This window comes from Eschrichtius robustus, chromosome 5 (genome assembly GCF_028021215.1).
Source record: "Eschrichtius robustus isolate mEscRob2 chromosome 5, mEscRob2.pri, whole genome shotgun sequence".
Classification (NCBI taxonomy): Eukaryota; Metazoa; Chordata; class Mammalia; order Artiodactyla; family Eschrichtiidae; genus Eschrichtius; species Eschrichtius robustus.
The window spans coordinates 138,579,003-138,723,181 of NC_090828.1; the positions used below are offsets into that span (position 1 = coordinate 138,579,003).

General features: G+C 39.2%; 1 pseudogene; it reads left to right on the forward strand.

Moving 5' to 3' along the window:
• The first annotated feature begins 45,414 nt into the window (after positions 1-45,414).
• LOC137764972 (heterogeneous nuclear ribonucleoprotein A1-like) lies at positions 45,415-46,372 on the forward strand (annotated as a pseudogene).
• The last annotated feature ends 97,807 nt before the right edge of the window (positions 46,373-144,179 follow it).

Here is a 144,179-nt window from a genome sequence, read left to right on the forward strand (position 1 = left end):
AGATCTAAATTTTAAAAATTCCATAAATTTGCTGGATAAAAAATAAATAAACAAAAATTTATTGTTTTCTATACAGTACTAATTAGCTATCAGAAATAGAAATTAAGAAAACAATAATTTTTACAATTGTGTCAAAAAGAACAAAATACCTAAGAATAAATTTAACCAAGGAGGTGGATGACTTGTACACAAGAAATTATAAGACATTGATAAAAGAAATTGAAGAAGACATAAATAAATGGAAAGATATTTTATGTTCATGGGTTAGAAGAATTAATATTGTTAAAATGTTCAAACTACCCAAAGTGTCATATAGATTCAATGCAAGTCATATTAAAATTGCAATGGCATTGTTCACAGAAATGGAAAAAACATTCTTAAAATGTGTATGAAACCTCAAAAGACCCCAAATAGCAATCTTAAGAAAAAAGAACAAATCTGGAGGCATCATGCTTCCTGATCTTGATCTATACTACAAAGGTATAGTAATCAAAACAGTATGGTACTGGCATAAAAACAGACAGATAGATCAATGGAAAAGAATAGAGTGCCTAGAAATAAACCCATCATATATGTGCAATAAATTTACAACAAAAAAGCCAAGAAAATACAATGGGGAAAGGACAGTTTCTTCAGCAAATGGTGTTGGGAAAATTGGACATCTGCATGCAAAAGAATGAAACCAGATCACTATCTTAAACCATACAGAAAAACTGACTCAAAATGGATTACAGTATGTAAAGAATGTAACACCTGACACCATAAAACCCCTAGAAGTAAACATAGGCAGTAAGCTCCTTGACATAAGTCTTGGTAATATTTTATTGGATTTAACACCAAAAGCACTAGCAACAAAAGCAAAAATAAACAAGTAGAACTACATCAAACTAAAAAGCTTTTGCATAGCAGAAGAAACCATTAACAAAATGAAATGGCAACCTACCAAATAAGGGATTTATTTGCAAATCCCTGATCAGAGGTTAATGTACAAAATATATAAAAATTCATACAATTCAATAGCAAAAAACCCCAAACAACCCATGTAAGAAATGGGGAGAGGATCTGAACAGACATTTTTCCAAAGACTTACAGATGGCCAACAAGTACATGAAAAGGTGAACAATATTACTAAACATCAGGGAAATGCAAATCAAAACCACAGTGAGATATCACCTCACATCTGGTAGAATAGCTATTACTAAAATGACAAGAAAAGAGTACCCTTGTGCACTGTTAGTGGGAATGTAAGTTGGTACAGCCATTATGGAAAACAGTATGGAGGTTTTTCAAAAACTTACAAATAGCTCTACCATAATATCCAGCAGTTTCCTTTCTGTATATTTATCTGAAGAAACCAAAAACACTAACTTGAAAAGATATATGCACCTCATGTTCATTGCAGCATTATTTACAATAGCTAAGATATGGAAATAACCTAAGTGTACACTGATGGATGAATGGATAAGAAATCATGAGATGTATATATATATATATATGTATATATATATATATATATGTATGTATATATATATGTATTTATATATATATATATATATATGTATATAATTTAGCCATGTAAAATAAAGAAATATCGACATTTCAGACAGTATGGATGGACCTTTAGGGCATTATGCTAAATTAAATAAGTCAGACAGAGAAAGACAAATACCATATAATCTCACTTATATGGGGACTCTTTAAAAAACAAAGAGACAAACTAGTTCAGCAATACAGAGAGCAGATTGGTGGTTGCCTGAGGCAGTGGCAGGGAGAGGGGGTTGGGGACAGATAAATGGGTGAAGGGAGTTAAAGGTACAAACTTCCTGTTACAAAATAAATAAGTCCTGAGGATATAAGGCACAGCATATTGACAATAATTAATAATACATATGTGTATGGCTGATTCATTTTGTTGTGCAGTGGAGGCTAACACAACATTGTAAAGCAACCATATTCCAATAAAAATTAATTTAAAAATAATACAGCATTACATATTTGAAAGTTGCGAAGGGTAAATCTTTAACATTCTCATCACAAGAAAAAAATATGTAACTATGTATGATGATGGATATTAAATAGACTTATTGTGGTGATCATTTTGTAATACATACAAATATCTAATCATTATGTTGTACACCTGAAAATAATACACCATTGTATTTCAATTACACTTTAATTTAAAAATAAAATAAGGTAGAAGAAAGCAAAAATTATAATCCACTCTTATGAAATAAATACAAAGGTCCTAAGCAAATTATATTAAGGTGGGTTTATATCAGAACTGCTAAATGGCTAAATATTAGGAAACCTAAAATGCAACTCATTGAATATGAGATGCTATTGATTATAATAAACATCAAATTTAATATACCACTAAGAAAAAGGAAAACTTTTCTATCCTAATAGTCTAACAGACTATAATTGTAAGATGCATTCTGATTTCAAAAATGTTAAAATGTGAAAAAAGTATAACTTAGAAAGATGTTAAGTAGTAATTAAAATAAATCAGAGAAAAATCTGTTAATATATTCACTTACATTTTAACCAAGGAAAATAATCTAATAGAATAGATAATAGAAAGATTTAATCAAGATTACCATCTATTATTCATAGTTTATAAATAAATAATTAAATGAGTAAGAAACAAAATGGAATTTCCTAATTTGGTTTTAAAAAACTACAGAAAACACTTAGTATAATGGTTGACCATTAAAAACTTTCCCTTTAACACAGAAGTCATGATCACCATGAGGTCAAGTAAAATAAAACAAAAAAAGTCAGAGACATTATGATTACTTACTTGGAAGATCCAAGAAAGGTTACTAACTACTAAATCTAATTAGAGTGACTGGATGGATATAAAATAGATATACAGAAATTAATAGCATTTCTAATAACCAGTTAGAACAGGCAATAAAATAGAAGACTCCAATCATAAAAGCAAAGAAATATTATACAAAATTAATTTTAAGTAAATATAAGCAAGACCTGTGTATAAAAATTACAACTTAATTGAAAGACATAAGAAAGAGTTGAATAAATTGAGAGCTATATCATGCTAATATCCTCCAAGACTCAATAGTTTAAACATCAGTTCTCCCAAAACTAATCTAAAAATTCAATATAAATCTAACCTGAATCCCAACAGTTTTGCCTGAAACTTTCCAGTTGATCTTAATACTTATGTAGAATTTTAAAGGCCCAAGAATATCAAAGATGATTTTTACAAAAGAATAAGGAAGGATTGGTTGCACACCATATTAGATTCAAGATTTGCTATAAAGCAATAGTAATTAAAACAACTTAGAAAGAGTAGAAAAAAAAAAACAATAGAATAAAATAGAGAAGCTGAAAATAGATTTGCACATATACAAAAAATTGATATATGGCAGTGGTGTCATTACAAATCAGTGGGAAAGGGGTGGGTCCAGTAGATGATTCTAGGACAATTGGCAAATAGACTTACATGAGGAAAGAAAAACTAAACTTCTGAAGAAAAATATGAAATGATATCTTTGGGGTACGTGAGTCACCAAAAGCAAAATACATGAAGAAAAACTCCAGGTGTTTGACTAGAAGAAAACATAGGTCATTTGCTTAATTTAAGTAAGCTAAGGCAGGGCAAGGTTTGCACAAAGGGTCACTGAGGGCGCAGGACCACACCCTCATTTCACAGAAGCGTTTTGAGGTATTCAAGAAGGAATGTGATGATGAGTTGTACACACAGTGTTAGGCAAGCACATCCTCATCGGAGGGGAGGTGGTGACTCAGTGAGAAACCAGGGGTCCTGGTGGTCAACCCACTGGTTTACCTTTCAAGATTGACATTTTTAAAAAATCCATAAATGATTGTTGTGCACCAAATGAATGAATGGAGAAACCTCAGGTGGGGAGTTTCACCTCTTTCCTATTCACCGGAAACCCAGCCAGGACCATCCTGGGTGTGACTGGGCTGTGAAATCCACAAGGTCAAGAACTCGCCTCTACTGTGCTGGAAGACTGAGCATGCTTTAGGATTAATCATGTAAATTCACTGTACCAAAGTCAATGTTTCAGAGAGGCTTTGTCTAAGGGGCAGGAAAAGGGGTGAAGGAGTCAAGTGGGATGGCTAGCCCAGGATAACTAAAGTCAACTGGATTTTACAGTAAGACCTCTGGTATTGTGAGGATACAGGAGAAAAAGGCATGTGCAATCTTATTGTCACTTTAGCTTCTAGCACCTTGCCTTTCAAAATGGTAGACGCAAGTTAAATTTGTGGAACATGTATGGATAAGTGATATGATATGGCATATGTGCATGAATGCTTCATAAAATGCTCTGTAAAAAGGAAGAGATGCCTCTAGGCCAGTAACTTTATTATTGTAATTCATTTAATCATAAAAACACCTCAGATTAAGTATTGTTCTACACACCTTAGATATGGGCAGATGAGGTTAATTGATGCTGCCCAAGGTAGCTAATTAAGGATTCTGGTACAGCCCAAAGTAGCTAATTAAGGATTCTGGTACAAAGGCCTGCACTTTTCCCTCTTTCTCCTCTATCTCATCTCCCCAGGGAGGTGGGTAGAGCTGGAGAAAATCTAGAAAAGTTTAGAAAAGTGTGTGGAGGCCTTGAAGAGTGCACAGGAGCACTGCAGATGGGATTTAGAGCTGGGGTCTGAGAGAAAGACCATCACCCATTGGGGGTTTGGGTAGCAGGCAGACACTTGTCCCACTGGAAGAAAGCAACGAGTGAGCTCTGCTGGCTGGATGACCCAGCCTGAGGCTAACTGTGGCAAGTGCAGCTTCTCGCCAGGCGGAGGTAGACATTTATAGCTGATGTTCATTCAGCTTGACACGGGTGCTATTTGCTTCTCCCTCGCCAATTAAACTCTGCAGTTCTATCAGTCATGAATATTACTTTGTCATAACAAATATGCAGTTAAGTTACTATGTGTTGCTGCTAGTTTGTAACGTGAAAAGGAATCTTTATATTGGTTGTTCTGGAAGGGAAAAAAAAACAGAGAATTCTCCCTGCTCCTGATTCAAGTCCTTATCTTATGTTTGCACATTTTTGCTTTTCAAATATAATGCAATTGAATTACCATCTTTCATAGGGAATAAGTTTGACTCATTAAAAAGTTCTTCCCAAACAGGGCATCTGCTGTGGCTAGGTGGTCAACCCCCCACACACACACACCCCTGATCTCCTCAACCACTCACCTACAAGGCTCGACCCAGCTCTCACCCATGACTCAAGGGGTTCCCCAAGATCCTGCCCTCTCTAAGACAGGGTTCTGGCAGGGAGCTACAGGATCCCCCCCAACCACACACACAGAACAAGAATCCCTTTGCTCTTGCTAACACCTGCCTCCCCACCCCTGCTACCCTAGTCCTTTGCTCTGGCTTCCACAAGAAGTGAGAGGTGGAGCCATTCTAAAACACTGCCAACTGGCTCAAGCAGGGAACTAGATAGAAACCGAGTCTTGGGGATGACTTGCGGCTTGGGGGGGTGGGGTGTGGAATATGTGCCCAGGTGAGAGAGGGCATTTTGAAAAGGTTTATGAAATGACTGTCGAACCAAGGCAGAAGTTAGGCCAACAAATGGACTTCTGAAGAAACCTTTGGCCCTAGGGAAGGAAAGATAGGGAAGCAGACACATGACATGGCCATGCGGAGGAGGAGGACCAGGTCAGGGCAGTGGGGCAAGGATGTGTCAGTGTTGTGAGGCTGTGGGCAATGGGGTACATACAGAGGAGGTGCCCTGGAGAGAGGAGGGAGCTGTAGAATTAGTGTTTATGCTTCTCTGCCACTGGCTTATCTTTAGAGTAACCTATATCTCAGATCTCAGGTTTCCATTCACTTCTTGGAGTCCCCAGTCCTGAGACAACACACACGCACATACACACATATATATACACACACCAATTGTTCTAAGCCTTAGAGACCCACACACAAATTACTGAAAGCTCTGTAGAGGAGGAAGCTGAGACCGTTTCCCCATCAACCACTAGCTCAACACTTTGTGGGTAACAAATTGCTGTCGGGGAGGAAGAAATTTTCTTCTACCCTTCTAGGTTCTTCTGGCTGGTCTAAGAACTAAATTGACATGATACAGATTAGTAGAAGAAAATCAAACAAAGTTTAATAACGTGTATACATGAGAGAGACCCAGGAAAACTGGATATCTCACCAAAATAACCGAAGCACTCACCTTAAATATCCATCTTCAGGTAAGACAAAAAAGGATGTTGGGGTCAGGGGCTTGGGACTTCAAATGGGGAGGAAGGCAACTGACATGGAGATGGAAAAGAAAGTGAAAGTGAAAAGAAAGTGATTGCGGGGTCATCAGATACAGTGGGACAAAGAGAGGAGTTTTAACAAACAGACTTTGCTAGGTTTCTTCCTGTCTGCACACCTAGTTCATACTGTAGTGATCTATGCTGATAGCTCCCTTCCTGGAAAAGGTCCTCTAGCTACAATTTTCTAGGCAGTTAGAGGAAACACCAAAGTTTCTTCCAGAGTCTTTTGGGCCTTGATTGTTTTCAGCTTGAAATAATCTGCATGCCAAAGAGACATTTTGGGGTGGCAGGTTTTGCTCCCCTCTACTGCCTTCAGTCACTTCAATTCTCCTGAAGAGTCCTGTCCTCTGCATCCCCACTCTCTCCCTCTGTGCTGGCAGGGAAGCTGGCTTCTACCACCAGGAACCAGAGCTCCAGCCTGAGGCTGCCACCCTCAGTGGTCTTATCAAAGGCACTTGCCAGCTGGAATTGCCTCACAAGCTGCAGACAGGACCATGGGTCTATTCATCTGTGACAAATTAGCTTGTTCTTGTTTTTGCTTCTATCAGGCTAGAACTGATGTGACGAAGCTGTGATAAACACAGCAGCTGCAAACAAGCTCTTGAAGTGATTCTAGAGTTTCAGAATCACTCTGCAGAGTAGAGTGACCTGGGAAAATTGCTGTGGGGAATTGTAAGAAGAGGGTGAGGAGACCTGCCCCTAAAGTTTTATAAAATTACAGGCAAGTCTCACAATCTATGAACCTCAGTTTCCTTGGTTGCCAAACAGAGATAATTAAGAGCTGCCTTCCATAAACTGAAGGGTGCAATAAAAGAAAAAACAGACAATGTCATGTGGGGTGCGCACCATGGGGGTCACTAGCAACACCCTGTGGCTAATCCACATGGTCTTTGCACCAACCACTGCCTCCTCCCTGAAGTGAAACTGAGGTAGGAGGTATGTGGGCCCCAGGCTGAGCAGCTGGAGTTTGTCAAGATGGGCAATTGGAGATTGTCTCCCCTTGACATTTCAAGGAAAACAATAACAGCAGGAGCAGAGAGGAACGAAACTCTGCTGGAGTAAAAAGATGAGATGACCACTTCTTTCATTCTTGAGGTCAATGTCCAACTGCACATTAGCAGAAAAGTTCCTCAGGGGTCAAAAAGGGAGGGAGTGCTAGCCCATAATATGTTCTGCCAACCTCTCAGAGACCCCCACACTGGAATCCATCCATCTTGGCTAAAATATGCGCACACACATTGGGATGGGCCCTGAGTCAGATTAGATAAGGGCAATGAGCAAGATGATTGGCCAGAGGAAAACAAAGACCCAGAAGACAGCCCCTATATAAGCAATTTAAACCACCCTTTAGCATGTTCTTCATTAGCAAGAATGTCCACACTCTTCTCTTCTCTGAGTGTGTAACTCTGCTTCGCTTCTATCCTAAGTAAACTGCTTCTTTGTGTGCTCTAATAAACTCTGTGCCTGTTTTACAACATTGGTGTCTTTATAAAATTCCTTTTTCAAAGAAGACAAGAGCCAGGGCTCTGCTTCTATCCACCAGTCCCTGGTGGTCTAGCACTTAGGATTCCTGGTTTTCACCCAGGTGGCCCAGGCTTGATTCCTGGGCAGGGAACTAAGATCTCACTTCAAGCCACCACATACCACTGCCACCCTGAGATCAAAACCCCATATGACTTTCTTGACTATACCCCCTTTTCATTCCCCCACCTGTGTTAGTCAGCTCTGACCACCGAAAGAAACCACAGACTGAGAGGCTTAAACAACAGGAATTTTTTTCCTCACATTTCTGGAGGGTAGAAGTCCTGGATCAAAGTGTTGTCTGGCAGAACTGGTTTCACCGAGGCTCTTCCCCTGGCTTGCAGATGGCTGTCTTCTCCCTCTGTCCTCATGTAGTCTTTTCTTCTTTGCATGTCCATGTCCTAATCTCTTCTTATCCTCTCTTGGACAATGGCCTAGCCACATGACCCCTTTTACCATTATTACCTCTGTAAAGGCCCTGTATCCAAATACAGTCACCTCGTGAGGTCCTGGGGGATTAGAACTTCAACATATGAATGGGGGGAGAGGCCAGGAGGGGCCTCTCCACCTCCTCTGCTTCCTGTGTCCACTCCCTCTCCTCAGTCTGAGCTCCAAATTATGAAGTATGGGAGCATTTTCCCTACACTTATTCCTTCAGTGATTTAATCTAGTCCATTGCTTCAAATCCCATCTTTCAGCTGTGTATTTGATCTGTGTGTTGGGAAGGGGGCTGATTGCCCTGTCCTGAGTGGGCAGCTTGAGAGGGGCCAGTCACAAAGAGCTGGAAGGATAACTGTGGCTGAACAGGTCAAAGTGGAGGTGCTGGAGGGGATCTCAGCTGCAGCTGCTCCTCTCACTGGTCCTGTGCTTGTTGAAGGACCAACAACCAGAGGTGGATCTGACCTGATCAAAGACAACAGTGAGCTCAGGCTCTGTTGATGTATTACTCAGCTCCCTGCAGCTGTGCAGTGGGCATGTCCAATGCCGCCTTTGGGGACCTGCAGGGACAATTGCACGAAGGAGGAGAGTGTGATCTACTCAATGAGCACTAATATATGTTAATGACTTTGCCCAGATCAGGACAAAATGAGAGGACTGCCACGCACAAGCATTTCCAAATGGTGTCCATGGCATCACACCCACCATCCCCCTCCTCCCCCTGATGTCACGACGCTGGCCCAGCAGCCACAGACTGTGAGAAGCATGCCAGACAGAGTGACTGCCAGCCTTCTAAGACCCCAGAGCTAGCAGGCTTCTTCCCTTGAATTCTGTACAGGACTCCATCCAAGACGCAAAGCTTGCCGCTGGCCTTCAGGTGTGCCCCCTCCAGATGCACAGGAGGACATCTTTGACTACTGAGAAAAAAAGCTCATTTTTTTTCTGAAACAACCAGCGCAGAGTCATAAGAGTGTTCTAGCCCTCCCGGCTGAGATAAGTGGATAAGCCTGAGTTTGAGGAGAGAATGAGCAGATTCTGGTGGAAAACCAGTGCAGAGACTTGAGAAAGGGGCCGTGTGCTTTGGGGGAAGCCATAAAGTTGCCCTACAACCACCCTGCCCTGTGCTCTTTGAGCTTGGCCTGGAAAATTCGTTGCCTCCAGAAGTGAAACCGCAGAAATGCATATGGCGGGGGGTGGGGGGTGGGGGTTGTTGCTAGGATCTCTGGCTCTTTATGTCTTAGCACAAAAGAATTCAGCAAGAAGCAAAGTGATAGATAAGAAGTGATTTATTAGAATAGGACGCTTGTGAGGCTTACAAGCGGGCAGACAAGAGGGTGCCGCCCTGAGAACTTAGTGGGCTACAGTTTTATAATCAAAGGAAAAGTGGGGAGGGGGAGAAGACCACCTTCTTCCTCATTTTTGAGTAGACATCAAGTTTCCATCATCAGCTGTTCCTCCACGTCAGGTGGGGGAATTTCTTGTCCCTACATGGTCAAATTGGGACTGTCATGGCACTATTCAAATTAGCAGAAGGGTGGTAACATATGCTAAAAATGGTAAATCAGCTCAGGTTTCATTATAATGTCACTTTTCCCCATATTTTTATCCTTAGTGTGCACAGAGAAGCATGTCCTAGGAATCATTAACTTACTGACCTCACTGAGATGTGGGTCTCGTGCTTCTGTTGCATCGTTTTTTTGCTAAGCAAGACTGCTCTGTTTTGTTGTTAAGCAAACCTGCTTTCCTGAGTGATCATTAGCTTACAGCGTTCTCCCATACTTTTTTTTCTTTACTAGTAATTAACTATTTAATCACCCACTTTATCCCTTTACTCTGTCCCTATCTGAAGGGCCCATGGCCAAATGAACCACTGCTGGGAACTCACCACCTAAGGGGAGGGTCCTGGTGTTTGTCCAGAGCTTGCCACATGTGAGTGTCGGGGGTCCCCTGGGTGCTAGGTGCTCTGACTACATACCCCATGTTGAAATCCCCTCTACAGCATCCTCATCATCCAAGCACTTGACCACTCATTGCTGCAACCCAGGCAGTCCATTCTGCTGAGGGACAGTTTTATCAGAAAGGTCTTTATTCATTTGAGCACATAACTGCCATGTGTTTATTTGTGTGCGTGTACAGCATGTGTGTGTGTGTGTATGAATGTGCAGGTGGTAGGTATCAAAATGAGAAATGTACATACCCCTTCACTAGAAGTTCCACCTCTAGGACACTGTTCTTCAGAAATACCTGTACGAGTGTGTAAAGCAAAAGTGTTCTAAGGTATTCACTGAGGAATCGTAATAATGCTCTCCCTGGCACTGGGACTGTTCAAACGAAATTCAAATAACGATTTGACAAGGGTGCTGTGGAGATTCCTCCATCAAACAGCAGATTGGATGGGATGATCTTGAGGTTATTCCAATTATAAGCCCTTGAGCTTTCAGGAAGGGAGGGTAGCAGCCTCTTGTCTCACTTTCTGTCTTCTCTTCCTTGATGGTTTCTTCACTGTGTCCCTCTTGACACAGGCCATGGAGATCCACATACAAGGGAACAGGAGCCCTGGTGGGGTCCCTGGGCATCTGGACCTTCTGCCTGGTGTCTACAGAGAAGGAACCCAATGTGGCCCCAACGTGCTCTCCTCAGAAGGCCCGGTAGATGGCCCAAGCACAGGGTGACAGCAGCAGGGCAGTCACAGGCGAGGCGAAGGTGCTGCAGTGACAAAAGCTCAGCGGCTGCCTGTCCAGGGCAGGTAACACAGCAATGCCACCGGATCTAGGAGGGGGCCAAACAAGCACATCCCCAGAGGGTGTTAACACCACCCAGGAGGGTGCTTCCAGCATGGGTAGGGAACTCCAGCCTCTGACACTGGTGACTGCAGAGCACAGAGCACTGATGACCTTGGTGAAAGGAACCACTGCAAGCCTGTTGCACAAACAGCAAAAGTCAGTGATGGGATCCTGTCTCAGCTTTGCAGAGTGAACACTAAAGAGTAAAGGGAAGGAAACCAGAGCATATCCCGGCCCAGTGCTGCAGCCCAGGGGAAGGGAAAGAAGAGAAAAAAGGAAAGAGCTTCTGTAGGGAGAGAATCCTTGTTGCAGGATTGAACAATAAATTGAGGGAGGGGGCTTCCCTGGTGGCGCAGTGGTTAAGAATCTGCCTCCCAATGCTGGGGACACGGGTTCGAGCCCTGGTCCGGGAAGATCCCACATGCCACGGAGCAACTAAGCCCGTGAGCCACAACTACTGAGCCTGTGCTCTAGAGCCCGTGAGCCACAACTACTGAAGCCCGCGTGCCTAGAGCCCGTGCTCCGCAACAAGAGAAGCCACCGCAGTGAGAAGCCCACACACCACAATGAAGAGTAGCCTCCATTCTCTGCAACTAGAGAAAGCCCACACGCAGCAACAAAGACCCAATACAGACAAAAATAAACAAATAAAATCAAATAAAAATAAATTGAGAACACAGTGAGAAAAACATACATACCATCTACTCACCAACTTTTGGCAGTTGGATATCCACCCCCTTATTTGCCAAATAGTTCGTTTGATTAAATGATTACCCTTTCCTTTCTGGGCGTCTGGGAGTGGTGTGTTCAAGCAGAAGGAGCAGTTATTCTGTATGAATTCAACTGAAACTCAAGGGTGGGCATCCATTCCCTCAAACTGCTTCTCGTCAAGGAGAAGAGGAAGGCGAACAAGGAAACACACCAGCCCCATAAGGGGTGACAAGTGCAAGGACTGAGACAGGCAAGGTACTTTGTAAGTATCAAGGAGGGGTCCCCAAGCCACAGGAGTAGTCCACCACTTCCTAGAGGTACTGACAGCTCAGTCAGGACCCAAAGGATGAACAGGAACGAACTTGGCTGGGAACAAGGGCTGGGCCAAGAAGAGGCTGGGTTTGAACAAACATTCTCATTCCAAGTACACAGCAGAGGGAACAGGCTGCAGTCACTAACCCAGGTAGAAAGGGCATGGCATGCTTGTGAAGCCGGAACAGAGCATCGTGCAGGGAGTGAGGAGATAGATCTAGGAAAATGGGTAGAGGACTGAACGTGGCATGTTAGGAATCCTGGCACTTTAATAAGGGTGGTGGAAGCCTTGGAAAGTCTTTAAGCTTGAAAAAGACAAGATTAGCTGAACGCCTCCTCTATAATTGTCTTAGCCATACATTTTATTTTGTCAGGAGGAACCCTAAGCTGGTGAAGGAGATCTGGGTGCACTGATGAGGCCTGGGGAGGACTTCTAAGGGATTCCTAAGCAGGTGTGTGAGGCCCTGGACCAAACTGGTTCTCCCACCATTTAATTAGGTAGATGAAGGTTTGGCCCCAGGCGTGTTAAAGCAAAGTCCTGAAACCAGTGTTGAATTTCCTGGGGCTGGTTCTTGCTTTAACAGCCATTTTGTATATAAATTCAGCCTCAGAGTTTCTTCTCCCATTACTACAGGGACGGCAAGAAGGAAAGGGAGAAAGGAGAGAGCCACTCTGGCTTTCACTGTAGCAGGAAACAGAAAGCAGTCAGCTCCCACAAGCTCCAGTTTCCTCCTGCATTTTATCCAGGAGGTTTCCTGATAAGAACTGATTGCTAGCAGGATTAGCATTGCCTGAAGATGTTTTGAGGGTTAATATTGAGAAGTCTCCTAGCAATAGGATCCATGACAAAGGAATCTTGCTTCCCTGTAAATCTCCTTCCGGGTTTACAGCAGAAGTGCTCTCAGCCTGGGGACAGCCCATCCTCTGCCTCTTAAATGTAGTTCAGAGAAAGTCAGAAGGAGCTCCGAGGGCAGTGTGCCCACACCACAGAGTACAGGGTGCCTTAGCTTGAGGAACATCACTAACTGTGTGTCTTTCAATTCGAGGTCTATGAGATGTTCTGGACAGCCCTTAGTTTTCTCCTGGCAACAGAATTCTGGATGTGGGGGTCCACCCACAGCTGATCGGTTGAAGGAAGTACCATACACCCCCACAACACACGCCCTGTCCTGCCAGCACCTCACCAGGCTGTGCCTGCATGTCCTGCACTCCCCAATCTAAAAATGCAGGAGAACCAAGCCGGGGCAAGGTATTAGGACCCTCCTGCCAGATAAGAATTATCACTTGCCATCTGCCTCTATAAGGATTAGGTCACTAGCCACTGCAGTTATGTTACCAAGTCCAAGCTTGCCCTGCTTGCCGCACCACAGGCCAATACATCAGGAGACGAGGTATTGAGCCAAGGAGTAGAGACTTTATTTGGAAAGCCAGAAGTCTGAGAAGATGGCGGACTAATGAGCTAGAGTACTATCTTATCGGGATCTGGATACCAGTTTCTTTTACAGAACAGAGAGGGGGAGGAGGTGAGGAAGTAAAGTAAAAAGACCATTAGTCTTGCAAAATATCTCCTGGCTTGGCCAACATCGGGAAGAGGACGTGTTAATTTCTTCTTTCAGTCATTCACAGGTGGGTAGGGTCAGAATGTTTCCCTGTGAGCTGAACAAAGGCACTTTAGTTTAACATTTAGGCAGAGGAGCAGGGTTCCCCAAGGGAGACCATTATGTATGCATATTGCTACAGATAGCATCCTTTTAGTGATCATAGTAACAAAAAGCAATGGAGAGCAAAGGCTGCAAAAGTAAAAGAAACAGATCCAACATGGAGTCAGATTTTGTTCTTCCCTGTTACAATTGACCTTCAACACACCCTGAAAGGAGTTCAAGGTGGAGATCAGGAATGAAGCACTCCGTGCTCTGTGAAAAACTGGCAGAATAGGCCTTCAGATAGATATTTGCAGGAGAAGATTTTATGAGCCCAATTTCTTGCATCTTCTTATATCTAGAAAAGCACTAAAATCTTTAATGAAGACATCTGCTCCTCCTGACTAGCAGTAACATTCTTGTGACGAGCAGCAAGCCTCTGCCAAAATGTGTGCTTGACTGCACGTACCCCCCCTTCACCAAGATCACATACATACTGACCTCCCCACTTACCTCTCTGGAGAAGTTCCTGAGAGCTTTCTGAGAGGCTATCTCCTGGGCTATAGTCCTCATTTTGACACAAATAAAACAACTCACAACTCTCACATTGTGCATGTTTTTCAGTCGACACTTCCCACCAGCCACATGTTGTTGAACCCAAATTTGTGTGCCCGCTGCACAGTGAGGCCAAACAAACCAAAATGTCAGAGTTTAGAGCGGACAAAGTTTATTGCAGGGCCAAGCAGGGAGAACAGGTGGCTGGTGCTCAGAAATCCTGAACTCTTCAATGGCTTCCAAGGAAGAGTTTTCAAAGGCAACATTTGGGGTGAGGGCTGCAGGGTGTGTGACTTTCTTCTGATTGGTTGGTGGTGAGGTAACAGGGCGGGGCTCCAGGAATCTTGTGCTCAGCCTGAAGTTACCATCCTCCACCTGGGTGGGGGCCTTAGTTCCTGCAGAAGTACTCAAAGATATATTGGTATGTAAATCTCTTGAGGAAGAACTTGGACCCACTATTGTTTCTTGACTGCTCTTCCTTTGTTTCTGCATTCCCTAACTTCCCTAATTAGAAATTGTTTGAATCTGCCCTTTGGAACTCAGGGAAGGTCTAGGAGGCTGCAGCCTTTTTCCTACAAATAAGAAACAGAGGACACAGAAAGACTTTTGTGCCCCTGGAGTGTCCCACAGGATCCTGCTCAGTTTTGATCAGGAAGGATGGGAGGTACACAGGGGGACCAAACAATCTGAACTACTCACTACATGCTAGTGCTCCAACATTTATTGTACTGAGTACTCAAGACACACCTGTGGGGCAACACATGAAAACTTTTTTATCAACTTTTTCACTATTGTCCCCCTTTTATAGATAGGAACACTGGGCCTCCTGCCTGACCCCCACTGCATGGACTTAGTGCCCCTGACAGGACTTCTGACCTGGTCTCTGTCCCTAATTCAGTTTGGCTGTATAGGGGAGTAAACTTGTCACCCCAAAATATCTCCTTGGCATATGAATTGTTTTAAGCTGGTTATTTTCTGAGAAACAGCAGAAATGGGGAAAATGCTGAAAACCAATTAGGAGTTATCCTTTTATAAAAAACACTACATTTGTTAGGGAAATCTCCAAGGTAAGGGGGTCTCCATTGCTGTACCTAGAAGAGGACCAAATCTCTAGAAAGTCTTGTCAATGGAGAAGGTAATGACTTAAAGCTGCATCACAATCACTCTTGTTTACTGATCTTTTCCTGGTCACCTCCCAGAACTGACTCTCCCCACTCACAACATCCTCTTTTGTCTTTAGCTGAGGGTTTTGGCCACTGTTGTGAGTTACTCAGTTTTCCTGCGTCTCTCCCATGTAGACATGTTATTACATTTCATATGATTTTCTCCTGTTAATCTGTCTCATGTCAACTTAATTCTTAGACCAATCAGAAAAACCTAGGAGGATAAGGGGAAATTTCTTGCTCTCTGACAGCTGTACAGGTCACTCAAATTTAAATTTCAAACAAACCATTTTTTTAAGGTATATGTGTTATAGTTTCCCATTGCTGCTGTAACAAATTACCACAGACTCAGTGGCTTAAAGCAACACACATTTATTATCTCACAGCTCTGGAGGTCAGAATATTGCAGTGGGTCTCCCTGGTCTAAGATCAGGGTGTCGGCAGGACTGTGTTCCTGTCTGTAGGCCCTAGGGGAGAATCCAGTTACTTGCTCTTTCCAAATTCTAGAGGCTGCCAGCATTCCTTGGCCGATGGCCCCTTCTCCATCTTCAAAGCAGTGACCAGTAGAGTTCTTCTCAACCTACATCACTCTGACACTGACTACTCTGACTCCTTCTTCCCTATTTGAGGTTCCTTGTGGTTCCATTGGCCTCACCCAGATAACCCAGAGAATTCTCTTATTTTATGTTCATTAGCAATCTTAATTCTCCTTTGCCAAGTAAGGTAACACATTCACAGGTTTCTGGGTATTAGGACATCCCCTTGGGAGCTTTATTCTCCCTGTCACTATAAATATCTCCCAAATATTGCATGAGGCATAATTACACCCAAATGTATCCATTGTTTATCTAAAATTGAAAGTACTAAGCTATTTTATGTGGCTCTCAGTCTTATCTTCCAGGAGCAAGTTCTCTCCAAAGCAAATTAGCTGAGTTATGTTTGCTTGGTCCAATACTGTTTAGTACAGGAAACAGGAAGGCTGTTGATTACAGTTCTCAGGTATACAGACAAAAAAATGTTGCCTGCCATTCCAGTATACAATGATTGTTGCCCACCATCAAGCCATTAGCCACTGCAGATGCCCCTGATGGTGCACCCTGAGGGGAATTCAGGATGGGGAAAAACAGGATACTGACCCTAGATAGTTAAGATGCATATCTAAGGAATAATTTCAATGGGCCTCGATTCTGGCATCTTCCAGTACATAGAAAAGTGCTAAAATCATTAACTTGAGATGTCTATTTTTTGTGATTAGCAGTAATCTTTTCATGTTTGACTACATTGTTTTTTTTTTTAATCAAGAACTCCTATATATCCTGGCTCCTATCTTACCTCTTCAGAGCTTTTCCTCAGAGTTATCTGAGAGGCTGTATCCCAGGCTATAGTCCTCAGTAATCTCTACAATAAAACATAACTTTCAACTTTTAGGTTGTGCATTTTTCTCCAGTCAACAGTTTCCATATCTAACTCTTTCAGAACTTGTTAGGGCAATTAAAATTAAATAATAAGTAAGAATGCTTTGGAAAGTGAATGCATTCTCCCAGGAAATACACCTGCACTGTTGATAGCCCTTTACATCTAGGCTCATGTCCTAAACTATGCTGACCTGGTCTTTCCAGTGGCCAAGGAGGTCAGGTGAGCTTGGGTTCAGGTGTCAAAGTCAGTAAGGTCATTAACAAAGTCAACACTGAAGCCAAGTGGTTTAAATTTCAAGTCCCTCGTTCTTCCACAGCCTCCAGCCACCACTGATTGTGCAAGCATTATCTCTGGAATAAACCACATTTTCATAAAATCAAGATGATAGATTACTGTGCAAATTCCAGCACGAGCACAATGCTATAGACTAGTGATGAGGATAAAAAGATATTGTAATGCTGTGCCTTTAGAAGCTAGTAGTCTATTGAGAGAGAAACAATTACAGTAAAAGTGATATGTGCAACGACTGGCTTTTACCAGACATGGTGGATGTCCTCCTGAAATATTGTTTTTGTTATATGTGTGTGTGTGGTTTCTTTTGGGGGGCAGGGGTGGTGGTGGTGTGGGAGCAGGCAGATAAGAGGAGTAGGAAGGGCTTAGTAGAGGGTTCAGTTGAAATGGACTCTGAAAGAAATGCCTTGTTTTCCCAGATAATGAAGGGAAGAAGTGGCATTCTTGGCAAAGGGTCTACTGTCTGAAGGTGTGTTGATGATCTCAGGGCAGTACACGTTATCCAGGAGGGACTTGGTTTATTTCTGCAGATGAAGTTCCCTACGGAAGTCCCCACCTGTGCAGAGCCGTGTGGCCCCATGAGTGGACAATTCCATCCCAGAGAGTCATGGCGGCACTGCTAAAGGACTGCAGAGAACCACAGCCCTGTGTTATGGAGAGCAGAGTGATGTTTGGAAATCACGTTTACCGGGTGGTTTAGAGGGAGAGGCTGGTTTTAACTGAACTTTAACTTAGAGCTTGAGAAGTCAGCACATTCCAGGGCAAAAGAAAAGGCTAAAACCTAATGAAACTGACACAGAGGAAGGGACAAATGGCAGTGCAGCCTCCCACTCTGGGCTGAGGATTTGAGTGCAGTGACCATAGGACCTGGAGCAGAGGGATGCAGCCACATACTGTACTCACCCAAGCCAGCTCTCAGACACCAACATGGGGGCCCTGAGTCCCGCGAAGGCTGTGGATGTATAATACATCACAGAATCAAAATGACTCTCCCTCAATATGTACAGTGCTTCAGGCATGCTAAATGTTACACTGAGCCCCAGCATACGTAATTCATGTGTCTATTACAGTACCCAGCACTCTTGGCTGGAGTAGCATACCAATGAGGCTGCATGGGACGCTACTTGCCTAGGCTTAACTGATTTTAGAGATCCTCAAGTGGAATTAGAGGAACTCTGTTGAAGGCTGCCTCTCCTAAAGGGGTCTAAGGAGGGAGAAATGCAATGTTGTCAAACCCAAGCTTGTGCGCCCAATGCAGTGAAGTCAAATAAACCTAAACGTCTGAGTTTGGAGCAGAGGAAGTTTTATTGCAAGGGCCAGGCAAGGAGAATGGGTGGCTCATGCTCAAAAGACCCATACTCCCTGATGGTTTTCAGGGAAGAGTTTGGGGTGAGGACAGCAGAATGCATGACTTTCTTCTGATTGGTTGGTGGTGAGGTAACAGGATAGTGGTCAGGAATCTCAATCATCAACCTTCTGGTTCTGACCAGTCTGGGATCTCAGCAGGTATTCACCATCCTTCACCTGGGTAGGGGTCTTACTTCCTGCAGAAAAACTCAGATAGCATCAGACTGTTATTATTCCTTGCAGAGGAACTTGAGGACTCTGCTTTATCACTGCACTCTTGTTTCTTGGCAGTTTTTCCTTTGTTCCTGCCTTCCCTCACTTATCTAATTAGTAACTGCTTGAGTCTGCTCTTTGGAATTCAAGGAAGGCCTAGGAGATTAAAGGCTTTTTCTACCAATAAGAAATGAGGGCTTTTGTACCCAGGAGTGCCCTGAAGAGCCCTGCTTCATTTCGGTTCCCTCTTTTCTTTGATACTCCTAAACACAGAAGGGAACAGGGGTGGGACAAGAAAGGGAATAAAGTTTCATATAGATATGTTAATCATAAACTCAGCAGGAAAACTCTGTTTTAGGGGGACTCAATTTCAACAGGAGGGGGCAATATACAAGCACACCCAAAAAACCTTATGAGAAACTTGTCTATAGAAGTTTGCCAACAAAAAGTATAAAAGAGTGGGAGGAAGGAAGAGGAGGACAGAAAAGAACAAGAAAAGAAATAAGAAGAAAAAGAGGAGAAAACCGAATCCATGTGATTTTTCATTTCAGGACTGAATATCAGACTGAATCTGGACTCCTGGGATCATCAAACAATAACAACTAATAATAATATAAACAGTCATTTCCTGGTTTTCTACCATGTGCCAAGTACAATACCAATCCCTTAAAGTAGGTAGCAATTATTTCCCCATTTTATATATGAGATTACAAATGCTAAGAAAGAGCAGATAACCTGTCAACATACCTACAGGAGGAGTTCCAAGCTTCAAACCCAAGTATGCTTTTTTCCATCTTTTAGAGGAAAGGGGCTTAAACCCTTGTATCCACTGGTTTCTGATGCCAATGCATCTGCATATGTTTGTTCCATTGCATTTCTCAAAGTCCACGCTGGTGTGACACAAAGCTATGACAAGGACATCTGGCAGGAAGTCTGATGCAGATGTCCCTTCTCCATCAGAGGTAGCAGAGGTTCCAACAGCTAGAGCAAGGCCCAGAGTTTTCAGAAGTGATTTCTCACTGGTTTGTTCTCCCAAAGCATGCCTACATAATCCTCCAGGTTTTCAGAAACTCCATTACTGAATTTACTGAGCTTTAAAATGCAAATTTTTAAAATTAGCTTCAAACTTAGTTCAAATTCTGACTACTTTGTTTAATATGCATATGCATTTTTGAGATGCTTGGTGAATTCTAAAGGTTAAGATTATATATGTCTGACAGGCAAGCCGATATTGCCTCTAATAAGATAGGAAACCACTTTTAAAATTACATTCTTGGATCAGGGTCTGTGACAAAGCATTGGATCATCCAGGGGATGGAGATCTCAGTGATAGCTCCAAATCCATGGTTCTCAAAGTGTGGATCCTAGACCATCAACATTAATATCACCTGAGATAATTACCTGTTAGAAATGCCTGGGCCCACCCAAGACCTGAGAGTGTATTTTAACAAGCCTCCAGGTGATTCTGGTGCTGCTCACATGTGAGAACCATTGCTTTAAGCTCATTTTTACCCACACATCCCCAATCTTTGATTTAGGGAATCTTCATCATCACGATCATAGTTATCACCACCATGTGAAACAGGTGTCATATACTGTTCTAAGCCCCCTGTATAAAGTAATCTTATTAAATTAAAAAAAAATGTGGAACATCCCAATTTTACACATAAGAGAATTGAGTCTTAGGGAAGTTAAGTCATGTTTGACCAAGGTACATAGGTACATGATGAAAGGTACATAGGCTCACTTAAAGCCTGCATCTATACCACCACATTGAGGGTGACATGTGAAGAGGCTCATTTAAAGTAGAATTTTCCCCACAGCCAACATTGTCCATGGTGAAAAACTGAAACCGTTTCCACTAAGATCAGGAACAAGACAAGGTTGCCCACTCTCACCACTATTTTTCAACATAGTTTTGGAAGTGTTAGCCACAGCAATCAGAGAAGAAAAATAAATAAAAGGAATCCAAATCAGAAAAGAAGAAGTAAAGCTGTCACTGTTTGCAGATGACATGATACTATACATAGAGAATCCTAAAGATGCTACCAGAAAACTCCTAGAGCTAATCAATGAATTTGGTAAAGTAGCAGGATACAAAATTAATATACAGAAATCTCTTGCATTTCTATACACTAATGATGAAAAATCTGAAAGTGAAATTAAGAAAACACTCCCGTTTACCATTGCAACAAAAAGAATAAAATATCTAGGAATAAACCTATCTAAGGAGACAAAAGACCTGTATGCAGAAAATTATAAGACACTGATGAAAGAAATTAAAGATGATACAAACAGATGGAGAGATATACCATGTTCTTGGATTGGAAGAATCAACATTGTGAAAATGACTCTACTACCCAAAGCAATCTACAGATTCAATGCAATCCCTATCAAACTACCACTGGCATTTTTCACAGAACTAGAACAAAAAATTTCACATTTGAATGGAAACACAAAAGACCCCGAATAGCCAAAGCAATCTTGAGAATGAAAAATGGAGCTGGGGGAATCAGGCTCCCTGACTTCAGACTATATTACAAAGCTACAGTAATCAAGACAGTTTGGTACTGGCACAAAAACAGAAATATAGATCAATGGAACAGGATAGAAAGCCCAGAGATAAACCCATGCACATATGGTCACCTTATCTTTGATAAAGGAGGCAAGCATATACAGTGGAGAAAAGACAGCCTCTTCAATAAGTGGTGCTGGGAAAATTGGACAGATACATGTAAAAGTATGAAATTAGAACACTCCCTGACACCATGCACAAAAATAAACTCAAAATGGATTAAAGACCTAAGTGTAAGGGCACACACTATCAAACTCTTAGAGGAAAACATAGGCAGAACACTCTATGACATACATCACAGCAAGATTCTTTTTGACCCAGCTCCCAGAGAAATGGAAATAAGAACACAAATAAACAAATGGGACCTAATGAAACTTAAAAGCTTTTGCACAGCAAAGGAAACCATAAACAAGACCAAAAGACAACCCTCAGAATGGGAGAAAATATTTGCAAATGAAGCAACTGACAAAGGATTAATCTCCAAGATTTACAAGCAGCTCATGCAGCTCAATAACAAAAAAACGAACAACCCAATCCAAAAATGGGCAGAAGACCTAAATAGACATTTCTCCAAAGAAGATATACAGATTGCCAACAGACACATGAAAGAATGCTCAACATCATTAATCATTAGAGAAATGCAAATGAAAACTACAATGAGATATCATCTCATACCAATCAGATTGGCCATCATCAAAAAATCTAGAAACAATAAATGCTGGAGAGGGTGTGGAGGAAAGGGAACACTCTTGCACTGTTGGTGGGAATGTAAATCGATACAGCCACTATGGAGAACAGTATGGAGGTTCCTTAAAAAACTACAAATAGAACTACCATACGACCCAGCAATCCCACTACTGGGCATATACCCTGAGAAAACCATAGTTCAAAAAGAGTCATGTACCAAAATGTTCATTGCAGCTCTATTTACAATAGCCAGGACATGGAAGCAACCTAAGTGTCCATCATCGGATGAATGGATAAAGAAGATGTGGCACATATATACAATGGAATATTACTCAGCCATAAAAAGAAATGAAATGGAAGTATTTGTAATGAGGTGGATGGATAGTCTGTCATACAGAGTGAAGTAAGTCAGAAAGAGAAAAACAAATACAGTATGCTAGCACATATATATGGAATCTAAGGAAAAAAAAAAAAAGGCCATGAAGAACCTATTGGCAAGACGGGAATAAAAACACAGACCTACTAGAGAATGGACATGAGGATATGGGAAGGGGGAGGGGTGAGATGTGACAGGGTGAGAGAGTGTCATGGACGTATATACACTACCAAATGTAAAATAGATAGCTAGTGAGAAGCAGCCACATAGCACAGGGAGATCAGCTCGGTGCTTTGTCACCACCTAGAGGGGTGGGATAGGGAGGGTGGGAGGGAGGGAGATGCAAGAGGGAAGAGATATGGGAACATATGTATATGTATAACTGATTCACTTTGTTATAAAGCAGAAACTAACACACCATTGTAAAGCAATTATACTTCAATAAAGATGTTTAAAAATGAAATAAAAATAAAGTAGATTTTTCTATTGGTGAATTGGTACCAAGGATCAGGACCAGTAGTTATCAACCCTGCTGTACCTTAGCATTACCTGGGAGGTGTTAGAGAGTTCCCCCTATTTCTTTATTGTGTTCAATATACATAATACAAAATTTACTCTTTTAACCAATTATAATTCAGGTGCATTAAGTACATTCACAATGTTGTGCATCCATCACCACTATCTATTCTAGATCTTTTTCATCATCCTAAACAGAAACTGTACCCACTGAATAATAACTCTGCATCCCTCCCCACCTCCAGCCCTTGTAAACTCTATTTTAACTTTCTGTCTCTGTGAATTTGCATATTCCAGGTACTTCACATATGTGGAATCATAAAATATGTGCTGTCCTTTTGTATCTTGCTTACTTCACTTAGTATAATGTTTTCAGGGTTTATCCATACTGTATTGTGTATCAGAATTTCATTTCCTTTTAAGGCTAAAAAATATTTCATTGTGTATACTACATTTTGTTTATTCTTTCTACTTTTGATGAATATTTGAATTTTTTCCACATTTTGGCTATTGTGAATAATGCTGTCATGAATATTGGTATAAAATTATCTGATTGAAACCTTGCTTTCAATTATTTTGGGGATATACCAGCAGTGGAATTGCTGGATCATATGATAATTCCATGTTGAACTTTTAGAGGAACTGTTAAACTGTTTTCCACAATGGCTACAGCATTTTACATTCCATCAGAAATGTACCAGGGTTAAAATTTCTGCACATCCTTGACAAATCTATCGTCCTTAAAAAAAAAAAAAAAAATCCATCTTAATGGGCATCAAGTAGTACCTCACTACAGTATTGATTTGGTAGAATTCATCAGCAAAGCCATCTTGTTCAGGGCTTTTGGTTGCTGTGGGAGGTTATTATTATTATTATTATTATTAAGTCAATCTCCTTATGAGGTATAGCTTTATTCAGATTTTATACTTCATAATTCAGTCTTGGTAGGTTGTGTGTTTCTATGAATTTGTTCATTTCATCTAGGTTGTCCAATTTGTTGGTGTGCAGTTTTTCATAGCACTCTCTCCTGATCCTTTTAATTTCTGTAATATTGGTAGTAATGTCCCTGCTTTTCTTTCTGACTTTAGTAATTTGAGTTGCTTCATTTGCAAGACAACCATCAGAATGGGAGAAAATATTTGCAAATGAAGCAACTGACAAAGGATTAATCTCCAATATATACAAGCAGCTCATGCAGCTCAATATCAAAAAAACAAACAACCCAATCCAAACATGGGCAGAAGACCTAAATGACATTTCTCCAAAGAAGACATACAGATTGCCAATGAACACATTTAAGGATGCTTAACATCACTACTCATTAGAGAAATGCAAATCAAAACTACAGTGAGGTATCACCTCACACCAGTCAGAATGACCATCATCAAAAAATCTACAAACAATAAATGCTGGAGAGGGTGTGGAGAAAAGGGAACACTCTTGCACTGTTGGTGGGAATGTAAATTGATACAGCCACTATGGAGAGCAGTATGGAGGTTCCTTAAAAAACTAAAAATAGAACTACCATACGACCCAGCAATTCCACTACTGGGCATATACCCTGAGAAAACCATAATTCAAAAAGAGTCATGTACCACAATGTTCATTGCAGCTCTATTTACAATAGCCAGGACATGGAAGCAACCTAAGTGTCTATCGACAGATGAATGGATAAAGAAGATGTGGCACATATATACAATGGAATATTACTCAGCCACAAAGAGAAATGAAGTTGAGTTACTTGTAGTGAGGGGAATGGACCTAGAGTCTGTCATACAGAGTGAAGTAAGTCAGAAAGAGAAAAACAAATACCATATGCTAACACATATATGGAATCTAAAAAAAAAAAAAAATGGTTCTGATGAACCTAAGGGCAGGACAGGAATAAAGACGCAGACGTAGAGAATGGACTTGAGGACACAGGGAGGGGGAAGGGTAAGCTGGGACAAAGTGAGAGAGTGGCATGGACATATATACACTACCAAATGTAAAATAGATAGCTAGTGGGAAGCAGCAGCATAGCACAGGGAGATCAGCTCCGTGCTTTGTGACCACCTAGAAAGGTGGGATAGGGAGGGTGGAAGGGAGATGCAAGAGGGAGGGAATATGGGGATATATTTATACATATAGCTGATTCACTTTGTTATACAGCAGAAACTAACAAAACATTGTAAAGCAATTATACTCCAATAAAGATGTTAAAAAAAAAAAAAAGAACAGGCTGAGAAGCCTATGTAAACAAACCTTGTTACTTCTTTAATTGACTACCCAAGCCCAAACTCTGTTTAGATTCTCTGCTAATTGGGTGCCCCAAACCTAAGTTTCTTTGTCTTGTCAATTTCTCACAAATTCATTGTTTCTTTGTTGGGAAAGTATAAAAGCTGCCTGCTTTGGTCACTTCTTATGGGACTTCTATGGGACCTCTGTGCACACAATTAAAATTTGTTTCTATTTCTCCTATTAATCTGTCTTGTGTCAAATTTTATTATTAGTCCTGCCACAAGAACTCAGGAGGTGTAGAGGAGGAAATTTCCCCCTCCCCAAAGTAAGTCATGTTGATAGTATTTATTCTTGATATGATGTGATGAGAATTGCAGTTTACTATCTTGATTTTCCTCTCCCAAATTCATCACTCAGTCTAACCATGAAAAAAAAATTTTTTTTAATCCCATCTGAAGGATGTTCTGCAAAATATCTGCCTAGTACTCCTCAAAACTGTCAAGGTCTTCAAAAACAAAGAACATATGAGACATTTTCATAGCCAAGAGGATCCAAGGAGCTAGACAACCAAATGTTATATCCTGAATGTGATTCTGAAATAGAAAAAAGACATTAGGTGAATACTAAGGAAATCTGAATAAACTATGTACTTCAGTTGATTATAATATCTCAATAGTGGTTCACTAATTGTGAGGGGAAATGTATCATACTAATGTGAGACGTTAATAAAAAGGAAAGCTGGGTGTGGCGTACGAGGAAACTTTTTGCAACTTTTCTGTAAATCTAAAACTATTCTAAAGTAATATTTATTTGAATAAATATATTCGTATGCATCTTTGTACATCCATAAAGTATTCTAGATTTAAAGAGGGAGCCAGGTAAAACAAGCTGCAAACATAAGAATCCAGGAATACATAGAATTTCCCCATTTGTAGTAGTTCTGCCACCAGCAGCAGCGCTGTCTGATGCTGTGTGTTGTATGGCATAAATAGGCAGGTGGATTGGTAACCATTTCTTCCTCTGGTCTGGTGCCACCAAAATATATGACTTTCATTTTAAATACATCATCCCAGGATCTCAAGTAAATTTGATTGTAGGTAAAGCATGGCCTTCTAATGACACAGGTGTGCTGGAATTAGTTTGCCTGATAAAGTTCTGGCAACAGTGGCTGAGCCCACAGCGTCTGAGGGTGTCCTGGGTCTGGTCAGCTCCACAGGGGCACAGGGGAAGTTTTCACTCCTTATAGAGAAGTATAGGATGAGTATTGAGTCCTGATTTCATGGTTTCATCTTGCCAGATCCCACAAACATGGGAGTACAGGTGCAGCTCATGGGAAAGCAGCTGCACACGATGCTCAGTGTTTCTCTTGAATTCCAATGAGCCTTTTCCCAATGGAGTAATTTTGAGCCCCACAAGTAAAACCCCCAGGATAAGGGACATATTAAGATATTATTGTTAAGATATTATTGTTAAGATATTATTGTTAAGATATTATTGTTGTCTTGTCTAAAGCACGTTTTCCTTTTAAACATTCCTTGAAGTTTAATAATGTAAAGGCACTAAGAGGGGATTTCTAGATAGAAACGCTTCATCATCAAAACTTAGGAGAGATACAACAGGTCCCAATTCTGCTGGTAGAACTTGCAAAGCCTGAGAAATGGGTAGCTTTAGTTCTACCTCAGCCATTCCCAGCACAGACTGCTCCTCCTCCCCCGAATTTCTTTATGTGTACCTCTGTCATAGCAGACTCTGCATCGGACCTTGAGGTTGCTTTCAGTGACTTGAAGACTCTGATTTATTCACCTGTGCATTCCCACCCCAGGCTCTCAGAGATTGGCTACAGACTGTGCGAAGGCAGCCAGCATGGGGAGTGTCCTCTCTCCTCTCAGGAGCTTGAGCCTGAAGCTAAGGGCTGAGAGTTCATTGATCACGACCTGTGGGTTGTCAGACAGCAATACAAGGAGCAAATAGCTTTGCCCCAGATTGGCCTCTTCAGTGCATATGCTGTTTTTGGCATCTCTGATCCTGCTGCAGAGAAATCTACAGAGCCTCTCATTTCAAGAGACTCTGCTACAGGAGGAAGCCATATGAGGTTCCCAGAGAGAGGAGACCCCATCAAGCTACAGTCTGGCCATATGAAGAGTCCCTTCCCTCCTTGATTCTGACAGGACAGCAGAGTTATTGCTAAAGAAGACCCTACATCAGGAGGCTGACATTCACCATGTCAGCATCCTGAGGAATAATTCCTACTGTGTAGCCAAAGAAACGATGCCATTAGCCTTTTCTTGGAGAGAAGACGTTATTAAAGATTTGCCCAAACTCACAGCTGTGCCATTCTTGAAAGTCTGCCTCTTGATGGCGGGCACTCCTCCAGCCCATTTGGAACTCTCTCCTTTCATGACTTATGAGGAAGGATGAAAAACTCAGGGTGCTTTTGAACCAAACTTTCTGTCTTATTACTGTCCCTGAGGAGCATCATTAAAACACAAAGCTGCCTTCTAAACAGAGACATCCCTCCTCCTTCTTGGTGTGACAGCAAAAGTAGGGCTTAAGGAGGGAGGTCAGTGTCACGAGCAACGCTATCCAGCGTAATGGTCTGAACTTTTCTGCTTTTTTATCTGCTGTACCTATAAATAATCAATTTAGACTTATTAAATTAGATACAACAGTTTCTGGCAATGCAAAGTGAACACACTTATTTGGTTTTGAAGACGCACAGACGTCTCTTCCTGGAGAGTCATATCTCCTTTGATATTCCTTTGTGCTCTTTTAGAGGGATGTGAAAGAATATTATCATAAAATCAGGTGGGCTCGTTTCAAAGCGGTGCCTGAAGACTTAGCTCTGCCCGTTCCATCAACAGCTATGAGAGCCATGTAACCGAGTCCCCAGGAGCTGCTCTGCATATTTCCTGTGGGCTTGTGGTGTGACATTTATGGAGTCTGTGGGGCAGTGCCCAGGCATGGGCCCGGGTAGTCGGAAGAATCCCTGAAGGTGACATGCAGGGCTGCTGGATGGAGTCTCCTCCTCTGATTCTCAGGGCTCCGCAATCCAGGGCTGGTTTCTGTCCCCTGAGAAAAAAGAAGAGGAAAGGCTGATGCCCCGAACTCTCTGCCTGGGCTTCCTGGTGTCGCCTTGGATGGAAATGCCAGGGAAGAACAGTGAGGATGAGGATCCAAAGGGGCCCGAGCATCACACCTGGAGACAGAAGTGCCTACCCAAGGAGGAGCCTAGGTGATGACACACCACAGTCTTCTCACACCCACTGCCGGCCACGGGGCCAGGCATACATATCATAGGTGTTTCCTGTACACATGGTATCCTTTCAATAATGGGCCTTCACTCCTCTCTTGAGCCCCAGGCTAAGTAAAAATATCTCTGCTCTCATAGTCAATCCTTCTCTTTCCCTCCAGACTTTGCTAGGAAACGCTTCCCCCTTTTTATAGGTTTGCAAAGAGCAGTATATAAATACATACATACATAAATCCAGTTCCAGCTAACCACCATTTTTACAGGAGGGGAATTATCAATTTTACTAAAAGAACACATGTCACTGCCAAATTGTGCTATGTGTCCCAGGGCTGGCCCTGGCTCCAGGACTTATGGAGACTTTGGACCTTAGGCTATTTGTGAACTGTCATTCCCAACATTCAGGTCAGTGCTCTCTGGTTGTGGAGCTTTTCTGTAGAGAGGCCTTCATGCTGAGATTCACTCAGGAAGGAAGGTTCAGGTCTCTACACACAGATCCTAATAATTGCTGGGGTTACTTCACCTCTCTGCCTAGGAGTCTCAACCTTTTATGGGGACAGGGTACCCTTCTCAGAAACCACCTCCATGCTCCACCTTTTCTTTTCTTTTTTTTTTTCTTCTAGTTTTATTGAGATATAATTGACATACAGCACTATATAAGTTTAAGGTTTATAGCACAATGATTTGACTTACACATGTCGGGGCCAAGAGTAGGTCACCCCAAAATGTGCCTCAAAGGGCATATTGATTATTTTGAATTAAAGTTACTAAAGAAACAGCCAACACAAGAGGGGCACTCTGACCCTCCTTTCTGTCTCCCTGAAAGCAGGAAATAAATCTCTCGTGTGAAAGGTGTACTCCCTGTATCTGGAGGTAGAAAGATACCCTTGTTGTCAAATATAAGGATTTCTTTGCAGTACTTTATTTTTATTTTTTAATTGAAATATAGGTGATGTAAAATATCATATGTTATAGGTGTACAATATGTTACAGGTGTACAATATAGTGATTCACACTATAAGGGTTATACTCCATTTATATCAATAGTTATTATAAAATATTGGCTATATTCCCCATGCTGTACAATATATCCTTGAAGCTTACTTTATACATAATAGTTTGTACCTCTTAATCCCCTACCTCATGTTGTCCCTCCCCGCTTCCCTCTCCTCACTGCCACTAGTTTGTTCTCTATATCTGTGAGTCAGCTTCTTATTTGTTATATTCACTAGTTGTATTTTTTTAGATTCCAAATATAAAAGATATCCTACAGTATTTGTCTTTCTCTGTCTGACTTTTTCACTTAGCATAATACTCTCCAAGTCCATCCATGTTGCTGCAAATGGCAAAATTTCATTCTTTATCATGGCTGAGTAAAAAGTCATCTGTCTCCTTTGCTTTAGGAGACAGATCCAAAAAATATTGTATGATTTATGTCAAAGAGTGTTCTGCCTATATTTTCCTCTAGGAGTTTATGATATCCTTTAATCCATTGAGTTTATTTTTGTATATGGTTCTAGAAAATGTTCTAATTTTGTTCTTTTACATGCAGCTATCCAGTTTTCAAAGAAGCCACTTATTGATGAGACTGTCTTTTCTCCATTGTATATTCTTGTCTCCTTTGATGTAGATTAATTGACCTTAAGTGTGTGGGTTTATTTCTGGACTTTCCATTCTGTTCCATTGATCTATATGTCTGTTTTTATGCCAGTGCCATACAGTTTTAGTTATTGTAGCTTTGTAGTATAGTCTGAAGTCAGGGAGAGTGATTCCTCCAGCTCTATTCTTCTTTCTCAAGTTTGTTTTGGCTATTCAGGGTCTTTTGTTTTTCCATACAAATTTTAAAATTATTTTTTCTAGTTCTGTGAAGAAATGCCCTTTGTATTTTGATAGGGATTGCATTGAAACTACAGATTGCCTTGGGTAGTATGGTCATTTTAACAATATTAATTCTCCCTCCCCAGATGTGAAATGGACGCATGAACAGGGCTCAGTTATGATGTTTGAGCACCTATTTATTTATTTTTAGGTCCTCCCCAAAGACAACTATAAAACATATTGATCAGGCAAAGCTAAGTTTATTAACCAACTGCAGTAAGGGAGATCATCACTGGTGACTGAGTCTCAGAAGTGGGAAATGGGGGAGGGTCCAGGCTGAAGCCTTGTAAATGCAGGAAAATGATTGGGATCAGGCAGAGTTAATGACAGAGTAGCTTTGAATTGGTGGTAAGGTGAGGGGTCACAAGTGGGCCTGAATGACAAGTAGGCTGTTTTAGCCAGCTTGCAGTCATATATCCTAGGAGTCAGTATTTCCTAGAAAAAGTAACTGAGCAACTTCTGCTTGTTTCTAGCATGGTTAACAGAGGAACAAGGAAGAATCCTCGGTATAGTTTAAGGCAGGGACTGGGAGTTAGATGGTTTAAGTTCTCACTTTCTAAAATGTACTTAGCAAGGAGCCCTGCACATAGCAAGCTCATGGTCAGGGGTGCCTATCATTATAATGCAATGCAGCATTTGTGATGTGCAGGTAATGAAAGTGGGGCATGGTACACTTTATTGGTGGGGCAGGTTGTAGAGTTTAAGGGTGTGGTCTGAACCCATATTCTATGTTGGTGTTACTTGAAGGGCATACTCCACAGTTTGGGAGATATGATCTGTAAAAAAAACTGCAGTTTTTAAAGAAGAATTACTGACCAAGCATGGTTTTGAAAGATTTTTCCAAGTGGAAAAGAGGTAGAAGGACATAAGGACAGAAGGAATGGTTTGCTCAAAAGTACGTGGTGAGATGACCACATACTGGTGAAACTTAGTACCCCTAAAACTGAGTTTGCCTAAAACCCAGTCTTCTGAAACCAAGTTTCCCTCTTGAGTTTATGATTAACCTCTCTATCCAAAACATTATTCCCTTTCTTGTCCCACATCTGTTCCCCCTAAAGATTGAGGGATATCAAAGAAAAGGGGGGGATTGAAACCTAACAGGACCCTGCAGGTCCTCCCAGGTACAAAAGCCTTTCTGTGTCCCCTGTTTCTTGTTTGTTGAAAAAGGCTTCACCCTCCTAGACCTTTCCTAAATTCCAAAGGGGAGATTCAAACAGTTACTAATTAGAGAAGGGAGGGAATGCAGAAACAAAGGAAAAGCAGTCAAGAAAAAAAGTGCAGTGATAAAGCAGAGTCCTAGTTCCTCCTGGGGGATATATATAACTATCTGATGCATATCTTTAAGTTATTCTACAGGAATTAAGGCTCCCACCCAGGTGGAGGATGGTAACTTCAGGGTGAGCACAAGCACTAGATCCCAGACTGGTTGGAACCAGAAGGCTGATGATTAAGATTCCTGGAACACCATCCTGTTACCTCACACCCAACCAATGAGAAAAAAATTATGCATCATGCAGGCCTCCCCCAAAAATTTGCCTTTAAAAACTTCCCTGAAGACCATCAGGGAGTTCAGGTCTTTTAAGCATGAGACGCCCATTCTCCTTATTTGGCCCTGCTCAAATAAAACTTTCTCTGCTCCAAACTCTGACGTTTTGGTTTGTTTGGCCTCACTGTGCAACGAGAATATGAACTTGGGTTTGACAACATTCCCATTGCTTTTATCACTTAGGAAATTCCAAGGATTTTGGAAGCTGTGAGCCAGGAACTATAGGCAAAGACCAAATACACATGAGAAATATATTTTGGTCCTCTAAATGACCTAACATATATTTCTTATGTTAAAAAAACAAAAATTTAACTAAGTGAATTTGAAGATCTAATTGATTTATTCAATGATTCATGGCATTCTGAGGGGTTACACATAATGGAAAGTTTTTATAGGCAGAAGGGGGTGGGGCAAAGAAGCTATTAACCAAAGAAAATAAAGGATTGTTTCAGGCTAGGTCAACTTTGTTTGGAGGAAGGGCAAGGGTCTATCACACAGATTACCTCTTCCTCCTTTGGGGTTGGGGTGGATAAAAAGGACGCACATATTGAATTAAATCAATGGTGCTGACCAGAAAATTCCAAACTGGTCAACTGAGATTATATTCCTGGGGAAGTTCAAGTCTGCAACTATGTAAGGTATTAAATCTGAGCTTGGTATTGTTGACTGAAAACAAAGTACAACCTAGAAGTTGAGAATTATGTTTTATCTGGCAGATAAAACTGAGGACTTAAGCCCAGGATACAGCATCTCAGATAACTCTGAGAGACTGCTCCCAAGAGGCAAGGGGGGGAGCCAGGATATATAGGAGATTTTGCAACAAAGACCAGGCAGTTGGAACATCAAAAGATTACTGCTCATTAGAGAAAACCAGATATCTCCAGTTAAGGAATTTTGTGCTTTTCTATGTATGGGAAGATACAAGAGTCTGGGCTTACTGAAATCACTTCTTTGATATGCACCTCAGCTATCTGGGGCCAGCATCCTGTTCTTCTCACCCTGAGTCTCCTTAGGGTGCACCACTGGGGAATAGCTGTTGTAGTTGACTGCTAGATGGGGGGCGCATCCTGTTCCTATCCTGAGTTCCTTCAGGGCTCACTATCAGAGCGGCTGTAATGTGATGACTTGATGGCTGCAACATACTTTATTTACTGATATGGCTGACTATATTTTTCATTCACAGTCCATCCCTTTGGTCCAAAATTCAACAAATGTTTGGGAGACATTTCATGACCAATTTTTGTCCCACCTTGCTAGGAATGCTCATTTCTAGATCAGGGGAAGATTCTTATTGATATGCAACTCCAGGTGCTAATTTCTGGATTAGTCCCTGTTGATAATTTAAAATTCTCTGGATCTTCTGTCTTACTAGTCAATCATCCAGGAAATGTTTTCCCTTGTTGCTTCTTCCCATACCTAGAATCACACTATTACAATTATTCTATGTAGAGTCATAAATGTGATCTATTTCAAGATGCTTATCCATAATCAATTTTATTGGAGGCCTGGTTACATACTGGGTAATGTAAGAGATAACAACCTTAAAAAATAGACAGAATATAAATAATACAGCTAATAATATTAATAAAGCCATAGTATAGCAGAGAGACACACAAAGCATAAATTACTTGGAAATAAAAAACAAATTAAAACAAAGATTAGTATAACTAGTTGTAATCTGGTTGCAATAAATCATCAAGTCCACAGGAGAGCCAACTGGAGAAGCCAAATTTTGAAAGGATCAGGTGGAAAGAAATAGATAAATGTTTCATCTTTGTTTACAAATGTACACATTATCAACTTGGTGTAGGTCATAGACTAAGAGGAAAGGTTTTTCTGGAAAACAAATATTAAAAGCTAGTACATTTCCAAAAAAAATCATAAAGTTATAAATCATATTCATCAGTTCATTCAGTCCCATGTAATTAATTAATTCCTGTTGATTTGGATGAAGTCATTAAGTTTTCCCATTTTAGTGGCATGATCTAAAAATTACCAGAAATGTGTATCTGTCAAAAAAGTCCTTCTATGAATTTTCTTGAAGATTTTTATTTTATAAAAGCATCAGTGTAAGATAGTGATTGTCAGTAAAGGACAAAACTTTAAATGGCATGGTTAAAGATTTGATTACAATGCAATTGGCAAGAAACTTGGATATTTCTGTGACATACAATATTTTAAGATAATAGCTAGGATTATGACTGATAACATTATTATCAGGGGATATCAGATTTTAGGAATTCCATATAGATTTTGGAATATCTATGTTAATGATATTTATCCATACACTATAACTTAAGGTTCATCTCCAATCACTTGACAATGTTTCTCAAGTAATTTAACATACCAAATAAACCTAATTAGTTTAATATTCCTCCCTGTGATGCCTCAGGGTTCCTTTGAAGCATCCCAGAGTTAGCTGGAGGCTAAAAGAAATTTAGTTACAATTTTATACTTGGGAAGTCTGTTAAAAATATCAAAAAGGTTTTAAAACACATGAGGTCATTGTGAAATAATACTTATTCACTCCACTAAAGTGACAAAGATTTCGGAAAAACACAAATACAGGTCACTTAAAGGCACAGAAACTCACACAATCTGTTATCAAAAGCAGCACTCCAAGAAAACGTTCTTCTCTTAATAGAGAGAAAAATTAAACTCCAGTCCTGTTTCAGCTTACGTTTAACAACAAAATCCATTCACTTAATTAAATTCAATCTAAATTTAGCTAATCCTGACCCTGCATAAAACTCTTTTCTCAGGGTTCCTTTTCCACAAGCTTCCATCACTTTCTGTATCCATATTAGTTTGTCCCTTATTTTCCCATTCAAAAACAACCAGCTCTAGGACAAATTATTTTTCCTTAACCAAATATATTGCCACTTCTCATACCTTCTTTTGCTGAAAACACACATCCTACTTTCCTTGCATACTGAAATATTCCTTTATTATTCCTCTAGCTTTAGTTACATATTACGAATTTAACCTTTAAAAACCTTAATCTCTAACAAAAACTGACAAGCAGTAAGTAATTGTAAACTGTTTGTCATACAAGCATTTCCTGACTGGAACATCTAATGGCCTCATGAAACATATAATTTCTTTCTTCAGTGTGGTACAAGACATGTGTCTAATAAACCCAAACATCTTTAGTTTCTCCTATGTAGGTAAATTTAGGCCTGTTTAGCAATTAATGTTCCAGTATCTTATTTTCTTTGGAAATGACATAGCTATTCAATAAATTTTTATCATTTAACTTAATTTAGCAGAACTCTAGAATTTTAAGTTACCAAATATCCAGAGAGATCATTTTAAGTAGACATTTTAAAACATAATTATTTCTGAAGGGTTTACCCAAAAGCTCTTATCTCATTTGTATTTAATTTATTTATAAGAATTTTATTACACCAAGTTATTTTTCTGGCTGACAAATTTATAATGGATATAACAAGATAATATTTAACTTCTATAAAACCTAGATACAATAAAAGTATTATACTTAATGTTGATGACTCTAAAGACATGTCTATATTAATTAGATCAACAAACAAACTAATCTTAATACCAGGTATTAACTTAATATTTAATATTTACCAGTTCACATGAACCTGAAAGTCATTTTGGCTGGGTTGTTTTTTTTTTTATATTTAGAAATATTTAGTTTACAAGTGCTTACTTTTAAGTCAATTAAATAGAGCTTTTTTATAAATTTAATTTTGATAATATTTTCCAGAGATAGAGACATCTCATATGTGTAATGTGTACTAGAGATCTCATGGCTTAACTTAAAGAAAAAAAAAACTTAGTTATGAATCAGGTATTATAATATAAACTTACTGGTTTATAAATACCAGTTAGGAAAAATTACATTTGCTTGCTTAGATGATTAAGGCTTTACTATTTGTGGAAAAGACTTTTAAAATTTGTATTTGTCCTTGATAAAACTCTAAGGAGGCTATAATTAGATTTTTCAGCTGAGGGAGGCTTTCCAGCAGTTTGAATTTACATGTCACTTTTTTTCCTTTTTTTCCTCCCCCCTTGGTTTCAGGTTCTACCTGATTGAGCTAATTAAGTTCAGTCTCAGGTCCCTGTGGCCTGTACTTACTTTTCTGATTTGCAGAGATTTGCAAGACAAAAACAGTTCCTTTTAACTCTTTAAAGAAGTGGTCTGTCACCTAAGCAATATTAAAAGATTGATCTGCCCAACTGTATTTTCTATATCAGTGAGAAGATTTCTAACTAAACTGAAATTTAAGAGTTCTTTGTTCTAGACTTTAGGGTTTAATTTATCATGTCTTTTAAAGCTTTCATAAGGCATTCAACAAAGGCCCTCTTTCTGAGTGCACAAGTTAAACCCAGAGCAAAATCACTAATTTCATTTTTATTAGCCCCTGAATATTAGTTCCCAGTTTTACTTTATATTGTATGGCTCAGGTGACTGTATTGGGTTTTCTTTTAGTATGTTTAATTAATATTTTCATTGTGTGTGTATCCCACAATGTAATTAACAAAAAGAGATGTAAACATCTTATACAAAGCATATATATGTGTGTGTGTGTGCATTATAAAATTTATCTCAGTCCTGTCAACTGTTATACCTTAAACTTTAGTTCTCGTTAGGACCCAGTGAATGAGTTTTGATTTTACAGGAGGAATCCTAGAAACTTTTCTTTCTTTTTATTCCCTGTTCATTTTATCTATTTTTATATAAAAGGCTCTGGGATCACCAGAGAGAGGTTGAGCCAAGGAACTCAGGCCCCTTTGTCAATCTTGATTAATTGGCCTAACTGGTGCCCCAAGTATTGGGTTGTACAAAAGGTCCATTCAGGTTTTCTGTAACATCCGAACAAAATTTTGGCCAACCCAATACTTGTTGGTCAGGTATCTCAGTGTAATTTTTTTCTCTTTAACCCTTTAAATATATATATATTTTTAAGTTGGGGTAAATAGAGCTGACTTGTTTTGCCTTTTATGTTGGGGACCAGTAATGGGTCCCTTTTGACCCATTTAACCTTAGGTACTGTAATATCAAAACCTTGTGTTTTAATTTCATAAATGTCCATTTTATTTATCCCATTTTAAATAAACATGTAAGATTCTTTATCCATTTGGGATAAGTCTCTTTAAGCGTTATACCTTGTTGGGGAAAAGTCTCTAGAATTTTCCTACAGTTTTTTTCTTTCTGTTAATAAACCTAATTAACATTCATTATTCTAATGTTTTTATTAACATCTGTAAGACTCATTGAGGGGAAGCTGAGAACACTATAAGCCTTCCCAAGCCAGTTTCTCTTGTTTGATTTAAACTAAGGAAGTTCTTAGGTTAACCATTAGATATATATTTTTCCACCTTTAATTTGATTTTTGTATGTACCAATAAAACAGTTGTGTGTAAGGAGAATGCTCTAAAAATTTGCCAATTTTCTCTAATTTAAAGTTTCTCCAATTTAAAGGATTCATCATCTGAGATATATATTAATAGTGATTAATAGTGATTCAAACCAATAAGACACAAGATGCCTCGTCATAAGAGACTGGGAAGGATGCCACCTAAATAAGATCCAGGAAGTTTACTCCCAAAAATAGTATGGTAGAAGTCAAGTTTTCAACACACACACAAACACACACACACACACACACACACACACACAACAACCTAAGAAGATCAGGTAGAACATTTATATATCAAAGATACAGGAAGAGAAATGCAAATTCTCCCTACAAGCCTTTTGTTTAAGGTCAGAATTTTGAAAAGATGTTTTTATCAAACCAGATTTTTAAGTTAACTGCATGTGCAATAAAAGAGCCCCCTCATCTTCACAAGATTTCCTTTAATTCCCAATTAGGTAAGTACTTGTAAATTTTGTATGTACATAAACCAAGCTTGGGTATTAGTTGGAGGTTGGAAATCTGTTGTTCCTTTTTATTTTGTTTTTAAATTTTTTATTTCCCATTCAGAGGTCAATATATCGAAATAAAATCACTAGTGTTGGGGGGAATAGGGCAAGATGGCGGAAGAGTAAGACGCGGAGATCACCTTCCTTCCCACAGATACATTAGAAATACATCTACACGTGGAACTGCTCCTAGAGAACACTACTGAACACTGGCAGAAGACGTCAGACCTTCCAAAAGGCAAGAAACTCCCCACGTACTTGGGTAGGGCAAAAGAAAAAAGAAATAACAGAGACAAAAGAATAGGGACGGGACCTGCACCAGTGGGAGGGAGCCATGAAGGAGGAAAGGTTTCCACACACTAGGAAGCCCCTTCGTGGGAGGAGACTGTGGGAGGCAGAGGGGGGAAGCTTCGGAGCCATGGAGGAGAGGGCAGCCACAGGGGTGCAGAGGGCAAAGCGGAGAGATTCCCGCGCAGAGGATCGGTGCCGACCAGCACTGACCAGCCCGAGAGGCTTGTCTGCTCACCCGCCGGGGCGGACGGGGGCTGGGAGCTGAGGCTCAGGCTTCGGTCGGATCGCAGGGAGAGGACTGGGGTTGGTGGCATGAACACAGCCTGAAGGAGTTAGCGCACCACAGCTAGCCGGGAGGGAGTCTGGGAAAATGTCTGCAGCTGCCGAAGAGACAAGAGACTTTTTCTTGACTCTTTGTTTCACGGCGCGCAAGGAGAGGGGATTCAGAGCACCACCTAAACGAACTTCAGAGACGGGCGCGAGCCGTGGCTATCAGCGCAGACCCCAGAGACGGGCATGAGATGCTAAGGCTGCTGCTGCCGCCACCAAAAAACTGTGTGCGAGCACAGGTCACTATCCACACCGCCTCTCCTGGGAGCTGGTGCAGCCCACCACGGCCAGGTTCCCGTGATCCGGGCACAACTTCCCCGGGAGAACTCATGGCGCACCTCGGGCTGGTGCAACGTCACGCCAGCCTCTGCCGCTGCAGGCTCGCCCCACATCCGTATCCTTCCCTCCCCCCTGCCCGAGTGAGCCAGAGCCCCCGAAGCAGCTGCTCTTTTAACCCCATTATGTCTGGACGGGGAACAGAAGCCCTCAGGTGACCTACACACAGAGGCGGGTCCAAATCCAAAGCTGAATGCTGGGAGCTGTGTGAACAAAGAAGAGAAAGGGAAATCTCTCCCAGCAGCCTCAGAAGCAGTGGATTAAAACTCCACAAACAACTTGATGTGCCTGCATCTGTGGAATACCTGAATAGACAATGAATCATCCCAAATTCAGGAGGTGGACTTTGGGAGCAGGATATATTAATTTGTCCCCTTTTCCTTTTTCTGTGAGTGTATATGTGTATGCTTCTGGTGAGATTTTGCTGTATAGCTTGGCTTTATAATAGCTTTATTTTATTTTATTTTATTTTATCCTCTTTCTTTCTTTCTATTTTTTCTCCCTTTTACTCTGAGCTGTGTGGATGAAAGGCTCTTGGTGCTCCAGCCTGGCATCAGGGCTGTGCCTCTGAGATGGGAGAGCCAACTTCAGGACACTGGTCCACAAGAGACCTCCCAGCTCCAAGTAATACCAAACTGCGAAAATCTCTCGGAAATCTCCATCTCAACATCAAGACCCAGCTTCACTCAACGACCAGCAAGCTACAGTGCTGGACACCCTATGCCAAACAACTAGCAAGACAGGAACACAGCCCCATCCATTAGCAGAGAGGCTGCCTAAAATCATAATAAGGCCACAGACACCCCAAAACACACCACCAGAGGTGTACGTGCCCACCAGAAAGTAAAGATCCAACCTCATCCACCAGAACACAGGTACTAGTCCCCTCCACCAGGAAGCCTACACAACCCACCGAACCAACCTTAGCCACTGGGGACAGACACCAAAAACAACGGGAACTATGAACCTGCAGCCTGCCAAAAAGAGACCCCAAACACAGTAAGATAAGCAAAATGAGAAGACAGAAAAACATACAGCAGATGAAGGAGCAAGGTAAAAACACACCAGAGCTAACAAATGAAGAGGAAATAGGTAGTCTACCTGAAAAGAATTCAGAATAATGATAGTAAAGATGATCCAAAATATTGGAAATAGAATAGACAAAATGCAAGAAACATTTAACAAGGATGTAGAAGAACTAAAGAGGAACCAAGCAAGGATGAAAAACACAATAAATGAAATTAAAAATACTCTAGATGGGATCAATAGCAGAATAACTGAGGCAGAAGAACGGATAAGTGACCTGGAAGATAAAATAGTGGAAATAACTACTACACAGCAGAATAAAGAAAAAAGAATGAAAAGAACTGAGGACAGTCTCAGAGACCTCTGGGACAACATTAAACACACCAACATTCGAACTATAGGGGTTCCAGAAGAAGAAGAGAAAAAGAAAGGGACTGAGAAAATATTTGAAGAGATTATAGTTGAAAATTTCCCTTATATGGGAAAGGAAATAGTTAATCAAGTCCTGGAAGCACAGAGAGTCCCATACAGGATAAATCCAAGGAGAAACACGCCAAGACACATATTAGTCAAACTGTCAAAAATTAAATATAAAGAAAACATATTAAAGCAGCCAGGGAAAAACAACAAATAACACACAAGGGAATCCCCATAAGGTTAATATCTGATCTTTCAGCAGAAACTCTGCAAGCCAGAAGGGAGTGGCTGGATATACTTAAAGTCATGAAGGAGAAAAACCTACAAACAAGATTACTCTACTCAGCAAGGATCTCATTCAGATTTGATGGAGAAATTAAAACCTTTACAGACAAGCAAAAGCTGAGAGAGTTCAGCACCACCAAACCAGCTTTACAACAAATGCTAAAGTAACTTCTCTAGGCAAGAAACACAAGAGAGGGAAAACACCTACAATAACAAACCCAAAACATTTAAGAAAATGGGAATAGGAACATACATAGCAATAATTACCTTAAATGTAAATGGATTAAATGCTCCCACCAAAAGACACAGGCTGGCTGAATGGATATAAAAACAAGACCCATATATATGCTGTCTACAAGAGACCCACTTCAGACCTAGAGACACATACAGACTGAAAGTGAGGGGATGGAAAAAGATATTCCATGCAAATGGAAATCAAAAGAAAGCTGGAGTAGCAATTCTCATATCAGACAAAATAGACTTTAAAATAAAGACTATTACAAGAGACAAAGAAGGACACTATATAATGATCAAGGGATCGATCCAAGAGGAAGGTATAACAATTGTAAATATTTATGCACCCAACATAGGAGCACCTCAATACATAAGGCAAATACTAACAGCCATAAAAGGGGAAATCGACAGCAACACAATCATAGTAGGGGACTTTAACACCCCACTTTCACCGATGGACAGATCATCCAAAATGAAAATAAATAAGGAAACACAAACTTTAAATGATACATTAAACAAGATGGACTTAATTGATATTTATAGGACATTCCACCCAAAATCAACAGAATACACATTTTTCTCAAGTGCTCATGGAACATTCTCCAGGATAGATCATATCTTGGGTCACAAATCAAGCCTTGGTAAATTTAAGAAAATTGAAACCATATCAAGTATCTTTTCTGACCACAACGCTATGAGACTAGATATCAATTACAGGAAAGGATCTGTAAAAAATACAAACACATGGAGGCTACACAATACACTACTTAATAACGAAGTGATCACTGAAGAAACCAAAGGGGAAATCAAAAAATACCTAGAAACAAATGGCAATGGAGACACAACGAGCCAAAACCTATGGGATGCAGCAAAAGCAGTGCTAAGGGGGAAGTTTATAGCAATACAAGCCTACCTCAAGAAACAGGAAACATCTCGAATAAACAACCTAACCTTGCACCTGAAGCAATTAGAGAAAGAAGAACAAAGGAAACCCCAAAGCTAACGGAAAGAAAGAAATCATAAAGATCAGATCAGAAATAAATGAAAAAGAAATGAAGGAGACAATAGCGACGATCAATAAAACTAAAAGCTGGTTCTTTGAGAAGATAAAAAAAATTGATAAACCATTAGCCAGACTCATCAAGAGAAAAAGGGAGAAGACTCAAATCAATAGAATTAGAAATGAAAAAGGAGAAGTAACCACTGACACTGCAGAAATACAAACGATCATGAGAGATTACTACAAGCAACTCTATGCCAATAAAATGGACAACCTGGAAGAAATGGACAGATTCTTACAAATGCACAACCTGCCAAGACTGAACCCGGAAGAAATAGAAAATATGCACAGACCAATCACAAGCACTGAAATTGAAACTGTGATTAAAAATCTTCCAACAAACAAAAGCCCAGGACCAGATGGCTTCACAGGCGAATTCTATCAAACATTTAGAGAAGAGCTAACACCTATCCTTCTCAAACTCTTCCAAAATATTGCAGAGGGAGGAACACTCCCCAACTCATTGTACGAGGCCACCATCACCCTGATACCAAAACCAGGCAAAGATGTCACAAAGAAAGAAAACTACAGGCCAATATCACTGATGAACATAGATGCAAAAATCCTCAACAAAATACTAGCAAACAGAATCCAACAGCACATTAAAAGGATCATACACCATGATCAAGTGAGGTTTATTCCAGGAATGCAAGGATGCTTCAATATACGCAAATCAATCAACGTGATACACCATATTAACAAATTGAAGGAGAAAAACCATATGATCATCTCAATAGATGCAGAGAAAGCTTTTCACAAAATTCAACCCCCATTTATGATAAAAGCCCTGCAGAAAGTAGGCAAGAGGGAACTTTCCTCAACATAATAAAGGCCATATATGACAAACGCACAGCGAACATTGTCCTCAATGGTGAAAAAGTGAAACCATTTCCACTAAGATCAGGAACAAGACAAGGTTGCCCACTCTCACCACTATTTTTCAACATAGTTTTGGAAGTGTTAGCCACAGCAATCAGAGAAGAAGAAGAAATAAAAGTAATCCAAATCAGAAAAGAAGAAGTAAAGCTGTCATTGTTTGCAGATGACATGATACTATACATAGAGAATCCTAAAGATGCTGCCAGAAAACTACTAGAGCTAATCAATGAATTTGGTAAAGTAGCAGGATACAAAATTAATGCACAGAAATCTCTTGCATTCCTATATACTAAGGATGAAAAATCTGAAAATGAAATTATGAAAACACTCCCGTTTACCACTGCAACAAAAAGAATAAAATATCTAGGAATAAACCTACCTAAGGAGACAAAAGACCTGTATGCAGAAAATTATAAGACACTGATGAAAGAAATTAAAGATGATACAAACAGATGGAGAGATGTACCATGTTCTTGGATTGGAAGAATCAACATTGTGAAAATGACTCTACTACCCAAAGCAATCTACAGATTCAATGCAATCCCTATCAAACTATCACTGGCATTTTTCACAGAACTAGAACAAAAAATTTCACAATTTGTATGGAAACACAGAAGACCCCGAATAGCCAAAGCAATCTTGAGAATGAAAAATGGAGCTGGGGGAATCAGGCTCCCTGACTTCAGACTATATTACAAAGCTACAGTAATCAAGACAGTTTGGTACTGGCACAAAAATAGAAATATAGATCAATGGAACAGGATAGAAAGCCCAGAGATAAACCCACACACATATGGTCACCTTATCTTTGATAAAGGAGGCAAGCATATACAGTGGAGAAAAGACAGCCTCTTCAATAAGTGGTGCTGGGAAAATTGGACAGGTACATGTAAAAGTATGAAATTAGAACACTCCCTGACACCATACACAAAAATAAACTCAAAATGGATTAAAGACCTAAGTGTAAGGCCAGACACTATCAAACTCTTAGAGGAAAACATAGGCAGAACACTCTATGACATAAATCACAGCAAGATCCTTTTTAACCCAGCTCCTAGAGAAATGGAAATAAAAACACAAATAAACAAATGGGACCTAATGAAACTTAAAAGCTTTTGCACAGCAAAGGAAACCATAAACAAGACCAAAAGACAACCATCCGAATGGGAGAAAATATTTGCAAATGAAGCAACTGACAAAGGATTAATCTCCAAGATTTACAAGCAGCTCATGCAGCTCAATAACAAAAAAACCAACAACCCAATCCAAAAATGGGCAGAAGACCTAAATAGACATTTCTCCAAAGAAGATATACAGACTGGCAACAAACATATGAAAGAATGCTCAACATCATTAATCATTAGAGAAATGCAAATCAAAACTACAATGAGATATCATCTCACACTGGTCAGAATGGCCATCATCAAAATATCTAGAAACAATAAATGCTGGAGAGGGTGTGGAGAAAAGGGAACACTCTTGCACTGTTGGTGGGAATGTAAATTGATACAGCCACTATGGAGAACAGTATGGAGGTTCCTTAAAAATCTAAAAATAGAACTACCATACGACCCAGCAATCCCACTACTGGGCATATACCCTGAGAAAACCATAATTCAAAAAGAGTCAGGTACCAAAATGTTCATTGCAGCTCTATTTACAATAGCCAGGACATGGAAGCAACCTAAGTGTCCATTATCGGATGAATGGAGAAAGAAAATGTGGCACATATATACAATGGAATATTACTCAGCCATAAAAAGAAATGAAATGGAGGTATTTGTAGTGAGGTGTATGGAGTTAGAGTTTGTCATACAGAGTGAAGTAAGTCAGAAAGAGAAAAACAAATACAGTATGCTAACACATATATATGGAACCTAAGGGAAAATAAAGGTCATGAAGAACCTAGTGGCAAGACGGGAATAAAGACACAGACCTACTAGAGAATGGATTTGAGGATATGGGGAGGGGGAGGGGTAAGATGTGACAGGGTGAGACAGTGGCATAGACATATATACACTACCAAATGTAAAATAGATAGCTAGTGGGAAGCAACCTCATAGCACAGGGAGATCAGCTCGGTGCTTTGTGACCACCTAGAGGGGTGGGATAGGGAGGTTGGGAGGGAGGGAGATGCAAGAGGGAAGAGATATGGGAACATATGTGTATGTATAACTGATTCACTTTGTTATAAAGCAGAAACTAACACCATTGTAAAGCAATTATACTCCAATAAAGATGTTTAAAAAACAAAAAAAAAAGAAATGGAAGTTACACTGTATGATGGTATTAAGTCAACCAACTTATTCTTTCTCCTTTTGTCATAATAGCAGATGCACAAAATCCAGACATGGGAAAATTGCAACCATTAGCCAAACCTCAGGGTGCACCTGCTCTTTAGCATAGTGGTTTAAAAGTCAAGTTCTAGGGACTTCCTTGGTGGTGCAGTGGTTAAGAATCCGCCTTCCAGTGCAAGGGACACGGGTTTGATCCCTGGTCCGGGAAGATCCTACATGCCGCAGAGCAACTACGTCCATGCACCTCAACTACTGAGCCTGCACTCTAGAGCCCGCAAGCCACAACTACTGAGCCCATGCACCACAACTACTGAAGCCTGCCAGCCCTAGAGCCCACGTGGCACAATTACTGAGCCCACGTGCTGCAACTACTGAAGCCCGCCCTCCTAGAACCTGTGCTCCGCAACAAGAGAAGCCACCACAATGAGAAGCCTGTACACCGCAATGAAGAGTAGACCCCGCTCACCACAACTAGAGAAAGCCCGCACAGCAACAAAGATCCAAGGCAGACAAAAAATAAATAAATAAATTAATTAATTAAATTTAATTTAAAAAAATAAAATAAAAGTCAAGTTCTAGCCTTTCTGCCCATGGACACCGCCAAGTAAGCATTGTTGAAGTATCCCCCCACCCCGCCACGACCGAGGTCATGTCTAGGTCAAAGTCTCCCAAAGAGCCTGAACAGCTGTGGAAGCTCTTCATCTGAGGTTTGAACTTTGAAAGAGAGTCTGAGGAGCCATTCTGAGCAATGAGGAACGCTCACAGACTGTGTGGTAATGAGGGATCCAGACACCAAGTGCTCCAGAGGCTTCAGGTTCGTCATGTATGCTACTGTGGAGGAAGTGGATGCAGCCATGAAGGCAAGGCCACACAAGGTGGATGGAAGAGTTGGGGAACCAAAGAGGGCCGTCTCAAGAGAAGATTCTCAGAGACCTGGTGCCCACTTAACTGTGAAAAAGATTTTTGTTTGTGGCATTAAAGAAGACACTGAAGAACGTCACCTAAGAGATTGTTTTGAACAGCAGGGGAAAATTGAAGTGATTGAAATCATGACTGACCGAGGCAGTGGCAAAAAGAGAGGCTTTGCTTTCGTAACCTTTGATGACTGTGACTCTGCAGACAAGACTGTCATTCGGAAATACCACCCTGTGAATGGACTCAACTGTGAAGTAAGGAAAGCCCCATCTAAGCAAGAGATGGCTAGTGCTTCATCCAGCCAAAGAGGTCGACGTGGTTCTGGAAACTTTGGTGGTGGTTGTGGAGGTGGTTTTGGAGGGAATGACATCTTTGGCCGTGGAGGAAACTTCAGTGGCCGAGGTGGCTTTGGTGGCAGCCATGGTGGTTGTGGATATGGTGGCAGTGGGGATGGCTATAATGGATTCGGTAATGATGGAAGCAATTTTGGAGGTGGCAGAAGCTACAATGATTTTGGTAATTACAACAATCAATCTTCAAGTTGTGGACCTATGAATGGAGGAGGCTTTGGAGGCAGAAGTGCTGGTCCCTATGGCGGCGAAGGCCAATACTTTGCCAAACCACGAAACCAAGGTGGCTGTGGCTGTTCCAGCAGCAGCAGCAATAGCTATGGCAGTGGCAGAAGGTTTTAATTACTGCCAGGAAACAAAGCTTAGCAGGATAATAGAGCCAGAGAAGTGACAGGGAAGCCACAGGTTATAACAGATTTGTGAACTCAGCCAAGGACAGTGGTGGCAGGGCCTAGCTGCTACAGAGAAGATGTGTTTTAGACAATACTCATGTGTATGGGCAAAAAAAACTCAAGGACTGTATTTGTGACTGATTGTATAACACGTTATTTCAGTTTCTGTTCTGTGGAAAGTGTAAAGCATTCCAACGAAGGGTTTTAATGTAGTTTTTTGGGTTAGTTTTGTTCTTGTACCCATGCTGTTGATTGCTAAATGTAATAGTCTGATCATGATGCTGAATAAACGTGTCCTTTTTAAAAAGAAAAAAAAAAAAATCACTAGTGTCAACTATAAATTGGCACTTGCCATTGACATTTGCCATCTAACTCTACAAGGATTAAATCATGTGCTGCTGCTGCAGCTGCTGACTTTCAACACCCCTTGAAAGGAGTTCAGGTGGAGAGCAGAAATGAGGCCCTCTTTGCTCTGGGAAAAACTGGCAGAACAGGTCTTCAGATAGTTCGATATTTTCAGGAGCCGATTTTATGAGCCCAATTCTTGTATCTCCTCATAACTAGAAAAACACTAAAATCCTTCGTGGTGACATCTGCTCCTCGTGACTAGCAGTAACCTTCACGAGACTAGCAGAAAACTTCCATAAAAAATATGTGCTTGATTGCATGTACTCCCCCTTCACCAAAATCACATATATACTGACTTGCCCCCTACATCTTTGGAGCATTTCCTCAGAGTTATCTGAGATGCCATCTCCTGGGCTATAGTCCTCATTTTGATGCAAATAAAACTTAACTCACAATTCTCACATTGTGTATTTTTTTAAGTCAACACTAGTGTAGATAATTCAAGAAAAAACAACAGGCCAGTCTTCCCCCTAATTAACTGGTCCAAACTTACTCAGTCTTTTAACTGAGTAAAATCTTCCCAGTACCTTTCACTGAGGAGAACATGCTCAGTGTCTAAACTGAACCCCAGTGTGTTTCAACTGGGCTCCCCTAATACCTTTAAATTAGGGGGGTCACTCCCTAATATTTTTCAACTGGGGAGCCAGCTACCTGTTAGATACCACCAAATAAAACTCAGGATCATCAACCAATAATCAGGAGATCAAAGAACCAGGAGAGACTCGCCCAAATTCATCCGGACTCTCCAAGGAGGCGGATGGGTTCAAGAGGCCTCTGCTGGTACCAAGGCTCCAGTTCCCCATAGAGTTCAGGCGAAGGAGAGAAGTCTGCTCTGGATCTCTTCATAATTGGTCACCAAAACTGTCGACTGAAAAAAATGTACAACCTAGAAGTTGAGAGTTATGCTTTATTTGGCAGACAAAACTGAGGACTTAAGCCGCCTGGGACACAGCATCTCAGGTAACTCTGAGAGACTTGTCAATTACTAATTGGCATTTGCCATTGGCACTTGCCATCTACCTTTACAAGGATTAAATCATGTGCTGCTGCTGCAGCTGCTGACTTTCAACACCCCCTGAAAGGAGTTCAGGTGGAGAGCAGAAATGAGGCACTCTGTGCTCTGGGAAAAACTGGCAGAGCAGATCTTCAGATAGTTAGATATTTTCAGGAGCCAACTTTATGAGCCCAATTCTTGAATCTCCTCATATCTAGAAAAGCACTAATATCCTTCATGGTGACGTCTGCTCCTTGGGACTAGCAGTAACTTTCACAAGACTACCAGAAACCTGCAGCAATAAAATATGTGTTTGATTACATGTACTTCCCCTTCACTAAAATCATATATATACTGACCTTCCCCCCTACCTCTTTGGAGCAGTTTCTCAGAGCTATCTGAGATGCTGTCTCCTGGGTTATAATCCTCCTTTAACCCCAAATAAAACTTAACGCACAACTCTCACGTTGTGCACTGCTTTTAAGTAGACAGATTGCTCCCAAGAGGCAAGGGGGGAGCCAGGATGTATAGGAGTTTTTACAACAAAGACCAGGTAGTTGGAACACCAAAATACTACTGTTAGAGAAAACCAGATATATCAAGTTAAGGAATTTAGTGCTTTTCTATGTATGGGAAGATGCAAGAGTCTGGGCTCACTGAAATCATTTCTTTGATATGCACCTCAGCTCTCTGGAGCCAGTATCCTGTTCTTCTCACCCTGAGTCTCCTTAGGATGCATCGTTGGGGGGGTGGCTGCAGCAGTTGACTGATAGAGGGGGAGGGGCATCCTGTTTCTATCCTGAGTTCTCTCAGGACTCACCATCAAGGTGGCTGTAATGTGATGGCTTGATGGATGCAATACTCTTTGTTTACTGACGGCAGGCAATATTTTTCATTCACAATATCATGGACTTTAGGACAAGTGACTTTATTTTGGGCTTCTGGCTTTCTCTTTAGCACTTATAAATGACAACATCAAAGTATATTAGTAATTAACAGTGTGGATTCACTTGAATCCTGGCCCAGGACCTTATTAATCATATTGTCGGGAGGAAGAAATTTTCCTTTACCCTTCCAGGTTTTTCTGGCTGGTCTAAGAATTAAATTGACATGAGACAGATTAAAAGGAGGAAATCACACGAAACTTTAATAACATGTATAGATGGGAGAGACCCAGGAAAACTGAGTAACTCACCAAAATGACTGAAACCTTCACCTTAAATATCATCTTCAGGTAAAGAAAAGAACGGATGTTGGGGGTTTGGTTTGGGGCTTCAAAGGAGAGGAAGCAATTGACATAAAGACAGAAAAGTAAATGTTTGCTAAACAAATGTTTGCTGGGCCATCAGAGACAGTGAGACACAGAGAGAACTCTGATCTATAGGCTCTGCTGAGATTCCCCCACCACCCCTAGCCCATATTCTTTGCAGGAATAGAATCTCTATCTAATTTTTTTTAGGAAGTTAGGAGGAAGGTCAAAGTTTCTTCTGGAGTCTTCTGGGCCTTGATTTTTTTCAACTCTAAATAATCCACATGCCAGAGATATTTTGGAGTGGTAAATTTTGCTCCTCTATTAGGGGAGGTCCAGGTCTATAGGCAAGATTACAGATTTTAGAGTCCATTAGAACCTGTGCAGTATGAATCCCTGCTCAGTGAGAACAAGCTTTGAGACATTAAAAAAGTTCTTGCTCTCTTCCTGACCCAATCTCCTCACCTGTGGAATGATAGCAATGGCGTGACACACCTCTGCTTAGGAGGGTCAGGGGAACATCTGCAGGGACCAGGATGGCTAGCCTTAAAGGATGAGAAAGTTCTCAGTGGACCAGCCAGTGAGGGTGGGGGCTCCTTGCTGAGCAGTCAATGAAGCAGCAGGCACATTGGGAGCACTCCTTCATGTCACTAAAGGAGCCAAATGCACCCTGGGCCTGCAGAAGAGGTGGAAAGCCATGCAGTGAATGTGAAAAAAGTGGACACCATCTTTACAGGCACCTGGAGTCCTCTTCCCATTGCCACCCAAAAAAACATTTCTGCTCTGTGACCCAGACAGTTAGGCTTGCTTTCAGAAAGCCCATGGGATAAAGAGGAGGTGGTATATATATACAATGGAATATTACTCAGCCGTAAAAAGTAATGAAATAATGCCATTTGTACCAACATGGATGGACCTAGAGATTATCATACGAAGAGAAGTAAATCAGAAAGAGAATACAAATACCATATGATAATCAATTTTATGTGGAATCTGAAATATGACACAAATGAACTTATCTACAAAACAGAAACAGACTCACAGACATAGAAACAAACTTATGGTTGTCAAGGGGGAGATGAGGTGGAGGAGGGATGGATTGGGATTTTCAGGTTAGCAGATGCAAACCATTATATATCGGATGGATAAAAAACAAGTTCTTTCTGTTAGCACAGGGAACTATATTCAGTATCCTGTGATAAGCCATAATGGGAAAGAAAAAAAGATGTTTTTAAATAAATAAAACAGAAAGCCCATGTGATCTAGTTTACCACATAAAACAGGGGAGGCTACTGTGACATGGAGATTGCCAGCCCTGACATACTTTGTATTTTTTTAACATCTTTATTGCAGTATAATTGCTCTACAATGGTGTGTTAGTTTCTGCTGTATAACAAAGTGAATCAGCTATATGTATACATATATCCCCAAATCCCTTCCCTCATGTGCCTCCCTCCCACCCTCCCTATCCCACCCCTCTAGGTGGTTACAAAGTGACAAGCTGATCTCCATGTGCAATGTAGCTGCTTCCCACTAGCCATCTATCTCACATTTGGTAGTGTATATATGCCAATGCTACTCTCTCACTTCATCCTATCTACCCATCCCAGGTTACACTTCCCTCAAGTCCATTCTCTACGTCTGCATCATTATTCCTGTCCTGCCCCTATGTTCATCTGGAACTTTTTTTTTTAGATTCCATATATATGTGTTAGCGTATGGTATTTGTTTTTCTCTTTCTGACTTACTTCACTCTGTATGACAGACTCTAGGTCAATCCACCTCACTACAAATAACAATTTCGTTTCTTTTTATGGCTGAGTAATAGTCTATTGTACATATGTGTCACACCTTTTTTTTTTAACATTTTATTGGAGTATAATTGTTTTACAATGGTGTGTTAGTTTCTGCATTATAACAAAGTGAATCAGTTATACATACACGTATGTCCCCATATCTCTTCCCTCTTGCATCTCCATCCCTCCCACCCTCCCAATCCCACCCCTCTATGTGGTCACGAAGCACTGAGCTGATCTCCCTGTGCTATGCGGCTGCTTCCCACTAGTTATCTATTTTACGTTTCGTAGTGTATATATGTCCATGCCACTCTCTCACTTTGTCCCAGCTTACACTTCCCCCTCCCTGTAAGCTCAAGTCCATTCTCTAGTAGGTCTGGATCTTTATTCCCGTCTTGCCCCAAGGTTCTTCATGACCTTTTTATTTTTTTTACATTAATTATATATGGGTTAGCATGCACTATTTGTTTTTCTCTTTCTGCCTTACTTCACTCTGTATGACAGACTCTAACTCCATCCACCTCACTACAAATAACTCCATTTCATTTCTTTTTATTTATGGCTGAGTAATATTCCATTGTATATATGTGCCACATCTTCTTTATCCATTCATCATCGATGGACACTTAGGTTGCTTCCATGTCCTGGCTACTGTAAACAGAACTGCAATGAACATTTTGGTACATGTCTCTCTTGGAATTATGGTTTTCTCAAGGTTTATGCCCAGTAGTGGGATTGCTGGGTTGTATGGTAGTTCTACTTTTACTTTTTTAAGGTACTTCCATACTGTTTTCCATAGTGGCTGTATCAGTTTACATTCCAACCAAGAATGCAAGAGGGTTCCCTTTTCTCCACACCCTCCCCAGCATTTATTGTTTCTAGATTTCTTGATGATGGCCATTCTGACTGGTGTGAGATGATATCTCATTGTAGTTTTGATTTGCATTTCTCTAATGATTAATGATGTTGAGCATTCTTTCATGTGTCTGTGGGTAATCTGTATATCTTCTTTGGAGAAATGTCTATTTAGGTCTTCTGACCATTTTTGGATTGGGTGGTTTGTTTTTTTGTTATTGAGCTGCATGAGCTGCTTGTAAATTTTGGAGGTAAATCCTTTATCAGTTGCTTCATTTGCAAATAATTTCTCCAATTCTGAGGGTTGACTTTTTGTCTTGTTTATGGTTTCCTTTGCTGTGTAAAATCTTTTAAGTTTCTTTAGATCCCATTTGTTTATTTTTGTTTTTATTTCCATTTCTCTAGGAGGTGGGTCAAAAACGATTTGCTGTGATTTATGTCATAGAGAGTTCTGCCTATGTTTTCCTCTAAGAGTTTGATGGTGTCTGACCTTGCATTTAGGTCTTTAATCCATTTTGAGTTTATTTTTGTGTATGGTGTTAGGGAGTGTTCTAATTTCATTCTTTTACATGTAGCTGTCCAGTTTTCCCAGCGCGACTTATTGAAGAGGCTGTCTTTTCTCCACTGTATATTCCTGCCTCCTTTATCAAAGATAAGGTGACCTTATGTGCATGGGTTTATCTCTGGGCTTTCTATCCTGTTCCATTGATCTATGTTTCTGTTACTGTGCCAGTACCATACTGTCTTGATTACTGTAGCTTTGTAGTATAGTCTGAAGTCAGGGAGCCTGATTCGTCCAGCTCCATTTTTCTTTCTCAATATTGCTTTGGCTATTCGGGGTCTTTTGTGTTTCCATACAAATTGTGAAATTTTTTTGTTCTACTTCTGTGAAAAATGCCAGTGGTAGTTTGATAGAGATTGCATTGAATCTGTAGATTGCTTTGGGTAGTATAGTCCTTTTCACAATTTTGATTCTTCCAATCCAAGAACATGGTATATCTCTCCATCTATTTGTATCACCTTTAATTGCTTTCATCAGTGTCATAATTTTCTGCATACAGTTCTTTTGTCTCCTTAGGTAGTTTTATTCCTAGATCTTTTATTCTTTTTGTTGCAATGGTAAACAGGAGTGTTTTCTTAATTTCACTTTCAGATTTGTCATTATTAGTGTACAGGAATGCAAGAGATTTCTGTTCATTAATTTTGTATCCTGCTACTTTACCAAATTCATTGATTAGCTCTAGGAGTTTTCTGGTAGCATCTTTAGGATTCTCTATGTATAGTATCATGTCATCTGCAAACAATGACAGCTTTACTTCTTCTTTTCTGATTTGGATTACTTTTATTTCTTCTTCTTCTCTGATTGCTGTGGCTAATACTTCCAAAACTATGTTGAAAAATAGTGGTGAGAGTGGGCAACCTTGTCTTGTTCCTGATCTTAGTGGAAATGGTTTCACTTTTTCACCATTGAGGATGATGTTGGCTGTGGGTTTGTCATATATGGCCTTTATTATGTTGAGGAAAGTTCCCTCTATGTCTACTGTATGGAGGGTTTTTATGATAAATAGGTGTTGAATTTTATCAAAAGCTTTCTCTGCATCTATTGAGATGATCATATGGTTTTTCTCCTTCAATTTGTTAATATGTGTATCACATTGATTGATTTGCGTATATTGAAGAATCCTTGCATTCCTGGGATAAACCCCACTTGATCATGGTGTATGATCCTTTTAATGTGCTGTTGGATTCTGTATGCTAGTATTTTGTTGAGGATTGTTGCATCTATGTTCATCAGTGATGTTGGCCTGTAGTTTTCTTCCTTTGTGACATCTTTGTCTGGTTTTGGTATCAGAGTGATGGTGGCCTCGTAGAATGAGTTTAAGAGTGTTCCTCCCTCTGCTATATTTTGGAAGAGTTTTTGAAGGATAGGTGTTAGCTCTTATCTAAATGTTTGATAGAATTTGCCTGTGAAGCCATCTGGTCCAGGGCTTTTGTTTGTTGGAAGATTTTAATCACAGTTTCCATTTCAGTGCTTGTGATTGGTCTGTTCATATTTTCTATTTCTTCCTGGTTCAGTCTCAGAACGTTGTGCATTTCTAAGAATTTGTCCATTTCTTCCAGGATGTCCATTTTATTGGCATATAGTTGCTTGTAATAATCTCTCATGATCCTCTGTATTTCTGCAGTGTCAGTTGTTACGTTTCCTTTTTTATTTCTACTTCGATTGATTGGAATCTTCTCCGTTTTTTTTCTTGATAAGTCTGGCTAATGGTTTATCAATTTTGTTTATCTTCTCAAAGAACCAGTTTTTAGTTTTATTGAGCTTTGCTATCATTTCCTTTATTTCTTTTTCATTTATTTCTGATCTGATCTTTATGATTTCTTTTCTTCTGCTAACTTGGGGGTATTTTTGTTCTCCTTTCTCTAATTTCTTTAGGTGTAAGGTTAGGTTCTTTATTTGAGATGTTTCTTGATTCTTAAGGTAGGATTGTATTGCTATAAACTTCCCTCTTAGAACTGCTTTTGCTGCATCCTATAGGTTTTGGGTCATCGTGTTTTCATTGTCATTTGTTTCTAGGTATTTTTTGATTTCCTCTTTGATTTCTTCAGTGATCTCTTGAATATTAAGTAGTGTGTTGTTTAGCCTCCATGTGTTTGTATTTCTAACAGATTTTTTCCTGTAATTGATATCTAGTCTCATAGCGTTGTGGTCGGAAAAGATACTTGATACGGTTTCAATCTTCTTAAATTTACCAAGTTTTGATTTGTGACCCAAGATATGATCTATCCTGGAGACTCTTCCATGAGCACTTGAGAAAAATGTGTATTCTGTTATTTTTCTTTGGAATGTCCTATAAATATCAATTAAGTCCATCTTGTTTAATGTATCTTTTAAAGCTTGTGTTTCCTTATTTATTTTCACTTTGGATGATCTGTCCATTGGTGAAAGTGGGGTGTTAAAGTCCCCTACTATGACTGTGTTACTGTCAATTTCATCTTTTATGGCAGTTAGTATTTGCCTTATGTATTGAGGTGCTCCTATGTTGAGTGCATAAATATTTACAATTGTTCTATCTTCTTCTTGGATTGATCCCTTGATCATTGTATAGTGTCCTTCTATGTCTCTTGTAATAGTCTTTGTTTTAAAGTCTATTTTGTCTGATATGAGAATTGCTACTGAAGCATTCTTTTGATTTCCATTTGCATGGAATATCTTTTTCCATCCCCTCATTTTCAGTCTGTATGTGTCCCTAATTCAGAAGTGGGTCTCCTGTAGGCAGCATATATAGGGATCCTGTTTTTGTATCCATTCAGCCAATCTATGTCTTTTGGTTGGAGCATTTAATCCATTTACATTTAAGGTAATTATCGATATGTATATTCCTATTACCATTTCCTTAATTGTTTTGGGTTTATTATTGTTGATTTTTTCCTTCTCTTGTGTTTCCTGCCTAGGGAACTTCCTTTAGCATTTGTTGTAAAGCTGGTTTGGTGATGCTGAATTCTCTTAGATTTTGCTTGTCTGTAAAGGTTTTAATTTCACCGTCAAATCTGAATGAGATCCTTGCTGGGTAGAGTAATCTTGGTTGTAGTTTTTTCTCCTTCATCTGCTTAAATATATCCTGCCACTCCCTTCTGGCTTGAAGAGTTTCTCCTGAAAGATCAGCTGTTAACCTTATGGGGATTCCCTTATGTGTTATTTGTTAATTTTCCCTTGTGCTTTTAATATTTTTTCTTTGTATTTAATTTTTGCTAGTTTGATTAATATGTGTCTTGGCGTGTTTATCCTTGGATTTATCCTGTATGGGACTGTCTGTGCTTCCTGGACTTGATTAACTATTTCCTTTCACGTATTAGGGAAGTTTTCAACTATAATCTCTTCAAATATTTTCTCAGTCCCTTTCTTTTTCTCTTCTTCTTCTGCAACCCCTTTAATTCAAATGTTGGTGTGTTTAATTTTGTCCCAGAGGTCTCTGAGACTGTCCTCAATTCTTTTCATCCTTTTTTCTTTATTCTGCTCTGCAGTAGTTATTTCCACTACTTTATCGTCCTGGTCACTTATCCATTCTTCTTCCTCAGTTATTCTGCTATTTATCCCTTCTAGAGAATTTTAAATTTCATTTATTGTGTTGTTCATCACTCTTTGTTTGCTCTTTAGTTCCTCTAGGTCCTTGTTAAATGTTTCTTGTATTTTCTCCATTCTATTTCCAAGATTTTGGATCATCTTTACTATCATTATTCTGAATTCTTTTTCAGGTAGACTGCCTATGTCTTCCTCATTTGTTAGATCTGGTGGGTTTTTACCTTGTTCCTTCATCTGCTGTGTGTTCCTCTGTCTTCTCATTTTGCTTAACTTACTGTGTTTGGGGTCTCCATTTCACAGATTGCACGTTCGTAGTTTCCATTGTTTTGGTGTCTGTCCTCATTGGCTAAGGTTGGTTCAGTGGGTTGTGTAGGCTTCCTGGTGGAGGGGACTAGTGTCTGTGTTCTGGTAGATGAGGCTGGATCTTGTCTTTCTGGTGGGCAGGTCCACGTCTGGTGGTGTGTTTTGAGGTGTCTCTGGCCTTATTATGATTTGAGGCAGCCTCTCTGCTAGTGGATGCAGTTCTGTTCCTGTCTTGCTAGTTGTTTGGCATAGGGTGTCCAGCACTGTAGCTTTCTGGTCGTTGAGTGGAGCTGGGTCTTGGTGTTGAGATGGAGATTTCTGGGAGATTTTCGCCCTTTGATATTATGTGGACCTGGGAGGTCTCTTGTGGACCATTGTCCTGAACTTGGCTCTCCCATCTCTGTGGCACAGCCCTGACCCCTGGCTGGAGCACCAAGAGCCTGTCCTCCACACGGCTCAAAATAAAAGGGAGAAAATAAAGAAAGAAAGAAAGAAAGAAAGAAAGAAAGAAAGAAAGAAAGAAAGAAAGAAAGAAAGAAAGAAAGAAAGAAAAGAAAGAAAGGAGAGGATTAAATAAAATAAAGTAAAACAAAATAAAATAAATTTTTTAAAATAAAAAATAATTATTAAGAAAAAAATTTTTAAGTAAAAAAAAAACCAAAAAGAACAACAACAAAATAAACGGGCAGACAGAACCCTAGGACAAATGGCAAAAGCAAGATTATACAGACAAAATCACACACAGAAGCAAACACATACACACTCACAAAAAGAGAAAAAGGGGAAAGAAATATATATATCATTGCTCCCAAAGTCCACCTCCTCAATTTGGGATGATTCGTTGTATATTAAGGCATTCCACAGATGCAGGGTACATCAAGTTGATTGTGGAGATTTATCCACTGCTCCTGAGGCTGCTGGGAGAAATGTCCCTTTCTCTTCTTTGTTTGCACAGCTCCCGGGGTTCAGCTTTGTATTTGGACCCGACTCTGCGAGTAGGTCGCCTGAGGGTGTCTGTTCTTTGCTCAGACAGGATGGGGTTAAAGGAGTAGCTGCTTTGGGGGCTCTGCCTCACTCAGGCCGGGGGGAGGGAGGGGTAGGGATGCGGGGTGAGCCTGCGGCAGCAGAGGCCGGCATGACGTTGCATCAGCCTGAGGTGCACCGTGCACTCTCCTGGGGAAGTTGTCCCTGGATCACGTGACCCTGGCAGTGGCGGGCTGCACAGGCTCCCGGGAGGGGAGGCGTGGATAGTGACCTGTGCTTGCACACAGGCTTCTTGGTGGCGGCAGCAGCAGCCTTAGCGTCTCATGCCTGTCTCCGGGGTCTGCGCTGATAGCCTCGGCTCGCACCCATCTCTGGAGCTCCTTTAAGCGGCACTCTTAATCCCCTCTCCTTGTGCACCAGGAAACAAAGAGGCAATAAGAAATCTCTTGTTTCTTTGGCAGCTCCAGACTTTTTCCCGGACTCCCAACTGGCTTGCTGTGGCACACTAGCCCCTTCAGGTTGTGTTTACGCAGCCAACCCCAGTCCTCTCCCAGGGATCCGAACTCCGAAGCCCGAGCCTCAGCTCCCAGCCCCCACCTGTCCCGGCAGGTGAGCAGACAGGCATCTCGAGCTGGTGGGTGTTCGTCAGTGCCGATCCTCTATACGGGAATCTCTCTGCTCTGCCCTCTGCACCCGTGTTGCTGTGCTCTCCTCCGTGGCTCCAAAACTTCCCCCCACCCCCACCCACAGTCTCCACCTGCGAAGGGGCCTCTTAGTGTGTGGAAACCTTTCCTCCTTCAGAGCTCCCTCCCACTGGCGCAGGTCCTGTCCCTATTCTTTTGTCTCTGTTTTTTCTTTTTTCTTTTGCCTTACCCAGGTACGTGGGGAGTTTCTAGCCTTTTGCAGGTCTGAGGTCTTCTGCCAGCGTTCAGTAGGTGTTCTGTAGTTGTCGTTCCACATATAGATGTATTTCTGACGTATTTGTGGGGAGGAAGGTGATCTCCGCCTCTTACACTTCCGCCATCTTGAAGCTCCTCTCCCACATCTTCTTTCTCCATTCATCTGTTGATGGACACTTAGGTTGCTTCCATGTCCTGGCTGTTGTAAATAGTGCTGCAATGAATATTTTGGTGCATGTCTCTTTTGGAATTATGGTTTTCTCAGGTCATATACCCAGTAGTGGGATTGCTGGCTCATATAGTTGTTCTATTTTTAGCTTTTTAAGGAGCCTCCATACCGTTCTCCATAGTGGCTGTATCAATTTACATTCCTTCCAACAGTGCAAGATGGTTCCCTATTCTCCACATCCTCTCCAGCATTTGTTCTTTATTGATTTTCTGATGATGCTCATGCTGACCAGTATGAGGTGATACCTCATTGTAGCTTTGATTTGCATTTCTCTAATAATAAAGTGATAAATAAAGTAATAAATAAATAAAGTGATGTTGAGCAGCTTTTCATGTTCCTCCTGTCCATAGGTTTTTCTTCTTTGGAGAAATTTCTATTTAGGTTTACTTCCCATTTTTGGATTGGGTTGTTTGTTTTTTTGATATTGAGCTGCATGAGCTGCTTGTATATTTTGGAGATTAATCCTTTGTCAGTTGCTTCATTTGCAAATACTTTCTCCCATTCTGAGGGTTGTCTTTTGGTCTTGTTTATGGATTCCTTTGCTGTACAACAGCCTTTAAGTTTCATTAGGTCCCATTTGTTAATTTTTGTTTTTATTTACATTTTTCTAGGAGCTGGGTCAAAAGGATTTTGCTGTGATTTATGTCATAGAGTGTTCTGCTTATGTTTTCCTCTAAGAGTTTTATAGCGTCTGGCCTTACATTTAGGTCTTTAATCCATTTTGAGTTTATTTTTGTGTGTGGTGTTAGGAACTGTTCTAATTTCATTCTTTCACATGTAGCTGTCCAGTTTTTCCAGCACCACTTATTCAAGAGGCTGTCTTTTGTCTATTGTATATTTTTGCCTGCTTTATCAAAGATAAGGTGACCATATGTGTGTGAGTTTATCTCTGGGATTTCTATCCTGTTCCATTGATCTATATCTCTGTTTTTGTGCCAGTACCGTACTGTCTTGATTACTGTAGCTTTGTAGTATAGCCTGAAGTCAGGGAGCCTGTTTCCTCCACCTCCATTTTTCTTTTTCAAGACTGCTTTGGCTATTTGGGGTCTTTTGTGTTTCTATACAAATTGTGAAATATTTTGTTCTACTTCTGTGAAAAGTGCCATTGGTAGTTTGATAGGGATTGCATTGAATATGTAGATTGCTTTGAGTAGTAGAGTTATTTTCATAATGTTGATTCCTCCAGTCCAAGAACAAGGTATATCTCTCCATCTGTTTGTTTTGACTTTAATTTCTTTCATCAATGTCTTATAGTTTTCTGCATACTTGTCTTTTGTCTCCTTAGGTAGTTTTTTTCCTAGGTATTTTATTGTTTTTATTGCAATGGTAAATGAGACTGTTTCCTTAATTTCTCTTTCAGATTTTTCATTTTTGGTGTATAAGAATGCAAGAGGTTTCTGTCCATTAATTTTGTATCCTGCTACTTTACCAAATTCATTGATTAGCTGTAGTAGTTTTCTGGTAGCATCTTTAGGATTCTTTAGGTATAGTATCATGTCATCTGCAAACAGTGACAGTTTTACTTCTTCTTTTCCTGTTTGGATTCCTGTTATTTCTTTTACTTCTCTGACTGCTGTGGCTAAACCTTCCAAAACTATGTTGAATAATAGCAGTGAGAGTGGGCAACCTTGTCTTCTTCCTGATTCTGGATAAAACGGTTTCAGTTTTCCACCCCTGAGAATGCTGTTGGCTCTGAGTTTGTCATATATGGCCTTTATTATGTGGAGGTAGGTTCCCTCTATGTCTACTTTCTAGAGGGTTTTATCATAAATTGGTGTTGAATTTTGTCAAAAGCTTTTCTGCATCTATTGAGATTATCATATGTTTTTTACCCTCCAATTTGTTAATATGGTTTATCACACTGATTGATTTGTGTATATTGAAGAATGCTTGCATTCCCGTGTTAAATCCCACTTGACATGGTGTATGATCCTTTTAATGTGTTGTTGGATTCTGTTTGCTAGTAATCTGTTGAGGATTTTTGCATCTATGTTCATCAGTGAGATTGGCCTGTAGTTTTCTTCCTTTGTGACATCTTTGTCTGGTTTTGGTATCAGAGTGATGGTGGCCTCGTAGAATGAGTTTAAGAGTGTTCCTCCCTCTGCTATATTTTGGAAGAGTTTTTGAAGGATAGGTGTTAGCTCTTATCTAAATGTTTGATAGAATTTGCCTGTGAAGCCATCTGGTCCAGGGCTTTTGTTTGTTGGAAGATTTTAATCACAGTTTCCATCTCAGTGCTTGTGATTGGTCTGTTCATATTTTCTATTTCTTCCTGGTTCAGTCTCAGAACGTTGTGCATTTCTAAGAATTTGTCCATTTCTTCCAGGATGTCCATTTTATTGGCATATAGTTGCTTGTAATAATCTCTCATGATCCTCTGTATTTCTGCAGTGTCAGTTGTTACGTTTCCTTTTTTATTTCTACTTCGATTGATTGGAATCTTCTCCGTTTTTTTTCTTGATAAGTCTGGCTAATGGTTTATCAATTTTGTTTATCTTCTCAAAGAACCAGTTTTTAGTTTTATTGAGCTTTGCTATCATTTCCTTTATTTCTTTTTCATTTATTTCTGATCTGATCTTTATGATTTCTTTTCTTCTGCTAACTTGGGGGTATTTTTGTTCTCCTTTCTCTAATTTCTTTAGGTGTAAGGTTAGGTTCTTTATTTGAGATGTTTCTTGATTCTTAAGGTAGGATTGTATTGCTATAAACTTCCCTCTTAGAACTGCTTTTGCTGCATCCTATAGGTTTTGGGTCATCGTGTTTTCATTGTCATTTGTTTCTAGGTATTTTTTGATTTCCTCTTTGATTTCTTCAGTGATCTCTTGAATATTAAGTAGTGTGTTGTTTAGCCTCCATGTGTTTGTATTTCTAACAGATTTTTTCCTGTAATTGATATCTAGTCTCATAGCGTTGTGGTCGGAAAAGATACTTGATACGGTTTCAATCTTCTTAAATTTACCAAGTCTTGATTTGTGACCCAAGATATGATCTATCCTGGAGACTCTTCCATGAGCACTTGAGAAAAATGTGTATTCTGTTATTTTTCTTTGGAATGTCCTATAAATATCAATTAAGTCCATCTTGTTTAATGTATCTTTTAAAGCTTGTGTTTCCTTATTTATTTTCACTTTGGATGATCTGTCCATTGGTGAAAGTGGGGTGTTAAAGTCCCCTACTATGACTGTGTTACTGTCAATTTCATCTTTTATGGCAGTTAGTATTTGCCTTATGTATTGAGGTGCTCCTATGTTGAGTGCATAAATATTTACAATTGTTCTATCTTCTTCTTGGATTGATCCCTTGATCATTGTATAGTGTCCTTCTATGTCTCTTGTAATAGTCTTTGTTTTAAAGTCTATTTTGTCTGATATGAGAATTGCTACTGAAGCATTCTTTTGATTTCCATTTGCATGGAATATCTTTTTCCATCCCCTCATTTTCAGTCTGTATGTGTCCCTAATTCAGAAGTGGGTCTCCTGTAGGCAGCATATATAGGGATCCTGTTTTTGTATCCATTCAGCCAATCTATGTCTTTTGGTTGGAGCATTTAATCCATTTACATTTAAGGTAATTATCGATATGTATATTCCTATTACCATTTCCTTAATTGTTTTGGGTTTATTATTGTTGATTTTTTCCTTCTCTTGTGTTTCCTGCCTAGGGAACTTCCTTTAGCATTTGTTGTAAAGCTGGTTTGGTGATGCTGAATTCTCTTAGATTTTGCTTGTCTGTAAAGGTTTTAATTTCACCGTCAAATCTGAATGAGATCCTTGCTGGGTAGAGTAATCTTGGTTGTAGTTTTTTCTCCTTCATCTGCTTAAATATATCCTGCCACTCCCTTCTGGCTTGAAGAGTTTCTCCTGAAAGATCAGCTGTTAACCTTATGGGGATTCCCTTATGTGTTATTTGTTAATTTTCCCTTGTGCTTTTAATATTTTTTCTTTGTATTTAATTTTTGCTAGTTTGATTAATATGTGTCTTGGCGTGTTTATCCTTGGATTTATCCTGTATGGGACTGTCTGTGCTTCCTGGACTTGATTAACTATTTCCTTTCACGTATTAGGGAAGTTTTCAACTATAATCTCTTCAAATATTTTCTCAGTCCCTTTCTTTTTCTCTTCTTCTTCTGCAACCCCTTTAATTCAAATGTTGGTGTGTTTAATTTTGTCCCAGAGGTCTCTGAGACTGTCCTCAATTCTTTTCATCCTTTTTTCTTTATTCTGCTCTGCAGTAGTTATTTCCACTACTTTATCGTCCTGGTCACTTATCCATTCTTCTTCCTCAGTTATTCTGCTATTTATCCCTTCTAGAGAATTTTAAATTTCATTTATTGTGTTGTTCATCACTCTTTGTTTGCTCTTTAGTTCCTCTAGGTCCTTGTTAAATGTTTCTTGTATTTTCTCCATTCTATTTCCAAGATTTTGGATCATCTTTACTATCATTATTCTGAATTCTTTTTCAGGTAGACTGCCTATGTCTTCCTCATTTGTTAGATCTGGTGGGTTTTTGCCTTGTTCCTTCATCTGCTGTGTGTTCCTCTGTCTTCTCATTTTGCTTAACTTACTGTGTTTGGGGTCTCCATTTCACAGATTGCACGTTCGTAGTTTCCATTGTTTTGGTGTCTGTCCTCATTGGCTAAGGTTGGTTCAGTGGGTTGTGTAGGCTTCCTGGTGGAGGGGACTAGTGTCTGTGTTCTGGTAGATGAGGCTGGATCTTGTCTTTCTGGTGGGCAGGTCCACGTCTGGTGGTGTGTTTTGAGGTGTCTCTGGCCTTATTATGATTTGAGGCAGCCTCTCTGCTAGTGGATGCAGTTCTGTTCCTGTCTTGCTAGTTGTTTGGCATAGGGTGTCCAGCACTGTAGCTTTCTGGTCGTTGAGTGGAGCTGGGTCTTGGTGTTGAGATGGAGATTTCTGGGAGATTTTCGCCCTTTGATATTATGTGGACCTGGGAGGTCTCTTGTGGACCATTGTCCTGAACTTGGCTCTCCCATCTCTGTGGCACAGCCCTGACCCCTGGCTGGAGCACCAAGAGCCTGTCCTCCACACGGCTCAAAATAAAAGGGAGAAAATAAAGAAAGAAAGAAAGAAAGAAAGAAAGAAAGAAAGAAAGAAAGAAAGAAAGAAAGAAAGAAAGAAAGAAAAGAAAGAAAGGAGAGGATTAAATAAAATAAAGTAAAACAAAATAAAATAAATTTTTTAAAATAAAAAATAATTATTAAGAAAAAAATTTTTAAGTAAAAAAAAAACCAAAAAGAACAACAACAAAATAAACGGGCAGACAGAACCCTAGGACAAATGGCAAAAGCAAGATTATACAGACAAAATCACACACAGAAGCAAACACATACACACTCACAAAAAGAGAAAAAGGGGAAAGAAATATATATATCATTGCTCCCAAAGTCCACCTCCTCAATTTGGGATGATTCGTTGTATATTAAGGCATTCCACAGATGCAGGGTACATCAAGTTGATTGTGGAGATTTATCCACTGCTCCTGAGGCTGCTGGGAGAAATGTCCCTTTCTCTTCTTTGTTTGCACAGCTCCCGGGGTTCAGCTTTGTATTTGGACCCGACTCTGCGAGTAGGTCGCCTGAGGGTGTCTGTTCTTTGCTCAGACAGGATGGGGTTAAAGGAGTAGCTGCTTTGGGGGCTCTGCCTCACTCAGGCCGGGGGGAGGGAGGGGTAGGGATGCGGGGTGAGCCTGCGGCAGCAGAGGCCGGCATGACGTTGCATCAGCCTGAGGTGCACCGTGCACTCTCCTGGGGAAGTTGTCCCTGGATCACGTGACCCTGGCAGTGGCGGGCTGCACAGGCTCCCGGGAGGGGAGGCGTGGATAGTGACCTGTGCTTGCACACAGGCTTCTTGGTGGCGGCAGCAGCAGCCTTAGCGTCTCATGCCTGTCTCCGGGGTCTGCGCTGATAGCCTCGGCTCGCACCCATCTCTGGAGCTCCTTTAAGCGGCACTCTTAATCCCCTCTCCTTGTGCACCAGGAAACAAAGAGGCAATAAGAAATCTCTTGTTTCTTTGGCAGCTCCAGACTTTTTCCCGGACTCCCAACTGGCTTGCTGTGGCACACTAGCCCCTTCAGGTTGTGTTTACGCAGCCAACCCCAGTCCTCTCCCAGGGATCCGAACTCCGAAGCCCGAGCCTCAGCTCCCAGCCCCCACCTGTCCCGGCAGGTGAGCAGACAGGCATCTCGAGCTGGTGGGTGTTCGTCAGTGCCGATCCTCTATACGGGAATCTCTCTGCTCTGCCCTCTGCACCCGTGTTGCTGTGCTCTCCTCCGTGGCTCCAAAACTTCCCCCCACCCCCACCCACAGTCTCCACCTGCGAAGGGGCCTCTTAGTGTGTGGAAACCTTTCCTCCTTCAGAGCTCCCTCCCACTGGCGCAGGTCCTGTCCCTATTCTTTTGTCTCTGTTTTTTCTTTTTTCTTTTGCCTTACCCAGGTACGTGGGGAGTTTCTTGCCTTTTGCAGGTCTGAGGTCTTCTGCCAGCGTTCAGTAGGTGTTCTGTAGTTGTCGTTCCACATATAGATGTATTTCTGACGTATTTGTGGGGAGGAAGGTGATCTCCGCCTCTTACACTTCCGCCATCTTGAAGCTCCTCTCCCACATCTTCTTTCTCCATTCATCTGTTGATGGACACTTAGGTTGCTTCCATGTCCTGGCTGTTGTAAATAGTGCTGCAATGAATATTTTGGTGCATGTCTCTTTTGGAATTATGGTTTTCTCAGGTCATATACCCAGTAGTGGGATTGCTGGCTCATATAGTTGTTCTATTTTTAGCTTTTTAAGGAGCCTCCATACCGTTCTCCATAGTGGCTGTATCAATTTACATTCCTTCCAACAGTGCAAGATGGTTCCCTATTCTCCACATCCTCTCCAGCATTTGTTCTTTATTGATTTTCTGATGATGCTCATGCTGACCAGTATGAGGTGATACCTCATTGTAGCTTTGATTTGCATTTCTCTAATAATAAAGTGATAAATAAAGTAATAAATAAATAAAGTGATGTTGAGCAGCTTTTCATGTTCCTCCTGTCCATAGGTTTTTCTTCTTTGGAGAAATTTCTATTTAGGTTTACTTCCCATTTTTGGATTGGGTTGTTTGTTTTTTTGATATTGAGCTGCATGAGCTGCTTGTATATTTTGGAGATTAATCCTTTGTCAGTTGCTTCATTTGCAAATACTTTCTCCCATTCTGAGGGTTGTCTTTTGGTCTTGTTTATGGATTCCTTTGCTGTACAACAGCCTTTAAGTTTCATTAGGTCCCATTTGTTAATTTTTGTTTTTATTTACATTTTTCTAGGAGCTGGGTCAAAAGGATTTTGCTGTGATTTATGTCATAGAGTGTTCTGCTTATGTTTTCCTCTAAGAGTTTTATAGCGTCTGGCCTTACATTTAGGTCTTTAATCCATTTTGAGTTTATTTTTGTGTGTGGTGTTAGGAACTGTTCTAATTTCATTCTTTCACATGTAGCTGTCCAGTTTTTCCAGCACCACTTATTCAAGAGGCTGTCTTTTGTCTATTGTATATTTTTGCCTGCTTTATCAAAGATAAGGTGACCATATGTGTGTGAGTTTATCTCTGGGATTTCTATCCTGTTCCATTGATCTATATCTCTGTTTTTGTGCCAGTACCGTACTGTCTTGATTACTGTAGCTTTGTAGTATAGCCTGAAGTCAGGGAGCCTGTTTCCTCCACCTCCATTTTTCTTTTTCAAGACTGCTTTGGCTATTTGGGGTCTTTTGTGTTTCTATACAAATTGTGAAATATTTTGTTCTACTTCTGTGAAAAGTGCCATTGGTAGTTTGATAGGGATTGCATTGAATATGTAGATTGCTTTGAGTAGTAGAGTTATTTTCATAATGTTGATTCCTCCAGTCCAAGAACAAGGTATATCTCTCCATCTGTTTGTTTTGACTTTAATTTCTTTCATCAATGTCTTATAGTTTTCTGCATACTTGTCTTTTGTCTCCTTAGGTAGTTTTTTTCCTAGGTATTTTATTGTTTTTATTGCAATGGTAAATGAGACTGTTTCCTTAATTTCTCTTTCAGATTTTTCATTTTTGGTGTATAAGAATGCAAGAGGTTTCTGTCCATTAATTTTGTATCCTGCTACTTTACCAAATTCATTGATTAGCTGTAGTAGTTTTCTGGTAGCATCTTTAGGATTCTTTAGGTATAGTATCATGTCATCTGCAAACAGTGACAGTTTTACTTCTTCTTTTCCTGTTTGGATTCCTGTTATTTCTTTTACTTCTCTGACTGCTGTGGCTAAACCTTCCAAAACTATGTTGAATAATAGCAGTGAGAGTGGGCAACCTTGTCTTCTTCCTGATTCTGGATAAAACGGTTTCAGTTTTCCACCCCTGAGAATGCTGTTGGCTCTGAGTTTGTCATATATGGCCTTTATTATGTGGAGGTAGGTTCCCTCTATGTCTACTTTCTAGAGGGTTTTATCATAAATTGGTGTTGAATTTTGTCAAAAGCTTTTCTGCATCTATTGAGATTATCATATGTTTTTTACCCTCCAATTTGTTAATATGGTTTATCACACTGATTGATTTGTGTATATTGAAGAATGCTTGCATTCCCGTGTTAAATCCCACTTGACATGGTGTATGATCCTTTTAATGTGTTGTTGGATTCTGTTTGCTAGTAATCTGTTGAGGATTTTTGCATCTATGTTCATCAGTGAGATTGGCCTGTAGTTTTCTTCCTTTGTGACATCTTTGTCTGGTTTTGGTATCAGAGTGATGGTGGCCTCGTAGAATGAGTTTAAGAGTGTTCCTCCCTCTGCTATATTTTGGAAGAGTTTTTGAAGGATAGGTGTTAGCTCTTATCTAAATGTTTGATAGAATTTGCCTGTGAAGCCATCTGGTCCAGGGCTTTTGTTTGTTGGAAGATTTTAATCACAGTTTCCATCTCAGTGCTTGTGATTGGTCTGTTCATATTTTCTATTTCTTCCTGGTTCAGTCTCAGAACGTTGTGCATTTCTAAGAATTTGTCCATTTCTTCCAGGATGTCCATTTTATTGGCATATAGTTGCTTGTAATAATCTCTCATGATCCTCTGTATTTCTGCAGTGTCAGTTGTTACGTTTCCTTTTTTATTTCTACTTCGATTGATTGGAATCTTCTCCGTTTTTTTTCTTGATAAGTCTGGCTAATGGTTTATCAATTTTGTTTATCTTCTCAAAGAACCAGTTTTTAGTTTTATTGAGCTTTGCTATCATTTCCTTTATTTCTTTTTCATTTATTTCTGATCTGATCTTTATGATTTCTTTTCTTCTGCTAACTTGGGGGTATTTTTGTTCTCCTTTCTCTAATTTCTTTAGGTGTAAGGTTAGGTTCTTTATTTGAGATGTTTCTTGATTCTTAAGGTAGGATTGTATTGCTATAAACTTCCCTCTTAGAACTGCTTTTGCTGCATCCTATAGGTTTTGGGTCATCGTGTTTTCATTGTCATTTGTTTCTAGGTATTTTTTGATTTCCTCTTTGATTTCTTCAGTGATCTCTTGAATATTAAGTAGTGTGTTGTTTAGCCTCCATGTGTTTGTATTTCTAACAGATTTTTTCCTGTAATTGATATCTAGTCTCATAGCGTTGTGGTCGGAAAAGATACTTGATACGGTTTCAATCTTCTTAAATTTACCAAGTCTTGATTTGTGACCCAAGATATGATCTATCCTGGAGACTCTTCCATGAGCACTTGAGAAAAATGTGTATTCTGTTATTTTTCTTTGGAATGTCCTATAAATATCAATTAAGTCCATCTTGTTTAATGTATCTTTTAAAGCTTGTGTTTCCTTATTTATTTTCACTTTGGATGATCTGTCCATTGGTGAAAGTGGGGTGTTAAAGTCCCCTACTATGACTGTGTTACTGTCAATTTCATCTTTTATGGCAGTTAGTATTTGCCTTATGTATTGAGGTGCTCCTATGTTGAGTGCATAAATATTTACAATTGTTCTATCTTCTTCTTGGATTGATCCCTTGATCATTGTATAGTGTCCTTCTATGTCTCTTGTAATAGTCTTTGTTTTAAAGTCTATTTTGTCTGATATGAGAATTGCTACTGAAGCATTCTTTTGATTTCCATTTGCATGGAATATCTTTTTCCATCCCCTCATTTTCAGTCTGTATGTGTCCCTAATTCAGAAGTGGGTCTCCTGTAGGCAGCATATATAGGGATCCTGTTTTTGTATCCATTCAGCCAATCTATGTCTTTTGGTTGGAGCATTTAATCCATTTACATTTAAGGTAATTATCGATATGTATATTCCTATTACCATTTCCTTAATTGTTTTGGGTTTATTATTGTTGATTTTTTCCTTCTCTTGTGTTTCCTGCCTAGGGAACTTCCTTTAGCATTTGTTGTAAAGCTGGTTTGGTGATGCTGAATTCTCTTAGATTTTGCTTGTCTGTAAAGGTTTTAATTTCACCGTCAAATCTGAATGAGATCCTTGCTGGGTAGAGTAATCTTGGTTGTAGTTTTTTCTCCTTCATCTGCTTAAATATATCCTGCCACTCCCTTCTGGCTTGAAGAGTTTCTCCTGAAAGATCAGCTGTTAACCTTATGGGGATTCCCTTATGTGTTATTTGTTAATTTTCCCTTGTGCTTTTAATATTTTTTCTTTGTATTTAATTTTTGCTAGTTTGATTAATATGTGTCTTGGCGTGTTTATCCTTGGATTTATCCTGTATGGGACTGTCTGTGCTTCCTGGACTTGATTAACTATTTCCTTTCACGTATTAGGGAAGTTTTCAACTATAATCTCTTCAAATATTTTCTCAGTCCCTTTCTTTTTCTCTTCTTCTTCTGCAACCCCTTTAATTCAAATGTTGGTGTGTTTAATTTTGTCCCAGAGGTCTCTGAGACTGTCCTCAATTCTTTTCATCCTTTTTTCTTTATTCTGCTCTGCAGTAGTTATTTCCACTACTTTATCGTCCTGGTCACTTATCCATTCTTCTTCCTCAGTTATTCTGCTATTTATCCCTTCTAGAGAATTTTAAATTTCATTTATTGTGTTGTTCATCACTCTTTGTTTGCTCTTTAGTTCCTCTAGGTCCTTGTTAAATGTTTCTTGTATTTTCTCCATTCTATTTCCAAGATTTTGGATCATCTTTACTATCATTATTCTGAATTCTTTTTCAGGTAGACTGCCTATGTCTTCCTCATTTGTTAGATCTGGTGGGTTTTTGCCTTGTTCCTTCATCTGCTGTGTGTTCCTCTGTCTTCTCATTTTGCTTAACTTACTGTGTTTGGGGTCTCCATTTCACAGATTGCACGTTCGTAGTTTCCATTGTTTTGGTGTCTGTCCTCATTGGCTAAGGTTGGTTCAGTGGGTTGTGTAGGCTTCCTGGTGGAGGGGACTAGTGTCTGTGTTCTGGTAGATGAGGCTGGATCTTGTCTTTCTGGTGGGCAGGTCCACGTCTGGTGGTGTGTTTTGAGGTGTCTCTGGCCTTATTATGATTTGAGGCAGCCTCTCTGCTAGTGGATGCAGTTCTGTTCCTGTCTTGCTAGTTGTTTGGCATAGGGTGTCCAGCACTGTAGCTTTCTGGTCGTTGAGTGGAGCTGGGTCTTGGTGTTGAGATGGAGATTTCTGGGAGATTTTCGCCCTTTGATATTATGTGGACCTGGGAGGTCTCTTGTGGACCATTGTCCTGAACTTGGCTCTCCCATCTCTGTGGCACAGCCCTGACCCCTGGCTGGAGCACCAAGAGCCTGTCCTCCACACGGCTCAAAATAAAAGGGAGAAAATAAAGAAAGAAAGAAAGAAAGAAAGAAAGAAAGAAAGAAAGAAAGAAAGAAAGAAAGAAAGAAAGAAAGAAGAAGAAAGAAAGGAGAGGATTAAATAAAATAAAGTAAAACAAAATAAAATAAATTTTTTAAAATAAAAAATAATTATTAAGAAAAAAATTTTTAAGTAAAAAAAAAACCAAAAAGAACAACAACAAAATAAACGGGCAGACAGAACCCTAGGACAAATGGCAAAAGCAAGATTATACAGACAAAATCACACACAGAAGCAAACACATACACACTCACAAAAAGAGAAAAAGGGGAAAGAAATATATATATCATTGCTCCCAAAGTCCACCTCCTCAATTTGGGATGATTCGTTGTATATTAAGGCATTCCACAGATGCAGGGTACATCAAGTTGATTGTGGAGATTTATCCACTGCTCCTGAGGCTGCTGGGAGAAATGTCCCTTTCTCTTCTTTGTTTGCACAGCTCCCGGGGTTCAGCTTTGTATTTGGACCCGACTCTGCGAGTAGGTCGCCTGAGGGTGTCTGTTCTTTGCTCAGACAGGATGGGGTTAAAGGAGTAGCTGCTTTGGGGGCTCTGCCTCACTCAGGCCGGGGGGAGGGAGGGGTAGGGATGCGGGGTGAGCCTGCGGCAGCAGAGGCCGGCATGACGTTGCATCAGCCTGAGGTGCACCGTGCACTCTCCTGGGGAAGTTGTCCCTGGATCACGTGACCCTGGCAGTGGCGGGCTGCACAGGCTCCCGGGAGGGGAGGCGTGGATAGTGACCTGTGCTTGCACACAGGCTTCTTGGTGGCGGCAGCAGCAGCCTTAGCGTCTCATGCCTGTCTCCGGGGTCTGCGCTGATAGCCTCGGCTCGCACCCATCTCTGGAGCTCCTTTAAGCGGCACTCTTAATCCCCTCTCCTTGTGCACCAGGAAACAAAGAGGCAATAAGAAATCTCTTGTTTCTTTGGCAGCTCCAGACTTTTTCCCGGACTCCCAACTGGCTTGCTGTGGCACACTAGCCCCTTCAGGTTGTGTTTACGCAGCCAACCCCAGTCCTCTCCCAGGGATCCGAACTCCGAAGCCCGAGCCTCAGCTCCCAGCCCCCACCTGTCCCGGCAGGTGAGCAGACAGGCATCTCGAGCTGGTGGGTGTTCGTCAGTGCCGATCCTCTATACGGGAATCTCTCTGCTCTGCCCTCTGCACCCGTGTTGCTGTGCTCTCCTCCGTGGCTCCAAAACTTCCCCCCACCCCCACCCACAGTCTCCACCTGCGAAGGGGCCTCTTAGTGTGTGGAAACCTTTCCTCCTTCAGAGCTCCCTCCCACTGGCGCAGGTCCTGTCCCTATTCTTTTGTCTCTGTTTTTTCTTTTTTCTTTTGCCTTACCCAGGTACGTGGGGAGTTTCTTGCCTTTTGCAGGTCTGAGGTCTTCTGCCAGCGTTCAGTAGGTGTTCTGTAGTTGTCGTTCCACATATAGATGTATTTCTGACGTATTTGTGGGGAGGAAGGTGATCTCCGCCTCTTACACTTCCGCCATCTTGAAGCTCCTCTCCCACATCTTCTTTCTCCATTCATCTGTTGATGGACACTTAGGTTGCTTCCATGTCCTGGCTGTTGTAAATAGTGCTGCAATGAATATTTTGGTGCATGTCTCTTTTGGAATTATGGTTTTCTCAGGTCATATACCCAGTAGTGGGATTGCTGGCTCATATAGTTGTTCTATTTTTAGCTTTTTAAGGAGCCTCCATACCGTTCTCCATAGTGGCTGTATCAATTTACATTCCTTCCAACAGTGCAAGATGGTTCCCTATTCTCCACATCCTCTCCAGCATTTGTTCTTTATTGATTTTCTGATGATGCTCATGCTGACCAGTATGAGGTGATACCTCATTGTAGCTTTGATTTGCATTTCTCTAATAATAAAGTGATAAATAAAGTAATAAATAAATAAAGTGATGTTGAGCAGCTTTTCATGTTCCTCCTGTCCATAGGTTTTTCTCCTTTGGAGAAATTTCTATTTAGGTTTACTTCCCATTTTTGGATTGGGTTGTTTGTTTTTTTGATATTGAGCTGCATGAGCTGCTTGTATATTTTGGAGATTAATCCTTTGTCAGTTGCTTCATTTGCAAATACTTTCTCCCTTTCTGAAGGTTGTCTTTTGGTCTTGTTTATGGATTCCTTTGCTGTACAACAGCCTTTAAGTTTCATTAGGTCCCATTTGTTAATTTTTGTTTTTATTTACATTTTTCTAGGAGCTGGGTCAAAAGGATTTTGCTGTGATTTATGTCATAGAGTGTTCTGCTTATGTTTTCCTCTAAGAGTTTTATAGCGTCTGGCCTTACATTTAGGTCTTTAATCCATTTTGAGTTTATTTTTGTGTGTGGTGTTAGGAACTGTTCTAATTTCATTCTTTCACATGTAGCTGTCCAGTTTTTCCAGCACCACTTATTCAAGAGGCTGTCTTTTGTCTATTGTATATTTTTGCCTGCTTTATCAAAGATAAGGTGACCATATGTGTGTGAGTTTATCTCTGGGATTTCTATCCTGTTCCATTGATCTATATCTCTGTTTTTGTGCCAGTACCGTACTGTCTTGATTACTGTAGCTTTGTAGTATAGCCTGAAGTCAGGGAGCCTGTTTCCTCCACCTCCATTTTTCTTTTTCAAGACTGCTTTGGCTATTTGGGGTCTTTTGTGTTTCTATACAAATTGTGAAATATTTTGTTCTACTTCTGTGAAAAGTGCCATTGGTAGTTTGATAGGGATTGCATTGAATATGTAGATTGCTTTGAGTAGTAGAGTTATTTTCATAATGTTGATTCCTCCAGTCCAAGAACAAGGTATATCTCTCCATCTGTTTGTTTTGACTTTAATTTCTTTCATCAATGTCTTATAGTTTTCTGCATACTTGTCTTTTGTCTCCTTAGGTAGTTTTTTTCCTAGGTATTTTATTGTTTTTATTGCAATGGTAAATGAGACTGTTTCCTTAATTTCTCTTTCAGATTTTTCATTTTTGGTGTATAAGAATGCAAGAGGTTTCTGTCCATTAATTTTGTATCCTGCTACTTTACCAAATTCATTGATTAGCTGTAGTAGTTTTCTGGTAGCATCTTTAGGATTCTTTAGGTATAGTATCATGTCATCTGCAAACAGTGACAGTTTTACTTCTTCTTTTCCTGTTTGGATTCCTGTTATTTCTTTTACTTCTCTGACTGCTGTGGCTAAACCTTCCAAAACTATGTTGAATAATAGCAGTGAGAGTGGGCAACCTTGTCTTCTTCCTGATTCTGGATAAAACGGTTTCAGTTTTCCACCCCTGAGAATGCTGTTGGCTCTGAGTTTGTCATATATGGCCTTTATTATGTGGAGGTAGGTTCCCTCTATGTCTACTTTCTAGAGGGTTTTATCATAAATTGGTGTTGAATTTTGTCAAAAGCTTTTCTGCATCTATTGAGATTATCATATGTTTTTTACCCTCCAATTTGTTAATATGGTTTATCACACTGATTGATTTGTGTATATTGAAGAATGCTTGCATTCCCGTGTTAAATCCCACTTGACATGGTGTATGATCCTTTTAATGTGTTGTTGGATTCTGTTTGCTAGTAATCTGTTGAGGATTTTTGCATCTATGTTCATCAGTGAGATTGGCCTGTAGTTTTCTTTCTTTGTGACATCTTTGCCTGGTTTTGGTATCAGGTTGATGGTGGCCTTGTATAATGAGTTTGGGAGTGTTCCTCTCTCTGCCATATTTTGGAAGAGTTTGAGAAGGATAGGTGTTACCTTTTTTAAAATTTTTGATAGAATTCACCTGTGAAGCCTTCTGGTCTTGGGCTTTTGTTTGTTGGAAGATTTTTAATCACAGTTTCAATTTCAGTGCCTGTGATTTGTCTGTTTATATTTTCTATTTCTTCCTGGTACAGTCTCAGAAGGTTGTGCTTTTACAAGAATTTGTCCATTTCTTCCAGGTTATCCATTTTATTGGCATATACTTGCTTGTAGTAATCTCTCATGATCCTCTGTATTTCTGCAGTGTCAGTTGTTACTTCTCTTTTTTCATTTCTAATTCTATTGATTTGAGTCTTCTCTCTTTTTTTCTTGATGAGTCTGGCTAATGGTTTATCAGTTTTGTTCATCTTCTCAGAGAACCAACTTTTAGTTTTATTGATCTTTGCTATTGTTTCTGTCATTTCTTTTTCATTTTATTCTTATATGATCTTTATGATTTCTTTCCTTCTGCTAACTTGGGGTGTTTTTTGTTCTTTCTTCTCTAATTGCTTTAGGTGTAAGTTTAGGTTTTTTATCAGAGATGTTTCTTGAGGTGGGATTGTATTGCTATGAACTTCTTTCTTAGAACTTCTTTTGCTGCATCTGATGGGTTTTGTTTCGTCGTGTTTTCGTTGTCATTTTTTTCTAGGTATTTTTTGATTTGCTCTTTGATTTCTGTAGTGATCTCTTGGTTATTTAGTACTGTATTGTTTAGCCTCGATATGTTTGAATTTTTCACAGATATTTCCCTGTAATTGATATCTAGTCTCAAAGCGTTTGGTCAGAAAAGATATTTGATACAATTTCAATTTTCCTAAATTTACCAAGGCTTGATATGAGATCCAAGATATGATCTATCCTGGAGAATGTTCCATGGGTACTTGAGAAGAAAGTGTATTCTGTTGTTTTTGGATGGAATGTCCTATAAATATCAATTCAATCCATCTTGTTTAATGCTTCATTTAAAGCTTGTGTTTCCTTATTAGTTTTCATTTTGGATGATATGCCCATTGGTGAAAGTGGTGGGTTAAAATCCCCTACTATTATTTTGTTACTGTCAATTTTCCCTTTTAGGGCTGTTAGCATTTGCCTTGTGTATGTAGGTGCTCCTATGTTGGGTGCATAAATATTTACAATTGTTATGTCATCTTCTTGGATTGATCCCTTGGTCATTATGTAGTGTCCTTTTTTGTCTCTTGTAATAGTCTTTATTTTAAATCTATTTTGTCCAATATGAAAATTGCTACTCCAGCTTTCTTTTGATATCCATTTGCATGGAATTTCTTTTCCATCCCCTCACTTTCAGTCTGTATGTGTCCCTAATTCAGAAGTGGGTCTCTTGTAGACAACATATATATGGGTCTTGTTTTTGTATCCATTCAGCCAATCTATGTCTTTTGGTTCGAGCATTTAATCCATTTACGTTTAAGGTATTTATCAATATGCATGTTCCTATTACCATTTTCTTACTTGTTTTGGGTTTGTTATTGTAGGTCTTTTCCTTCTTTTGTGTTTCCTGCCTAGAAAAGTTCCTTCATCATTTGTTTTAAACTGGTTTGTTGGTGCTGAATTCTCTTAGCTTTTGCTTGTCTGTAAAGGTTTTAATTTCTCTGTCGAATCTGAATGAGGTCCTTGCTGGGTAAAGTAATCTTGGTTTTAGGTTTTTTCCCTTTCATCACTTTAAATATGTTCTGTCACTCACTTCTGGCTTGCAGAGTTTCTGCTGAAAGATTCGTTGTTAACCTTATGCAGATTCCTTTGTATGCCATATGTTGCTTTTCCCTTGCTGCTTTTAATATTTTTTCTTTGCATTTAATTTTTGATAGTTTGTTTAATATGTGTCTTGGCGTGTTTCTCCTTGGATTTATCCTGTATGGGACTCTCTTATTCTCTTGACTTGATTGGCTATTTCCTTTCCAATATTAGGGAAGTTTTCAACTATAATCTCTTCAAATATTTTCTCAGAAGCTTTCTTTTTCTCTTCTTCTTCTGGGACTCCTGTAATTCGAATGTTGGTGTGTTTAATGTTGTCCCAGAGGTCTCTGAGACTGTCTTCAATTCTTTTCATTCTTTTTTCTTTATTGTGCGCTGTGGCAGTTATTTTCACTATTTTATCTTCCAGGTCACTTATCCATTCTTCCTCCTCAGTTATTCTGCTGTTGATTCCTTCTAGAGCGTTTTGAATTTCATTTATTGTGCTGTTCATCATTGTTTCTTTGCTCTTTAGTTCTTCTAGGTCCTTGTGAAACGTTTCGTGTATTTTCTCCATTTTATTTCCAAGGTTTTGGGTCATGTTTACTATCATTACTCTGAATTCTTTTTCAGGTAGACTGCCTATTTCCTCTTCATTTGTTTGGTTTAGTGGGTTTTTACCTTGCTCCTTCATCTGCTGCATATTTCTCTGTGTTCTCATTTTGTTTAACTTTCTGTGTTTGTTGTCTCCTTTTCACAGGCTGCAAGTTCATAGTTCCCATTGTTTTTGGTGTCTGCCCCCAGTTGGTGAGGCTGGTTCAGTGTCTTGTGTAGGCTTCCTGGTGGAGGGGACTTGTGCCTGTTTTCTGGTGGGTGGGGCTGGATATTGTCCCTCTGGTGTACAGGGCTGCATCCGGTGGTGTGTTTTTGGGTGTCTGTGAACTTAGTATGACTTTAGGCAACCTCTCTGCTAATGGGTGGGTGTGTGTTCCTGTCTTGCTAGTTGTTTGGCATTGGGCATCCAGCACTGTAGCTTGCTGGTTGTTGAGTGGATCTGGGTCTTAGCACTGAGATGGAGATCTCTGGGAGAACTCTCACAATTGATGTTACATGGGGCTAGGAGGTCTCTGGTGGTCCAATGTCCTCGACTCGTCTCTCCCATCTTGGAGGCTCAGGCCTGACACCTGGCAGGACCACCAAGACACCGCCAGCCACCACACAACTCAGAAGAAAATGTAGGAAAGAAAAAGAAAAAGAACGAATAGATAGAACCCCAAACCAAATGATAAAAACAAAACTAAACAGACAAAATCACACAAAGAAACATACACATGCACACTCATAAAAAGAAAGCAAACAAACAAAAATAACAAACACTCAGAACCCTAGGACAAATGGTAAAAGTAAACCTAAACAGTCAAAATCATACAAAGAAACATTTACCTACACACTCACAAAAAGAGAAAAAAGGAAAAAAAATATTTTAATTAAAAAAATATATACATAAAAAATAAGGAAAAAACTAAAAAAATAAGAGAGCAGCCAAACCAATAAACAAATCCACCAATGATAACAAGTACTAAAACTAAATTAAGATAAAGATAAAAACAAGAAACAAATCAGATGGAGAAAGCAAACCCCAAGTCTACACTTGCTCCCAAAGTCCACCACCTCAATTTTGGGAACATTTGTCTATTCAGATATTCCACCGATGCAGGGTACATCGAGTTGATTGTGGGGATTTAATCTGCTGCTCCTGAAGCTACACAGATAAATTTCCATTTCTCTTCTTTGTTCACACAGCTCCTGGTGTTCAGCTTTGGTTTTGGCCCCACCTCTTTGTGTAGGCCACCCTCAGGCAACTGTTTCCCACCGAGACAAGAGGGAGTTAAAGCAGCAGCTGATTAGGGCTCTCTTGCTCACTCCAGCCAGGGAGAGGGAGGGGTACGGTACTCATAATTGGAATGCAGGGTGAGCCTGTGATGGCAGAGGCTGGCATGACATCACAACAGCCTGAGGCATGCTGTGTGTTCTTCCAGGGAATTTGTCCCTGGATCTCGGGACCCTGGCAGTGGTGTGCTGCACAGGCTCCTGGTAGGGTGAGGGTAATGACCTGTACTTGCACACAGGATTCCTGGTGGCAGCAGTGGCAGCATTAGCATCTCATGCCTGTCTCTGTGGTCTGAGCTGATAGCCGCAGCTCACACCCATCTCTGGAGCTTGCTTAGGTGGTGCTCTGCCTTCTGTGGGTGCATGGAGCAGGAATTCCCTCTCCTCGTGCACCTGGAAACAGTGGTCTCTTTCTCCTCTTCAGCAGGTCCAGACTTTCTCCCTGACTCCCTCCCAGCTAGCGGTGGCACACTAGCCCCCTTCAGGCTGTCTTCATGCAGCCAACCCCAGTCCTCTCCCTGGAGTTTGACCTCTGCAGCCTGAGCCTCAACTCCCAGCACCCCCCTGCCCTGGTGGGTGAGCAGACAAGCCTCTCAGGCAGGTGAATGCTGGTTGGCACTGATCCTCTGTGTAGGAATATCTCCACTTTGCCCTCCACACCTCTGTTGCTGTGCTCTCCTCTGTGGCTCCAAATCTCCCCCCACCACCCCCCGTCTCCACCAGTGAAGGGGCTTCCTAGTGTGTGGAAACTTTTCCTCCTTCACAGCTCCCTTCCAGAGGAGCAGGTCTGTCCCTATTCTTTTGTCTGTTTTTTCTTTTTTCTTTTGCCCTACCCAGGTACGTGGTGAGTTTCTTGCCTTTTGGGATGTCTGAGGTCTTCTGCCAGCGTTCAGTAGGTGTTCTGTAGGAGTTGTTCCATATGTAGATGTATTTTTGATGTATTTGTGGGGAGGAAAGTGATCTCCACATCTTACTCCTCCACCATCTTGAAGGTATCCCTCTGGATTAACTCAGGAAGTGATGGAATGACTGCAAATGTACAGGCACTGAGAGTGAGATCACAAAACAAGTTTGTGCTGCCTTCTGGTGGCACCTGATTCACAAGTGCTTAATAAATGGCCATTAATTTCACTAGTCTGTAAATTCACTGATGGCTCCTGGGTTTCTTTCTTGGGCAGCCACAATGAAGGTCTGTCTGCATGCTCTGCAATCTTTGTGCAACCAGAGAAGTGGGGTGACTGAACCCCCTGTGCCACATCCATGTGGCAAGCTTCATCCTTTACACCCAGTCCTGACTTTCTTCATGGACATACCCACACCCTGGCCCTGGGGCTGTAAGCCTTTGCAGAACATCAAAATTCTCTCTCCCTCCCAGCTCATCCAGGATACTCTGCCTGGTTTTACCTTGAATTTCTTTCAGTGTCTCTCAGTGTTGGTTATTCCCCACAATTCTGAAATGCCATCAGTTCTATTCTTCATTCCAAATGGTTCTGCTTGGAATAATAATACTCTTTAAGTGCCCACAGGGGACGTTAAGACTGTAAGAATTGATTTCATTAAAAGCTTCTTTCACCTGATTTTAAATGAAACTGAACTGGCAACTAATCCAGCTAATTCTGGTTCAGTCTAGTTTTGTAGAAACACTGCTTGTACTTTTCCGACTCAGGCAGTGTGGTTAGACAGAGAGCAGGTTGAGCTGGTAACAAAATACTCCCCCCAAAACTGACCAGTATGAACAGGGTCTCAATATTTTCAGAGAGCTAGGCCCCCAGAAATGTCTTTGGTATTTTCAGAGACTCTAGCTTGTAAAGAAAGTTGCCCAAATATGAGCCACTTTTGGTCATGGGAACACCCATGTGGGATAGACAGGGAAGGTGTTAGTGCCATCATTACACAGACGGGAAAACAGAGCAGAAAGAGGTTAGTTGAGTTGCTCAAGGTCATGTGACCAGTGTGTGGCAGAGGCCAAATTAGAGCATTGTTCCATACTCTGTGCAGCCACTCCTTTTCTAAGCCTTGCTAAATTGGCTATCCAACTTTTTTGTTCTCATGACTATGTATTTATATGTGCAAAGCTCTCAGTTTAAGTAAGAAAAGTTCACAGCTTTAGCAACAGAACACTGAGGAGTCAAGTGCACACAGAGCTGTCATGCATGGTCCCTGGACCTCTGTCAGGAATCCCTCCATAATGCTCCAGACACACGTTGTGGTCACCCAGCTCATAAGACCAGATGCCTACTGTGTGCCAGGACCTGTGTTAAATGTTGAACCAAACGGATATGGTCCATGCACTCAGGACCTTACAGAATTTGATAGCACAAAGACACCAAGAAATCCTCAAAATAAAAACACAGTTATAGAAAATAGTAAGGTCCTTCTCCTTTCTGTTGTAGGGGAGCAAAACTTGCCATTTCAAGATGTCTCTTTGGTCTGGGCATTACTTAGACCTGAAAACAATCAAGGCCCAAAAGACTCAGGAAGAAACTTTGACCATCTACCTTACTGCCTAAAGAATGTAGATAGAGGACCTGTTATAGGAAGGGAGCTGTCAGCATAGGTAACTATAGGGTCAACTAGGTGTGCAGGCAGGGAGGAATCTACCAAAATCTGTTTGTTAAAATTCCTCTCTGTGTCCTATTATCTCTGCTTGGTCCAGCATGTTTGTTTACAAAACATTTGCTTTTCCTTCTCCTTGTGAATCGCCTTCCTCCCCTTTGAGGTCCCAAACCAATACCCCTAACACTCTTTTTTTTCTTTATCTGGAGATGGTATTTATGGTAGTTTTCAGTCATTTAGGTGAGTTACTCAGTACTCCTGGGTTTCTCCCATGTATTCGTTAAACTTTGTTTGATTTTTTCCTGTTACTCTGTCTCACGCCAATTTAAATCTTAGACCAGCCAGAAGAACCTGGAAGGATAGAGGAAAATTTCTTCTTCCTTGACACTCTCCAACATCACTTGAAAATTAAGAAAATGGATTTAAAAATAAAGAAAAGGCCCTCAGCTGACTTTACTTGGACCATGACACTATTCAAAAAGTAAGGGAATCTTTAGCAAACCAAATTGCTTTCAGATTCCTGGAAGATACTAAGCAGAAAGGATCATACTGAGGAAGAAACAAGAGAAGAGGAACGCTTATTTAGCCTAAAATGTGCCTAGAAGAGAAGTAATGCAGAAGTAATGCCAAATCCCATGGATATTCTGAGTCACTGAATGCACAGAGGAACAAGCTGTGGCCACCTGGGGGGAGGTGTGGTAACAAGACAGGAAGACAAGATCACAACCATTTTGGAAAAGGACCAGGAAATGTCCTGGGGCAAAACAGGCCTTGCCAGTTAAAAAACAAAGTCCCTGGGGGCCTGAGTCCCAGACACACAAAAAAACAGGCTTAAAAGATTGACTTTATCTCTGTTACACTAAGGAATATACCTAGTTGCCACAAGACAGGAAACTCAACTATATATTTTAACCTTATCTGTTCCCGTACTTTCTTGCAGAAAATTCTCATGCATTTCTTTCCCCTCACAGAAGCACTCCCTCTTCATGATAGCAACCCTGGAGCCACCTATTGCTGATTAAAGAAGTTTGACAATTTCTGGAAATTATCAGTGATCATGAGACAAACCCTCCCTTTTGTTATAAAAGTAACTCGCCCCTTCTACTTGGAGAGCTGGCATTGTTTTTCCTGCCTTCTCCCTTGTGCACAAGTTATCTCTTTTAATAAAAAGCTTTGCTTGCCTAAGAGTCCAGTGGAAGCAATATTCATTTCTATGGCATTGCTGTCCAAGAATCTGGAAAGGGTCCAGTAACAGTAAGGCTTCTGTGCTAACCTGTGTTTGATTATCTCTTTCCTTGGCACGTGGGGACACTAGTTCTCTTAGCAGCGCTGCGAGGTAGAGCCATGTGACTGCTTCTGTCCAGTGGGGTGGGAAGAAGAATAATTCAGCATCCATGTGTGACTTCTGGGCAGAAGCCGAGCTGAGTGGGTGTGGGTCATTCCCGCATGCACTCCCTCTGCCGCCTCAATGAAGGGCATGTTTGGACATGGCAGAGCCACAAAGATGAGCAGACTGGATCGCAACATAACAGCATGGAGGACAGCTTCCCCGGAATATTGGCTGCCCCCACATCAGAATTTAAGTGAGTGAGAAGTAAGCCATTGTTTTTTTAAGCCACAGAGATAACCAGGTTTAATCTGTTCATCAGCATGTTTAAGCTCTTCTGTATAATACAGGTATTTGCTTAATCAGAAGGTAGGACCCTTCTCCTCGCCTGCACTCAGACTGGTAATGTTCACATGCAAAACCCAAGTACTGTTTTCTAAAGAAAGTGATCAATCTGCCTAGAGACAAGCCCTCATGTAGAAGCTGTGGCTTGTGAGAGGCCGGAGCAGAGCCCAAGGATGCTCTCGATCCCCAGGTGAGATGTGAAGGGGAAAGAGGAGGCTACTGCAGTCAGGAGGGAGCTAGTCTGAATCAATGAATCCCTCTTTCCCTGGGCAGTTGGCCTGATACTCCACACCCACAAACCCTAAAGCAAAGCTCATAAGGAGATCATGCTGCCCTCTCACACAAGGCCTACAGACTCACTCCTGGTCCAGTGAGGGGGTTGTTCAGGCGACAGAGGCAAGCTGAGAGACCCATGTCTCCTGCCTGACCTAATCAATGTTCCCTGCATGCATCACAATGCTGTGCTGTCGTAACACTTGTCCTAACCTCTTGATTTCAGCATTGGTATAGGCAACTCTTCCCATAACCTTGCGTATTCAGCCTGTGGCTGTCCCAACCTCTCAGGCCTTATCTTGGCCACTCTCCCCACCAGCCCCACCCTGGGTCACTCTGTTGCTTTGTTTTTTCCCTGAGCCCATGTTCTCACTTTTCTCTGGGATTTCACTGACCTCTCTGCCTTAATTCTTCCATATCCTCTTTCCTGTGTGATGGGTTCTATTCCTGCTTCAAACCCACCCCAAGGATTGCCCCTGAGGTCCTGCCCAGGGCTACGCACCCTCTGCTCTGATGGTGAGGTGTGGTGCCCCTTCCGTGGGTGCCGCCTCACCCAGGCCACCTTCATAGCACTCATCTCCCTACCCACGTCATTGCCATCAGTTATTTGCCTGCTCATCTCTACCATGAGACTGGGGGTTCCTTAATGTTCTGGGGTTTCCTTAATATTAGTCCCACAGCTATTCATCTTGACATTTCAGTTATTCAGCAGACTGACCGGCACAGAGTCAGTGATTACACAAAATTCAAGGAAAGAAGGAAGGAAGGTAAGTAGGGAAGGAGGGAAGGAGAGGAGGGAGGAAGGTAAGGCTTCCTACGAAAATGTCTGATATGCCTAATTGGAGGTTTCCTCAAAGATTTGGATTTTTAACCAGCCTGAATATTCTAACCATGGAGTCAGTGCTCACATGGAAGGCAATTTCTGGGACCACATGGAATTCTGGATTTGGCACTGATCTATCCAAATGTGTATCAGTGGTTTCACGGAGCCCTTGCTTGCCAGGTTTGTAGGTGACTCAAAGTAGATGGAATAAGCTGTCCACTAAGTAACAGACTCTGCTCCAACATAGCCTGGAAGCTCACAGATGGACTCAGGACTAAACTTGTATCCACAGCACAGAATGAGAGGTGAGGCTGGTTTTAATGAATGGCAATCTCGGTGATCAAATGCAAAAACAAGCTAAGGTCACATGCTTGGAGGTATGGCAGACCAAGGGAGGTTCTCAGATTATCCTAAGAGAACAGAACACGTGAAGGCTGGGACGGGTAGGTGCCAAAACCCCCACAAGACCCCTCATTCACAGACATGGTTGAAGATAATACCAATTTCCCTGCCCAGCGCAACAGAGCTTCATATAAGCAGAGCACAAACACATACCTGACAATGAGGGGAGGGCAGTAAAGACAAGCTGAGCTGTAAGGACACCAAATCAGTCGTTTCACATGCCCAGTGTGCCTCCACAAAACCACAAGCAACCACTGCTTGTCAGGGAACTTCAGGTCTTCTCACTAAGAGTTAAAATCACAAATCTGAAGCCCACAGATATGTCTCCTGTCTTGCCACTTAAAAAATGCAGACCAACTGGGGTGCAGGAAAGCACCTTAACTGCAGGGTGCAGAGCAGCTTCACTGGAGAAAGCCTCAAAACAGGTGGAATCAGTTTCACAATTTTCATTAATATGAAGCCGGCAGGCTCTAGGAACAACTCAGAACTCCACTGAATATGCAGTATGGCATCACTGAGACTGTTCCCTAGGAGGTATATGTCAGAAGGGAAATGAAATATGTGTTTACTATATGAGATGTGAGTAATATTTCTATGGCTTTAGCTGCAGGCATGGCTACACTAGACTGCTGACTTCATCACTTTCAGCAATTGGTAAACAAAAAAAGAATGAAAAAGAAAAAGTCAGCTAAAGCAAGAGAACCAGCCTGAAAGCATGAACAGAATTAGTGGAAGAGCCGGTGTTGCTGCTCTTGGGCTCCCCCATGACTGACAGTCACCAGCTTGATCTAGAGCATCGAAAAGGCAGAAATAAATTAGGGATCCAAAGGGATGTCTGTGACCCATGGATGAAGGACAGAATAGGCTTCTCCTAGTCTGTGAGGGGCAATTCATTGGCTTTAAGGAAGAAAGGCAAGCCATAGAAAGCCAGATTACTCATAGGCAAAGCTTGTTCATCAGTAAAAACATGATAATCAGATTTACATGGCAGTGTTTGCTGTGAGGAGAAAACAGAGGGAGTAAGAGAAGCAGGGATCCTGGGGCAGTGAACTGGAGGCCTACGCAACCTACTCTTTCATAAGAGCAACAAGAGCACTACAAAAATTGTCTGAATAAAGTTTTTTAGAGCTCTGGAAATAAACCAATGTTTACAACAATCTGAGGAGTATTTATTCCATGAAAACTCCTGAACCTCAGTAAGAACCGTGGGGCTTATGGATTGTAACTTGCCATGGCCTCCTCCTCCTCTCCCCAGCTCCATGACAGCCTGAAAATCAGGAGCCTCACAACTACTGCAGCTGTTAAAACTTAGCAGCCTTGGAACAATTAGGAAAGCGTAAAATAGGATTTGGAGTGTCTCAAAAAGTCCCATTCTCATAGCACTGTGACTATTTGGCCGGTCTCACAGCTCTGTGGAAAAACCCCACTCACAAGGCATTTATCAAAACAGTAATGACAATCGTTGAATGTCACAGCTGCTTGAGGCTGTGGTACTAGTTGGGGCAAATGAGACCCTGGACAAAACACTAAACATTACACCTCAAAAGGGAGATCCAAAGGACAAGGTGCCTAAGGGGGTGGGGGTTTAAGGGCTCTGGCATATTCCTGGGGGTCCAGTAAGCTTGTGAACATCCTCAAGTAAGATCTGAGGAGGACTTAATTGCTCACCTATGGCTAACCTTGAGAACTTTCACAGTAGTAAGTAAAGGTTAAGGCAGAGTTATAAACTATTTTAGTGTTGAATTTGTGTCCCAAAAGTCACACAAGGCACCTCAGCAAAGGGTGGAAGACTTATTGTTCAGGTAATTTAAGGAAATCTTTGTCCAGTCACTACCTGATCACTAAGCTAACTGAGCAGAGACTTTGCTGGCTGCATACTACAAGGAAGTCAGACTCTACAGAATTCATCCAGGAAAGTCACTTAACAAACAAATAACAATGACAGAAGCAAAATAACAAAAACAGCAGTAACAACAAACCATTGGGGAGAGGAAGTTCTGATTTTCAGATTTGCCATATTATACTATCTAAAATATCTGTTTCAACAGAAGTATATAAGACATACAAATAAACAAGAAAGTATGGCCCATTAAAAGGAAAAATAAAATCAGTCAATAGACATTTTCCTTGAGAGAGCATAGATGTTGAGCTTTCTTAAAAAATACTTTAAATCAGCTATTACAATTATGTTCAAAGAACTGAAGGAAACCATGTATAAAGGACAGAAAGAAAATATGACAAAGTTATTCACTAAATAGACTATTAATGAAGAGATAGACATTATTTTTTTTAATACCAAATAGAAATTCTGGAATTGAAGAGTACAGTAACTGAAATAAAATAATTTCTAGAGGGACTTAATAGCAGATTTAAGTTGCAGATGAAAGAATCAGTAAATTTGAAAATAGGTCAAATGATACTATACAATCTGAGGAACAGAAAGAAAAAGAATGATGAAAAATGATCAGAGTCTCAGAGACATGTGAACCATCAGTAAGTAATATGTGCATAATGAGAGTTCCAGGAAGGGTGGGGGAGGTGCAGAAAGAATATTTGAAAAATTTGCCAGAATCTTCCTAATGATGGCAAACATCAATCTGCATGTCCAAGAAGCTCAATGAACTGCAAGTAGGATAAATTCAAGGACATCTATATTGTAACACATCATAGTCAAACTGTCAAGAGAAACTTGAAAAAAAAAAAAAAACCTCATATACAAGGTTTCCTCAGTAACAGCTGTCTTTATCATAAAAAATATGGAGCCTACAAGGAAACGGAATGACATATTCAAACTGAAAAAAAAAAAAAGACTGTCAACCAATAATTCTTTATCCAAAAAGTCTGTCTTACCAAAATGGAGGAGAAATTTAGATATTCCCAGACATACAAAAACAGAATTTGTCACTAGCCTGCTTGCCTTAAAAATAAACAGGAAAAAAATTTATTTGGGTTGAAATGAGAAGACACTAGACAGTAACTCAAATGTAAGCAAAGGCAATAAGGGCACCAGTAATGACAGCTACAGAGGTAAATAAGACATTCTAAGTCGATTTTTGTAACTTTTCTATCTGGTATAAAAGACAACAGCATGAAGTAATTCTTAGAATGCTACATTGATTGATTTAGTCTCTATAAAGATGTAATCTGTATGACAAAAATAGCACAAAAGAGTAGGAGGAAATGCAACCAGTATCGCTCTGATATGAAAACAAGACAAAGACATTACAAAAAAAAAGGAAACGACAGACCAGTATCTCTTATGGATATAGATGCAAATATCCTCAAGAGAATAGTAGAAAAATGAATCCAGCAATATATTAAAAGGATTAGACATCAAAACCAAGTGCAATTGATCCCAGAAATGCAAGATTGGTACATCTGAACATTAATTAATGTAATAAACAGTGTTAATAAAGGACATATTTCATACGTTCATCTCCATAGACGCATCAGAAAAAGTGACAAAATGAAACACTCTTTTGAGATTTAACAGCAATATAAAAACCTCAACAAACTAGGAATGGAAAGGGCCTTCCTCAATCTGGAAAAAGGCATCTACTAAAAACTTAAAGTTAAGAATAGTGATGAGGCAGTAGTGTTACCTCTCACCTTCTCTATTCAACATTGTACTGGAGGCCTAGTCAGGATATTTGGGTGAGAGAAAAATAACAAAATACATCAAATTTAGAATGGAAGAAATAAAACTATCTCTGCTTATAGATTATATGACCTTATACATAGAAAATCTTAGAGAATACAGAAACACATACACACATACTACTATTGTAATTAATAAACAAGCTCAGAAATGTTGCAAGATACAAAATCAGTATGCAAAAATCAATCATATTTCTATGCACTATCAGTGAACAAGCAAAAGAAGAAATTAAGAAAACAATTTCATGCATAATACCATCAAAAAAATACTTAGGAAAAAATCTAACAAAAGTAGTGTACAAAATTTGTACACTGAAAACTACAAAAATTGAAAAAATTAAAGATTGAAATAAAAAGAAAGGAATCTCAAGTTTATGGATAAAAAGAAATACTTTAAAGATGACATGCTTTCTAAAATAATCTATTGATTCAACACAACCTCTATCAAAATCCCAGCTGCATTTTTGCAGAAATGGGCAAGTTGGTCCTAAAATTCACACAGAAATGCAAGGACTGCAAAATAGTCAAAATGATCCTGAACAATAAGAACTAAGGTAAAGGACTCTCATTTCCTAATTTCAAAACTTAATACTGTGTTAAAGAAAAGAAGACAGTAGAACATAATGATAACCATAGAAATCAATGGAATAAAATTAAGATTCCAGTAATAAACACTTACATTTGTAGTCAATTGATTTCAACAGGGCTAGAAAGACAATCCAATGGAGAAGTAACAGTCTTTTCCCAGCAATGGTGCTGGGAAATTGGATGCCTACCACACATCATACAAAAAAATTAATTTAAAATGCATCATAGACCTAAATGTAAGAGTAAAAATAACAAAACTCTTAGAGTAAATACTTAGGACTAAAGATAAGAGTAAATCTTTGTGACTTTGGGTTTGCCAATAATTTCTTAGATACGACACCACTAGAGAAAAACACCACCACTAGAAAAAATAAATAAATTAGACTGCAATTTTTTTTTTAATTTGCTACAAAACAAAGTAAAAAAGAAAACTCACAGAGTGGGGAAAGTAATTTCCAATCATATATCTGATGAGGGACTTGTATCCAGAATCTATAAATAACTCTTACAACCCAATAATCAAAAAACAAATAAAACCAATTAAAAAATGGGCATAGTCAAGTCTTCTAACTCAGAATGTTTATGGAGTGATGGACATCATATCAGGTACTGGGCAAGAAGTAGTGAATAAGATATGGCCTTGCTCTCAACAGTTTTACACTCTAGGGGTGGCTTTGGATGGAAGTGTCATTCACCAACACAGACAATCCTAGAGCAGAGTGAGAGGGGAAGGCATGAGTTTGATTGTAGATATATGAAGTGTGGGGTGCTTGTGGGATACTGAGATACAAACGCAAGGTTGCCCAAAACATCAGGTCGTGATGAAGCAACCTGGGTATTCTCGGTGTATGACAGGTCTTTGAGGCTGTGACAGTAGATTGTATTGATGCAGTGAATACGTGGATGACACAAAGAAAGTCCAACTGAAATATCAATAGAAGGGTGTTCCCCAAGCACTCCAAGACATTCTACTGACAGAGAAGCAACCTTTGAGAAGAATCCAATGAAAGCAAGCTATAAAGAATGCAGTTTGGGTGTTTAATAGGCAACCCTGGAGAAACAAAATTAGAAATGCTCTGATGACATGTCCTCTCAGCTCACCAACATATTCTCTGCTGTAGCTGAAGTCAATTATTCCTATCCCTCCCTGCCCATCTGCCTCTCCTCAACTGTTGCTTCTCCTTGGGGACCATTTCTCCTATTCTGCCTCCTTTTCTAAAGTCACTGTTTGTTACTTTTCCCTTCCTCTGACTCTCAAATATTGACTCTGCCATAATTTTCACATGCTCATTTATCCCTACGCCGTCTGAAGTACACCCTGTGACCTGAGTTTTATATCCCCACTAAGAAGTAATAAAGATTGAATTAAACAGGCAATACAGACCAACGTTCATCTGTGAGCTATGACAGAGACAACAGCTCCCCTTATTTCTCAAAGTAAGACTCCCTGGTGTCACAATCACCAAGCAGGCATTTTCTACCTCGTTCTTTATCACCAGGATGCACCAGACTGTGAACTTCTCGCATAGCCCTACCTGCCCTTCAACACACCATCCCAGTGCCAATTCCCCCATGAAACCTTCTTGGATCCTACCAGTCCAAAGTAATTATCTGCCTCATTTTTCTATATTTATAAACCTTAGTGCGTGCCCCTCACATGATGTATGCACAGCCTTGGTCTACTGTGGGAGATAATCATGAGTGTTCCAGGTATATGTTGCTGTGTAGTGATTAGGCAATAAGTTAGTGGCATAAAACAATAGTTGGTGCTCATAGATTCTGTGTTTCAGGAACTTACTTAAGGCACAGTAGGACAGTTGTTTTTTTCTTTTTTCTGTCCCATGCCATTCAGTGCTTTGACCGGAAGCCTCAAAGACTGAGAGTGATTCAAAGCTGGGGATTTGAATAAACTGAGTGCTTATTCACTCACGTCTGGCAGGGATGCTGGTCTGTCAGCTGGAAAATTAGTTGTGGCTTTCCATTGGAATACCTATCTATGGCCTCTCCATGTAGCCTGTTTCCTCAGAACAAGGTGACTGTGCTCCGAGAGTTATCTTCCTGAAAGAAAAAGCAGCAGAAACTACTGCCTTTACAAACTTGGGCTCAGAAATTTTGGAACATCACTTCTGATGCATTATAGCAAAGGTGGAAATCGCAGGAGCTTCCGGGTTCAAGGGGAGGGAAAATGATCCCCACCTTTGGATGGAAAAATGATTAGGTTATACACTAGCCTGTAGAACCAAAAAAATTGTTGCTATTTTTGGAAAATACAATGTGCCACAATGTGTGAAATGAAATTCTCAATGGGGTGGAGACTGAGGTCAGTGTAGGTGCTTCCACCTTGGAAATTGCACAAGTCTGAGGTAGAGGCAAAGAATTCTGGACTCATTCCAAACTTGATTTTAGACTCTGTTTTTGAAACAATTTATATAATAATAATAATAATTAATTAATTAATTAATGTAGCCCACTTATAGAAAATTAATTGAACTTCCCTGAGGATCAAAATGCCTGAAATAGCTATGGGAGGGTGAAAGGAGCCTTCTAACTGGCCACAAAGCCCTGGAATTAAGCACTCAGGCATGCTTCATCCATGCTGGGCACTTCATTCCATGTTACAAACTATAGGTACAACAGAAATGGTATGATCTAAATGGATAAACAAGGTACACACACACACATACACACACGTGCATACACTTCAGGATATAAACGTGCTACAATCCAATGTAAGAAATATTAAGTTGCATGGTACAAAATATAAACAAAAAGCCACTAGAATAGAGAGAAGTCAATGTGGCAGCAATGATTGGAGGAAGAAGTACCTAAGCTTTAAAGCACCAAAGTCAACTTGGGAGCCAGGGGTTTGTTGTGTTTCTTTTGTTTTGTTCTGCTTATAATGATGAGTAAAAGTATTTGGGCATTTGTGAACCTGTAAAACTTAAGTATGAATATATAAGTGGGCATTAAATGTGTGGGTAATCAGGGGGAGAAAAGGTTTGCGTGTGGGGTCAGGTCGTTCAGAGAGGCAGGAGTCTGACTGGAGTAGAAGAACCAAACCGAAAGCGTCTTTGTATACAAAATCCCAGCGTAAAATGCAGTATGAGCGATGGACAACCCAAGGAATTTGTGTTGTGTGCACCTCCAGCTATTTTAATCCAACCATATTCTCTGAATCAGTGGTCATTGTAGTCACTGGTATTACCTAGAAGTGGACCAGATCTCCAGTGTTCCACATCCCATTCCTCCAGCAGTGAGTTTAACCATGCTGTGAGACTCCCACCTGAACTGATTGTGGGGGTATAATTGATTATTTAGTAATCAGTCTACTCGTAGTTAATCTAATTGATTCCATTGCCCAGCCTTAGTCACCAACTGCTAAAAATTTATAATTATCAACTCTTCAAATCATTTATCAAAATACCAGGGAGGTAGCAAAGATAACGATGCTGAACTTTCTGGGATTGATTTGATTTTGGCCTCCAACTACAGAGAAAAGAAAAATAATTATTCTCTGCAGTGTTCACATGATGACCAGGTCTAAAGAGGCACTGTACAGGGGGCTCTGATGTACTTTTAAAGAAGTTACCTTTGAATATATGGCAAAACATTTTCTTGATTCTTGGCTGATAAGATCTTGTCATTATAAATCTATGAACCAAAAATTTATTTATTAAATATTTACAGACTACCTTCTAGTAGTCAAGAATTGCAAGAGTCATTAAAGATAGAGTTAAATAAGCATTATCCTTCACCAAATCTATCTTTAAAGTTGTCTTTTTAAAAAATTACTAATTAATATGTCTACATAACCTCCTGCTGCAAATTTTGCTGTTCCTTGTTTCCTTCAGCTCCTCAGGATGGTATCTCAGTCTTTCACATTGTGTTATATATTTGCATCTCTAACTTCTCTTCCTCTCTTGCCCACTGTTGCCCAAATTTAATGCTCTGGGTCATGGGTTCTTACTTACCCTGATATGTGTAAGCATTCTATAGATGCATAGAAATGTCTGTTAGTGTACCTAGACCCCAAAGTTAAAGTCAGGAGCTTTGAAGTCACACAGACTTGGAATCATGCTTCCCTTAAGATTGGGAAGCATGCTGACACATCTTGAGAAAGAAGAATAAAGCTGGAGGCATCACACAGCCTAATTTCAAAATATATTACAAGTCTACAGTAATTAAAGCAGTATGGCACTGGCACAAATACAGACATATAGACTAATTCAACAGAATAGAGACCCCAGAAATAAATCCATACATAAACAATCAACTGATCTTCAACAAGTTTGCCAGGAATATGCAATAGGGAAAGAATAGTCTCTAACAAATGGAGTTGGGAAAACTGTATAACCACATGCAAAAGAATGAATTTGGACCCCTATGTTACACCATACACAAAATCAGCACAAAATAATTACGACTTAAACATAAGACCTGAAACTGGAAAAAAAAAATATATGTGAAAACCTTCATGACATTGGTCTTGCCAATGATCTTATGGATATGACACCAAAAGCACAGGCAACAAAAGCAGAAACAGACATGTGGGATTATGTCAAATCGAAAGGCTTCTGCACAGCAAGGGAAAAAATCAACAGAGTGAAAAGGCAACCTATGGACTGGGAAAAATATTTGCAAACTATATATCTGATAAGGGGTTAATTTCCAAAATATATAAGAAAGTCCTATATCTCAATACCAAAACAAAACAAACAAAAGAACCTAGTAACCTGATTAAAAAATAAGCTGCAGACTCAAATAGGCAATTTTCCAAAGAAGATATACAAATGACCAATAGTTATACGAAAAGATGTTCAATGTCACTAATCATCAGGAAAATGCAAATCAGAACCACAATGACACCTCATACCTGTTAGGATGACTATTTTTTTTTTAAAGTAAAAAACAAGTGTTGGCAAGGATGTAGATAAATTGAAACCCTTGTATACTCTTGGCAGGAAGGCAAAATGGTGCAGCCACTATGGAAAACAATATGGCAGTTACTCAAAAAATTAAAAATAGAACTACCATATGATCCAGCAATCCCATTTCTGGGTATTTATACAATATAATTGAAATCAGGATTTCAAAGAGGTATTAACACTCCCATGTTTATTTCACCACTATTTACAATAACTAAGATGTGGAAACAGTCTAAATGGCTATCAACAGATGAATGAATAAAGAAAATGTAGCCATATACAGACAATGCCATATTATTTGATCTTAAAAAAGAAGAAAATCCTGTAATACATGACAAGGATTAATCTTGATGATACTGTGCTAAGTGAAATAAGTCAGTTATTGAAGGACAAATACTGCATGATTTTACTTATATGAGGTATATAAATAGCCAAACTCATAGAAGCAGAAAGTAGAATAGTAGTTGCCAGAAGTTGGGGGAGGGAGGAAAGACGAGTTGCTAATCAATGAGCATAAAGATTCAGTTATGCAAGATGAATAAATTCTAGAGATATGTTATAAAACACTGTGCCTATAGTCAGCCATGATCTATTGTACACTTAGCAACCAATCTGTTAAGAGTGTAGATCTCATGTTAAATGTTCTTACCACAATTTTTTTAAAAAATTGGGAAGAAGGCAAGAATGTTCTTTCTCACTGTTTCTATTCATCATCATACTGGAAGTTCTATTCCATGGAAAAAGACCAAAAAAATGGAGATATACAGATCAGAATGGAAAAGAAAAAAACAATTTTATTCACAGATTATATACAATTGTCTATGGACAAAACAAAAAAATCTGCAAAAACAATCATGGATTTCAAAAAGCAAATATAGCAAGATTTCATATGCAAAAGAAAATTGCTTTCCTAATACCAGCTATGAACAACTGGAATTTGAAATTAAGGAGATAATACCGTTTAAGATAGCACTAAAAAATGAAAAGCTTAGGTATAAATATAACAAAATGTGTACAAGATGTATATACAGAAAACTACAAAACACTGATGAAAGAAATCAAAGAAGATCAAAAAATATTGTTAGAATGTCAATTATTTCCAACTGGATTAATAAATCCAACACAATTCCAATAAAAACTCCAGAAAAATATTTTATATATAGAAAGAGAAATAGACTTCAAAATGTATATGGAAAAGCAAGAGATCTATTATAGCCAATAAATTACTGGAAAAGAATGAACTTCAAAGACTTACTAGCCTGTTTCAAGCTTTTTACTATGAAGCTCGAATAACCAAGACAGTGTGGTATTATTGAAAGAAGAAATACATGTATTAATAGAATAAGATAGAGAACCCAGAAGTCCTTCCAAAATATAGTCAAATGATTATTGATGATGGGACAAAATCAATTAGGCAGATAAAGGATAGTCTTTCAACAAATGGTGATGGAACAATTTTAAAAAATATATACCTAGACATAGACCTTACATTTTACATAAAAATTAACTCAAAATGTATCATAGATCTAAATATAAAATACAAAATTTCAAAAATTTTAGAAGAAAGCATAGGAGAAAATCTAGATGACCTTGGGTTTAATGATTCATTTTCAGATACAACATCATCTAAGAATTTTAAAAATTGATAAGCTAGACTAATTAAAGTTAAAATTTTCTGCTTTAAGAAAGACATTGTCAAGAAAATGAAAGGACAAGTCAAAGCCTTGGAAAAAAATTTGCAAAACATATATACCTGATAAAGGACTTATAACCAAAATATTTTTTAAAATCTTAAAAACATACAATAAGAAAAATAATCCAATTAAAATATTACAAGAGATCTGAAAAGATATGTCACCAAAAATGATATAGACATGGCAAGTAATTATTTGAAAAGATGTTTAACATCATTTATCAAGATTATACCACTATCCACCTATTAGAATGGCTAAAATTAAAAAAAAAAAAAACCTGACAATGCCAATTGCTGGTGAGAAGGCCAAGCAATAGGAACTCTCCCTCATTGCTGGTGGGAATGCAAAAGTGTACAGCCATTTTAGAAGACAGGTTGACAATTTCTTACACAGCTAAAAGTCTTACCATATTATCCAACAATTGCCCTTCTGTTTATGCATGCATCTGATTTGAAAACTTATGTTCCCACAAAAATCTTGCACGCAAATATTTATAGCAGTTTTATTATTGTTAAAAACTCAAAGTAACCAAGGTGTCCTTCAATAGGTAAATTGATAGGCAAAGTGGTCCATCTATACAGTTGAATACTATTCAGTAATTAAAAGCTATCAAATCATGCAAAGACATGGATGAATCTTAAATGTATATTTCTAAGTGAAAGAAGTTACTCTGAAAAGGCTACATGATCCAATTATATCAATTATATCACATCCTGGAAAACACAAACTATGCAGACAGTAAACAGATCAGTGGTTGCCAGAGGTTCTTGGGGGGGGGGGGCGTTGAATATGTAAAACACAGGGGAATTTTTAGGGTAGTGAAAGTATTCTTACAATAGTGTAATGGAAAGCATTCTGTATGACATTGTAATGGTGACAGAATACAAAGTATTCTGTATGATTGCATTTATCAAAATTCATATAACTTTAAAGAACAGAGAATGAATTGAATGAATGCAAATTTTTAAAAAACACATTTTGGAAGTCTAAGGTCCTAGGATGAAATGCCAACTCTAACAAAGGAATATAACTTGGGATCTCAGGATGAAATGCAGTCTGTAATGAAAGAATCAAACTTTATTACATATATTTGAAACAAACTCACTCTGGGGGTTGGGATAAAATGCTGACCTAAGTCACTTTGGAAATGAATAGAATCTGTAAGACTAAAGACAAAGGAACTGAACATAGCACTATAGTCTAGTTTGTAAAGTTGCTTCTAATAAGGTCACACATTCTGAAAGTGCTATATATGTAAAGTTAAACTGAACAATTAAGTAAATAAATGGCTAATAGTGGGAGGCAGATTTCTCACTTTTGGAGTGGGAGGTTATAGATATGCAAGACTGGGTATAGAATAATTCATGAGGTACTAGATTAGAGATGGAGACATTGGTAAAAACCCACGTTTAGCTTAGTACAGACACAGATAAATACTTTTAGAAATATTTAAAGATATGTGTGTATACACAGGTTAGTAGTATATACATACATATTTCTTTGTTTTGTCAGGTGAGAGAGCCTAGAAAGAATGACATATCTAACAATATGAACAAATACACCAGGCATCCAAATCTTGGTTTCTACAACCATTCTCCAATAAAAGAAACCAAGGCTCCTTGTAGAAATGGTTAATCCTAGAACTGGGGCAGGAATATACAAGATGAGCCTGGAGAATCTTGTAGTGTCAAAAGGTAAGATAGGCTGTGTGTGCCCGCACACACAATGATGGAGGTATGTCAGAGGGGAAAAGGGTGTCCAATGGCAAAAGCTGGAAAAATTTGAAGAATAAAATAAATTTAATAGTACTGGATTATAATAAAAAGTATAAAATATATATCCATGAACCCTTCCTTATATAAAGGTATTAGTTAGCTCTGGCTGTCATAACAAGATAACATAGACTGGGTGGCTTAAACCACAGAAACATATTTCTTACAGCTTTGGTGCTGGAAAGTCAAAGATGAGTGTGCCACATAGTCAGGTTCGGGTGAGAGCTCTCTTCTTGGTTTGTAGACGGCTACCTTCTTGCTGTGTCCTCATATGGCAGAGAGAGAGAGCAAGCTCTCTGTCTCTTATTATAAGGGCAGTAATCCCATCATGAGGGCTTCACCTTCATTACTTCATCTAAACCTAATTACTTCCCAAAGGCCTCATCTCCAAACACCATCTCATTAGAGGTTAAGGCTTCATCAGATCGATTTGCAAGTATCACAGTTCAGTCTATAGCAATAATAAACAGTATGAGAGACAATAAATAGATGAGAGTCAATTTTTTAAAATTTCCCATGCAGCAAAATTCCGAATAATTCATGTAGAAACTCTGTCCTCTAGGATGTCGAGAATAACTCCCCACTCTTTGAGTGTAGGCTTCACATAGTAAATTTCTTCCAAAAGGTATAGATAGCATGAAAAGGGGAGACATTTGTGGTGAAACTTAACAAACACTACCTTGGTAAAGTGATCAAGGTTAACACCAATAGTGATAAGTCACATTGATAGCATGTACCCTTGATATTAAGGGATGAAAATGGCACTTTCCTCTGTAATTTTCCCCCCAAACTTCTAACCCCAGTCTTACCACACACCCCCACACAAGGACACAGAAATCAGACAAATTCCAGTTGAGGGACATTATATAAAATACCTGCCCAATATTTCTTAAAACAATCAAGGTCATCAAAAGCAAAGAGTCTGAGAACTTTTCACAGCCAAGAGGAGCTTAAGCAGACATGATGACTAAATATAATCTGGTATCCTAAAAAGGAATTTGAAATATAAAAAAACGACATTTGATAAAAACTAATATCTTAATAAAATATGGATATTAGTTAATAATTATATATTGATATTGGTTCATTAATATGACAAATGTACCACACTATAAATACAAGGTGATAATAGGAGAAATTGTATATGGCATGTATGGAATCACTCTGTAATATCTTCTCAAATTTTCTATGAAAGTAAATATATTCTAAAACTTTAAAAATATTTAAAATAAAGCTAAAATCTAGATTTGAAGTTAAGCAAAAAGACAACTAATTTTTTAAAAATGTCTATGATCACCTAATCTTCTTGTGTATGATCTTCTTGTGTGTGACTATCTAATAATTCTCTACTACAATTTTAATAAAGCCATCAATATTTTTGAGTGTTTAATTAGGCATCAGACATGAAAAGGGAAGCTATAGTAGCAAAGGGAACCACCACTGTTCAGCATAGCATGTCACAGTTACTCTACATAGTAAACTAGTATGAGATCAATGGAAGAAATCACTGAAAAAGAAATAGGAGAAAGAAATTGAAATAAGGGAGGTAAGTTTAAAGGGCTAAAAGGGGTCATGTCACGAATGGTTATGAATGATACTTTGAGTGTTTGAACTTTAACTTGTAAGATATGGGGCATTGCTAGGGAATATTTGCAGGGGACATTGTGTGTGAACCCTCCAAACCTATTTCACCATCTCCCATTATATAACAATAACTATGTTTGGGAAGGTGTGTGGCCAAGATGGCAGAATATGAAGACCCTGAACTTACCTCCTCCCATGGGCATACCAAAATTACAAGTACTTATGACAATACCTGAAGACTAGCAGAAAATATTATCCACGACTAATAATATAGAAACGGAGTCACAATGTGATGAGTAGGAGGGGTGGGGACGTGTATAGTAAGGACCCACATGCCCAGGTAGGTGACCCACAAATGAGAGGATAATGACAATTGCACATGTTCTCCCCAAGGGATCAAGCCCCACGTCGGACTCTCCAACCTGGGGATCCTGCAGCAGGCAGATGAGCACTCAGAATGTCTGACTTTCAAAGCCAGCAGAGTATGTGTACAGGTAAACCAGAAGCCTGTAGGAAACAGAGACTCCACTCTTACAGGTCACACACAAAATCAAACATGTTTCATGTCCCAGTGCAGAGGCAGTAGATTGAAAGGCTCACTAGTTGATCTTGGAGTGTTTCACAGACAGACAGGAGACAACTGGAACTCCTCCTGGGAACATAGATGTGAGTAGTAGCCATTTTTGGAAGCTCATTCTACCGTGAGGACATTGATACTAGCAAGTGTCATTTTGGACCCTTTCCTCTAGCCTATTAATGCTGGGGGTTTACCTGCCACCAGAAGGTCAGCACCAGCCCCAGAATTCCCCAGACAGTGCAGCCAGGATCTGGCCCCACCCAGGTGGGCTGGCAGGCACAGAATAATGCATGACCTGGCTGACAACCACCTACCAGGACCCCCATATTAGTCAAACCTGTCACAACAGAAGGGCACACTCAACATATAACCCCTAGGGGGCAACCCTAGAACATATAACTCTTGGTGGCCAGTTGAAAGTGTGTTGCTGGGATGCACAGGACATCTCCCACATAAGACCACTTCTCCAGGACTGGAAAATGTAACTGATATACCTAATATATAGAAATAATAACAGAGAATTAGGCAAAATGAGGAGACAGAGAAATATGTTCAAAACAAAGAAATAAGGCAAAACCCCATAAAAGGAACTAAGCAAAGTGGAGCTAAATGATCTTCCCAATAAAGTGTTCAAGGTAATGATCATAAAGATGCTCAATGAACTCAGAAGAATAAACACAGTGAGAAGTTTAACAAAGTGTTAGAAAATACAAAGAAAAACCAAATAGAGCTGAAGATTGCAATAACTAAAATAAAATATATATGAGAAGGAATCAAGAGTAGATTAGATGACACGGAGGAAAAGATCAGCAGACTGGAAGACAGAGTAGTGGAAATCACCCAAGCTGAACAGAAAAAAAAATTTTTATGAAAAGGAGGATAATTTAAGAGAACTCTGAGAGAATATCAAGAATATTACCATTTGTATTAAGGGGTCCAAGAAGAAGAGAGAGAGAGAAATGGGCAAAAAAACTTATTTGAAGAAATAATAGCTGAAAAATTCCCTAACATGAGAAAGGAAACAGACACCCATGTCCAGGAAGCACAGAGAGTCTCAAACAAGATGAACCCAAAGAGATACTCACCAAGACACATTGTAATTAAAATGGCAAAAATTAAAGATGAAGAGAGAGTATTAAAAGCAGAAAGGAAAAAAACAGCTAGTTACATACAAGAGAACTCACATATGACCATCAGCCAACTTTTCAGCAGAAACTTTGCAGGTCAGAAGGGAGTGCCACAATATATTCAAAGTGATGAAAGAAAAAATCTACAACCAAGAATAACCTACCCATCAAGGCTATCATTCAGATTTGAAGGAAACATAAAGAGTTTTAAACATAAGCAAAAGCTAAAAGAGGTCAACCCCACTAGACTGACTTTACAAGAAATATTAAAGAAACTTCTCTAAGCCAAAAAGAAAAGACCACAAATAAAAATATGAAAATTACAAAAGGACAAATCTCACTGTTAAAGGCAAATATATAGTGAAGGTAGTAGAACAACCACTTACAAAGCTACTTGGAAGTTTAAAAGACAAAAGTAGTAAAATCATTTATAACCACAATCAGTAATGAAGAGATACACAAAACAAAAAGATATCAAATATGATGTCAAAAAGAGTAAATGTGAGGAGGGGGTAAAAATGCAGGGTTGTTAAATGTGTTCAAAATTAAGAGGTTAGCAACTTAAAACAATCCTAGATAGATAGATAGATAGATACACCTCATGGTAACCACAAACCAAAAATGTATAATAGATACAAAGACACAAACAGAGAAAAGAATCCAAACATTACACTAAAGATAGTCATCATCAATTCACAAGGGAAGAGAACAAAATATGAAAGAATCAATAAAGAACTGCAAAAAAAAAAAACAGAGAAAAATTAACAAAATGGCAATAAGTGTATACATTTCAATAATTAATTTAAATGTAAATGGACCAAAGGCTCCACTTGAATGATGTAGAGTGATTGAATTGATATTTATAAAACAAGGTATATAAACAAGATGTACATCTAGATGCTGCCTAAAAAAGACTCACTTCAGATCTAAAGACACACAGAAATTGAAAGTGAGGAGATGGAAAAACATATTCCATTCAAATGGAAATGAAAAGAAACCTGGGTAGCAATACTTATTTTACACAAAATAGACTTTAAAACAAAGACTATAACAAGAGACAAAGAAGGACATTACATAATGATAAAGAAATCAATCCAAGAAAAAGAAAAAGATACAATTGTAAATATACATGCACCCAACATATGAGCATCTAAATACATGAAACAAATAGTAATAGACATAAACAGAGAAATTGACAGTAACAAGGTAATACTAAGGAATTTAATAACCCACTTACATCTATGGCAGACAGAACATCAATAAGGAAACACTGGTCTTAAATGACATATTAGATAAATGGGCTTATTAAATATATATGCAACATGTCATCCAAAAGCAGCACAACACACATTCTTTTCAATTGCTCATGGAGCATTGTCCAGGATAGATCACACGCTAGGCCACAAAACAAGTCTCAATACATTTAGGAAGATTCAAATTATATCAAGTATCTTTTTTGACGATAGCAGTATGGGACTGGAAATCACTACAAAAAAGAAAAAAAAAAAACTGCATAAAAGCCCAAGCATGTGGAAGCTAAACAATATGCTACTAAAGAACCAATGGGTTACTGAAAAAATCAAACAGGAAATAAAAAATTACCTGGGGACAAATAAAACTAAAAACACAATCATCCAAAATCTATGGAATATATTTTCTTTTTTATTCTTTCTTTTTTTAACATCTTGCTTGGAGTATAATTGCTTTACAATGTTGTGTTAGTTTCTGCTGTATAACAAAGTGAATCAGCTATATGTATACATATATTCCCATATACCCTCCCTCTTGCCTCTCCCTCCCATGGAATATATTTTCTATGCATTATGCTATGTAAAACCAGTTCTAATAGGGAAGTTTATAGGTACAAGCTATCTCAGGGAGCAAGAAAATCTCAGATGAACAACCTAACCTTATACCTAAAGAAACTGGGAAAAGAAAAACAGATATAACCCGAAGTTAGTAGAGGAAAAAATCAGAGCAGAAATAAAAGAAATAGACTTTAAAAAAGATAGAAATGTCAATGAAACTAAGAGCTGGTTCTTTGAAAAGATAAACAAAATTGATAAACCTTTAGCTAGACTCATCAAGAACAAAACAGAGAGATCCCAAATCAAAAATGATGAGAAATAAAAAAAAAGTTACAGGGTTTAATGGTCAAGATGGCAGAGGAGTAGGAGGACGTGGAGTTCATATCTTCCCACAAACGCATCAAGAATACATCTACAAATGGAGCAATTCACACAGAGCACCAGCTGAACACTAGCAGAGGACCTCAGGCACCTAAAAAGACAAGAAATTTCCCCACATAACTGAGTAGGATGAAAGAAAGAAGGGAAAAAGAAGAGGAGAGGAAGTGGGACAGGATCTGCACCGCTAATGGGGGAGCTGAAAGTGAGGAGATATTCCCACATCTGCAGAAACACCCTCACCAGTGGAGAGATTAGCTGGGACAGAAGGGGAGCTTTGGGGTCTCAGAGAACAGTGCAGCAACTGGTCTGTGGCAGGCAGAACAGAGTGAGACCTACACAGATGGTCCATGCCATAGCCCTGTTCACCACAGTCTCAGATGCACACAGGGGCTGGCTGCTGGAACATGGGGTGTGAAGAGCAGACCCAGGGAGGGGACTGCTATTGGCTGTGAGGAGACAGCCTGAAAGGATGGGAACGAGGAGTTCCGCAACCAGGATTGCTCGTAGAGGAAGCCCAGACCACCATGGAAGCAAAGTGCTACTGTTGAGTGGTGTGAAAAAAGAGCAGGGCCACCACTGCAACTTCTATCCTCACACACCAGCCCCTGCCTCCTTGGGCACCAGGGAGGGCTCCCACTGGAGTGGCTCCAGCGCCACCAGCCATTGCCTCCTTCACCCCCTCACTGCCTGGGTGGCCAGCTTGCCCCAATCACCGCCTCAGCTTCCTCCTGCCTGACAGGCTCACATGTCCAGATAGCCATCCCGGCACCCTCCTGAATGGGCAGTCCATATGCCCTGATTGCCACCTCTGCTTCCTCCCACCTGATGGGCTCATCTGCTCTGGCAGGCTTGGCAGCAGACACCAGTGGGTGACCCACACGCAGAGGTGGGGCTGAAACCACAGCTGAGCCCCAGGGGTCCTATGACTAAGGAAGAAGAGCTGAAATCTCTCCTCACAGCTGTGCAAATGGCAGAGTTACACCTCCACTGATGGCCTCCTAAATTCAGCACCTGTGAAACATCTGAACAGACAACAAGTGCTCCTGCAGCTGAGAGGGATCTGGCTTTAGCAGCTGTGGGCTTTGTGCACATGTACATGCAGGGGCTGGGCCAGGTCAGAGTCTGAGTTGCCTCCATAGCTCCCATAGTGGGTCCAGGTACATGATTACTACAGTCCTGGGACCTGATCTCAGTGGATCTGAACTGGTGGCATTGAAAACAATGCCTGAGAGTCACCAGGGCCAATTGCTGACATACCCATGGTTAAGGTGGGACCAAGAGCAGTACCAACAGCAGTGTACTTTGTGAGCTCACACAATGAGCAAAAGTGGACACAACAGAACACCCTCACAGGTGAAAGTCTCCAGAGGAGGAAAACTCAGTGGCTTCTCTCCCAGAGGGAGTGCTCCAATCCTGCCTACCTCGCACCACAGATCAGAAATGCAGCTGAGAAACAGATCTTGGGGGCCCCTACTCCAACAACTAGGCAGCAGACCCCAACCCCAACAGGGCAGTGACACCACAGAGCAAAGGGGAGGCCCTGCTCAATATCCAGGGCAGCCTCTGGTCACCATAACACCAGTCAAACCCCATATCAACGGGATAATGGCCAGCATACACTGAGGAAAGAGGTGGCAGTCATCCATGCTAAAAAGAGCCCTTGCACACACACACACACACACACACACACACACATACAAGAAAAGAAAAAGAAAATTAAACCCATGCAAGCTACACAGGAATGTTCCCAGATAAAAATAGTCTTCCAAGACAGTCTGAAGATCTGGCATAGGAAGGAAGAACGCCCAGAGCATTTAGCCTTGAAGGCCAGCAGGGCTTGAGTGCAGGAGCTCCACAGGGCTGAGGGAAACAGAGACTCCACTCATAGAGGATGCACACAGGTTCTCACATGCACTGGGAACCAACACAAAGCAGTACTTCCATAGGAACATGGGCTAGACAGACCTAGGGGTCTTGGAGGGTCTCCTGGAAGGAGGGGTTGGTTGTAGCACACAGTGTGGATAAGGGGACTGATAGCAGAAGCCCCAGGGAATATTAATCAGTGTGAGCTTTCCCAGAGGTCCCCATTTTGGCACCAAGACCCAACCCCACTCAACAACCTGCAACCTTCAGTGTTGGAACACCTCAGGCCAAACAATCAGCAAGACAGGAACACAGCCCCACCAATCAGAAGACAGGCTGCTTAAAGTCATACTAAGCTCACAGAAATACCAAAATACACCCCTTGACGTGGCCCTGCCCCCAGAGGTACAAGACTCAGGTCAACCCACTAGAGAGCAGGCACCAGTCCTTCCCACCAGGAAGCCTGCACAAGACTCTGGACCAAACTCACCCACCAGGGGTCAGACACCAGAAGGAAGAGGAACTGTGATCATGCAGCCTGCAGAAAAGAGACCACAATACAGTAAGTTAGACAAAATGAGAGAACATAGAAATATATTGCAGAAGAAGGAACAAGATAAAAACCTACAGGAACAAGTAAATGAAGAAGAGATAGGCAATATACCTGAAAAATAATTCAGAGTAATGATAATAAAGATGATTCAAAATCTCAGAAAAAGAATGGAGGCGACATTCAAGAAGATACAAGAAATGTTTAATTAATGCCTAGAAGAACTAAAGAACAAAGAGAGTTGAACAATACAATAACTGAAATGAAAAATACACTAGAAGGAATCAGTAGCAGAATAAGTGAGGCAGAAGAACGAATAAGTGAGCTGGAAGATAGAATGGTGGAAATCACTGCAACACAACAGAATAAAGGAAAAAGAATGAAAAAAATGAGGATAGTCTCAGAGACCTCTGGGAAAATATTAAACACATCAACATTTGCTTTATAGGAGTCCCAGAAGAAGAGAAAGAGAAAGGGCTTGAGAAAATATTTGAAGAGATTATAGTTGAAAACTTCCCTAACATGGGAAAGGAAATAGTCACCCAAATCCAGGAAGCACCCAAATCCAGAGTCACATACAGGATAAACCCAAGGAGGAACACATCTAGACATATATTAATCAAACTAATGAAAATTAAAGACAAAGAAAAATATGAAAAGCAACAAATAATATACAAAGGAATTCCCATAAGGTTATCAGCTGATTTTCCAGCAGAAACTCTGCAGACCAGAAGGGAGTGGCATGATATATTTAAAATAGTGAAAAGGGAAAACCTACAACCAAGAATACCTACCCACCAAGGCTCTCATTCAGATTTGATGGAGAAGTCAAAAACTTTACTGACAAGAAAAAGGTGAGAGAAATCAGCACCAACAAACAGGATTTACAACAAATGCTAAAGGAAATTCTCTAAGCAGGGGGAAAAAAAGAGAAACAAGAAAATCACAAATGGGAAAGCTCACCAGTAAAGGCAAATATACAGTAAAAGCAGGAAGTTATCCATATGCAAATATGATATCAAAAGCAGCAACCATGAGAAGAGGAGAGTACAAATGCTGGAAATGGGAATTGCATTTGAAATTGAGAGACCAGAAACTGAAGACAACATTGTATAAATATAGACCCCTATATCAAAACCTCATGGAAAATGGAAACTAAAATCTACAACAGATACACACACAAAAAAGAAAAAGCAACCAAAAGATAATACTAAAGATGGTGATCAAACCACAAGAGAAGAGAACAAAAGAGAAAGGGAAGAAAAAACTCCTACAAATCAAACCCAAAACAATTAAGAAAATGGCAATAGGAACATACATATCGATAATTACCTTAAATGTAAAAGGATTAAATGATCCAACCAAAAGACACAGACAGGTTGAATGGATACAGAAACAAGACCCATATATATGCTGTCTACAAGAGACCCACTTCAGATCTAGGGACACATACAGACTGAAAGTGAGGGGATGGAAAAAGATATTCCATGCAAATGGAGATCAAAAGAAAGCTGGAGTAGCAATATACCTATCAGACAAAATAGACTTTAAAATAAAGACTATTGCAGGAGACAAGGAATGACACTACATAATGATCAAGGGATCAATCCAAGAAGAAGACATAACAATTGTAAATATGCATCCAAAATAGGAACACCTCAATATATAAAGCAAATGTTAACAGCCATAAAAGGAGAAATCAACAGTAACACAATAATAGCAGGGGACTTAAACACCCCACTTACACCAATGGACAGATCATCCAGACAGAAAATTAATAAGGAAACACAAACCTTAAATGACACATTAGACCAGATAGACCTAGTTGTTATTTATAAGACATCCCATCAGAAAGCAGCAGAATACATGTTCTTCTCAAGTGCACATGGAACATTCTCCAGGATAGATCACATCTTGGGTCACAAATCAAGCCTCACTAAATTTAAGAAAACTGAAATCATATCAAGCATATTTTCTGACCACAATGCTATGAGATTAGAAATCAATTAGAGGGAAAAACCTATAAAAACCCACAACTATATGGAGCCTAAACAATACATTACTAAACAACCAATGGATCACTAAAATAAATCAAAGGGGAAATTAAAAATTACCTAGAGACAAATGACAAGGAAAACATGATGACCCAAAACCTATCGGATGCAGCAAAAACAGTTCTAAGAGGGAAGTTTATAGCAATACAATCTTACCTCAGGAAATAAGAAAAATCTCAAACAACCTAATCTTACAGCTAAAGCAACCAGAGAAAGAAGAACAAACAAAACCTAAAGTTAGTAGAAGGAAATAAATCATAAAGATCAGAGCAGAAATAAATGAAATAGAGATGATGAAAACAATAGCAAAGATCAATGAAATTAAATGCTAGTTTTGTGAGAATATAAAAAAAAATTGAAAAACCTTTAGGTAGACTCATCAAGAAAAAAAGGGAGAGGACTCAAATCAATAAAATGAAAAATGAAAAAGGAGAAGTTACAACAGACATCACAGAAATACAAAAGATCATAAGAAACTACTACAAGCAACTATATGCCAATAAAATGGGCAACTTGGAAGAAATGGACAAATTCTTAGAACAGTACAATCACCCAGACTGAACCAAGAAGAAATAGAAAATATGAACATACCAATCACAAGTGCTGAAAATGAACTGTGAGTAAAAACCTCCCCCCCAAAACATTCTATGACCAGATGGCTTCACAGGTGAATTCTATCAAACATTTAGAAAAGAGTTAACAAATATCTTTCTGAAATTATTCCAAAAAATTGTAGAGGAAGGAATACCCCCAAACTCATTCTATGAGGCCACCAGTACCCTAATACAAAAACCAAAGATATCACAAAAAAAGTAAATTACAGGTCTATATCACTGATGAACATAGACAGAAAAATCCTCAACAAAATACTAGCAAGCCTAATCCAACAATATATTAAAAGGATCATACACCATGATCAAGTGGGATTTATCCCAGGAATGCAAGGATTTTTCAATATCTGGAAATAAATCTGTGTGATATACCACATCAACAAATTAAAGAATAAAAAGCATATGATCATCTCAATAGATGCAGATAAAGTTTTTGGCAAAATTCAACACCCATTTATGATAAAAACTCTCTGGAAAGTCGTCATAGAGGGAACATACCTCAACATAACATATATAGACAACAAACCCACAACAAAGATCATTCTCAAAGGTGAAAAACTGAAAATATTTCCTCTAAGATCAGGAACAAGACAAGGATGTCCATTCTTGCCACTGTTATTCAACATAGTTTTGGAAATCCTAGCCATAGCAATCAGAGATGAAAAAGAAATAAAAGGAATCTAAATTGGAAAAGAAAAAGTAAATCTGTCACTGTTTGCAGATGACATGATACTATACATAGATAATCCTAAAGATGCTACCATAAAACTACTAGAGCTCACCAATGAATTTGGTAAAGTTGCAGGATACAAAATTAATAGACAGAAATCTCTTGCATCCCTATACTCTAACAACAAAATGATCAGAATGAGAAATTAAGGAAACAATCCCATTTACCATTGCATCACCAAGAATAAAACACCTAGGAATAAACCTACCTAAGGAGGCAACAGACATGTACTCAGAAAACTATAAGGTACTGATGAAAGAAATCAAAGATGACACAAACAGATGGAGAGATATACCATGTTCTTGGATTGGAAGAGTCAATATTGTGAAAATGACTATACTACACAAAGCAGTCTACAGATTCAACGCAATCGCTATCAAACTACCAAGGACATTTTTCACAGAATTAGAACAAAAAATTTTACAATTCGTATGGAAACACAAAAGACCCCAAATAGCCAAAGCAATCTTGAGAAAGAAAAACGGAGCTGGAAGAATCAGGCTCCCTGACTTCAGACTATACCGCAAAGATACAGTCATCAAAACAGTATGGTACTGTCACAGAAATAGAAATATAGATCAATGGAACAGGATAGAAAGTCCAGAGATAAACCCATGCACCTATTGTCACCTAATCTATTACAAAGTAGGCAAGAATATATAATGGAGAAAAGACTGCCTCTTCAATAAGTGTTGCTGGGAAAACTGGACAACTATATGTAAAAGAATGAAATTAGAACACCCCCTACACCATACACAAAAATAAGGTAAAATGGATTAAAGAACTAAATGTAAGACTGGATACTATAAAACTCTTAGAGGAAAACATAGAGCACTCTCTGACATAAATCACAGCAAGAGCTGTTTTAATCCACCTCTTAGAGTAATGAAAATAACAACAAAAATAAATAAATGGGACCTAATTAAACTTAAAAGATTTTGCACATCAAAGGAAACCATAAACAAAACAAAAAGACAATCCTCAGAATGGGAGAAAATTTTTGTGATCAAAGCAACTGACAGGGATTAATCTCCAAAATGCACAAACAGGTCATGCAGCTCAATATCAAATATACAAACAACCCTATCAAAAAAGAAGACATACAGATGGCCGAAACGCACATGAAAAGATGCTCAACATCACTAATTATTAGAGAAATGCAAATTAAAACTACAATGAAGTATCAACCAACTCACACCAGTCAGAATGGCCACCATCAAAAAATGTACAAACAATATATGCTGGAGAGGGTATGGAGAAAAGGGAACCCTCCTACACTGTTGGTGGAAATGTAAATTGGTACAGCCACTATGAAGAATAGTATGGAGTTTCCTTAAAAACTAGCACTAGAGCCACCACATTATCCAGCAATCCCACTTTTGGGCATATACCTGGAGAAAACCATAATTGGAAAAGATACTTGCACCCAGATATTCATTGCAGCACTATTTACAAGAGCCAAGACATGGAAGCAACCTAAATGGTCAACAGAGAAATAGATAAAGAAGATGTGGTACATATATGCAATGTAATATTACTCAGCCATAAAAAAGAATGAAATAATGCCATTTGCAGCAACATGGATAGATGTAGAAATTGTCATACTGAGTCAAGTAAGTCAAACAGAGAAAGACAAATATCATATGATATTGCTTATGTGTGGAATCTAAAAGAATGGTGCAAATGAACTTATTTACAAAACAGAAATTGAGTCACAGGTGTAGGAAACAATCTTATGGTTACCAGGGGGAAGGGGGAAGGAATAAATTGGGAGATTGGGATTGACATATACACCCTACTATATATAAAATATATAACTAATACAACCCTACCGTATAGCACAGGGAACTCTACTCAATACTCTGTAATGGCCTATATGGGAAAGAATAGCTTATATATGTATATGTGTAACTGATTCACTTTGCTGTACACCTGAAAGTAACACAACATTGTAAGTCATCTATACTTAAAAAATGAAATGGGGGCTTCCCTGATGGAACAGTGGTTGAGACTCTGCCTGACAATGCAGGGGACATGGGTTCGAGCCCTGGTCAGGGAAGATCCCACATGCCGCGGAGCAACTGGGCCCGTGCGCTACAACTACTGAGCCTGCACTCTAGAGCCTGTGTGCCACAACTACTGAGCCTGTGCGTCTGGAGCCTGTGCTCCACAACAAGAGAGGCTGCGATAGTGAGAGGCCGTGCACCACAATGAAGAGTGGTCTCCACCTGCCGCAACTAGAGAAAGCCCTCACGCAGAAACGAGGACCCAACACAGCCAAAAATAAATAAATAAATAAATAAAAAATAATAAATTAAAAAAAAAGAAAAAGTCTGCCTCTCCTCACTCTCCCCAAATGGCAGGAGCTAACACACCTGAAAGTGATCACTGCAGCTTTTCACTTGGATGCCAGAAACAATCATGGAAGGTGGGCTGGATGGAGCCATCTCCATCTCTGCCTTCCCCAATCTTGTAGGACTCATCAGTGAGCTCACCAGTAAAATTACAGTTAAGTTAGAAACAAGTGAATGTAAACCAGAAGGGCAGGACTGTTACACTTGAAGGAGGAGGACTATCCACAGAACCAGGGGCTTTAAAAAAAAAATGAAATGAAAAAAAAGAAAAAAAGAAAACAAAATTAAATTAAATTAAAAAGGAGTTACAACCAACACTACAGAAGTACAAATAATTGTAAGATACTACTACAAACAACTATATGACAATAATATGGACAACCTAGAAGAAATGGGCAAATTCTTAAAAATGTGCAACCTCCCAAGACTGAACAAGGAATAAAAGGAAAATATGAACATACCAATTACCAGTAATGAAATGGAATCAGTAATACAACAACTGCCAACAAATAAAAGTCCAGACCTAGTTGGTTTCCCAGATGAATTCTGGCAAACATTTAAAGAAGAGTTAACACCTATCCTTCTCAAACTATTCCAATAAAATTTTAAAGGAAGGAAAGATTCAAAACTCATTTTATGAGACCAGCATCACCTTGATACAAAAACCAAAGGCACCACAAAAAAAGAAATTACAGGCCAATATCACTGATGAACATAGATGTGGAAATCCTCAACAAAATATTAGCGAAGCAAATTTAGCAATACATTAAAAGGATCATACACCATGATCTAGAGGGACTTATCCCAGGGATGCAAGGATGGTTCAATATCTGCACATCAATCAATGTGATATACAACATTAAGAAATTCAAGAATAAATATCATATGATCATCTCAATAGATGCAGATAAAGCTTTTGACAAAATTCAACACCTATCTATGATTAAAAAAAAAAAAAAAAAACTTCAGAAAGTGAGTATAGAGTGAACATGCCTCACTATATTAAAGGCCAGATATCATAAACCCATAAACCCATGGCCAACATCATACTAAATGGGGAAAAGCAAAAAGCATTTCTTCTAAGTTCCAGAAAGAGACAAGGAAGGCCACTCTGGCCACTTTTATTCAACATAGTATTGGAAGTCCCATCTACAGTAATCAAACGAGAAAAAGAAATAAAAGGAATCCAAATTGGTATAAAGAAGTAAACTGTTATTATTTGCAGATGACATGATAGTATTTATAGAAAATGCTAACAAGACTACCAAAAAACTATAAGAATTCATCAATGAATTCTGTAAAGTTGCAGGATACAATATATATATACAGAAATATGTTGCATTTCTGTAGCCTAACAACAAACTATCAGAAAGAGAAATTGAGAAAACAATCCCATTTACCATCACATCAAAAAGAATAAAATACCTAGGAATAAATCTATGGAGGTAAAAGTCTTATACCCAGAAAACTACTAGACACTGATGAAAGAAACTGAAGATAACACAAACATATATAAAGATATACCATGTTCAACATCACTAATCATTATGGTAATGCCAGTCAAAACCACAATCAGGTACCACCTCAAACCTGTCAATATGACTTTCATCAAAAAGACAAAAAATAACAAGTATTGGTAAAGATGTGGAGAAAAGGGAACCCTCATGCACTGTTGGCAAGAATGTAAATGAGTATAGTCATTATGAAAGCAGTAGGAGGTTCCTTGAAAAAAATATAGAACTGCTATAGGATCCAGCAATTCCACTTGTTGGTAGTTTTCTAAAGAAAAGAAAAACGCTATTCAGAAAAGTTATATGCACCTCTATGTTCATTGCAGCATTATTTACAATAGCCAAGATATGGAAGCAGTTAATTGTACATTGATAGATTACTGGATAAAGAAGATGCAATATATAAAATGAAATATTACTCAGCCGTAAAAAATAATGAAATCTTGTCATTTGTGACAACATGGATGGATCTAGAGGGTATTATGCTATGTGAAATAAAAAACAAATACTTTATGCTTTCACTTATATGTGGAATCTAAAAAACAAAACTAACAAGCAAACATAGCAAAGTAGAAATATAGATACAGAGAACAAACTCTGCATTTCCATAGGGGAAGAAGGGGTAGGGTCAGTTCAATAGATGAGGGATATTAAGAGGTACAAACTTCAAGTTATAAAACAAGTAAGTTATGGGGATATAATGTACAGCATAGCAAATATTGTCAATAATATTGCAATAACTTTGTATGGTAACATATGGTAACTAGATTTATCATGGTGATCATTTGTTATGTATAAAAATATAGACTCACTATATTCTACACCTGAAACCAATATAATATTGTAGGTCAAGCATACATCAAGAAAAAAAAGAAGAAGCTGACATTGGATAAATAAATTAAGTAAGTAAGTTTGGGAAAGTAACCACCAGATCCAGAAGAGCATCCATCAGTCTACAAGAATGGTCATCCCATCTGCTTTGCAATTTTGATACAAATGGAAACACCTAAGCAAATTTGATTTAATTAAAGGAATATGTTTGTCAGTGGCTTTAGGATGGGAAGCCCCTTACTATTAAGATAGAACTCTTTGTATACATCAGAAAATTTCTGATCTTTGCTGATGCTTCAGCCATCTAAAACCACGTGGAGGGCTTCCCTGGTGGCGCAGTGGTTGAGAGTCTGCCTGCTAATGCAGGGGACACGGTTTCGAGCCCTGGTCTGGGAGGATCCCACATGCCGCGGAGCAGCTGGGCCCGTGAGCCACAATTGCTGAGCCTATGCTCCACAACAAGAGAGGCCGCGACAGTGAGAGGCCCGCGTGCCGCAATGAGGAGTGGCCCCCGCTTGCCACAACTGGAGAAGGCCCTCGCACAGAAAGGAAGACCCAACACAGCCATAAATAATAAATAAATAAATAAATAAAATCTTCCCAGGTTTCTTAGCCTGCCACCAATTTAAGGAAATCCCAAACATGAAAAATCCCAGCTTACAAAAAAAAAAAAAAAAACATAAAAAAAAAAAATGTGGAAACAATCCAGACTGAGAAGAGCACAGCTAAGAGAGTTACCCTGATCAAGCTGTATAATTCCGATCCACCACTTTACTTCCAGTGTTGTGAACCAATGAAATCCTTTATTGCTCAATACAATATGAATCATGTTTCTGTTTGTTGGAGCTCAAAGCATCCTACCTAATAAATAACATAAAAGTCCTTTTTTAAATCAGATAAAAGTCCTTTTTAACAATTGATATAAATCATTGTCTGATAATAGAACTTCTCCAGTTTATCCATCTGCTTATTGTTCATGATTTTAGCAAGATTGTAGTTTAAGCAATTCCCTTCCAAGCGTAATTTTGAACACAACAGGAAGGCCCCTTGTTAATTATCTTGAGACTCTGTCATGGATGTTAGCACAGAGGCTGAATTAAATCTGTTTTCCAAAGTAGGTCCTTAAAAAGGATTCCCATGAGATACCACAATGCCGATACTTATCTACATTATACCCCTTGGAAATCAATGGATAGTAAGGGGAAAGGAGATTCTGAGAGATTCAGATAGGGAGAGGGCCATTTAAAGGACAGAAAGAGGAGAAACAGGCATAAAAACAGGGAACCGAGGTGCAGACAAGGGAAACTTGGGACCAGAGAATGGGACAGAGATGTAAAAATTGGATCAAGGGAAAAGTATCCATGCCCTCACCCTCTGGGGCCCTAGGGCCCATATCTTATTCAATTTTACCAATCCATCAGTGTGAGTTCCTGTTAACTTCATAAATAGTCAAATAAACAAACTTTTATAGAATAATGGCAAAATTAGTAAATAAATGTGGTGAATTTTCCCTTTGGTGGGTTGCTTTTTCATAAATTAACCTGGACTACCATACCCTTTACCACAAGCCATACTGCAAAACCCATAGGGAAGCAGGCACATGTGATTCTTGTGCCAGTATTCTAGGAAAACATTCAGTCCCTAAATTCCTGGCCCCAATTCCTCTGGGAGCCAAGAATCAGCATACCCTTTTCCTAGACAGCTGTGTCAGGCATGTTCTCAGGATCTGCTTGATACATGTTGGGACAAACGCTCATGCTAGTGTTAACATTAGTTACTCATGCCATAAATGATGCCAATGTCACTGAGCCTTAATCTTTCAAGATGCAGAAGGGAATGGAAGGAGCATAATGGAGAAAAGACAACATATCCACTCCCTTTACAATCTTGCTTGGATTCAGGATGACTATAGGATAAACTGTTTACAAACACAGATAAGTGTATATCCTAAAATCTCAGCGTGCATTTGGTAATATGTTAGTATAGGCTACGTACTTTTTTCTGTCTCAGCTTCCCCATTACAGTCCAGAGGCTTTGTTTTATAAAACAAAGGGGTTTGTAATTGTCCAATTGGGCAAGAAAAATGAAAACAACAATAGGAACAATAACACCAAAATGTCCTCTGCCGTTGGAGGCAACAACAAAAATAAATAATTTTTTAGTGGGTTATTGGTTTTCTAATTAATGTGAAACTTAACAGGCAACATTCCCTCCTTTAGTCAATAAACATCATGATGAAAGGACAAAAAATGTGCTCAATGCATGTTTTTTTCTTACAAACCTCTCAAGCCTAAAGGACACACACATCTCAACTTATTCTAGGCAACAGGAAAGAGTGATGGGCATATTCATAAAATACCTATTTACACTTCTGTATCAGAGGCACGTTGTTTCAAGTAGCTTCTACTGGGATTGAAACCATTGCCTTTATGAATAAATTATAGCTTTCTTTTTCATGATCCAAGGCCTATTCTAAGACCTCACTTTCTTTTATTGAAGTCTGTGATAATGTGAATTGGTTCAGGGTATGAGCACAAAGTGTGAGTCAGACAGGCAAGTTCAAATTGAGGTTCTGCCAACAACTCACTTTGTGGACTTGGACATATTATTTCACTTCTCTGAGCCTCAGCTACCTCGTCTCTTCAAGGCTGTGTGAGGCCAAAATAGGTACTGTACTGTCACACTGTGTATATAATTCAGGCCCAACAAGTGACAGCTGTGACAAAGATTATACAATGTGAGGCATCCCACCACAATGGCAGAAATGAAATAAGCTCATTTCCCACAGAGCAGCAAACATGGAATCTGTGTCAGTTTTTTCCCTTCCATCTTACTCTACCAGGTGTGCAAACCTCCCATGTATTCAGTTTTTACTACACACGTATAAATGGAACCTTAATTTAGAAGTTTGTATGTCACTGATTCTCTTGCAGGAATGGCCAAATTTGGTCTCTATTCCCAGAAGACACAAGCCTCTACTTTTTAAATCCTAAGTCAATTATTTCAGGGCTGTCCATAAGAAAGTAGTTTAATAATTATCTACCAGTCTATAAGCACAAAGACCACCTGTCATGGATACTTTCATTTTTCCTCATTTTATTTGTGGGGGACTGGAGAAGAATCTCATGCAATAGATGTCCTTGGAGGTTTCTTATATCAGTCAGATCCCATTGGGAAGCAGATGACTCATCTATCTGGGTTATTTGGGAAGAGGTTAGTGAAAGGACTACTTACAAAAGTGTGGTCAGGGTGTAGGGAAAACACAAAGAATGGTAAGGTGCCCTGGGGGCAGTGGTAACAGTCAGGTGAGCCTGACAGAACAAAGGGAGTGAATGGTTTCTTCACTCCAGAAGCAGCCATATGGAGAGGGCTGCTTGCTCTGGATGGAGAGAAAGGAGTCGGAAAAATGAATATCCCAACCTCACTCACCTGTCACCCTCTGATATCCTGGTGCCTCCCATTGGCTAAACCTAATTGGAAGCCAGAGAGAAGGGAGCCCATTCCAAGTGAGGCACAAAGAAAAGTGGATGTAAGAAATGAACACAAAGTCAGCAACTTAAAACGATACATATTTTTTTTTATCTCACAGTTTCTGTAGGTCATGAGCTCAGGCACAAGTTAGCTGGGTTCTTTGCTTCAGTCCAGGTGTCAGCCAGGGTTTGGCTCTCATCAAAGCCTTGATGCTGAAAACTCAGCCACTCTGCACGTGTGCTGAATTGAATCTTGGAGATGGAGTTGTGGGTGAAGTAGAAAAGAATAGCTTTATTGCTTTGCCAGGCAGAGGGGGAAACAATGGGCTCCTGCCTCGAAAACTGTGTGTCCCAACCCGGGAGGATTTGGTAAGGAGTTTTATAGCAATGGTTCAAGGACAGGGTTGCTGATAAGATTAGGGTGTATGCAGGGCCTGCACACATTTAATCTAGTCTCAGGTAATCTCTTAATGAGCTTCTCTGGCTCCTTTACTCTGGCCTCAAGTGGTCTTCTCTGGAAGGAAGAATGCTAATTCCATCTGTTGGGGGTTTTAGTTCTGGAAACAGCTTAAAGACATTGTAATGTGTATCCCTGGATACCCTGCCCCAAGGCTACACTATTGTTTCTTGGCAGCTCCTCCCTTGTCTCTGTTTCACCTCCCTTCCCTGATTAGCAACTGTTTGAATCTGCCCTTTGGGACTCAGGGAAGGTCATGGAGGCTGGAGTCTGTTGCCTACAAACAAGGAACAGGGGACACAGAAAGGCTTCTGGGTACAGGAGCCCCACAGGGTCCTGCTTGGTTTCAGGCTCAACCAGGGAAATATTCACTTTCTTCAGGTTGTTGGTTGATTTACATTCCTACAGTTATAGGACTGAGATTCTTGCTTTTTTGCTGGATATTTGCCAATGTTCACTCTCGGCTACTAGAGTTCCCTGTCATATGGTCTTTCAGAAGCCCTCCCTCCACATGGTGAGTTACCTCTCCAAAGCCAGCAAGACTGATTGTCTAGCTCCAGTCTGCTAAGATAGGGTCTTACACAACAGGACATACTCAAGGGAGGATGATCCCATCATCTTTGCCATATTCTCTTGGTGAGAAAAGTCACAGGTTACACCTACCATCAAAGGGAAGAGATAACACAAGGATGTGGACACAAGTAAGAGGAAATTATTTGGGATCACTCAAGGGTCTGTCCATAGTGTTGAAAATAAAACTCAACTGAGTAAATTTGAAAATCTAATTGGCTTTTTCAATGATTCATGAATTGGTCAGCATCTCGTCTAGTAAATAGAAAGGTAATCTGAGGAGCTGTACAAAATGGAAGGCTTTTGTAGAAATGAGGGCAGAACAAGAAGATTATTAGCAAAAGAAAATAAAGGATTATTTTCAGGCAAAATTATCTCACTGGTGCTGACCAGGAAATCCAGAAATTCCATACCTGGGAAAGGTTGAAAATCTTGGTTTTCTGTCCTGGGGGCAAGTGGCTCCACCTTGGGCCTGTTTGTTTTTTCTCCTTTTTTTTTTTTTTTAACAATAGAAAGGGTGGAGAATGAATCCTAAGGGACCAACAATGTCCAGAACCCTGGATCTACCTTAGTCCTCACCTGACTCTTCCAAACATGGAGTCCTAGACATAGATGAGATTAATTCCATGAAGCTCTGTCACTCATCTGGTCTCAACTCCTCACTTTGTAAGCAGCTCTTTTGCCCCTTTTCTGTTTGTTCATCTCTGTTTTCCTCAGACCTTAATCATAAAAAGGAGATCACTAGGTAACATTTAACCTAACTCCTGACTTCTGCTCTACTGAATGTACACAATGCCTTGCCTAACCTGTTGATTTCTTTCCTGGATTAGAATGAAGAATTAAGTAGTTAAAGAATGACTGACTCTCTACTCCTAGCTTCCCCTTAGTAAATTTATAGGCGGACCCCATGGGCACAGGCAGACCATGCAGGCAAGAGAGCATCCAATTGCAAGAGGACCACATGAGCAAAGATGGTCATGGTCATTGTCAGCATCCAAAGAAAAATCAGAAGTCAGCAGCCTGCACAAAATGGAAAAATGATGAAGAATGTTTCCACTAAGAATATTTCCAATTTCCCCTCTAAAAATTGTCATGGCTGAGCAGAATCTTGGGAGTTGGTCTCTGGACACAAGTCTACCTTCTCCCCAGATTGCCAGCTTTTCTGAATAAAGCGTCTTTCCTTTCTACTGACACTTGCCCCACAATTATTGGCTTTTGTGCAGGGAGCAGCTGAAACTGAGTTTGGTAACAACTTTGGAAATGAAGAAATTGAGGAATAGAGGGTCTCTAGTTTCCCCAGTATCAAGGAAATCCAGAAACTCTTTCCCTTTCTTCTTCTCATCTTGCCACTTTTCACAGTGATTTCTTGTTAGGACTGAATTAGAATTTGGGGGCATGGATGTTCAGCTCATTGATGTTTCCTATTGTCCACCTCACGATTAAAAAGTTAGATGGGATGGTAACTCCTGGTTCAAAATTAGGTGCCATTTCTGATTGGAAAACTTAATTCCAGAGGGTGGAACTTCTACATCATGTCCTCTCTCTCTTCTTTCTAAGGAGCTTTTTTCTTCTTCTTTTCTTTTTTTTTTTTTTTTGGGAGTATAGTTGATTTACAATGTTGTGTTAATTTCTGCTGTACAGCAAAGCGAATAATTTATACAGATACATATATCCACCCTTTTTTAGATTATTTTCCCATACACGTCATTACAGAGTATTGATTAGAGTTCCCTGTGCTATACAGTAGGTCCTTATTAGTTATCTATTTTTTTAATAGCTCTTAATTGAAGTATAATTGCTTCACAATACTGTGTTAGTTTCTGTTGTACTACAAAGCAAATCAGCCATATGCATACACATGTCCGCATATGCTCTCCCTCTTTAGCCTCCCTCCCATCCTCTCTACCCCACTCCTCTTGGTCATCACACAGCACTGAGCTGATCTCCCTGTGCTATGCTTCTGCTTCCCACCAGCCAACTATTTTACATTCGGCAGTGTGTATATGTCAATGCTACTCTCACTTTGCCACAGTTTCTCCCTCCCACCCCATGTCATCAAGTCCATTCTCTATGTCTACCTCTTTATTCCTACCCTACAACTAGGTTCATCAGTACCATTTTTTTAAAGATTCCATATATATGTGTTAGCATACACTATTTGTTTTTCTCTTTCTGACTTATTTCACTCTGTAGGACAGACTCTAGGTCCATCCACTTCACTACAAATAACTCAATTTCATTTCTTTTTATGGCTGACTAATATTCCATTGTATACATGTGCCACATCTTCTTTATCCATTCATCTGTCGATGGACATTTAGGTTGGTTCCACGTCCTGGCTATTGTAAATAGTGCTGCAATGAACATTGTGGTGCATGTCTCTTTTTGAATTATGGTTTTCTCAGGGTTTATGCCCAGTAGTGGGATTGCTGGGTCATATGGTAGTTCTATTTTTAGTGTTTTAAGTAACCTCCATATTGTTCTCCATAGTGGCTATATCAATTTACATTCCCACCAACAGTGTAGGAGGGTTCCCTTTTCACCACACCTTTTCCAGCATTTATTTTTTCTAGGTTTTTTGATAATGGCCATTCTGACTGGCATGAGGTGATACCTCACTATAGTTTTGATTTACATTTCTCTAATAATTAGTGATGTTGAGCATCTTTTCATGTGCCTCTTGGCCATCTGTATGTCTTCCTTGGTGAAATGTCTATTTAGGTCTTCCACCCGTTTTTTAACTGGATTGTTTGTTTTTTTGATATTGAGCTCCATGAGCTGTTTGTATATATTAGAGATTAATCCTTTGTCAGTTGCTTCATTTGCAAATATTTTCTCCCATTCTGAGGGTTGTCTTTTTGTCTTCTTTATGGTCTTTTGTTGTGCAAAAGATTTTAAGTCTAAATAAGTCCCATTTGTTTATTTTTGTTCTTATTTCAATTACTCTATTAGGTGGGACAAAAAAGATCTTGCTGTGCTTTATGTCAAAGAGTGTTTTTCCTTTGTTTTTCTCTAAAAGTTTTATAGTGTCTGCTCTTATATTTAAGTCTTTAATCCAATTGGAGTTTATTTTTGTATATGGTGTTAGGTAGTGTTCTAAGTTCATTGTTTTACATGTAGCTGTCCAGTTTTCCCAGAACCACTTATTGAAGAGGCTATCTTTTCTCCATTGTATGCTCTTGACTCTTTTGTCATAAATTAGGTACCCATATGTGCATGGGTTTATCTCTGGGCATTCTATCCTATACCATTGATCTATATTTCTGTTTTTGTGCCAGTACCATACTGTCTTGATTACAGTAGCTTTGTGGTATAGTTTGAAGTCAGGGAGCCTGATTCCTCCAACTCCGTTTTTCTTTCGCAAGATTGCTTTGGCTATTCAGGGTCTTTCGTGTTTCCATACGAATTGTAAGATTTTTTGTTCTAATTCTGTGAAGAATCCCATTGGTAGTTTGATAGGGATTGCATTGAATCTGTAGATTACTTTGTGTAGTATAGTCATCTAATGAGCTCTTAAATCTCACCAATTCAACTTCCCTACTGTAGCCAACTCATTCTTCCCCAAAGCACACAGACAAAACATTTTCACCCTCCCCTCAGGCCAGGCAAGGAAATCTTCTTTTTGGTCTCTGGGTTTATTGTTCTCTCCAGCTTCTAATCTCACAGCTACAAGCTGCCTTGCCAACATCTTTCAGTATTTATTGCAGAACCTTGACTACAAAAGTTTTCAGGATTACAAGAGTTTTCAGTAAACCTATAATAACTGACTTGTTTTACCAGAATACAGTTTTTATTTTCCTTTTGGGGGGAAGAGGGCAAGGGAGACCCTCTGCATTCCTTATATCCTTACATTTCTACAAAACACCACCAAATCCTCCCCGGCTCTCTTTCCTGGAAGAAGAGTTACACAGAACTGAAGCCATAAATGATGTGGGCTCCTGGGGATACAAATGGCCTCAGCCTACATAGAAATGAATCACCAAACTTGGCAGTTTATTCCTCATTGCTATTCCAACACCCCTTCTGGACAGTTTTTCAAATAAAGTACAGGGAGAGAAAAGGACATACACCACATGCATATGCTCCCACAGGGAACATATGATTGCTTAAGAAAAGAAGTTAGATAGGTGAGGGGTATGAGATCAACTTGCCCTTAATTTTAGCTTCTAAATTTGTTTTCTATCTCATCTCCCTTCACAATCTTTCCTAATAAAGATTTTTAAGTTTTTGGCACATATGGAATGAAGGTGAAAAAAGCAGTTCTATCATATCCCACAAAGAGATATTCTTCACAATCCAGGGTTTCCAGTGGTCACAAACTTTCTTTAAAGAGGGAGTGTGCTTTAGTTCTCATTTCATAATTCTAGGAACTGAGTATTGCAACAGAACATACATGGTCTATTTTACAGCATTCTAATTAGATGGTTACCCAATATTTGTTCCTATCTTTAAAAACAGGAGCAAGGAACCCATTACCCTGAAAGGTTATCATTAAATTGGCAGATGACAGATTATTTATTAATTAATAATAAATATTTCTTTTATTCCTCCTATTTTCCAGATTCTTTTCAAGATTCTGGAAGTGGAAAGATTAAAAAGATATAGCCTTGACCTGTGATGGTTAATTTTATGTATCAACTTGACTTGTCTATGGTGCCCAATTATTTGTCAAACACCAGTCCAGATGTTGCTGTGAAGGTATTATTTAGATGTAATTAACACTTAAATCAGTAAACTTTGAGTAAAACACATTATCCTCAGTAATATGGGTGGGTCTCATCCAATCACTCAAAGGCCTTAAGGGTAAAGATGAGGCTCTGTGAAGAAGAAATTCTCAAGACTGCAACATAGAAACTCTGCATTAGTTTCCAACCTGCTTCCCTGTGGAATTCAGACTCAAACCTGAAACATCAACTCTTACATAAGTCTCTAGCCTTCAGGCCTGCCCTTATGGATTTTAGACTTACCATGCCCAAAAGTTGCATGAGTCAATACCTTATGAGAAAGAGTAAGAGAGAAGAAAGAGGAGACATCTACATCCAGATATAGATCTCCTTATTGGTTCTGTTTCCCTGGAGAACCTTGATTACTACAGATTTTAGTACTGAGAGTGGTTTTAAAAGAACAGAATCTTAAGGATGTGTTTTCTAAGTTGGATCTAGAATTTCTATAGTCGGTTCTCTAATTTGATTACATTCAAAAGCACCAATGACTCTATATCCAGTAGTAAATAAAGCACTAATAGTCCATGGTGTAATGTGGCAATAGAAATGCACAAAATATTACCACTGGAGACTCCTAATCAAATGCTTTTAAGAGGCAAGATTCTGAATGACCATGTGTTTGAGAGCTTAGAACATTTTGTCAAACTAGCAAGTATAATCAGATTGACTGGTTGCTCCTAATAACAAGGACACTGTGGAAAAAAAGAAAAGTATTCAAATTTCCTGCTCAGGCACCACATAAAAGACCTTAAAGCTTCTATGTATGTATGCCCTGAAAGAAGTTCTTTTCTCCTATAGCTGCAGAGCTGAGATTGCTGAAAACCAAACTGAGAGTCTCACCTTGCAAGTGGCTGAATTATAACACAGACTGAGTTTCCAACATCTCTGGATATCTGCTGTTAAAGTGAGGACACTAATTGGGAAGGAATGGGATCCTGAGAGTTGAAAATGTAGAAACACTCTGATGAAGCTGGGGACACTGAATTCATAAATTCTGATGAGACTCTGCCAGTAAAAGGAGCCTCTCTTTCCCTGTCTGGGGAGATAATTCTATTTTGCTAAAGGAAACTGTAATGCCTCCCTCAAGAGAGTTACCTTACAAGACACAGATGATTCTCCTCAGAAACCATCCACCCCTACTCATCTTTGGTTCTGTACCTATAACTATACTGAAATCTCAGCAGGTCCCAAAAGGTAAGATACAAAGTGTGGCCAATGAGGAGACTCCAAAAGAATGAGGTGATTTTTTTTAAAATTTATATTAACCAGAAATATGGAGAATGTTTGTACAAATATTTATTAAGTGTGTGAAGACATGGTAGAAGGAACATGAATTTGAATCAGACCAAATTTGCATCTATGGGCCCACTAAGCAGAGATTCTGGATTATTGTTGTAGCTTAGGAAGTTAGAAAGGATCTGATTATTTTGTTGGTTTGTTGGTTGACTGAAACATGGACCAAAAGGTGACCTACACTAAATGACGGTGAAATTTTGGGGGATAATGTTAGTAGGTTAGATTTAGCATGTAACTCCTTCTCACTCAACCCAGATGTGTCCAGAGGACACACCTTTCATGATAACTGTGAGAAATAGATTTACAAAGTGAGCCCTAGCATCCTTGATGAGCTCTGTGGTTGTTGTTATCTGTAGGTTAGAAATTATACTGAGGAGATTGGTTCAAGTGGCAGAGTAGAAGGACGTGCTTTCACTCCCTCTTGTGAGAGCACCAGAATCACAACTAACTGCTGAACAATCATCAACAGGAAGACACTGGAACTCACCAAAAAAATACCCCACATCCAAAGACAAAGGAGAAGCCAAAACGAGATGATAGGAGGGATGCAATCACAATAAAATCAAATCCCATAACTGCTGGGTGGGTGACTTACAAACTGGAGAACAATTATACCACAGAAGTCCACCCACTGGAGTAAAGGTTCTGAGCCCCAAGTCAGGCTTCCCAACCTGGGGGTCTGGCAACAAGAGGGGTAATTCCAAGATTATCAGACTTTGAAGGCTAGCAGGATTTGATTGCAGGACTTTGACATGACTGGGGGAAACAGAGACTCCATTTTTGGAGGACACACTCAACGTATTGTGTACATCAGGACACAGGGGGAAGGAGCAGTGACCCCATAGAAGACTGAACCAGACCTACCTGCTAGTGCTGGAGGGTCTTCTGTAGAGGCAGGGGGTGGCTGTGGCTCACCCCAGGGACAAGGACACTGGCAGCAGAAGTTCTGGGAAGTACTCCTTGGCATGAGCCTTCCCAGAGCCCACCATTAGCCCCACCAAAGAGCCTGTACCCTCCAGTGCCGGGTCACCTCAGGCCAAACAACCAACAGAGAGGGAACTCAGCCCCACCCATCAGCAGACAAGTCATTAAAATTTTACTGAGCTATGCTCACCAGAGCAACGCCCAGCTCTACCCACTACCAGTCCCTCCCGCTGGCACAGGCCTCTTAGATAGCTTCATCCACCAGATGGCAGACAGCAGAAGCAAGAAGAAAGACAATCCTGTGCCTGTGGAATGAAAACCACATTCACAGAAAGATAGACAAAATGAAAAGGCAGAGGACTAGGTACCAGATGAAGGAACAAGATAAGACCCCAGAGAAAAAAACTAAATGAGGTGGAGATAGGTAACCTTCCAGAAAAAGAGTTCAGAATAATGATAGTGAAGATGATCCACGACCTCGGAAAAAGAATGGAGGCAAAGATGGAGAAGATGCAAGAAATGTTTAACAAAGAACAAGAAGAATTAAAGAACAAACAAACAGAGATGAGCAATAAAATAACTGAAATGAAAAAAATACACTAGAAGGAATCAATAGCAAAATAACTGAGGCAGAAGAATGGATAAGTGACCTGGAAGACAGAATAGTGGAATTCACTGCTGTGGAACAGAATAAAGAAAAAAGAATTAAAAGAAATGAAGACAGCCCAAGAGACTTCTGGGACAACATCAAATGCACCAACATTCACATTATAGGGGTCGCAGAAGGAGAAGAGAAAGAGAAAGGACCCGAGAAAATATTTGAAAAGACTATAGTTGAAAACTTCCCTAACATGGGAAAGGAAATAGCCTCCCAAGTCCAGAAAGCAGAGAGTGTCACAGGCAGGATAAACCCAAGGAGAAACATGCCAAGACACAGTAATCAAATTGACAAAAATTAAAGACAAAGCAAAATTATTAAACGCAAAAAGGGGAAAATGACAAATAACATACAAGGGAACTCCCATAAGGTAAACAGCTGATTTCTCAGCAGAAACTCTACAAGCCAGAAAGGAGTGGCATGATATATTTAAACTGATGAAAGGGAAGAACCTAAAACCAAGATTACTCTACTCGACAAGGATCTCACTCAGATTCTATGGAGAAATCAAAAGCTTTACAGAAAAGCAAAAGCTAAGAGAGTTCAGCACCAACATACCAGCTCTACAACAAATGCTAAAGGAAATTCTCTAAGTGGGAAACACAAGAGAAGAAAAGGACTTAGAAAAAGAAACTCAAAACAATTAAGAAAATGGTAATAGGAACATACATATCAACAATTATCTTAAATGTGAATGGCTTAAATGTCCCAACCAAAAGACACAGGCTCACTGAATAGATACAAACACAAAACCCACATATATGCTGTCTACAACAGACCCACTTCAGAACTAGGGACACATACAGACTGAAAGGGAGGGGATGGAAAAAGATATTCCATGCAAATGGAAATCAAAAGAAAGCTGTAGTAGCAATACTCATATCAGATAAAATAGACTTTAAATAATGTTACAAGAGAAAAGGAAGGACACTACATAATGATGAAAGGATCAATCCAAGAAGAAGATACAGCAATTATAAATATATATGTACCCAACATAGTAGCACCACAATACATAAGATAAATACTAACAGCTATAAAAGGAAATTGACAGTAACACAACAGTAGTGGGGGACTTTAACACCTCACTTATACCAATTAACAGATCATCCAGACAGAAAATTAATAAGGAAATAAAAATTTTAAATGACACAATAGACCAGATAGATTTAATTGCAATTTATAGGACATTCCATCCAAAAACAGCAGATTACACTTTCTTCTCAAGTGCACACGGAACATTCTTCAGGATTGATCACATCTAGGGTCACAAATCAAGCCTTGGTAAATTTAAGAAAATTGAAATTATATCAAGCATCTTTTCCAACCACAGTGCTATGAGATTAGAAATAAATTACAGGGAAAAAAACATAAAAAAGAGAAACACAGGGAGACTAAACAATACATTGCTGAATAACCAAGAGGACACTGAAGGAATCAAAGAGGAAATCAAAAAATACCTAGAGACACATGACAACAAAAACACGACAGCCCAAAACCTATGGATGCAACAAAAGCAGTTCTAAGAGGGAAGTATATAGCAATACAATCATACCTCAAGAAACAAGAAAAATCTCAAGTAAACAATATAACCTTACACCTAAGAGAACTAGAGAAAGAAGAAAAAACAAAACACAAAGTTAGTAGAAGGAAAGAAATCATAAAGATCAGAGCAGAAATAAATGAAGCAGGAACAAAGAAAACAATAGCAAATATCAATAAAACTAAAAGACTTTTCTTTGAGAAGATAAACAGAATTGATAAAACTTTAGCCAGACTCATCAAGAAAAAGAAGAGGACTCAAATCAATAAAATTAGAAATGAAAAAAGAGAAGTTATAACGGACACCGCAGAAATACAAAGCATCATAAGAGACTACTACAAGCAACTCTGTGCCAATAGAGTGGACAACCTGGAAGAAATGGACAAATTCTTAGAAAAGTACAACCTTCCAAGACTGCACCAGGAAGAAATAGAAAATATGAAAAAGACAAATCACAAGTAATGAAATTGAAACTGTGATTAAAAATCTCCCAACAAACAAAAGTCCTGGACCAGATGTCTTCACAGGTGAATTCTATCAAACATTTACAGAAAAGCTAAAACCCATTCTTTTCAAACTCTTCCAAAAAATTGCAGAGGAAGGAACACTCCCAAACTCATTGAACAAGGCCACCATCACCCTGTTACCAAAACCAGACAAAGATACTGCAAAAAAAGAAAATTATAGACCAACATCATTGGTGAATGTAGATGCAAAAATCCTCAACAAAATACTAGCAAACAGAATCCAACAACACGTTAAAAGGATCATACACCATGATGAAGTGGGATTTATCACAGGGATGCAAGGATTCTTCATTATACATAAATCAATCAATGTGATACATGATAGAAACAAATTGAAGAATAAAAACCACATGATCATCTCAATAGATGCAGAAAAAGCTTTGACAAAATTTGAAACCCTTTTATGATAAAAACTTTCCAGAAAGTGGACATAGGGGGAACCTACCTCAAGATAATAAAGGCCATATACCACAAACCCACAGCAAACATTATTCTCAGTGGTGAAAAACTGAAAGCATTTCCTCTAAGATCTGGAAGAAGATAGGGATGTCCACTCTTGCCACTATTATTCAACATAGTTTTGGAAGTCCTAGCCATGGTGATCAGAGAAGAAAAAGAAATAAAAGGAATACAAATTGGAAAAGAAAAAGTAAAACTGTCACTGTTTGCAGATGACATGATACTATACATAGATAATCCTAAAGATACCACCAGAAAATTACTAGAGCTAATCAATGAATTTGGCAAAGTTGCAGGATACAAAATTAATGCACAGAATTCTCTTGCATTCTGATACACTAACAATGAAAGATCAGAAAGAGAAATTAAGGAAACAATCCCATTCACCATTGCAACAGAAAAATAAAATACCTAGGGATAAACTTACCTAAGGAGGTAAAAGACCTGTATTCAGAAAACTATAAGACACTGATGAAAGAAATCAAAGATGACACAAACAGATGGAGAGATATACCGTGTTCTTGGATTGGAAGAATCAATATTGTGAAAATGACTATACTACCCAAAGCAATCTACAGATTCAATGCAATCCTTATCAAACTAACAATGGCATCTTTTACAGAACTATAAAAAAAAAAATCTTAAAATTTGTATGGAGACACAGAAGACCCCGAAAAACGAAAGCAATCTTGAGGGAAAAAAACGGAGCTGGAGGAATCAGACTCCCTGACTTCAGACTATACTACAAAGCTACAGTAATCAAGACAGTATGGTACTGGCACAAAAACAAAAATATAGATCAATGGAACAGGATAGAAAACCCAGAGATAAACGCATGCACCTGTGGTCAACTAATGTATGACAAAGGAGGCAAGGACATACAATGGAGAAAAGACAGTCTCTTCAATAAGTGGTGCTGGGAAAACTGGACAGCTACATGTAAAATAATGATATTAGAACACTCCATAACACCACACACTAAAATAAACTCAAAATGGACTAAAGACCTAAATGTAAGACTGGACACTATAAAACTCTTAGAGGAAAATGTAGGAAGAACACTCCTCAACATAAATCAAAGCAAGATCTTTTTGACCCACCTCCTAGAGTTATGGAAATAAAAACAAAAATAAACAAATGGGACCTAATGAAACTTCAAAGCTTTTGCACAGCAAAGGAAAGTATAAACAAGACAAAAAGAACCCTCAGAATGGGAGAAAATATTTGCAAATGAATCAATAGACAAAAGATTCATCTCCAAAATATATAAACAGCTCACGCAGCTCAATATTAAAAAACAAACAATCCAATCAAAAAAGTGGGCAGAAGACCAAAATAGACATTTCTCCAAAGAATACATACAGGTCGCCAAGAAGAACATGAAAAGATCTTCAACATCACCAATTATTAGAGAAATGCAAATCAAAACTACAATGGGGTATTACCTCACACCAGTCAGAATGGCCATCATCAGAATGTCTACAAACAAAAAATGCTGGAGAGGGTGTGGACAAAAGGGAACCATTTTGCACTGTTGGTGGGAATGTAAATTGATACAGCCACTATGGAGAATAGTATGGAGGTTCCTTAAAAAACTAAAAATAGAGCTACCATATGACCCAGAAATCCCATTACTGGGCCTATACCCTGAGAAAACCATAATTCAAAAAGACACGTTCACCCCAATGTTCATTGCAACACTATTTACAATAGCCAGGTTATGGAGGCAACCTTAATGCCCTTTGACAGATGAATAAAGAAGATATGGCACATATATTCAATGAAATATTACTCAGCCATAAAAAGGAACAAAATTGGGTCCTTTGTAGCGACATGGATGGTCCTAGAGACTGTCATACGAGTGAAGTAAGTCAGAAAGAGAAAAACATATATTGTGTATTAAGGCGTATATGTGGAATCTAGAAGAATGGTACAGATGAACTGGTTTGCAAAGCAGAAATAGAGACAAAGATATAGAGAACAAACGTATGGACACCAAGGGGGGAAGCGGGGGCAGGGGGTGGTAGTGGTGGTGGGATGAACTGGGAGATTGGAATTGACGTATATACACTAATATGTATAAAATAGATAAGTAATGAGAACCTGCTGTATCAAAAAATAAAATAAAATTCAAAAAAACAAAACTATACTGAGAACTGCTGCCTATGAATTGAGAAACCTAGATGAATGGAGACAATTGTATTCCAGGGTGGCAAGTGCCAAGTAATGGCACTCAACCATCAAAGAAAAGGTGGGCATCATTATATTACTGGACAGCAAAGTCAAAGCAGTAATCAGAATGGTCTGACTCACAGAGACCTATGGCATTAACTAGATGATCATAGTGTCCTTATGAGTAAAAATATGGGCAGTCTAGTAAATTTTTACTTAATCTATATAAGAAAAAGCTTTCTAGGTTAAGTGAACTGAAGTCTAACTTAAATTATAAAAATAGAATCTCAACCCCACAATATGTCTATTCCTGGAATTGTGCCAGTTTACAGACCCAGAACCTCTTGAGTAAAGGAGGGCTGGGTCCCTTTGAGGAAGGATTCTGCTACACTACTTGAAATATATACAATTAATCTTTATCTCAGCCTTTCTTAAACGGACTACAGTCTTTTTTCAGGGTTACAGTGCATTGGAAGAAAGGAAATAACCATAGTTTGGGGTAACTACAGGACACTGGCTCTGAATTGACACTACTTCCAGGAGACCCAAAATGTCACTGTGGTCCACCGGTCAGAGTTGGGGCATAAGAAGGTCAGATAAACAATGGAGTTTTAACTCAGGTCCATCTCACAGTGGGTCCTCAAACCCATCCTGTGGTTTTTCCCTCGTTTCAGATAGCATGATTAAAATAGACATACTCGACAACTGGCAGAATCCCTATTTTGGTTCAATGACATGTGGAGTGAAGGCTATTATGGTAGTAAAGACAAAGTGAAAGCTGCTAAAACTGCATCTACCCAGGAAAACAGTAAACCAAAAGCAATAGTGCATTCCTGGAGGGAGTGCAAAGATGAGTGTTATCATCAAAGATTTAAAGGATGCAGGAATGGTGAGTCCCACCACATCCCCATTCAACTCACCTATTTGGCCTGTGCATAAAACAAGTGTATCTTGGAGAATGACAGTGAATTATCATAAGCCTAGCCAGGTGGTGACTCCAATTGCGGCTGCTGTACCAGATGTGGCTTTATTGCCTGAGCAAATTAACTCATCCCATGGTACCCGGTATGCAGCTATTGATCTGGAAAATGCTTTTTTTCTCCATATCTGTTAGTAAAAACCACTAGCAGCAGTTTACTTTCAGCTGGCAAAACTAGCAATATACCTGCACTGTCCTACCTCAGGAGTATATCAACTCTTCAGCCCTATGTCATTACTTAGTTTGTAGGAATCTTAATTACCTTTCTCTTCTACAGATATCACACTGTTCCATCACATTAATGACATTATGCTAATTGGACCTATTAAGCAAGAAGTAACAAGTACCCTCACCTTATTGGTAAGACATTTGCACATCAGAAGGTCTGAAATACATCTGACAAAAATTCAGGGGTTCTCTACTTAGTGAGAGTGAAGGATAAGTTGCATCTTGTCCCTCCTACAACCAAAACAAGAGGCACACTGCCTAGTGGTCCTCTCTGAATTTGGAGGGAACACATTTCTCATTTAGGTATGCTACCCAGCTTATTTTCTGAGTGACCCAGAAAGCTACTAGTTTTGAGTAGGGCTCAGAACAAGAATAGGCTCTACAATAGGTCCAGTCTGCTGTTCAGTCTGCAATCCGCTTTGCCACTTGAGCCATATGACTCATCAGATCATGTGTTTGAAGTGGCAGTGGCAGATAGAGATGCTGTTTACAGACTTTGGCAAGCCCCAGTAAGTGAATCACAGCAGAGACCCTTAGGATTTTGGAGCAAGGCCCTTCCATCCTTTTCAGAAAATATACTCTCTTTTTGGGAAATATCTCTTGGCCTGCTACTGGTCCTTAGTAGTGACTGAACACTTAACCATGAGCCACCAAGTTACCATGTGATTTAAGTTGACTATTATATACTAGATGTTGTCTGACCCAAAAAGCCATAAATTTGGGCATGGACAGCAGCACTCCATCATCAAATGTTGAATGGTCTATGTGATCAGGCCTGGGCATGCCCTGAAGGCACAAGTAAGTTACATGATGAAGTGACCCAAATGTCCACAGTCCCCGCTCCTGCAACACTACCTACTCTCTCCCAGAATTCAATTATGTCCTTGTGGGGAGTTCTACAGTTCCCTAACTGAGGAAGAGGTAACTTGGACCTGGTTTAGCAATGGCTCTGCATAATATCCAGCACTACCCAAAAGTGGACAGTTTCACTATAGTCCCTTTCTGGGATGTCCCTGAAGGAAAGTTGTGAAAGGAAATCTCCCCATTGTGCAGAGCTTCAAACAGTGCACTTGGTTGATCATTTTGCTTAGAAAGAAAAATGACCCACTGTGTGACTATATATATATATATATACATATATATATATATATATATGTATATATATATATACATATATATATATATATAGTCACATATATATATATGGGCTGTGACAAATGGTTTGGATGGGTGTCAGGGACTTTGAAGGAACACGATTGGAAAATTGGTGACAAAGAAGTCTGGGGAGGAAGTACATGGATAGATCTCTATGTATGAACAAGCAAATGTTAAGATATTGTGCTCACCAGAGGATGACCTCAGCAGAACAGAATTTTAATTAAGTAGATGGGATGACCCATTCTATATATATAGGTTAGCATATTTCTCCAGCCACCCTGTCGTTGCTCAATGGGCTTATGAACAAAGTGACCATGGTGGCAGTGATAAAAATTATGCATGGCTCAGGACCATGGACCTCTATTCTCCAGGGTCACTACTGAGTACTCAATCTCCCAGCAGCAGAGACCAACACTGAGTCCCTAGTAAGGCATCATTTCCTGGGGTGATCATCCAACTATTTGGTGGTAGGTTGATTGCATTGGACCACTTCTATTATGGAAACAGCAGTGTTCTCTTCCTACTTATCCTCATTCTTGTTATGGATTTGTCTTCCCTGCACACAATGCTTCTGCCAAAACTACCATCCATGGATTTATAGAATGCCTTATCAACTGCAAAGTATTCCACACAGCATAGCTTCTTATTTAGGAACTCACTTTACAACAAATTTAGTGCAGCAGTGGGCCCATGCTCATGAACTTTACTGGTCTTACCATGTTCCCCACCACCCTGAAGCAGCTGACTTTTAGAATGGTGGAATGGCCTTTTGAAGATGCGGTTACAGTGCTAGCTAGGTGGCAATGTGATGCAGGGCTGGGGTAAAGTTCTCCAGGAGGTTGTATGTGCTCTGAATCAGCACCCAATATATGGTGCTGTTTTTCCTATAACCAGGAATAATGGGTCCAGGAATCAAGGAGTGGAAATGAGAGTGGCACCACTCACTATTACCCCTAGTGACCCACTAGCAAAATTTTGTGCTTTCTGTCCCTGCAGCCGCAGGCTCTGCTCTTCTAGAGGTCTTGGTTCCAAAGGGAGGACTGGCTGTACCAGCAAATATAACAGTAATTCCATTGAACTGGAAGCTAAGACTACCACCTGGCCATTTTGGACTAATCATGTCTCTGGATTAAAAGGCAAAGAATGAATTTACCATATTGACTGAGGCAATTAATTCTGACTATCAAGGAGAAATTGGACTGCTACTCCACAGTGGAGGTAAAAAAGAATACATGTGAAATACAGGAGATACATTAGGATGTCTCTCGGTACTACCATGCCCTGTGATTAAAGTTAATGGAAAACTACAATAACCCAGTTCAGGCAGGGCTACTAATAGCCCAGACCCTTGAGGAATAAAGATTTGGGTCACCCCACCAGGTAAAGAACCACAAAAAGCTAAGGAGCTTGCTGAGGGCAGAGAGAATATTGAATGGGTAATTGGAAGAAGACACTTATAAATATCAGCTATGACCCTGTGATCACTTACAGAAATGAGGGCTGTATTTGTTATGAGTATTTCATTTTTTATGAGTGTGTGTGTGAAATCTTTGTTTTCTTCTCTGTCTTATCCCCTTATACTTAAGAGTTTTGTGAATTTTTTTTTTTTAAAGGCCACAGTGTTTCCGTCTCTGTGAAATGTCCCAAATGGGTAAATCCATAGGACAGAAAGCAGATTAGTGGTTTTTCTTTTTCTTTATTTTTTTAAAAAATTATTTATTTATTTATTTATGGCTGTGTTGGGTCTTCGTTTCTGTGCAAGGGCTTTCTCTAGTTGCAGCAAGTGGGGGCCACTCTTCATCGCAGTGCGCGGGCCTCTCACTATCACGGCCTCTCTTGTTGCGGAGCACAGGCTCCAGACGCGCAGGCTCAGTGATTGTGGCTCACGGGCCTAGTTGCTCCGCAGCATGTGGGATCTTCCCAGACCAGGGCTCGAACCAGTGTCCCCTGCATTGGCAGGCAGATTCTCAACCACTGCGCCACCAGGGAAGCCCAAGCTTTGCGAATTTTATTACATAGTATTTAAGTTACAAGATATCAAGAAGACTGAACATCTCCCAGGGACTTTGTAATAAAAAGCCTTCTCTCAGTGAAAACTCCAAGCCTAGATAGCTTCAATGGTAAATTCTGTTAAATACTTAAGAAAGAAACAATACCAATCTTACACATATGCTTTCAGATAATAGAAGAGGACATAAAGAAGGGAGCAGCCAGTTATAGTTGCAAGAGGGGAATAAGGAAGACCTTCATATGAGATTCAATACTTGAAGAGTCTTAAAAGATGTGTGCATTTGTTGAGCATTAAGTTTACATTTATTCCCTTTAACTTCCACATCTTTGGCCTATTTCTAAGTAGACCTAGTGAATAAGAAGTAGCAACTATTCTAGACTTATTGGTAAGACATTTGTATATTAAAGAGTGGGAAATAAATCTGACAAAAATTCAGGGGTCCTCCCTCTCAGTGAAATTTCTAGTGGTCCAATGGGTCCGTTTCTATCCTTTTGATCTAGCAAAGCACATGTAGCCCAACTATTAAAGGATGAAATGTAAAATATTCAGAAGGAGGCCTTTGTGACACCACTACCACCTGTGGGTTCCAAGCCCTCACTATTTCTGGCTCAGTCATCTGGAAAACTAGCATTTGTCAATACCACTCTGGAGACAATGTGGCAGAATGGTTAGAAGTGCTCCGTGCTGTGGCATCAGGAAGATGTGGACTGAGATCCTCCTTTATTATTGAGCTTTGTGAGCTTGAGCAAGTTGTTTAAGCATTCAGTGGCACAATTTTTATATTTTCAAAATCAAAAGAATAATAGTACCTACTACTAGAGCTGTTGGAAAGATTAAATGAAATAATGCATATCACAAGGTCTCAGCTTTAAATAAGAGGTTATGCTGCTTTTTTTCTTATTATATAAGATAACAGAAATGAACACAGCTCTCCTAACAAGGCAGGACCAAGAACCGCCCTCCCCTGATCTGATATGTAGTGAAAGTAATGTTGCTAGTAAGGAAATCCAGATTTTATCCAATTTTAGCTATCACAGTACTAATTGATATTGAGTTTTACAAATGCTAAGATTTTTTTTTTTTGCTTGCCAGTGATGCTGACTTATGTTTCTTCCCAGTACTTTAATCTGTTTTTTCTTTTCAATTAAGAAATTTAAGGTAATTTATGTCCCTGGCAAAAAAAAATTGAAATGCATAACAGGAAATTCAGTCAAAATGAAATGCCTTCCTACCCCTAAATCCATTTGCCTGTTCTATTCTCTTATAGTGGCCACTATTACCAATATCTTAATCTTCTTCCAGAGATAGATACTAGATTCTCTCTCTCTCTCATTCTCTTTTCCTTTTCCTACGTTATTAGTTCCATGATATTAACACTGATATGCATCCTGGTTTCTTTATAAATATAGGCATACATAAAAGTCTACTTTATTCTTTTTATTATCTGCTTGGAATTGTTATAAAAATATTTCATCATTTATTTTTGCTTCTAATCATTTACTACTAAAAATGTTTAAATTAATACTACATATAGTTAATACTTTATATAGTTTTATATATAACTATATATACTATATATAACTATATATAGTTAGTACTATATTATATATATGAATATATATATCTATATATATATCATATCATATATATATATATATCTTCACATATATTAAAATATCTGTAGATAAATTCTTAGAACCTGAAATTTAGGTTATAAATACTACAATATTTTTCCCAACAGGTTATACCAATTTTTATTCTCACTAAAAGTGTAAGGAATATTGATTTTCCCACACTCTCATCATTATAGTAAGTAATCAATCTTTTTGAGAACTTTAATGGATGAAAATGGTATCTCAATATAATATTCAATTTTTATTTTCCTACTCAGGAGTGAAGTTGAGCAACTTTTCAAATATTTCTATGCTTCTTCTTCTGTCCACAGTCTCTGTTTTCTCTCATTCTGTTGAAACTTTTCCTAGTTATTTATAAAATTCTTGTACATTAAGGAAATCACTCACCCGTTTTGTTTGTTTTCTTGTTTTTGAAAAAGGCAACACATGAAAAACATTTTTGTCTTTTTTTTTTAGTGATAACATTTAAGTTTTACTCTCTTAGAAAATTTCAATTGTATAATACATTGTTGTTAATTGCAGTCACCATCCTTGCACTTTATTCATCTTATAGCTGAAAGTTTGTACCCTTTTACCAAACTCTCCCTATTTCACCTACCCCTTAGCAACGGCCACCACTTTTCTACTCTCTGATTCTATGACTTGACTTTTTTTTAAGATTTCACATGTAAGTGATACCATGCAGTATTTCAGTATTTGTCTTCCTCTGTCAGGCTTATTTACTTATCATAATGTTCTCAAGGTCCATCCATGTTGTCAAAAATAGCAGGATTTCCTTCTTTCTCATGACTGAATATTATTCCATTGAATATGTATATGCATATACATATATGTATGTGTATGTGTGTGTATATATATACATATATATATATATATATATATATCTCACATCTTTTTTTATCTATTCATCCATTGATGAACACTTTGGTTGTGTCCATATCTTGGCTATTGTGAATATAAATAAAAATATTACCTATGTTTAATAGTCTCTTTGCCTGTTCATCTGCTGATGAACACTAAGGTTGTTTCCATGTCTTGGCCATTGTGAATAATGCTGCAAGGATGGTTTCAACATTTGCAAATCAATCAATGTGATAAACCACATTTACAAGATAAAGGACAAAAGTCACATGATCATCTCAATAGATACAGAAAAAGCATTTGACAAAAGTCAACATCCATTCATAATTTAAAATTCTCACCTGAGCGGGTATAGAGAGAACATATCTCAAAATATAAAGGCCACTTATGACAAACCCACTGCTAACATCATACTCAGTGGTGAAAAGACAAAAGCCTTTCCTCTAAATTTAGGAAGAAGACGAGAATTCCCACTCTCATCACTTCTATTTAACATAGTATTGGAAGTCCTAGCCACAGAAATCAGAAAAGAAAAAAAAATTAAAGTCTTTCATATTGAAACGGCAGAAGTAAAACCATCACTATTTACAAATAACATAATACTTTATACAGAAAGCCCTAAAATCTCCACCAAAAAACTTTTAGAACTAAAATATTATTTCAGCAAAGTGGCAAGATACAAGATTAATATACAGAAATCTGTTGTTCTCCTATGCACTAATAATGAACTGTCAGTAAGAGAAAGCAAAAAAAAATCCATTTAAAATCATATTTAAAAGAATAAAATACCTAGTAATAAATTTAAAGAGGTGAAAGACCTACACACTGAAAACTATAAAACATTAATAAAGGAAATTGAAAATGATACAAAGAAGTGGAAAGAAATCCCATGCTTTTGGATTGGAAATTATTAATATTGTTAAAATGGCCATACTGCCCAAAGCATTCTACAGGTTAATGTAATCCCTTTCAAAATACCCAGAACGTTTTTCACAGAATTAGTACAAATAATCCTAAAATTCATATGAAACCACAAAAGACCCTGAATTGCCAAATCAATCTTGAGAAAAAAAGAGCAAAGCAGGTGGTATAACCCTCCAGGATTTCAGACTATACTACAAAGCTACAGTAATCAAAACAGCATGCTATGGGCACAAAAAAAGACACATAGATCAATGGGACAGAAGAGAGAGCTCAGAAATAAATCCACTCACTTTTGGTCAATTAGTTTATGATAAAGGAGGCAAGACTATACAAAGGAGAAAAGACAATCTCTTCAACAAGTGGAGCTGGGAAAACTGGAGAGATATATGTAAAACAATAAGAGGAGAACATTTTCTCACACTGTATACAGAAGTAAACTCAAAATAATTTAAAACCTAAATATAAGACCTGAAACCATAAAACTCATAAAAGGGAACATAAGCAGAACATTCTTTGGCATAAATCATAGAAATATTTTTTGAATCTGTCTCCTAAGGCAAAAACATAAAATAAAAGCAAAAATAAACAAATTGGACCTAGTTGATCTTAAAAGCTTTTGCACAGACAAAAAAACCATCAATAAAATAGAAAGACAACCTATGGAATGGGAGAAAATATTTGCTAATGATATGACCAGTAAGAGGTTAATATCCAAAGTATAAAAAAACTCATACTCAATATCAAAAAACAAACAACCCAGTCAAAAAACGGGCAGAAGATCTGAAAAGACATTTTTCCATAGAAGACATACAGATGGCTAACAAGCACATGAAAAGTTTCTCAACATCTCTAATTATTAGAGAAATGAAAATCAAAACCAAAATGAGATATCACCTCACGCCTGTCAAAATTGCTATGATCAAACAGAACACAAATAGCAAATGTTAGAGAGGATGTGGAGAAAAGGGAACCTTTGTGCATGGCTGGTGGGAATGTAAATTGGTGCAGCCACTATGGAGAACAGTATGAAGGTTCCTCAAAAAGCTAAAAAGAGAACAACCATATGATCCAGCAATTCCACTCCTGGGTACATATTCAGAAAAAATGAAAACACTAATTTGAAAAGACACATGCACTCCAATGTTTGTTGCAGCACTATTTATAATAGTCAAGATATGGAAGCAACCTAATTGTCCATCAGTAGATGAACTGATAAAGAATATGTGGTATGTATATATATGCAATGGAATACTACTCAGCCATAAAAAAGAATGAAATTCTGTCATTTTCAGCAACATAGATAGACCTAGAGAATATTATTCTTAATGAAATATCAGACAGAGAAAGACAAATGGTGTATATCACTTATATGTGGAATATAAAAAATAATACAAATGAATGCATATAGCAAAGCTGATACAGGCTCACAGATATAGAAAACCAACTAATTAGTGGTTACCAGTGAAGAGAGGGAAGTAGAAAGGGGCAAGTTAAGGTTATGGGTTAAGAGATATATAACTACTATGTATAAAAAGAATAAGCAAAAGTATATACTGTATATTACAGGGAATTATCACCATACCTTATATAATGTTTTTATGAAATATAATCCATAAAAATACTGAATCACTATGCTGTACACTAAAACTAAAATAACATTGTAAATCAATTACAGTTCAATAAAAAACGTGAATGAATTTTTTTAAAGACATAAAAACAAATTGGAAAGGAAGAAGTAAAATTGTCTCTTTTTGCAGATGACATAATCTTATATATTGAGAACACTAAAAAATGGTTAGAACAAATAAGTAAATTCAGTAAAGTTTCAAGACGACAAATCAATGTTAAAAATTCAGTTGCTGAGTAATATTCCATTGTATATATGTGCCACATCTTCTTTATCCATTCATCCGATGATGGACACTTAGGTTGCTTCCATGTCCTGTCTATTGTAAATAGAGCTGCAATGAACATTTTGGTACATGACTCTTTTTAAATTATGGTTTTCTCAGGGTATATGCCCAGTAGTGGGATTGCTGGGTCGTATGGTAGTTCTATTTTTAGTTTTTTAAGGAACCTCCATACTGTTCTCCATAGTGGCTGTATCAATCTACATTCCCACTAACAGTGCAAGAGTGTTCCCTTTTCTCCACACCCTCTCCAGCATTTATTGTTTCTAGATTTTTTGATGATGGCCATTCTGACCACTGTGAGATGATATCTCATTGTAGTTTTGATTTGCATTTCTCTAATGATTAATCATGTTGAGCATTCTTTCATGTGTCTGTTGGCAATCTGTATATGGGGAGGGGGAGGGGTAAGATGTGACAGAGTGAGAGAGTGGCATGGACATATATACACTACCAAAAGTAAAATAGATAGCTAGTGGGAAGCAGCCACATAGCACAGGGAGATCAGCTCAGTGCTTTGTGACCACCTAGAGGGGTGGGATAGGGAGGGTGGGAGGGAGGGAGATGCAAGAGGGAAGAGATATGGGGACATATGTATATGTATAACTGATTCACTTTGTTATAAAGCAGAAACTAACACACCACTGTAAAGCAATTATACTCCAATAAAGATGTTAAAAAATAATTCAATTGCACTTTTATACACTAACAATGGACTATTTGAAAAAGAAATAAAACAATTCCATTTGCTATTGCATCAAAAAGTAAAAGGAGTTAAAAATAAATTTATCAAAGGATGTTAAAGATCTGCAAACTGAAAATTTTAGGACAACCCACAGGAAAAGCATTAAGAAAATAACTCAAAAAATAGCAAAAAAAAAAAAGTTTCACTGTAGAATATCTAAGTAACAAAAATTGATTAAATGAAGAAAGGAAAAACATATGACATTATAAAACAATGTCAAAATGGCTATTCACCTCATTTACATTATCAGTATTAACTACAAATGCATATGGTTAGACATACCAATAAAAAGACAAAATGAATTAAAACAATGACCCAACTATATATCTATAAGAGACATATATTAGTTTCAAAGACACAAATAGAAAGTTAAAGAATGGAAAATATTATGCCATGCAACCACGAGACAGATGGAATGGCTAATACAATATAAGGCAGAATGCACTTTATACAAAAATTGTTACTAGAGACAAAGTAGGACATCTTCCAATGATAAAAATGTAAATTCACTAAGAATACATAACAATTATAAACATATAGTTACCTAGAAACAGAGCCTCAAAACCCATGAAATTAAGATAGATAGACTTTAAGGGATAAATATACAATTCAGCAACAATAGTTGGAAATATTAACACCCCCACTTTCAATACAGAACTATACAGAAGATCACCAAGGAAATAAAGAATTTAACAACACATTACACCAACAAGACCTAATATATATCTATAGAACCCACCCAACAATAGCAGAATACACATTCTTCTCAACTGCATATGAAATATTCTCAGGATATATCATATTGTTAGGACATAAAAAAAGTTCCCATTAGTTTATAAGAATTGAAAGAATATGAAATATGACCTCTGACCACAGTGGAATGAAATTAGAAATCAATAAAAGAAGGACATTTGTGAAAAGCACAAATTTGTGAAAATTAAACAACACTCTCTTAAATAACTAATGAACCAAAAAAGAAAGTACTAGGGAAATTAGAAAATACTTTGAAATGGATGAAAACAAAAATACAACATACCAAATAGTATGAGAGGCAAATATATCAGTGTTAAAGTTAAATTTTCAGTCACAAATGCCTATGTAAAAGATGTCAATCAATAATCTAAAATACCACCTTAATAAATTAGAATAAGAAGCGCAAACAGAAACACAAACAAAACAAGCAGAATGAGGAAAATTAAAAATAATGTCTAATAAATATTATAGTGGAGATGAATAAAATAGAGAATATAAAAACAACAGAGAAAATCTATGAATGCAAACGTTATTTATTTGGAAAGATCAGCCAAGTTCACAAAACTTTAAATAGAATGACCAAGAACACCTAGAAGACACAAGTTACTAATATCAAAAAAGAAAGAGACTATAATACTATCAACCTTATAAGAATAAAAAAGGAATTATGAGGGAATATTATAAAGACCCACATGTTAAAAAATTAAACAACTTAGGCAAAATAGACAAACTCCAAGAAAGAAATAAACTTCTACAACTAACTCAAGAAGAGGTCTTCCCCCAAAATGGTGGAATAGAATGACCCTGAACTCACCTCTTCCCATGCACACACTAGAATTACAACTTACAAGGCAACTATCTATGAGAGCAGCATGAAGAGCATCAAAAGATATTATCCACGACTACAGATATAAAGTAGTCACAATGAGATGCAGAATAATCAGGATCCATAACCCTGGGTCAGCAACCCCCAAAGAGGGCATATCTTACAACTGCAGATGTCCACCCCAAGAGGCAAGGGATCTGAGCCTCACATCAGATTCCCCAGCTTGGGGCTCCTGCACTGGGAAGACAAGCCCCCAGAATGTTCAGTTTTGAAAACCATCAGGGCTTACATTTGGAAGAGCTGGATGGATAAAGGAAACAGACTCTGCTCTTAGAGGGGGCACACACACAAAAAAATCTCATATGTTCAAAGTTCCAGTGCAAAGACAGTAGTTTGAAAGGACCCTGGGTTTGACCTAACTGCTAATCTTGGAGAGCCTCCAGGAAAGGCAGGAGGCAACTGGGACTCCTTCTAGGAACAGAGAAGCAGGCGACAGCTATTTTGGGGAGCTTGTTCAATCACAAGATCACCAGCACTTGCAAGCAACATTTTGGAAACATCCCTCTAGCTTATTATAGCAAGGGCTTACTCCACCCAACGGTGGCCCTCAGTGACCACACCCCACTGGCCATGAAGCCTGCCATGAGGAAAGCCAGCCCTGCCCACCAGCTGGGCCCACAACAGCTGCATATCACCAGGCTGCACCAACAGCTGCACAAGGTGCTTGCCCCAGGTACCAGTGGGCCTGCAGCAGCTGCATGCCACAAAGCTGCACAGCCAGTCACACTTGAAGCCTACCCTTCAAACAGTGGGCTGGCAGTCAACACAAGAGGCAGGGCCTCACAGTGACCTGGGCCTGGAGTGAGCAATACCTACCAGTGTACTCACAGTAGTCAGCTCTGCTACAAGAGAAGGGTGCACACAGCCTACATATGGGACACCCTAGAGCATATAGCTGTGACCAGTGGAGAGTGTGTTTTTGGGCCCCATCTGATGTCACCTATAAAGCCACTTCTCCAAGATCAGGGGACATAACTCATCTACTTAATATATAGAAAAAAACACAGAATTAGGCAAAACGAGGAGTCAGAGGAACCTGTTCCAAATAAAGGAACAAGACAATACTTCAGGAAAAAGACCTAAACAAAGTGGAGATAAGAAATCTACCAGGTAAAGAGTTCAAGGCAATGATCATAAAGATGCTCACCTAATGCTAGAGAAAACTAGATTAACAGAGTCAGAATTTCAACAAAGAGTTTGAAAATACAAAGAGAAACAGAGATGAAGATACAATAACTAAAATAAAAAATACAGTAGAAGGAATCAATAGTAAATTAGATGATACAGAGAAACAGATCAGCAAACTGGAAAGCAGAGAGTGGAAATTGCTTCAGCTGAACAGAAAAAAGAAGAAAAAATATTTTTAATAAGGATAGTTTAAGACAGCTGTAGGACAACATCAAGTGTACTATGATTCATATTATAGGGTTCCCAGAAGAAGAGAGAGAGAAAAAGGCAGAGAACATGTTTGAAGAAATAATAACTGAAAATTTCCCTAACCTGGGAAAGGAAACATACATCCAGATCCAGGAAGCACAGAGAGTCCCAGACAAGATCAACACAAAGCAATTATCACCAAGACACATTATAATAAAAAAAAAGGCAAAAATTAAAATAAAGAGAGAATCTTAAAAACAGCAAGAGAAAAGCACTAGTTACATACAAAGGAATGCCCATAAGACTGTCAGCTGACTTTTCAACACACTTTGCAGGCCAGAAGGGAGTGGCACAATATATTCAAAATACTGAAAGGAAAAAACTACAACCAAGAATATTATATTGGGCCAGGTTATCATTCAGAATTGGGGAGATAAACAGTTTTACAAACAAACAAAAGCAACAAGTGTTCAGTACCACTAATCTGGCTTTACAAGAAATGCTAAAAGGACGTCTCTAAGCTGAAAAGAAAATGCCACAAGAAGAAATAAGAAAATTATGAAAGGAAAAAATCTCATTGGTAAAGGCAAATATACCATGAAAGTAGTAGATCAACCACTAATAAAGCTAGTAGGAATATTAAAAGACAAAAGCAGTAAAAATCATCTATATTCATAATAAATACTTAAGGCATACACAAAATAAAGAGATGCAAAATATGACAACAAAATACACAGGACAGGGAGTAATAATGGACAGTTTTTAGAATGCTATAGACCTTAATAGATCATCAACAACAAACCAAAAACCTATAATAGATACATACACAAAAAAGGAAAAGGACCAAAACATAATATAAAAAATGGTCCTTAAATCATAAGGGAAGAGAGCACTACAAGAAAGAAACACAGAAGAACAAACAAAAACAGCTATAAAACAGTTAATGAAATGGCAATAAGTACATAACTCTCAATCATTACTTTAAAGGTAAATGGGCTAACTGCTCCAATCAAAAGACATAGAGTGGTTGAATGGATAAAAAAAATAAAGAAAGAGCCTTATATATGCTGCCTACAAGAGACTCACTTCAGATCTAAAGATACACAGAGACTGAAAGTGAATGGATGGAAAAAGATATTCCATGCAAATGGAAATGAGAAGAAAGCCAGGGTAGCAATGCTTACATCACACAAGTAGACTTTAAAACAAAGATTGTAACAAGTGACAAAGAAGGATATTACAAAATAATAAAGGGATCAATTCAACAAGAATTTAAGACAGAACAATGTAAATATATATGTACCCAACATGGGAGCAGCTAAATACATAAAGTAAATATTAACAGACATAAAGAGAAAATTGGGGGACTTAAAGTAGGGGACTTTAACATACCACTTACCACCATGGACAGATCAGCCAGACAGAAAATCAATAAGTAAACATTGGCCTTAAACAGCACATTAGATAAGGTAAACTTAACAGATATATAGAGAACATTCCAACCCAAAACAGCAGAAGACATTCTTTTCAAGTGCACATAAACATTCTCCAGGAGAGATCACATGCAATGCCATAAAACAAGCCTCAATAAATTTAAGAAGATTGAAATCATATCAAGCATCTTTTCTGACCACAATGCTATGAGATGAGAAATCAACTACAAGAAGAAAAACAATAATTGCCAAAAACAAAAACACTTGGAAGATAAACCTATGCTACCAAACAACCATTGAGGAAATTAAAAAGGAAGTTTTTTAAAAACTGGTGACAGGGTTTCCCTGGTGGTGCAGTGGTTGAGAATCTGCCTGCCAATGCAGGGGACATGGGTTTGAGCCCTGGTCTGGGAGGATCCCACATGCTGCGGAGCAACTGGGCCCGTGAGCCACAACTACTGAGCCTGCGCGTCTGGAGCTTGTGCTCCGCAACAAGAGAGGCCACGATAGTGAGAGGCCCGCGCACCGCGATGAAGAGTGGCCCCCACTTGCCGCAACTAGAGAAAGCCCTTGCACAGAAACGAAGACCCAACACAGCCAAAAATAAATAAATAAATAAATAAATAAATAAATAAATAAATAATAAAAATAAAGGAATTCCTTAAAAAAAAAAAAACTGGTGACAAATGAAAAGAAATACAGTGAACCAAAATCTTGGTATGAAGTAAAAACAGTTCTAAGAGGGAAGTTTATAGTGATACAAGCCTAACTCAGGAAACAAGAAAAATCTTAAAGAGACAATCTA